This window comes from Bubalus bubalis, chromosome X (genome assembly GCF_019923935.1).
Source record: "Bubalus bubalis isolate 160015118507 breed Murrah chromosome X, NDDB_SH_1, whole genome shotgun sequence".
In the NCBI taxonomy this organism is placed as follows: Eukaryota; Metazoa; Chordata; class Mammalia; order Artiodactyla; family Bovidae; genus Bubalus; species Bubalus bubalis.
In genome coordinates, this window is record NC_059181.1 from 87,581,875 (window position 1) to 87,724,898 (window position 143,024).

The 143,024-nt window shown below is 41.9% G+C and overlaps 3 protein-coding genes across 9 annotated transcripts; 2 read left to right on the forward strand and 1 right to left on the reverse strand.

The window, feature by feature from the left end:
* The first annotated feature begins 33,607 nt into the window (after nucleotides 1-33,607).
* On the forward strand, nucleotides 33,608-98,646 carry MORC4 (MORC family CW-type zinc finger 4). Of its 4 annotated transcripts, none has more exons than XM_044937557.1 (17): nucleotides 33,608-33,943; nucleotides 34,064-34,136; nucleotides 39,562-39,694; nucleotides 46,895-47,112; nucleotides 47,876-48,023; nucleotides 50,282-50,414; nucleotides 50,731-50,859; nucleotides 54,322-54,330; nucleotides 55,847-55,947; nucleotides 67,480-67,578; nucleotides 74,846-74,974; nucleotides 77,447-77,515; nucleotides 77,885-77,936; nucleotides 79,317-79,492; nucleotides 91,755-92,448; nucleotides 92,745-93,028; nucleotides 93,335-98,646. In XM_044937557.1, the coding sequence occupies exons 1-17, from the start codon at nucleotides 33,842-33,844 to the stop codon at nucleotides 93,486-93,488; spliced, it is 2,703 nt and encodes a 900-aa protein (XP_044793492.1). In that variant the 5' UTR covers nucleotides 33,608-33,841; the 3' UTR covers nucleotides 93,489-98,646. The 4 variants fall into 4 exon arrangements, with proteins under 4 accessions (XP_044793492.1, XP_006052847.2, XP_006052848.2 ...); XM_006052785.3 differs by having other exon boundaries at nucleotides 33,609-33,943; nucleotides 54,322-54,441; XM_006052786.3 differs by having other exon boundaries at nucleotides 33,609-33,943; nucleotides 54,322-54,441; nucleotides 92,745-92,990.
* A 9,544-nt stretch (nucleotides 98,647-108,190) lies between these two features.
* CLDN2 (claudin 2) lies at nucleotides 108,191-120,475 on the reverse strand. The gene is made up of 2 exons (XM_044936870.1): nucleotides 120,343-120,475; nucleotides 108,191-109,470 (listed from the first exon to the last, which is right to left on the reverse strand). The coding sequence occupies exon 2, from the start codon at nucleotides 109,286-109,288 to the stop codon at nucleotides 108,596-108,598; it is 693 nt and encodes a 230-aa protein (XP_044792805.1). The 5' UTR covers nucleotides 109,289-109,470; nucleotides 120,343-120,475; the 3' UTR covers nucleotides 108,191-108,595.
* A 15,987-nt stretch (nucleotides 120,476-136,462) lies between these two features.
* RIPPLY1 (ripply transcriptional repressor 1) lies at nucleotides 136,463-141,219 on the forward strand. Of its 4 annotated transcripts, none has more exons than XM_044936564.1 (5): nucleotides 136,463-138,171; nucleotides 139,047-139,101; nucleotides 139,796-139,860; nucleotides 140,422-140,614; nucleotides 140,999-141,219. In XM_044936564.1, exons 1-5 carry the CDS (start codon nucleotides 138,026-138,028, stop codon nucleotides 141,089-141,091), a joined length of 552 nt encoding a protein of 183 aa, XP_044792499.1. In that variant the 5' UTR covers nucleotides 136,463-138,025; the 3' UTR covers nucleotides 141,092-141,219. The 4 variants fall into 4 exon arrangements, with proteins under 4 accessions (XP_044792499.1, XP_025132232.2, XP_044792501.1 ...); XM_025276447.2 differs by having other exon boundaries at nucleotides 140,422-140,604; nucleotides 140,926-141,219; XM_044936566.1 differs by having other exon boundaries at nucleotides 140,422-140,604; nucleotides 140,999-141,131.
* The last annotated feature ends 1,805 nt before the right edge of the window (nucleotides 141,220-143,024 follow it).

Sequence of the window (143,024 nt, forward strand, 5' to 3'; positions counted from 1 at the left end):
GCTCTTTTTTGTACAGTTCTTCTGTGTATTCTTGCCACCTCTTCTTAATATCTTCTGCTTCTGTTAGGTCCATACCATTTCTGTCCTTTATCAAGCCCATCTTTGCATGGTTCCCTTGGTATCTCTAATTTTCTTGAAGAGCTCTCTAGTCTTTCCCATGCTGTTGTTTTCCTTTATTTCTTTGCATTGATCACTGAGGAAGGCTTTCTTATCTCTTCTTGCTATTCTTTGGAACTCTGCATTCAGATACTTATATCTTTCCTTTTCTCCTTTGCTTTTCACTTCTCTTCTTTTCACAGCTGTTTGTAAGGCCTTCCCAGACAGTCATTTTGCTTTTTTGCATTTCTTTTCCGTGGGGATGGTCTTGATCCCTGTCTCCTGTACAATGTCACGAACCTCAGTCCATAGTTCATCAGGCACTCTACCTATCAGATCTAGTCCCTTAAATCTATTTCTCACTTCCACTGTATAATCATAAGGGATTTGATTTAGGTCATACCTGAATGGTATAGTGGTTTTCTCTACTTTCTTCAATTTATCTTCTTCCCCAATCTGTTTACCTTTTATTTCCTTTTCTTGTTTTATTGCATTAGCTAGAACCCCCAGTACAATGTTGAAAAGGAGCGGTGAGATGGGACATCTCACCTTTGCCTTTTATTTGATCTTAGTGGGAAAGATTCAAGTTTCTCTCCATTAAGTATGCTAATAGCTGTGTCCACAAGACATTCTTTATCAAGTTGAGGAAGTTCCCCTTATTCTAATTTACTAAGAGTTTTTATAAGTCTGAATTTGGCAACAAGGAGTTCATGATCTGAGCCAAATTCAGACATATAAAAACTCTTAGTAAATTCATAATAAGGGGAACTTCCTCAACTTGATAAAGAATGTCTTATGGACACAGCTATTAGCATACTTAATGGAGAGAAATTTGAACCTTTCCCACTAAGATCAAATAAAAGGCAAAGGTGAGATGTCCCATCTCACCACTCCTTTTCAACATTGTACTGGGGGTTCTAGCTAATGCAATAAAACAAGAAAAGGAAATAAAAGGTAAACAGATTGGGGAAGAAGATAAATTGTTTTTTCACAGATGACATGATCACATATGTAGAAAATTCCAAAGAATTGGCCACCACCACAATAACAAAAGACACAAAGAAACCCCACAGACGTCTGAAAATAATAAGCAATTATAGCAAAGTTGCAGAACATGAGACTGATGTACAAAAGTCAAATGCTTTCCTATACAACAGCAGTGAACAAGATGAATTTGAAACTGAAAAACAATACCATTTACATTGTTGTTTGGCAACCCACTCCAATATTCTTGCCTGAAGAATCCCATGGACAGAGGAGTCTGGTGGGCTACAGTCCACATGGGGTCACAGAGAGTCAGACACAACTGAGCAGGTGATTCTGATTCTGTTGTTGTTTAGTGGCTAAGTCATGTCTGACCTTTTACAACCCCATGGACTATAGCCCACAAGGCTACTCTGTCCATGGGATTTCCCAAGCAAGAATGCTGGAGTGGACTGCCATTTCCTTCTCCAGGGGATCTTCCTGATTCAAGGGTTGAAACTACATCTCCTTCCTCTTCTTCATTGCAAGCAGATTCTTTACCACTGAGCCACCAGGGAAGCCCCACCATTTACATTGTTGTTGTTCAGTCACTAAGTCGTGTCTGACTCTTTGCAACCCTATGGACTGCAGCACACCATGCTTCTCTATCCTTCACTATCTCCCTGAGTTTGCTCAAATTCATGCCCATTGAGTTGGGGATGCTGTCTAGCCATCTCATCCTCTGCTGCCCTCTTCTCCTTTTGCCTTCAATCTTTCCCAGCATCAGGGTCTTTTCCAAGGAGTCGACTCTTTGCATCAGGTGGCCAAAGTATTGGAGCTTCAGTTTTAGCATCAGTCCTTTCAATGAATATTCAGGGTTGATTTCCTTTAGGATTGATTAGTTTGATCTACTGGCAGTCCAAGGCTTCCTTGGTAGCTCAGCTGGTAAAGAATCCGCCTGCAATGCAGGAGACCCTGGTTCGATTTCTGGATTGGGAAGTTCCCCTAGAGAAGGGATAGGCTACCCACTCCAGTATTCTTGCCTGGAGAATTCCATGATCAAAGAAGCCTGGCAGTCTACAGTCCATGGAGTCACAAAGAGTCGGACACGACTGAGTGACTAAGCACAGTACAGTACTTCCAGTCCAAGGGGCTCTTTGTGACCCCGTGGACTGTGGTCCACCAGGCTCCTCTGTTCATGGAATTCTCCAGGCAAGAATACTGGGATGGGTGGCCATTCCCTTCCCCAGGGGATCTTCCTGACCCAGGGATTGAACCCAGGTCTCCTGCATTGCAGGCAGATTCTTCACCGCCTGAGCCACCAGGGAAGATCACCATTTACATTATCATCCCTTAAAGAGAAATACTTAGTCTTACCAGTCTAACAAAATATGTATAAGATCTATATGAAGAAAACTACAAAACTCTGATGAACAAATCAAGAAGCACAAAATAAATGAAGAGATATGCCATGATCAGTATTTCATGATTCAATATTGTCAAGATGTCAGTTCTTTCCAACTTGATTTGTAGATTCAATGCAATATCAATCAAAATTGCAATGTTATATTGTGGATATCAATAAATTGATTCTAAAGTTCATATTCAGAGACAAAAGATCCAGACTATTTGAAATTATATTGAAGGAGAACAAAATTGGAGGGCTAACACTACCTGACTTCTAGACTTAGTATTAAAGGTACAGTAATCTAAAAACTGTGGTATTTGTGATAGAACAGAAAAATATATAACTGGAAAAAAACAGAGAACCCAGAAGTAGACCTACATAACTATAGTCAACTGATTCTTGAGAAAAGAGCAAAAGCAATACAATGGAGCAAAAACAGTCTTTTCAACAAAAAGGGCTGAAACAACTGGACATCAATATGCAAAGAAGATGAAAATATTACATCTTTCACAAAAATTGACACAAAATACATCATAGACTTATATGCAAAACAAATGATAAGACATCTGGAAGATAACGTAGGAGAATACCTAGATAACCTTGGGTATGGAAGTAAAATTTTAGATATAACACCAAAGGCATGACCCATGAAAGAAAAAAGTTAAACTGCATTAAAATTAAAAATGATCTCTTCTGCAAAAGACAGTATCAAGAGAATGAAAAGACAGACCACAGACAAGGAGAAAATATTTACAGATGGTACATCTAATAAAGCAGGGTTCCCCAACACAAGGACAGAGCCTGTTAGGAACTAGGAGGAAGTGACGTACAGGAAAGCTTTATCTGACACTCCCCATCCCTCCCCATGGCTCACATTACTGCCTGAACCACTGCCTGAACCATCCCCACCAACACCCTGTACCTTCCCCTCAATTTTGCTGTGAAACTAAAACTTCTCTAAAAAGTTTTTTTTTTTTTTTAATAAATAAATAAAAGGAATTCTCTTACGAGTTCAGTTGAATACATCTTAATATGTTTAAGTGACATTTTCATCTCTTTTTATAAATGTCTTTTGTAACAATTTTTATAGAATTTCTGGTCTTATATTTCTATATTTAAAAATTCTTCATATATTTGGAATATTAGCCCTTTATCTGATATACATTTTGTATCAATCTTCTCCTAGATTGCCTTTTTTAAAATTTTATAACCTTTTCTTATTATAGAAGCAGTACATATGCATTGCAGCAAAATTAGAAAATGGAGAGGGTGGGAAGATTTGGGAGAATGGCATTGAAACATGTGTAATATCATGTATGAAACGAGTTGCCAGTCCAGGTTCAATGCACGATACTGGATGCTTGGGGCTGGTGCACTGGGACGACCCAGAGGGATGGTATGGGGAGGGAGGAGGGAGGAGGGTTCAGGATGGGGAGCACATGTATACCTGTGGCGGATTCGTTTTGATGTTTGGCAAAACTAATATAGTGTTTCAGGTTTAAAAATAAAATTAAATTAAAAAAATAAAAATAAAAAATAAAAGAAAAAAAATTAAAAAATTAAATTACATTTTCTTACCATCTAGAGATTACCACAATTAATGTGAGTAGATTCCTTGATTATCTCAAATTTCTTGTGTAAGTCCTTCTGGGTCATGATGTAATGGTTCTGAATACGTTTCTGGATTCATTTCATTAATCTTTTATTTATATCTATTATCATTGGTAAAAATGCTCTATTGCTAAGGTTCTTTTTTTCAGGTGCAGAATTGAATTTATTATTGTATTTGCACAGTTTTGAGAAAATACTGATTCACACAGAAAAATATCTATAAAATTATGGTGATTTAAAAATATGTGTGAAAATTATTTCACATTTTTACCATTTGAGAGGCAGGGTCTATATCCCCTTTCCTTAAAGCTGTGCTTAGTGACCCACTAATGTAAAACAGCTTACTCTGAAATAGGCTTATACTCTTCATTTAAACTGATAGGAAAGGAAGCTTTATTCAAAGATCTTTCCAAAAATGAGCTAACCTGGCAGCAGAATTTAATAAAAATCAGAGTCTCTAACACTTTTGGCATATGACACATATAACTGTATCCGGAACTTTTATTAAGCTTTTAAAATAAACTTTGTAGAAGTTAAGTTAAATAAAATGTTATGAACTGATGCACCTCCACTGTACCTGTATTAGCTCAGGTTGCCATAACAAAATACCACAGACCTGGTGGCTTAAACAGAAACGTATTTTCTCACAGTTCTGGAGGCTAGAAGTCCAAAATCAAGGTGCTGTCAGGATTGGTTTCTGGTGAGAACTCTCTACCTCATTTGTAGATGACCCCATTCTCACTGTACTCACATGGCCTTTCATCTGTGTACACTCTTGGAGGGAAGGAAGGAGAGAAGGAGAAGGACAGAAAGAGAGGGAGACCTAGTATCTCTTCTTCTTATATGGATACCACTTCTTTTGAATTAAGGCCCCACCTTTATTACTTCATTCAACCTTTATTGCCTGTTTATAGGCACTATCTCCACATACAGTCACATGGAGGATTAGGGCTTCAGCAAATAGATTTGGCGGGGGAGGGGGGGCACAATTTAGTCCATGATGATACCCTAGAGTTCCCTGAAACATGTTGGAGGGAAAAAACTAATGTAACCCATTCAGCCTGCTTTCTTTACCTATGAGGAAGTAGGCCCAGAAAAGTATTATGGCATTTCGGAGTTCATATGGCTGGACCATAACTCATGTCTCTCAACTATTTAGGGGTTCTTTCTGCTACAACAAAAGAGATGTTTTTCTTCCCTTTGTTCTTATCCATTTGGGTCTAAAAGCTTCCTTTCATTTCCCATAGGACTCATTGCCTAGAGACCATTTTTAACTGAACTGTTTGAAAACATCTATTTTTCCCAAGCAGTTGGCAGAGAACCAAGACCCAAATCCTAGCTAAGTCTGGACTCAGCTAAACCCTGGCACTCTTCACTCCATAGCACACAGCTAACTCTGGCAACTTACTGTGTTCTGGGCCTCGACCCCAATGGTAAAGTTGACTGTACTTTATCTGCCAAATGGCTGGGCTGGTCCAGTGAAGCCACAAGAGCCTACAGGTCTAGGATTCATAGAGAACTGGCTAGAATCTACAGTTCTGACAGGATATACTTCCCCTTTCCTTAGTGACACCTTTACCTTTTTATCACAAGTAATGATTGTGGTGGTGGTGCTCAGTCATGTCTGAGTCTCTGAGACCCCATGGACTGTAGCCCGCCAGGCTCCTCTGTCCATGGAACTCTCCAGGCAAGAATACTGGAGTGGGTTGCCATTTCCTACTCCAGGCAATATTCCCGACTCAGGGATTGAACTGATGTCTCTTGTGTCTCCTGCTTGGCTGGCGGATTCTTTCCCACTGCACCACCTGGGAAGGTTCAGTAATGATTAGTAGAAATACTTCTTAAAAGTTACTGGTTCTGCCCTGAACCAGAATCTCTTTCCAATCTTGGGATGGCAAAGTAGTAGTGGAGGAAATTGGCATTATGGTGGCAAAGTCAGTCACAAGAAGGTCCTGGTATCTGAAGTTGTATTTTTACTTAGGGCATTCCAAGAAATCCTGCTCTTCTTGAGGGTTCTGCCCATGTAATCATTATTATTATTATTTTGTTGATTGAGATATAATTTACATACCATCACTAAAATTTTAGAACATTTTCTTTAACCCCCTAAGAAACCCCATGCCAATTAGCATTTCCCTCCCCATTCCCTTTTCCTTGTCTGAGCTGTAACCAACCACTAACCTGCTTTCTATCTCTATAGATTTTCCTCTTATGAACATTTTATATAAGTGGAATCATAAAATATGTGGTCTTTTGTTTTAGCTTCTTTCACTTAGTGTATTATTTTCAAGGTTTATCATTGTTATCACGTATATCAGAACTTCATTTCTTTTTAATAGCTGGAAAATATTCCATTGTATAACTATAATATATTTTGTTTATTCACTTATTAGTGGACGGACATTTGGGTTGTTTCCACTTTGGGCTCCTATGAATAATACTGTTATGAACATTCAAGCATAAGTTTTTGTATGGACAAAATGTTTTATTTCTCTTGGGTATATATATACCTACAACTGGAATTGCTGGATGAGCATGGTGTACTTGATGTAACATCCTTTTCACACTTTCTTTTATTTCTTTAAACATAGTTTCCTGTAGTTACTGAAATACATTTAAACTAAAATCTTTGTCTAGGAAATCCAATGCCTGGATTTCCTCAAGGACAACTTTTATTAACTGCTTTTTACTCTATGTATGAGCCATACAGGCTTTCCTGGTGGATCAGCACTAAAGAATCCACCTGCAATCCAGGAGATGCAGAAGACGTGGGTTCAATCTCTGGGTCAAGAAGATTCCTGGAGGAGGGCATGGCAACCCACTCCAGTATTCCTGCCTGGAGAATTCCATGGACAGAGGAGCCTAGCGGGCTACAGTCCATGGGGTCCCAAAGAGTCGAACATGACTGAAATAACTGAGCACGCACTCATGCATGAGCCATACATTTTTTGTATGCCTCATTTTTTGTGTGTTGAGAACTAGACATATGAAATAGTGTAATACGGCTACTCTGGAAATCAGATCCTTCCCTCTGCAGGACTTGTTTGTTTAGTGACTTTTATGAGCTAATTTTGTAAAATCTATATTCTTTGTTGTGTGTGGCCAGTGAAGTCTCTGCTCAGTTAGTTTAGTGGTCAGTTAGTAATTGGTGAATGATTTCCTTAAATGCCTGGAAACAGTGATTCCCAGACTTTGCCATGGAGCTGTGTGCATGTTGGGGCATACTTTTGGCACCCAGCCAGGCAGTGAACAACCAGATTTTGGGCTTCATTTCCTGCTTATGCAGAGCCTCAATGTCAGCCGGAGGAGAGAACTTACAGCCTTCTGAGATCTTTCGTGGGAAATGCACAGCCCTGGGCATGTATACAGCCCTATACATATGCATGACTTTTTAGTTTTCCAGGAATATGTAGACAGTCTTTAAAGCTCCCTGGTACATCTTTTTCCAACTTTTCTAAGTTTTTGAATGGTTTGTTGTGTTGCAACTATTGTCACTGCCTCAGGCAACTGTGATGTTAAACAATCACTACTGGATTGCTTTTGACAAATGCTCCCAGGGAAAAGGTTTTCTTAGTGGATGAGGTCAGAACCTGGTCAAGTAAAGAGAAGCCTTTTGATTGCTTATTGCATCTCAAACTATCAGATAGGGCAAATAATGACAGTTATCTGGACATGGAGGTTTATAGGAGCTTCGACCTTATTTGCCTCCTCCAGTTGGCCACTAGGCTGTTGATTTTTCATTGAGATAGTGAGGCCTTTGCTTTCAAGGCTACCATGGTAATGAGGAAAGGAAGCTGGCAGTGGGGCAGGATAAAATGACACAAGACTCCCTGTTCTTAATGAAGTTCATCCATTTTTCATAAATAAATGCTTCCTAGATTATTTCGAGCCTTTGACTAATTTCCAGAGTTATAAGAACTTTATCTTGACCATTTTTTATAGCATTCTCATTGGTTTTATGGAAGAGAGAATTTTCAGAAATCCTTACTTGCCATTCCCACTCAGGTCACCATTCAGTTACTTTTATAATCACAACTCAGCAGCAAGCCCACAGCTGGTATGGCAGATAGTGCAAGCTGAGCTGCAGCAACTGGTAATTGTTTAAACTCACTATATTTACATTATGTAAGCTGGCAGCTGAAACTATCTAATTATAAAGATTGGTTTACAACTAAAATGTACTATCATTTAAATAATTGTTCTTATAAATTGGTTCATATAAAAACTCATAAAGTATCATAGAATTATATAGAGCTACTATTTCCATTTAAATCTTCTGAGTGAATTTTAAGAATGTAATTATTTTCTAATACTTTAAAAAATCAACTTTAATATTTTATGCTGTGATCCTCAATGTGAATATATTTTCTAAATTTAAAAAATGATTTCAAGACTTAAGACAATAAAATAGAGAGGTAATCATACCTATATCTGTTTAAATAATTATGAAATGTAGGAAATGGTAACCCACTCCAGTATTCTTGCCTGGAAAATCCTGTGGACAGAGGAGCCTATGGGCTACAGTTCATGGGGTAGAAAAGAGTTGGACACAAATGAGCAACTGAGAACAGGATGTGTTAATAAAGATACTTGGTATAAAAAGTTGAAAGAAAAAGAATGAAAAGCTACCATACAAGTCCTGAGTGAATTCTATGTATTGTGCCTAAATATAAACTACATCAGCTTTTCTAAAGCTCAAAGTGAAATAATAAATAACTAATATATTTACACTCTCTAAATTCTGTATTTTAATGACAGTAATGCTTTTAAATTTTATTTTTATACATTAAATAACATTATAATTTAAGTATTGGAGTAACTACATATAGTATATTGTATTGAGGTTAATAAAATAACATTACATATGACAGAAAAAAACATAGTAAATCAGGAGAAATTGAAAAGATTTCTTAAAAGAATAAGAAAAATAAAACTATATTTCCCAATTCTGTCCAATCTTTAATGTCTTTGTTTCCTTCGTACCATTTTCTTCTTATGAAATCTTCAGTACCTCCTCCGTCATTCTCAATCCCAGCTAGTGAACTTGCTTTTTATTTCATTAATGCAACAGAAACATTAAGAAGAGAGCTGCTGCTAGTTAAAAGAGCATTTATGAACTTCCCTGGTGGTACAGTGGATAAAAATCCACCTGACAATGCAGGGAACGTGGGCTTTATCCCTGGTCCAGGAAGATTCCACGTGCTACAGGGTAACTAAGCCTGTGTGCCTAGAGCCTGTGCTCTGCAACCAGAGAAGCCACTGCAGTGAGAAGTCCACTCACCACAACTAGGGAGTAGCCCCTGCTTGCCACAACTAGGGAAAGCTCGTGTGTACAGCAAGAAAAACCAGGCACAGCCAAAAATAAAATTTGTTAAAAGAGCATTTATGAAGCTAACACCCATTAATGACCACTCTGGACACACAATAAAGCACCTTGATAAGCCTGACTCCCTCACTTCTCCTGACTCCCAGGCCCCCGCCACTGATGCCATTCCTCCATCTATCCTAGAGATAACCCCTATTATATTGTGATAACTATTTCTTTGCTTTTTTATATGTTTATCTTACATAACAACACAGTTTTGTTTTGCAGATGTTTGAACTTTATATACTTGCAAGTTGTCTGTATTATTTTGCAACTATCTTTTTTAGTCTACATTGTGAGATTCATCCATATTGTTGCAGACAGCTGCAGTTGGTTCACTTTTATTGTTGTATAGTGTATCATCATATGACTATGTCACAATTTGTCCATTCGGATTTGATGGACATTCTGGCTGTTTGTAGTATCTGATTGTCACAAAACAGTGCTACCATGAATATTCTTATACGTGTCTCCTGGTACACTTAAGCACCTGAGTTCTGTCTGATTGATTACAAGACTGGTAAAATAATGGTTTCCTGGGGCCAATGTAACTGTGGGTTTTAGTTGGTATACAGAAGGTGGGATAGTGAGTTTTCCATCTGACGTTAGGGATGGGTGGGCAGTGAGAACAACATTGGGGAAGGGCAAGATGAAGCTGCTATGACTCTTCCTTTCCCTCTATTCTGACCTACTTTTTTCACCACAGCACAGTCCTGACATGCTAAGAACCTTCTCGATGAATGGGAAGTAATATGCATACTGAGTAAGAGGGTGGAATAGCTGGAGTTAGAAAACTTGAATACAATTTTGTCTTCCAACTTATTCCAGGGGTGTGTGTGACTTTGAGCACAACTTAGTTACCTTTAGGTCTCAGTTTTCTTGTCTGTAAAATGGAAATAACATTAATTATTTAAAGTGAGTTGCTGTGGGGTTTGATGTGTTAGGACCTGTAATGTGCCCAGCACAGTCCTTGATTAATACGCTATTTTTACCTCTGACTTGGACTAAACAGAATGTAATGAACTCATCAAAAAGTATTTTTGAGATCTTAACTTTCAAGAACTTGTCTTTGATTACTTTGAACAGCAGAGATTGACTGAAAAGTCATTCTGTTTGATCTCTGGACTAATTGGAAATGATCCCCCCTTTTCTCAAGGCTTGTCTAGCTAGCTGTGATAAAAATGGTTGGACTAGTACCTATGGGCCATAGCTTGTAGGAGTCAGAGTAATGTTCACTTGGTTGAATATGGATTCTTTGCACTATTGTTTCAGTTGTCAATTGGTACATAATAAGCAACCTCAAAATGTGTCAGAATGGCCATTTATTTGCTCACCCCATTGAGGCTCTGAAATTCAGGCAGGGCTCAGGAGGTAGCTGCCCCTACTCCACATGTTGTCAGCTATGGCAGCTCAACTGAGGCTAGAGGATACAAGATGGCCCCATTCCACATGCCTGGGATCCTGGTTCTGGTTCTTTGGTGTCATGTCTTGGTTTTCCTTCATGTAGCTTCTCTTTCCAGTAGGATAGCTTCCCAAAGGGCAACGATGGAAATTATTAAGGCCTTTTTAGGCCTAGTCTCAGAAATTGTGAGCTTCCTAGGTGGCTCAGTGATAAAGAATCCACCTGCAGTGCAGGAGACATGGGTTCAATTCCTGGGTCTGGAAGATCCCCTGAAGAAGGGAATGGCAACCCACTCCAGTATTCTTGCCGGGAGAATTCCATGGACAGAGGAGCCTGGTGGGCTACAGTCCATGGGGTCGCAGAGTCAGACATGACTGAGCGATTATCACTCACTCACTCAGGCCCAGATACACATATATATATATATACAGATACACACACATACGTCTATCTATCTATGTATACACACACACACACACACACACACACACACACACCTGGAGGGGCTACCCTTGGACTTAGTGAGAGCACCAGCTAGCCACAGATTGTGTAGGTTTGATATTATTTAGACATGATGGAAGATTCTAAATTGCTCCCCTTACCATCAGAGGTCAAGTGGTCATTTTAAGGCCATCTGGTCCATTTTGCCAGCTCCCATATAGTTCCACCACCCTCAGCTGCATGGACCTTTTCACACACAAGAGAATAATCTTCCCTGCTTCTACTTCTGGAAAGGTTACTTGGTCCCAGATACCTTGCCAAGTTATTTTATATATATCACCTCATTTTATTCTCACAGTAACCCAATGATTGGAGCCATAAACATCTTGCTCTACTGCTTCACTCCTTAACACAACACAATTGACCTTCCTGCCTTTTGATTTCTAAAACACTTTCCTATGCACTACTTTCAGCTGATTTTGAGTCTAGCAATAACAGTGCGAGCCATTGTCATTCCCATTTTGCAGCTGAGGCTCATATAGGTTAAGGAACTTTCTGAAGATTGAACAACTAATAAATATAAGCTACATCCTAATCCTCCATCTATATACTCCAATTCCAGTCACTGTGTATATTTATACCTTTGTTTATTTAGCATACATTTATGCTCCCTACCCATTTCCAGAGACTGTACCAGGTACTATGAAAACAAAAACTGAATAAAACACAGTTTTGATTTCAAAATAGCTGGCATTCTAGAGGGGAAGAAAAACCAGCAGAGGGATATATCATGATATCAGATGCCAGATCCTGGGATAGATACTTGGACAAACTGGGTAGAATAACTAGTTCTCCTCAGGGAGCCAGCATCAAAAGGAGGCCATGTGTCACAGACAACTCAAAGGCCATGCTTTGTCCATGCTTCTGGAATATCTGCTTTGTGTGCTCAGCAGCTGATAGGCTAGTTGGCCTTTGAAAAATTGTAAAGTCAGTCACATTCATCTACCTTTCCCTCCTGCAAGGTGTGAAAGGCAGTAGTAATTAATCAAAGTACATTTTCTAAACCAATGCAATATCAATTAACCAATTATATAGGAACCAATAAGATTCCTGTTTATCACAAATAGCTAAATTATTATAGGTGAGAAACTACATAATCAAATGTGCCCCCTCAAATTGCTTATGTAGTTTTCTAGCTATTTTAGAAAGTGAGTTGAAAGGTGAAAGGGTTAGTCGCTCAGTAGTGTCTCACTCTTTGCGACCCCATGGACTGTAGCCCAACAGGCTCCTCTGTCCATGGAATTTTCCAGGCAAGAATACTGGAGTGGGTTGCCATTTCCTTCTCCAGGGAATCTTCCTGACCCAGGGATTGAAGCAGGGTCTCCTCTATTGCAGGCAGATTCTTTACTGTTTGAGCCACCAGGGAAGCTCAGAAAGTGAGTTACAGATGAGAAAATTCTGCATTAAACAAGATCAAAGGTAACCTTTTGCATAGGGGTCTTATGCGTTTTTGTTTTTTACTTTTAATTATTACATGCCTTTTAATATTATCTATCTCGCTATTTATCTCTTTGTATCTGTCTTCTGTGTTTTATTACGGAAATTTTCAAACATACCCAGGAATAGAGAGAATAATATAACCCATACCCATCATCAAGTTTCAACAGTTATCAACATTTCACTGATCCTGTTTCATCTATTTTTTTCAAAGAGCCAAACTTCTTTTTCTGGAGTATTTTAAAGCAACTGTGGTCTTATTTTTGAGAAGGGTTTGAAGAGGTGTGAAATTAGAATGATAATATATATGTCCTTCTAAACCTCATGGGTCTTTAGCCCTAATTAAATTGCCAGCATGATTTTTTTAAAAACTCTTCAAGTTTTAGTGAAATCTCTTTTATGGCCTTAGCTCAACTAGCAATGCACAGCTCAAGTGGACAAGGTTTCTTTTGGCCCTCCTCCCTTTGAAAGGGTTCTGCCAGAGCAAACAGAATGAAAAGGCTTTTTTTTTTTTTTTTTTGACTGAACACTTCAAATAAGAACAAAGCACAATGCAGAAATAGATACATAGGAGTTTGGGCTGAATATAAAGGATACCATTGTTGTTGCTGTTAGGGAATTTCAATATATTTGGGTGTTAAGATAACACATTTGTCCTTTCTGTCATTGGAACTATGATTTCATTTATTTCCTTGTTCCCTATTTTCAGGACAGCTGCCTCTTAGCTGATGGTCTTAAGATATCCTGAAAGTCGCTATGATGATTACAAAGTGAAAAGTTCCAAGTACCTTACTGGAGAGTAGCCATTAGGCAATACCTTCATCAGCATTAGAAAGGAGCAATAGCTTCAAATTCAGACATGAATAATATTGAAGATATAAGCTTAAATGTTACTTAAAATAGCAAAATAAAACAAATGTTGTCAAAAAGGTGAATTGCAAAGTAGATCAGAGTACATCTATATAAATGGAATCTTATAAAAGTATGGTTTGTTGGAAATGCTTATTTTATCACATTACATGATAAAAGCAATATATGAAATTAAATGTTCACAGAAGCAAACCAAAAAAATAACATTAAAAGTTCACAGAAACAAAACTGGAAGGTAATATACCAAAAGATTAACAGTGGTCGCCTCTGGGTGGTAGGGTTATGAGTGATTCTTGTTTCTTTTTATACTTCTCTGTCTTTTTCAAATTTTATACAGTGAGCATGTAATTACTTGTATAATCAGAAAAACATTTTTCTAAATAAAAGGGACAAGCAAGTCTCAAAAGCTCAGTGCTTAGAAGCAGATCAGCAATCTGTTTTGAAAGTTTCCAAGGCAGTGAACCAGGCAAAAGTAAGGAGGATGATTTCAGAGTCCCCAGGGGAGACTTGTGTAGTTAGTTCCTTGGAAACCAGAAGTTTTTGCCACTCAAAACACATGTAAGTGTTTTTGGTGTGAATCAAAACCTTCCATTAGACATAATTGCAACAGCAGCTGTTACACAACCTGTATAAACTATTTTTGGTGTGAACCAAAATTCTAACAACATAGAAACTCTGTTAACTCTTTCATGGTCACCTAGGTGTAAACCTCATCCACCATTGACCAGGTTTAGCTGCCCTGATAGAAGGGAAATTCCTGATACTGTGACAGAGGGTGCAGGAAAGGCTTAGCTAAAAATTAAGACAACTCTTCTGAAAACTTCTTTTTTCTTCTTCATATTATTCTCTTAAAAGATAACAAGGCATGGACTTTCCTGGTGGTCCAGTGGTTAAGAATCTACCTGCCAATGCAGGGACATGGGTTCAATCCCTGCTGGGAAAATTCCACATGCTGCAAGGCAAGTAAGCCTGTGCACTGCAGCTACCGAGCCTGTGCTCTATAGCCCACCAGCTGCAGCTACTGAAGCCCACACGTTCTAGAGCCCATGCTCCACAACAAGAGAAGCCACAGCAATGAGAAGCCTGCGCACAACTACTAGGGAAAGCCCACACACAGCAATGAAGACCAGTGCAGTCAGAAATGAATTTAAAAATTGTTAAATAAAAGGACTGGGTAAAAATTTTTTTAAAAAAGATAACAAGGCAATTTGAAAATGGCTTTAACATTTAGTGGATTTCTTAAACTGTTATAAGTAGCTAATGCCCATTATAATAAGAATAACAAATGGCAGAACCAATACAATATTGTAAAGTTTAAAAATAAAATAAAATAAATAAAAAAATAAAAATAGTAACTTAAAAAAAAAAGTTACTGTATTTTCCCCCTTTTCACACTATATTCTTTGGAAGAAAATAAAAATCACAAACTGCAAAAAAAAAAAAAAAAAAAAGAATAACAAAAGTATATAAAGAGACACATAATTCACTTATTTAGGTTGCATCCACTTGGTAAAATCAACATTATTCTGAAGTATATTCATATACACTTTTCTATATGCTCAAATAGTATGTTGTTGTCGTTGTTTAGTTGCTACATTGCAACTCTTTGCAACTTTATGCCAACTCTTTGCAGCCCAATGGACTGTAGCCCCCCAGGCTCCTTTGTCCAGGGATTCTCCAGGCAAGATTACTGGAGTGAGTTGCCATTTCCTTCTCCAAGGGATCTTCCCAAACCAGGGATTGAACCCATGTTTCCTGCACTGGCAGACAGATTCTTTATCACTGAACCACCTGGGACACACACAAATACTTACTTGCCCGCTTATTTTCTTTTCTTGGGTTGATATTTTACATCCAAATGAATCTGCCCATAGACTCACTCTGAGTGTTTGTCTTTAAAATACAGATTCCTGGGCCCCACTCTAAACTTATTGAATCTGAACTTTCAAAGAAGTTTAATGAGTTTTATAATCAGAAGGATCTGATAAATGTTGCAACTTGCTTTTATCTCTTGACAGTATACCATGGTTAGCCTTTCAGGTTCATGCCTATATGTCAAAGTCATTATCTCTTGGTAGGAGTATGGACAGATTAACCAATTCAATTCCAAAACAAAATCAAATTATTTGGTTTACAAATGACACTGTAAGCAAAGGTAAGAGGCAAAAGACAGACTAGGAGAAAAAAAATCTGCAACACATATAACAAAGGGTTAATATTCTTAATAGACAAGAAGGCTTACAAATTGAGAAGCTAAAAAAAAAGAGCAAGAGAAATAAAGAAATTTAAAAAGAAGGGGGCACTGTTGTGGTAGGAGGTGGACTCTGAGATAGTGTTAGTATGCATCATGTTAATTAAGTAACCTTTGGATCAATACCTATGGAAGGGAGACAAAAGAAACAGAAGTGAGTAGAGGGAGTAGAGCTGTGTTGTAGGCCCAAAGATAATCTCAAGTAGAATGGCCCTTTGCAGTTATCCCTCATCACTTTCTTTCATGGCCATCACAAGCGGGGCTGCAATGTGGCTGTCCATTCATTTTCAGTTTACGCCCATGCACCATAGCAATCCATCCATGAACCAAGCTCAGGCTTTTTCCTTTTTCATCAATTAGTCTCAAGGGATACTCCCAGATGCCGGCATATAAGTGTGAAAGTAGGAAGTGATGCTTGTGAAATAGTGGTGGATGACATGGGAGTCTGGGCCACCTGCTCATATAGCTACTTGACTTCTCTGGCCCTACTTGTACTGGATTTACTACTTCCTTACAAGAGCTTACTGTTAGGCCCATTTGACCTTAGAATTTAGTGGGTCAGAAAGAACCCAGTTCATGATGAGAAGCTGTGGCCGCGTACTCACCTGGTGTCCCATGATTAGCTTGTTCTGTGTCTACTAGGACCCAGCAGCACACTGGGAGTTGCTTTTCAAAGGCATAAAATTCTCTGAAGGTAGCATGGCCCTTCTCCAAAACCCCAGGAGTTTGCACTGTGATTATCCCATGAGATTTGCCATAAATCCTACATAGCAGCTTTTTCCTACCTTTAATATCATAGAGTACTCTGGTCACAGGGCTCAAGTTAAGGCTTCTTGTACTGTAGTATAGACTGCTGCTGAGCACTTCCTGCTCTGACCTGCACTCAAGTTATCAGTCTTAACATCATCTAGCATATGGGTCAGAGCAGTGTTCCCAATTGAGGAATATACTGCCTCCAGAGCCTGAAGAGGCCAACAAGATGGTACACTTTTCTTCCTTGTGGTGAGAGATGCAAAGTGTCATAATTTGTCCTTTACCTCTGTTGGGATTACACAGAATGCCCCTAACCTTAGTGGATACCTAAGAAATGTATTGATGTGCCAAGCCCTTGAATCAGCATAGACTTTGTCTCCCATGTTGTCTATCACCAAGGCCATCAATGTGCGAGCCACTTTTTGCTCATTCAGACTTATCCACATAATTTCTCCATGTATCAATGTGATGTTCTGTGGGGTACCCAGATCCCTTGAGACTATATTACAACAAAGGGCAAGAGGGTTAACACAGCATGGTAACAAAATCACAAATGTATATTGTTGTCTGTCCCATGTGAATCTGAATATTTTCTGATCCTCTTTTCTGAAGAGTGTGGAAAAGAACACATTCAGGAAATTAATGGCAGTACCCCATGTGCCTGAGGGTATGCTGATCTGCTCCAGCAAATATACTACATCTAGCACAGTGGCAGAGGTTAGGACCACTACTTGGTTGAGCTTACGATAGCCTGTCATTTTCCAAGATCTATCTTTTTCCCTGTGGGTAAGATTGATGAATTAAATATAGATGTGACAGTCTAACACTGCTGCATGCTTAAGTCTTTAAGAATGACACTAACTTTCACACTCTCATGCCAAATACAGCATTATTTTTCCCACTATTCCATTATGGAAAATATTTCAAACTTATAAAAGTTTAAAATATGATACAGTGAACACTCATGTAGACCCCAACTAGATTCTAAACTTGACATTGTATTATATTTGCTTTGTCATGTATTTATCCATTCCATTCTTCTATCCATGTATCAAGCCATTTAATTCTTGGATGCATTTCAAAGTAAGCTGTAAACACCAGGACATGTCTGTTGAAACAATTCAATATGCATCTCATTAGAGATCGATGTTTGTTTACAGTTCTTATTTTAGGTAAAATTTTCATACAGTGAAATGTACAAATCTTAAGTGTACCATTTGATGACTTTGACAAATGCCTCTAACACTCACTGTGTTTCATACCATTTAAGTACCTCCCATGCACAACACATACATGTACGTGGGACAAGCCCCACCTGGCTGAGCTAACAAGCTACTTATCTAATCATATGCACATAGGTTAGACAAAGGCCTCCCTCCCCCTGAACCCCATGGACCCAGGGACCACATCTCCTTGATTCATAGTTGACTGACAACTGACACAATGGCCAGCTGGCACCATAAGCTCTCCCGGCACAGTCCGCTTCAGGTGAGCTGACGGCACACACCTGCCTGGTCTGAAGAGCCCCCCCCCACCATAGGTGCCCCCTCCCATAGCTGCAGCTACCCTCTTCTTCCCCGAGATGCACTGGGATTCTTGTCAGGTAGGAGCCAGGAGGTAGGCACCCAGGTTTGTTATGATGGGAAATCAGAAACCATGATCACAGAGCACACGTGCTCTGTGCTGACGAAGGCTCCAGTCTCAGGGCAGGTCCACTCAGGCCTCTGAGAAGACCCTGGGAAGAGAAAGAAGGAGCAAGAGTTCACTTATAAGCCAACCAAGCCTTTCTGCAGCAAGAGCTTGTGCCTGGCATTGAGCTGGAGGAAAGCGGCCATGTTCCCCACACCTGGGAAAAGGGATGGAGTGGCCACAGACCTGATTGGGCAAGGGGGAGGTCTGGGGGCCCTGGGAGGGAGAACAAGAGGCCCATTTGGTGCTTTTTGATTTTTGGCTGAGACATGTGGGACCTTAGTTCCCCAACCAAGGATTGAACCTGTGCCCCCTGCAGTGGAAGCGAGGAGTCTTAACCAGGGAAGTCTCTCATTTAGCATTTTGTTCCTGCCATTGTCCTCAGACTGGCAGGTACATGGTGGGGAGGGGATAGTGCCAACTCCACTCCCAGCAAGACTTTGTGGAGCCGTCACTCTGGCCAGGAAGTCCTATTAGTCGCCCATGCCTCTGGCCTGTAGGTCTGAGTCCCTGGTCCTCATTTGCCCTCTAAGCTTCTGCCTCTTAGCCCCCTACCACCCCTCATCCCTGGTCTCTCCTATCCAGGCCCTCAGCCAGCCCTGCTGTCCTCCAGCCTCTCCTTCCCTGGTGAGGACTCCACAGCTTAATTATGCTCCAGCACTGCATCCCCCTGTTCCCCTTGCTATAAAACTGCCTGCCTAATTTAGCTCTTTAGATCTATTTAGATCTCTAATTGATATGACAATTGGAGAGTATATCTCCCCAACCTCTGCCCTTTTTTTCTTTGTTTTCCAAAATCTGTTTGCCTTTCCCAAGTCTTCACAATTGATATTAGAACCGTAAAGCACACCATGTCAGTGGCTGCAATGAAACTAAATCTCTGTTCAAAAATGCTTATTCATATTGTATTCCAAATGTTTTATTTCATGTGCCAAAGCTTTTATCACTAGCAATAAGCCACTGGAGAAAAACGTACTAAATGTAAATCAAGTTAGACCAGCTATGGGTCCTTTTGAAGTGACTGGTCAGAACAAAGTCAAAGAGTAAAGTGGAAAGGGAGTTCCTTTTGATTAGGAAACAGGGTTTTATATATCCTCTCAATCAATATATTTTTGTCTTCCTGTTTATCTTCTGTGTAATAGGGAAGAAAGAAGTAGCCAGAAAATGGGGTGTTTGAAAAAGCAAATGAAGTTAAACTAGTTTGCAAAGTTGAGGCCATTGGTTCTCAAAGTTGAACCTGAATCAAAGTCACCTATGGCCCTGGGGCAGGGCCTGAGAATTTTCATGCTAGCATGTTCCCAGGTGGAACTAATGCTATTGGTCTGGGGACCACACTTCTGAGAACCACTGCTTTTGGGGTTGTGCTGAGTCAGCCTGAAGGTCAGGAGTTGCTGGTCCTGGAAAAACTTGATCAACGTGTGAACCAGAGGAGGTTCTAGCTCAATGAGGCCGGGCCTTGGGCAGAGCTCAGTAACCCGCTCCTGGGGCTCCTACAGTGGCCAAAGAGCACAGGTTAGAGCCAGAACCTCCTATCAAAGGCCGGGTCTCTTCTGGAGTTGTCTAACTCCTGTCTTCATGCCTCCCTCTTTCTGGGTAGTAGAGGGAACTGAGACACCAATAAACCTAAGGAAATGTGGCCTAAGATGAGTTCCCTGCTGCTGAGCAAGGGTGGTTCTCAGACTGAGCATGCATCAGAATCCCCTGGGGCAGGGGTGCTTGGGAAAACCCAGATTGCCGGACCCTCCTCCCACCCCCCCCAAACTTTGGGATGGTAGGTCTAGGGTGGTGGTGGCTGAGAATGTCAGTTTGCAGCAAGTTCCCAGGTGATGCTGACCAATGCCTCTTGGCCAAGAGAATAAAAAGGCTTCTGTGTTCTTATGACTGAGGCAGAGAGGCTGCTGAGAAAGATGTAGGCCAGGAGAGCCTGAGCAGACACTGGGAATTTACTTGGTACCAGACTAAAAATTCTGACTGACTGGGTTTTTGTAGAGTTAAGGATTACTGAGAAAAGCACCAAATTATATACAGTATTTACTCATTCTAAGTATATTTGAAACTAATATATATGGATGATGTTATTTACATTCAGCTATTTCAACAAAGGGAAGAGGCTTGCAGTAGGCCCTTTACATGTTACTTCATTTGCTTCTCACAACAAACAAATGGAAGAAGACATCAATTTTTTAAAAAGTCTTCATTTTTTTTCAGATGAGCCTCAAAGAGCTCATGACCTGCCTAAGGTCACGCAGTTGATAAGAGCTGGACCTGAGTTGAGGTCTGGCTCCAAAGTCCTTTCCACTATATCCTGCTCATGAATGCATCTTTACTGAAAGAGCAGAGGAAACAAGGGAGAGTGTTTTCAGGGAAATCATGATAGAAACAAAATATCTGCCATGGAGAGTAAGTAATGAAGAGGGAGGCTGAAGGGATAGGTTGGGACTAGATTGCGAAGGGCCTTGAAAGTCACCCAAGGCATTTGCACTTAATCACAGTCAAGGATCACCACAAACTGTGTGGATCACCACAAATTGTGGAAAATTCTTAAAGAGATGGGAATACCAGATCACCTGACCTGCCTCCAGAGAAATCTGTATGCAGGTCAAGAAGCAACAGTTAGAACTGGACATGGAAACGGAGAAAAGACAATCTCTTTAACAAGTGGTGCTGGGAAAACTGGTAACCACTTGTAAAAGAATTAAACTAGAACACTTGGTAACACCATACACAAAAATAAACTCAAAATGGATTAAAGATCTAAATGTAAGATCAGAAACTATAAAACTCCTAGAGGAAAACATAGGCAAAACACTCTCCGACATAAATCACAGCAGGATCCTCTATTACCCACCTCCCAGAGTAATGGAGATGAAAGCAAAAGTAAACAAATGGGACCTAATTAAACTTAAAAGCTGTTTCATAATGAAGGAAACTATAAGCAGGGTGAAAGGACAGCCTTCAGAATGGGAGAAAATAATAGCAAATGAAGCAACTGACAAAGAATTAATCTCAAAAATATACAAGCAGCTCCTGCAGCTCAATTCCAGAAAAATAAACGACCCAATAAAAAAAATGGGCCAAAGAACTAAACAGACATTTCTCCAAAGAAGACATACAGATGGCTAACAAACACATGAAAAGATGCTCAACATCACTCATTATCAGAGAAATGCAAATCAAAACCACAATGAGGTACCATTTCACGCCAGTCAGAATGGCTGCTATCCAAAAGTCTACAAGCAATAAATGCTGGAGAAGGTGTGGAGAAAAGGGAACCCTCTTACACTGTTGGTGGGAATGCAAACTAGTACAGCCACTATGGAGAACAGTGTGGAGATTCCTTAAAAAACTGGAAATAGAACTGCCATATGACCCAGCAATCCCACTGCTGGGCATACACACCAAGGAAACCAGAATTGAAAGAGACACATGTACCCTAATGTTCATCATAACACTGTTCATAATAGCCAGGACATGGAAACAACCTAGATGCCCATCAGCAGATGAATGGATAAGAAAGCAGTGGTACATATACACAATGGAATATTACCCAGCCATTAAAAAGAACACATTTGAATCAGTTCTAATGAGGTGGATGAAACTGGAGCCTATTATACAGAGTGAAGTAAGCCAGAAAGAAAAACACCAATACAGTATACTAACACATATATATGGAATTTAGAAAGATCATACCAATAACCCTGTATGTGAGACAGCAAAAGAGACACAGATGTATAGAACAGTCTTTTGGACTCTGTGGGAGAAGGTGAGGGTGGGATGATTTGAGAGAATAGCATTGAAACATGTATATTATCATACGTGAAACAGATCACCAGTCCAGGTTCAATGCATGAGACAGGGTGCTCAGGGCTGGTGCACTGGGATGACCCAGAGGGATGGTATGGGGAGGACTGTGGGAGGGGGGTTCAGGATGGGGAACACATGTACACCCATGGCTGATTCATGTCAATGTATGGCAAAAACCACTACAATATTGTAAAGTAATTAGCCTCCAATTAAAATAAATTTAAAAAAGAAAAGAACTGGACATGAAACAACGGACTGGTTCCAAATCAGGAAAGGAGTACGTCAAAGCTGTATATTGTCACCCTGCTTATTTAACTTATATGCAGAGTACATCATGAGAAACGCGGGGCTGGATGAAGTGCAAGCTGGAATCAAGATTGCTGGGAGAAATATCTGTAACCTCAGATATGCAGATGACACCACCCTGATGGCAGAAAGTGAAGAAGAACTGAAGAGCCTCTTGATGAAAGTGAAAGAGAAGAGTGAAAAGGCTGGCTTAAAATTCAACATTCAAAAAACTAAGATCATGGCATCTGGTCCCATCACTTCATGGCAAATAGATGGGAAACAGTGGAAACAGTGAGAGACTTTATTTTTTGGTGCTCCAAAATCACTGCAGATGGTGATTGCAGCCATGAAATTAAAAGATGCTTACTCTGTGGAAGAAAAGTTATGACCAACCTAGACAGCATATGAAAAAGCAGAGACATTATTTTGCCAACAAAGGTCCGTCTAGTCAAGGCTATGGTTTTTTCAGTAGTCATGTATGGATGTGAGAGTTGGACTGTAAAGAAAGCTGAGTGCCAAAGAATTGATGCTTTTGAACTGTGGTGTAGGAGAAGACTCTTGAGAGTCCCTTGGACTGCAAGGAGATCTAACCAGTCCATCGTAAAGGAAATCAGTCCTGAATATTCATTGGAAGGACTGATGCTGAAGCTGAAACTCCAATAATCTGGCCACCTGATGCAAAGAACTGACTCATTGGAAAAGACCCTGATGCTGGGAAAGATTGAAGGCGTGAGAAGAAGGGGATGACAGAGGATGAGATGGCTGGATGGCATCACTGACTCGATGGACATGAGTTTGGGTGAACTCCAGGAGTTGGTGATGGACAGGGAGGCCTGGTATGCTGCGGTTCATAGGGTCGCAAAGAGTCGGACATGACTGAGCGACTGAACTGAACTGAACTGACAGTCAAGGAGGAGGTGCTGCAGACATTGTAGAAGGGGTGGGATGTTAAATTGGGTGTAGCCTAAGAGAAAGGGAGGTGTTAGTAAGAGAGAGGGTGGGTTGATGGAATCACAGAGCCCTGGAGCTGGAATCTGACAGATGAGAAAATTGGGGCCCAGAGAAGGGAAGTAACTTGCTGGAAGGATGCTGTGGGGCACTGCCCAGCTCTGCACCATACCCCGCTTCAATGCTGGAGCCCTCAGCCTGTTGGTGATTGACAGCACACAGCTAGGCCCCTCGCAGCAACGACCTTCAGGTGAAAGTAGCCACAATTCCCAAGGCTGTGCACCAATCCTAGGTGGCAGCCTGCATCTAGTGACTGGTCAATGTGGGGACATAAAGCCCTGGCTCCTTTACCACCATTTAGGACAATTCTGAGGGGCCGCCCTGGCTCCAGAGCTGCCTATGTTATGGCTGCATCACAGTTCAACTTCCTCTTCTGACTGGTCCTGCCTTCTTCACTTCTCCCAAGTGTTGATCCTGAGAGTGCTCCCCAAGAAACCTCCTGCCCACAAAGCTCTGTGTCACACGGTTTTCCTGAGAACACAGCCCATGATGCTTCCCTAAGATCACAGGCCAATTCAGTGGAGTCAGGACAGGAACCCATGTCTTCTGACTCTGGACCTTTCTATCACACCTGGCTGACTTCCAACACTGATTGATTCCTCTTAGGCTTTTTCTCTGTAACATCCATCCAGGGTTTGGGACAAGTGACCTTAGAGAGTGGGTCAAAGGTTGCTAGGAGAAATGTCCCTCCTGCCCCAGGAGCACCCTGCAGGGCAATGAGTTTGTGCAGGTGGAACAATTAGTGCTGTTACAGGTTCTTCTGCAGGGTGGAAATGGGAGGTGCCTTCCTGGCTCCCTGGGGGACTCCTTCACTTGCATGGGTTTGTGGCTAAGGAACTTAACCTGGAGCAGCCTGAAATAAAAAAGATCATGTAGGTGGCTCAGGGCTTGGAATCCAAGGCTCTGGACCAGGTAGGGCTAGCCTTGAGAACTAAGTTCTGCCCCAAGACAGAGAGGTGTGCTAGGGGTTTTCAGAGGCACACCACACCCTGCTGAAGCAATTCCCTCCTCCTCATTTTGCAACAAGACCCAGGGGCTCCCAACTGGCACCCATGCTGGGCCCACCTGCAGGATCTGCTCACTGTTTGGTGGTGAAGTATGTGAAACCTCGCAATATGGCCTGTTCACAGCCCCGTGGAGCCACAGTGATAGAATTTCTATGGGTTCCTTTGCTGCTTTTCTTTATTGCTGTGCAGAAGCAGTGAGACCCAAAGGAGGCCAAACCTAGACTTTCAGCAGCTCCCCGGGCCTCTCAGGATCAACCTTCTGTCTTGGGGAGCTGGAGAGGGGCTGAGAGGAGGTCTCTGACCCCAGCTGACGATCAGGAAGCCAAATACTTAGGGAGTCACAAAGCTTCTGTTTAAACAACAAATCCCCCAAGTAGTAAACACACCAATACTTAGTACAGCATTCACAAAGCCTGACAGCAAGCAAGACCTGTGGACCACACACACACCTTCCATTCAGTTCAGTCGCTCAGTCATGTCCGATTCTTTGTGACCCCATGAATCGCAGCATGCCAGGCATCCCTGTCCATCACCAACTCCTGGAGTTCACTCAAACTCATGTCTATCGAGTCGGTGATGCCATCCAGCCATCTCATCCTCTATCGTCCCCTTCTCCTCCTGCCCCCAATCCCTCCCAGAATCAGAGTCTTTTCCAATGAGTCAACTCTTCGCATGAGGTGGCCAAAGTATTGGAGTTTCAGCTTTAGCATAAATCCTTCCAAGGAACACCCAGGACTGATCTCCTTTAGAATGGACTGCTTGGATATCCTTGCAGTCCAAGGGACTCTCAAGAGTCTTCTCCAACACCACAGTTCAAAAGCATCAATTCTTCAGTGCTCAGCTTTCTTCACAGTCCAACTCTCACATCCATACATGACCACTGGGAAAATCATAGCCTTGACTAGACGGACATTTGTTGGCAAAGTAATGTCTCTGCTTTTGAATATGCTATCTAGGTTGGTCATAACTTTCCTTCCAAGAAGTAAGCGTCTTTTAATTTCATGGCTGAAATCACCATCTGCAGTGATATTGGAGCCCCAAAAAATAAAGTCTCTCACTGTTTCCACTGTTTCCCCATCTATTTCCCATGAAGTGATGGGACCAGATGCCATGATCTTCATTTTCTGAATGTTGAGCTTTAAGCCAACTTTTTCACTCTCCTCTTTCACTTTCATCAAGAGGCTTTTTAGTTCCTCTTCACTTTCTGCCATAAGGGTGGTGTCATCTGCATATCTGAGGCTATTAATATTTCTCCAGGCAATCTTGATTCCAGCTTGTGCTTCATCCAGCCCAGCGTTTCTCATGATGTACACTGCATATAAGTTAAATAAGCAGGGTGACAATATACAGCTTTTACATACTCCTTTTCCTATTTGGAACCAGTCTATTGTTCCATGTCCAGTTCTAACTGTTGCTTCCTGACCTGCATATAGGTTTCTCAAGAGGCAGGTCAGGTGGTCTGGTATTCCCATCTCTTTCAGAATTTTCCACAGTTTATTGTGATCCACACAGTCAAAGGCTTTGGCATAGTCAATAGAGCAGAAATAGATGTTTTTCTGGAATTCTCTTGCTTTTTCGATGATGCAGTGGATGCTGGCAATTTGATCTCTGGTTCTTCTGCCTTTTCTAAATCCAGCTTGAACATCTGGAAGTTCACGGTTCATGTATTGCTGAAGCCTGGGTTGGAGAATTTTGAGCATTACTTTACTAACATGTGAGATGAGTGCAATTGTGCTGCAGTTTGAGTATTCTTTGGCATTGCCTTTCTTTGGGATTGGAATGAAAACTGACCTTTTCCAGTCCTGTGGCCACTGCTGAGTTTTCCAAATTTGTTGGCATATTGACTGCAACACTTTCACAGCATCATCTTCCAGGATTTGAAATAGCTCCACTGGAATTCCACCACCTCCACTAGCTTTGTTCGTAGTGATGCTTTCTAAGGCCCACTTGACTTCACATTCCAGGATGTCTGGCTCTAGGTGAGTGATAACACCATCATCATTATCCTGGTCATGAAGATCTTTTTTGTACAGTTCTTCTGTGTATTCTTGCCACCTCTTCTTAATATCTTCTGCTTCTGTCAGGTCCATACCATTTCTGTCCTTTATCGATCCCATCTTTGCATGAAATGTTCCCTTGGTATCTCTAATTATCTTGAAGAGATTTCTAGTCTTTCCCAGTCTGTTTTCCTCTATTTCAAGAAGGGAATAGCAAACCACTTCAGTATTCTTGCCTTGAGAACCCCATGAACAGTATGAAAAGGCAAAATGATAGGATATTGAAAGAGGAACTCCCCAGGTCGGTAGGTGCCCAATATGCTACCAGAGATCAGTGGAGAAATAACTCCAGAAAGAATGAAGGGATGGAACTAAAGCAAAAACAATACCCAGTTGTGGATGTGACTGGTGATAGAAGCAAGGTCCAATGCTGTAAAGAGCAATATTGCATAGGAACCTGGAATGTTAGGTCTATGAATATAGGCTAATTGGAAATAGTCAAACAGGAGATGGCAAGAATGAACATCGACATTCTAGGAATCAGAGAACTCAAATGGACTGGAATGGGTGAATTTAACTCAGATGACCATTATATCTACTACTTCGGGCAGAAATCCCTTAGAAGAAATGGAGTAGCCATCATGGTCAACAAAAGAGTCTGAAATGCAGTACTTGGATGCAATCTCAAAAACGACAGAATGATCTCTGTTCGATTCCAAGGCAAACCATTCAATATCACAGTAATCCAAGTCTATGCCCCAACCAGTAACGCTGAAGAAGCTGAAGTTGGACGGTTCTATGAAGACCTACAAGACCTTTTAGAACTAACACCCAAAAAAGATGTCCTTTTCATTATAGGGGACTGGAAGGCAAAAGTAGGAAGTCAAGAAACACCTCGGGTAACAGGCAAATTTGGCCTTGGAATATGGAATGAAGCAGGGCAAAGGCTAATAGAGTTTTGCCAAGAGAACGCACTGGTCATAGCAAACACCCTCTTCCAACAACACAAGAGAAGACTCTACACATGGACATCACCAGATGGTCAACACTGAAATCAGATTGATTATATTCTTTGCAGCCAAAGATGGAGAAGCTCTATACAGTCAGCAAAAACAAGACTGGGGGTTGACTGTGGCTCAGATCATGAGCTCCTTATTGCCAAATTCAGACTGAAATTGAAGAAAGTAGGGAAAACCACTAGACCATTCAGGTATGACCTAAATCAAATCCCTTATGCCTATACAGTGGAAGTGAGAAATAGATTTAAGGGCCTAGATCTGATAGATAGAGTGCTTGATGAACTGTGGATGGAGGTTTGTGACATTGTACAGGAGATAGGGATCAAGACCATCCCCATGGAAAAAAATGCAAAAAAGCAAACTGGCTGTCTGGGGAGGCCTTACAAATAGCTGTGAAAAGAAGGGAAGCAAAAAGCAAAGGAGAAAAGGAAAGATATAAGCATCTGAATGCAGAGTTCCAAAGAATAGCAAGAAGAGATAGGAAAGCCTTCCTCAGAGATCAATGCACACACACCTTAGAAGAAGGCAGTAAATGGGCATTTTTAGAATTTCCAAGACTTGATTCAAACAAGAGTGAGGGCCAAACAAGGCTTTCAAAAGTGTTGTGCTGGGCTGAGAGGGGGAAATGCCTGGGGGTCACTCTGTAGGGAAGATTACGAATGCTCAGTCCAGACAGAATGGCGCTGGTTAAAACCTCACCAGGATGGACAGTTATTGTCCCTGCTCTTTTATCCTTCCTGTAGGATGCCACATTCTATTTACCATTTCCGTCACTTCAAGACTTTGGGCTCCTCAGGCTTCTCCATTAACCTTGCACTCATTATGATAATTGCACCCACCTCTTTTTTGATGGTTACACTAAGCCTCAGGGTGTCTGTCTTTTCAGAGCCCTACAATGCCCACTGTCTTAGTGAGCCTTCTGTAATGGTCTCTCCTCCAGACAGGCCTAACCTACAGAGGAGAACCACCACTGCGTTTCTTAGCAGTGCTGGTAGGTACCCCTCTCACAGCATGTTCCTCAGGGCCATGGTAAATGGTGTATCCTGTGTCATTCTATTGGAGTTTTCCAGTTTTTTTCAGTATGTTTTAGTCTTTCAGTCATGTCTGACCCTTTGTGACCCCGTGGACTGTAGCCTGCCAGGCTCCTCTGTGCATGGAATTCTCCAGGCAAGAATACTGGAGTGGGTTGCCATTTCCTTCTCCAGGGGATCTTCCCAACCCAGGGATCAAACCCAGGTCTCCTGCATTGTAGGCAGATTTTTTATTGTCTGAACCACAAGGGACACCCCCTCTTTCAGTATATCCACTCCAGTATGTCCACTTCTAAATCTTTTCATACCATATTCCATTATTGCCATAGAAATGCTGGCATTTTGTCCTCATTTAGTGTGGATCATCATGTTTTCTATACTTCGAGAAGCTGTCTTAGTGATTCTGCACTAACTCTTGTGATCCTTGCCAGGGTATTAAATCCTGTTTTCCAGGGTTGTATTCTCACGTTAATAAACTCTCCTTTTTCCAACCATATAGTCTAGCTCCCTTGATCAAGCACTCACAGAATCAGTTTCATGTGCACTCTTCCAGCTCCTGCCAATCTATTCAAGCTAGGCTGTGCAGCTACTTGGAGCATTGTTACTTTCCTCCTTTATCAAGCCTAACACGTTCATGCTGTGCCTTAACTGTTGTTATAGGCTTAGTGGCTAGAGGGGAAGTAAATGCATGTTTTGCCTTCTGGGGGAGAAGTTCTGCATTATCTCCGAGTAAGAAGCGTGGGGACTATTAAATGTAGGAAAATCAGGCCAAATTCTACAGGCTTAGAGGGTTCAGGGAAATCTGAGGATTCAAGATTTTGCTGGTATCCCTCTAGATATCCCCAAACTGTATGTCAGGGTCCTAGTCTTTCCCCAGGAAGCATCCTGATTTTGATGCGATAAACCTGTCTCCATTAGGAGTTAATCTTCTTTGGAGCTCAGTAACCACTGAATGCTATTGGTCTCACTGCTACTATTTCACCCTATTTCTCAAATATGTGATATAGCACAGCAGATCATATGTTCCCTTCTACCAGTATACCATCGCAATTCACCACCTGGTGAAAGTCTACAATGACAGGAGTGTCACCTCGTGGCAGAGAGGTATCTGTTCTCTACCTCTGCAATGTGGACCTCCTTGCCAACTGGGCAGTGAGTGATCTAGATCCCAAATCCCATCAAAGTGCTGGCTTTCCTGAGTTACACTCAATCTCAAGTGTCATAATTTGTGTTCCCCAGGAAGCCAATTCTAAGACAGAATATAGCACGCTAGATGCTTATTAAGAGATGTCTTTTGGATTAACACCTGTGAAAGGAGCAGGCCTAGACAGGGAGTGAGGGTGGGGGCTGGAGTTGAGCTGCACTGCAGGCCCAATAACAGTCTCAGTCAACACCACAGAGAGATCTGAAGTTAGAATGACCCTTCAGAATTATCCCAAGCTGAGCTGAGATGGTTAAGCCTTTATAGTCCTTCTTTGGGCTGCCCCAGAAAGCTCTGTTACCTTGAGTGAGTCAACTTCGTATCTGAGGCAATCCCTGAAGGAGCTAACAGCTGGAGGCAGCTTTCCAACAGTGCTCTCAGCAGCTCATCCAAAAAGTCCTTTATTGAAATGGGAGACAGGCTGTCACATCACAGAATGCAACACAGGAACCAACTCTTTACTCTTGCCTGCTTGCTAAGTTGCTTCTGTCCTATCTGACTCTTTGCAACCCCATTGACTGTAGCCAATGTCCATAGGATTCTGTCCATGGGATTCTCCAGGCAAGAACACTGGAGTGGGCTGCTGCACCCTCCTCCAGGGGATCTTCCCAACTCAGGGATCAAACCTGAATCTCTTTCATCTTCTGCATTGACACACGAGCTCTTTACCACTAGAGCCACTTAGGAAGACAGCTTTACTCTAAATATGGACAATTAAAAGTAAAACATTAAGCATTTGTCCAGTCTTTCCTATATGAATTGTATTTCCGAGCAGCCAAATAGCCAATGGGTGATGAGGATAAATTCTATACAGAGGGATCCAGTTAATAAATTATAAGAAATGATGAGATTAGTTTATTATTGTTTTTCAGCCCTAATAAATATTTTTTTCAGGCAATAAACACCAATTAATTAAACTGCAAAGTGAAAGATTGATGGGAAACTTTACAGGGGAACATTCAGGCTGCCCCTACTTGAACCCACTGATTAATCTGAACATCACTGAGTGTTAAACAGTATATACTTTCTGATGTGTTGCAATAGGAAGAATACAGCACCATCTCTGAGCATTTCTGCTTTAAAAAACTTTGTACTGGAATCTAATAAAGACTTTAGAGCCAACTTATGGTTTATAGTTATGTTAAATTTATTCCTCTAATGAAAGGAGCAGCCTAAGTAACAACAAAAATAAGCAAAGAGACAAATGAGAATGTAGGACTTTCAACAATACAAGTGACTTGATTTCTTCAACAGCTCAATAGAAGGAAGAAAAAAGAGAGACTGTTTTAGATTAAAGACACATAACCAAGTACAATGTGTGTGTCTTGTTCGGATCTAGATTTAAACAAACCAAATGTAAAAAGACATTTTTTGAGATAATTGAAGAAATCAGACTATGGGCTGGGTATTAGAGAACATCAAAGAACTGTTATGAATTTTGTTTTGGTGAAAGTGGCATTGTGGCTATATCTTTTGGAAAATGTCCATATTTTCAGAGAAGAATGAATTACATAGGATAAAATGAGGTGCTGTTTGAAATTTGTTCTAAAATATACAAATAGAAAAAGAAAAGAATATATAAAGTAGGTATAGAAAGGTTTTAATTTTAAAAAGTTTTATTGAAATATACTTGATTTACAATGTTGTGTTAGTTTCAGGTATACAGCAAAGTGATTCAGTTTTTGAATATGAGTAATAAGTATCTGGGAATTCATATCATTCTTTTAATTTTTGTGTATTTAAAAAAATTTTAAGATACCAAAAAAAAAAAAAAAAAGCAAATGACCCAGGAGGGGAAATAATGCTCAAAGGACATAAATATACAATAAACATTTAAGAAGATATTCAGTTTTACTGAAAGGGAAACACAAATTAAAACATTGAGACAGTAATTTTTATTCAAAATATTGGAAAAAGGTTAAAGGATCAAAACTTGGTCATAAGGTTAAAAGGTCAAAACTTGGTCAAAGGTTAAAGGATCAAAACAAGATCATAGCACTTGTTATGAACGTAACAAAATAGCTAACTTTCTCGGAGGGCAAATTGTCCCCATCTTACAGTATTTATTAAGAGTAAACCACACACATGCTTTTAGATACAATATTCTTTTTTTAATATAAATTTATTTATTTTAATTGGAGGCTAATTACTTTACACTATTATATTGCTTTGCCATACATCAACATGAATCCACCATGGGTGTACACGTGTTCCCCATCCTGAACCCCCCTCCCACCTCCCTCCCCATCCCATCCTTCTGGGTCATCCCAGTGCACCAGCCTGGAGCATCCTGTATCATGCATCGAGCCTGGTCTGGCGATTCGTTTCACATATGATATTATACATGTTTCAATGCCATTCTCCCAAATCATCCCCCCTTCCTCTCTCCCACAGAGTCCAAAAGACTGTTCTATACATTGGTGTCTCTTTTGCTGTCTTGCATACAGGGTTATCATTACCATCTCTCTAAATTCCATATATATGCCTTAGTATACTGTATTGGTGTTTTTCTTTCTGGCTTCCTTCACTCTGTATAATAGGCTCCAGTTTCACCCACCTCATTAGAACTGATTCAAATGTATTCTTTTTAATGGCTGAGTAATACTACATTGTGTATATGAACCACAGCTTTCTTATCCATTCATCTGCTGATGGACATCTAGGTTGCTTCCATGTCCTGGCTATTATAAACAGTGCTGCGATGAACATTGGGGTACACGTAGACATAACAATATTCTGTAGAAATAATTGTACCAGAAATTCATGAGGATGTACAGATCACGGCAAGAAAAAAAAATTCAAACAACATGAAATATCACAGAGGAATGGTCAAATAATGGTTCATCTGTATTACTGTGAAGATCGCTCAGTCGTGTCCGACTCTTTGCGACCCCATGGACTGTAGCCTACCAGGCTCCTCTGTCCATGGGATTTTCCAGGCAATAGTACTGGAGTGGATTGCCATTTCCTTCTCCAGGGAACTTCCCGACCCAAGGATCGAACCGGGGTCTCCCATATTGTAGACAGAGGCTTAACCGTCTGAGCCACCAGGGAAGTCCATTATATTTTAAAAAATAAATAAAAATGTTTTTTCTATAATCAAATGGTGTATGTTTGTTTAATAGTACAAAAAGTGTAAAAATGCAAGTAAGAAAGAACAGAAAAACTCATAATTCCGGACCTGGAGATAACATCTTGAAATACATCATTTCAGGTGTTTCTCATTGTGGGGTGTGTGCGTGTGTGTGTGTGTGTGAGAGAGAGAGAGAGAGAGGGAGAGACTACATGCATATTTATACATATATGTATGTACTTGCTTTTCCAATAAAAATAGGTATCACGTTACACAATATTCGGTGACCTCCTGTTTCCTTAATTTCCTCATAAATATTTTCCACATGAATAAATTTTCAACTGCAAACACGGTCCTTAAGAACTCCATAGTATTCCGTTTTGTGAATACTGCATAACCTAACCCCCATCTCCTACTTGCGGTATGTAAGTGCATTCCAATTTCTTCTTTCATAAACAGCCTCCCTGCATGCTTGCAAAGATTGGAAGATGATTTGCCAATTGCCTTCTGAAAAGTTCTGGCTGCTTCTGGAGGCATTTGAGGCAAAATAGTCTGAATGCTTTCCCATCACGCGAGCCTGCCTGCTATCTCCCCAGATAGCAAAACTGTAGTTTTCAGAACTTCTAAGACTTGTCTTATCCTGCCCGTTAGTCATGCCTCCGAACTGGGACTCTGTTCCAGAAATCCCTACACCCTCTCCCTCCCCTCGCCTTATTCCTGCCCCTCCCCATGCGCCCGCCCCCTCCCCCCCGCGCTTTCCCGCTCGGCGTCCTGGCCTATGGCAAACGCCAAGAAATAATTAGGGGCGGGGATCAAGGAGCGGCTGTCAGGAGGTCGCCATATTTCTGTACGGCCCCGCTGCCGGCTCGGCAGTCGGCGGGTTGGGAGAGGTGCTGACAGGGCGGGGCCACTGCGCGGCTCTGCCGGCCTCACCCCTCCCGCCCCGGACAGGTGGCTGTAGCGCGCCCCGCCCCCGCCAGCTGCGGGTGGGAGCAAGCGAGAGGCAGTCCCGGACGGCCGGGCGAGGAGTCCGGCAGCGGCAAAAGAGTATCCTGGCGGCCAAAAAAATGCTCCTGTACCGAGGGGCCCCCGCGGGCCCTGGCGCGCCGGGTAGCGCGCTGGCCAGGCCGGGCAGCGGCCCGCAGGCCTTTGGGATCCGCTTGAGCACGGTAGGTCGGGGGCCCGAGGGGGCGGACGCGCGCGCGCGGGCCCCGGGGCTCTGGGGGGCGCGCGGGGAGGGCCCGGCGGGCCGAGGCCTCACTCGGGACGGGACCTTCTCTCGCCCCCAGATGAGCCCTCGCTACCTACAGAGCAACTCCAGCAGCCACACGCGACCCTTCAGTGCCATCGCGGAGCTGCTAGGTGAGTGGCGAGGGCGGGCCTGGCCGCGATCGCCCGAGGCAGAGGTGCCAACGTGGTGCCGGGGACGCGAGAGGAATGTGCAGAGCCGCGCGGGGAGGGCCGGGGCAGGGGTGGGGGCGTCGGGACCGGTCTCGGCTTCGCAGGCGGCGGAGGGGGTCGGCTCCGTCGCCAGGGACGAAGTTCCACAGATAAAGCTGAGGAAACAAGATGTGACCCAAGAGTTAGTCCCGTGTGGTTTTTCTCTCTGGCCCGTGACGTTCCAGGCGCTTTAGGGTAGCTTAGTTAATAATCAAAAGGAGATGCACACAAATTTCGGGCCCCGAGGCAGCTGGGCTCCACGGGGGCCAGCGACACACGGAGGGCGCCAGGCTAGCAAAGGGGCATGAAGAAAAGTCTGGAAAACGGAGTTCTTTAACTTTGGGACCAGAGAGTCTGGGAATGATGGGACATCTCTTAAGAGATGACACGAGTGCATTTGGCTCCCTGCGACTGTGGAGCGCTGGGTCCGCGATCCAAGAGCGCCCTCGCACCGCTGGAATGAATAACTGAGCACTTAACCTCTCGCTCCACCGATGTTTGCTTTTAAAGCGTTTTCAGTTGATCCCTTGAAGCCAAGTACACCAGCTTTTGCAGTAGTGTGCTAAATACTGTGTGGAAAGCAAAGAAGAAAAACATTCCTGGACAAAATGGCAGAAGCATACCGAGCACATTGCAAATGTTTCAAAAATTATGGCAAGGTGTTTCTGGGGCAAAGTAGCACAGAACAGAATCTTGAAAATGGTTTCAAAGCTCCCCCAAATGAGCCCCAGGCTCCACTTAAGCAATCGCTGTGGCCCTGCAGTGTGAATTGTCTTGAGCGAGAAGTCAGTGGGCAGCAGGAGAGATACTTGCAAGGGTGATGGGGAACTAGGGTGATTATTTTCACAGTAACACAGAATGCTTACAATATGTATGACTGTTCGTTAGAAGGTGAAGGAGAAAAACTGACATTGACCCGTTTTGAATCCTAGAGAACAGGGACTGTATTTTTAAGATTTTGCACCATGCCTTGAGGGAAATTCACAGTGGAGTGAGATCTAGGTGCATGTGATTTACAAAAGAGAAAAAGAGGGGAAAGCCACCAATTTACTTAGTGAGAAATGAGAGACAGGAGCTTGTTCCCTCACAGTAGCACTGTGCAGAACCATGTGTACCTATGCTGTACTGTGTACTGAACTTTATGGGTGATTTTTAAAGTGTTTCATTTGTAGTTTTGAATATATATGATTCTTGCCTTAAGCATTAACTTAAAGAACCTAATTCTGGTCTAAGCTGACCGATACAAGTGCAAGTATACAGGTGTATTATATACATACACACACATGCCTGCACACATAGATACCAACACAGATCAAAACCAAATCACAACTGTCATATTAATAATAGAGAAAAGGGAGAGCAAAGTGTTAACTAGTAATCTGAAGCTTTCACTTTAGATTTTCCTTCAGTAATTTTCTTCTCTACTTATGCATTAATTTTCTGGTGAACCATTCATTTGATAAATATTTACTGAGCATTCACTGTGGTAGATAACAAAAATGAATACAACATAGGTTCTTCTTCTAGTAGGGGAGAGAAAACATGTACAGAAAGTTTATTCTTTGAATAACTGCAAAATAGAAAGTGATATATCAGCAAAGATGGACACATTGGGTACTGTGGGAGTCCAAAGGAAGGAGGGGTGACATCCAGCTTACCAGGAAAAGGAGAGTTAGGAAAGGCTTTGGAGAGAAGGTGACATTTGAGCTGAGATTTGAAGGATTGGGACATGTGGGCATGGGTGTGGGGAGGGGAGGGCATTCCAGGCAAAAGGAACAACTGCATCCACAAAGTCATGAAGAATACTGAGTAGCTGAATTTAATTGGAACATGGATGTCATGAAGAGTTAAAACTAGGTCCTTAGAGAGTTTACATAGAGCTTTCACAAATATATTTTTAACTATTCCTTTTGGGGTGAAGAGCAGCAGCATCACCATTGTCATCATTATTCTCATCTTGTAGATAAGGATACATAGGCTCAGATAATTTAGTTGACTTTTCCACGATTGTGTGTTTATTAAGTGGAAGACCCAGGACTTAAATGCAGGTCTTTTTACCCTAAGTACTAAGTAGGGAATGAGGTTAGAATGGTGAGCTGTGACCAAAATGAGACCGGGAGGCTCAGGTACTTGGGCTTTTAATCTGAAGTTTTCTGATCAAGGGAATATTGTGGTCAGAGCTGTGCTTAGGGAAAGTTAATCTTGCAACATTGTATAAGATGAATTGGAGCAAAGAAGGACAAGGCTTTGAAGGACTAGGTAGGAGGTTACCACAACAATGCAGATGAGAAGGAACAGACTCTGTAAACTAAGAAAGTGACAATGGAAATAGAAATACGAAGATGTAAGAGAGACTAGGGGTGTATAGGGTAAGAGAGAGAGGGACAAAAAATGACTTTCATATTTCAAACTTGTCATTTGAATGCTGACACTGTGTGTGTGTTTGTGTGTATGAGAGAGAGGAGAGAGGAAGAATAAGCTTGTGTCAGAAGATGATGACCTTAATTTTAGATGAGAGCAGTTTTAGATACTTACTGGATGTCTGGGAGGGCCACAGCTTGGCCATGACAACCTTGCAGGAGTTGTCATAGGCCATTCCCCTGGAACAGGAGGGGATGGGGGAAGAGCTATATCAAAACCAGCTATCTCCCACTCACCATCCTGTCTCTCCAGGGATGCTGTCATGGGACACTTTCTCATTGCCTCCCAGGTTAGAATGAGCTGTGAAGGTTCAGTTATGATTTTTTTTAGACCACAGGTCAGTCACATGGTTAGGGGATAACATAAAGTCCCTGAGACTTGGTTTCTCTTGCTGTTACCTACATGGTGGCTGAGGGGAGTTAGAGTCCTCCCACTGAGGGTACCATGGGCTAGGTTAAGAGAGATAAGATTACTTGGGATCTGAGAGCACAGGAGACTGTGTGAGCCAAGTGAGGGGATAAGGACATCCCAGGATTTGGTGGTGTAGCTCTCACCTAAGTGGTGGGCCAAGGGAGTTGAATAGGAGTTCTCTCTGCCCTGCCTGGTCATAGGCCAGGTGGGCTGGGCCATGGGAGAAGATAGATTCCGTAGGATTTGATAGCATGTGCTATGTGTTGATAACATTTGAAAGGTTAAACAGAAATTGAAACCAGCTGCCAGATTGGTGCCTTTTTTATTATAAGTTCATTTATTGAGGCCAACCTGTTATTACAACTTCATTTGTTGAGGCCAAGTGGAAGGCCACTTAAAACCAAAAATAAGTGCAAAGCTGTGCTTGCTGCTGCTGGTCTGTCTGCTGATCTCTTTTCCCCTGCTGCCCCAGTTGACCCTGGCCTCTGCTGTGCCCTCTCCCCCCTGTATTCTACCCACTTCCAGCCAAGGAGATAAAATTTCTAGCTGTTCCTGGTTGTTACCTTAAAACTCTTTGTAAAAACTCTGTTTTTAAAAAGCACCTAGTAAAGTTTGGGCGAAATTGACAATAAAATCGGGGGGGGGGGGTGATTTTTGTGAGAGGCTTGCAAGCTGGTTCATTGACTATACGGTTATATAAATGCAGAATTGGAATTGATATGCATTATATGTTTGAATCATAAATGTTCATTAAGTGTTAGGGGAAAAAAATCCCTCTATGTCCCAAGTTTTCAAAGTAGAAATAATGTCCTGTTGGTTGACAAGTTAAGGGCATCAGTCTCAATGGCCTTGGATGCCAGTAGCCGTGACTGATAGGTTCTAAAACAATTCAGAGCCTACTTGCCAAGTAGTTTTTTGAAACAATGTAGGTGCCTTCACATTCCTGAATCCTGTCAGTTAAAGAAAAAAACCTGCTGCCTTTTATTACAAAGTAAAACACTGTCTTTCTGATAAAGGCATTATTGCATGTCAGACTTAACAATTCCTGCCAAAAGTTGGTCCACTTAATTTATCACATGACACAAGGCTTGGCCCCACGTAGTCCTTAAAGATTGACTCTATCAGACCTTTGAATCCCCTTCTGGGGCTATCCGTGATGCCCTAATGCTGTTAAGACTTTCTGGGTTACAGTCAGTGACAGTTTTATCAGTAATTCTGGCAACACCATTGTGGCGCTTGAAATTAATCTGTCTTGTTTCGTTTGATGGACATTCCACACATTCAGGTGGTTGTAACTGATACTGTTAATTGTGTTACAAAAACTGGTATTTTGAATATGTGCAACACTTCTCTTGCTGATAAGTGATGTTCCCCACAAAGAACTGCCATGATTTGAACATTGGTAGTGGGATGAATATACAACCAGAACCCCACCCAGATCTCCCAGCCCAGCCACATGGTATCAGTAAATCAATGTAGGATCCCAGGGAAAGGGAAGTGGGTGGGAGGGAAGGCCTTTGTCTTGTTTAAAGAGCCAGTAAAGACAGGAGTGCTTGAGGCACCAGTCCAACAGATTGCACAAACTGCCCTCCCACTCCAGCCAGTGAGCCCTAATGAGACTTTTGTACCACGTGTGTCGATGACTGGCAATTATGTAAACTGGCACCTGTGGCAAAAAGATGTGACTATTTAGCCAATGTCATCCCCTGGGGTTGCAGACATGGCACATATATTAGAATATGGCTATATTTAATGTCTTTGGATTCTTGGATAAATAATCCATTGTGAAGACCTAACCCAGAAAGAATTGTAAAACTTTCTATATATTTTTCCCTACTTTAATTCTATGTTCTCCATTTAATGAGAATTAGACAGTCTCACCTTCAAGATCATTACAGAATACCTAAGGAGACTCACTCTTCTAAGCATGCTTGTTACATTGTTTGGATCTAGGCAGGCAGTTAGTGTTTTGGTTTTAACCTCTAACTCTTTGAGTGCTTCTCATGCTATAAATGGGGATGGTGATAATATCTGTGTTCTTTAATGGAGGAGGTGATATAAAAGAAAAGTAGAAAATAAAATCTTCGCAATAAACTCTAATGTGTGTGGTGTGTATCTATTTGTAACAAAGTTGCAGATTCGACTCTTCTCCATAACCACCCTTTACTGTATATGTCTGTGAGCAGTAAAGTGGCTAAAAGATAAGAAGGAAGACAAAAATGGAGCAAAATGCTTTGTATATGGAGGACTTAACTTTTCCCATAATCCATGAAGTTTGAAGAGAAAAAGGCAGATTGCACATCAGTCATTATATGAAATCTAGAAATCAGCTTCATAAACCCATCTGCTGTCAAACCTTTCTTCCCCCATACCATTAATGCTCTCTGCTCACCTTCTGGGACATTCACATGAAGGGAATAAAGGACAGTTTCTAGGTCTTAGGGGCACTGAACTAGAGATTTTAATAGAATATTAGAAAAAGAGATCTAATATCACAGATTTCTACCTTTTGCAGATAATGCTGTAGATCCAGATGTATCCGCCAGGACGGTCTTTATAGATGTTGAAGAGGTCAAGAATAAAACTTGTTTGACCTTTACTGATGATGGATGTGGAATGACACCTCATAAACTACACCGAATGCTCAGGTAAAGATATCTTCATTCTTTTTCTCTTGTCTTGAGTTCATGAACTCTATTTAAGGCTTAATAATTTTCTTTTAATATTTTCCTTCCTCTTAATTCATTCAACAAATGTTTATTGAGCAGCTGTTATGTGCCAGGACACAGGTTATGAATTAGACACTCTTCCTGACCTCGTGGGACTAGAGTCTAGAGTCTAGACTAGAGTCTAGCTGGCAATTCAGACAGTCAAGTAGTAATCATAACAAAAAAGCATAGGTATGATGGTAGAAAAGTATAGGATGCAATGAGATAACTCATCAGGGGAGCCCTATCTGATCCAGAAGGTCAGGCAAAGCCTCTTAGATGAGATGATGTTTAGGCTGAGATCTAAGGGGTGATTAGTAGAATTTAATGAGATAAAGGTACAAGGGGGCAAGGGTGAGAGTCCAGGCAAAAAGAACAGCAAGGTTAAAGACCTGGAGGTCTTCATTGATCTGAGACCTTCTCCAATTTGTATTAACTTAAATTCACTCTTAGAGCGAATATTGGCATTACTCTTAGAGTATTGGCATTATAACAGTTTATAGATTAGAACCATGAACATTCCCAGGTATAATCAAGCCCCACGAAAGATACAGAAGATGTCATACACATAATCTTTGAAAGTTTTGCAGGAGAATTACAGTTAGGAAATACTCTTTTCTAACTGCTGAAGCTGGTAATATAGATTTCTGTTGCCACTGTCAATTCATTTAATTACTTTAAAAGGTTTGTAATTAAGAATGTAAGTTTGTACTTTATTATCTTCACATATCACTCATAGAAAGATGAGTGCTTCCTTAACTCTTTCCTTCTTGCTTCCTTTTTGAGCAAATGAGGTTTATTACTCTCCATGTGCGGAGAAGGCAATGGCACCCCACTCCAGTGCCCTTGCCTGGAAAATCCCATGGACGGAGGAGCCTGGTAGGCTGCAGTCCATGGGGTCACTGAGGGTCGGACACGACTGAGCGACTTCACTTTCACTTTTCACTTTCATGCATTGGAGAAGGAAATGGCAACCCACTCCAGTGTTCTTGCCTGGAGAATCCCAGGGACAAGGGAGCCCGGTGGGCTGCCGTCTATGGGGTTGCACAGAGTCGGACATGACTGAAGCGACTTAGCAGCAGCAGCACTCTCCATGTGGCTTCCTGCACTAGTGTGTGAAGCATGAGTACCAGTGGAGGAGGGAAAGGGCTCTGAACTATAAAAATGGAAAAGATTTATTTGGTTATAGTTCTCTTTGAAGGTATTCTAATTCTCTAACCCTGTTTCTAGGGAAATCTTTTTGAGTCATCAAAGAAGTGAAATTTGGGCATAACCAATTATAAAGTTGGTTATATTTTACCAGTCAGCAATCTGTGTACCATATGTCTCAGATCCTCATAATTAGAAGAATATCTGGGGAAAGCTTCTAGAAGTGAAATAAGAACGTGGCCAGTATGTTGGTGAAGGTATGGAGTTGGCCCTATTTTTGAACTTACAGCCTCACTTTTATCACCTAAAGTTAATATTTTATATTATGAAAAATAAGATTTTAGGTGGCGTGGAACCAAAATATTTATATGTCTAAATCTGTATGTACTAGTTTTTTTCCTAAAATCACTTATCTTCTTATTGATTCCTTCCCACCACACGTTATCCCAGTGACATGGATGTCAAATAGTGGGCACAACGAATCTTACCACCTTCTATTTTGTTTGTGGAACTAGATATGTGAGAGTTGGTGCTTACAATTATAAGGCAGGAGGAAGGGAAGAGGATGGCTTCAAAATAATTGCAACAGTAATTGCAACAACTTTTGTTCTGGGCTTCCCTGGTAGCTCAGATGGTAAAGAATCTGCCTGCAATTCAGGACACCTGGGTTCAATCCCTGATTAGGGAGATCCCTTGGATAAGGTAATGGCAACCCATTCCAGTATTCTTGCCTAGAGAATGACATGGACAGAGGAGCTTGGCGGGCCACAGTCCATGGGGTCGCAAAGAGTCAGACACAACTTAGTGACTAGCACTGTCTCTTTTGTTCTAGATTCTTTCACCAAATTTTTACTGAACACCTACCTATGTGAGAGTCACTGGAGATAAAGGGGTGAACCAGATAGACATGATCCTTGTTGTCAAGGGGCTGACAGTTTAGTGAAAGAGATGCAAAATAATTGACTAGTAGTACAACAACATAGGTTATTCTACTAGTGGTTTAAGTGCTGTGAAGGAAAAGTAGTTTCTATGAGATTATATAGCAGAGGGATCTAATCTAGTCTATGGAATCAAAAAAGATGACCATGTAGAAATGACATTTGAGTTCAGATATGAAAGATGACTGGTGGCTCAGATGGTAAAGCATCTGTCTACAATGTGAGAGACTTGGGTTCAATCCCTGGGTTGGGAAGATTCCCTGGAGAAGGAAATGACAACCCACTCCAGTACTCTTGCCTTGAAAATCCCATGGACGGAGGAGCTTGGTGCAGGCTACTATCCATGGGGTCCCAAAGAGTCGGGCACGACTGAGCGACTTCACTCACTTCACTATAAAGGATGAATATCATTCATTCAAAATTTTGCTTCCTTCACAAGGAACAAAACAGGCATAGGATTTTTTTGACATTATCATGCCAAATATGTTTCCAACTAATTTGAGCTGGGCAGTTGTTCCTCATATTTAAAAATTAATTTTAGAGAATTAAAAAAATTTTTTTGAAATGTAGTTGGTTTATAATGTGTAAATTTCTGCTGTACAGCAACATGGCTCAGTTATACATATATATATATATGTATATATATATTCTTTTTCATATTCTTTCCCATGATGGTTTATCACAGGATATTGAATATAATTCCCTGTGCTATACAGTAGGTCTTGTTGTCCATCCATTCTATATATATCAGTTTGCATCTGCTGATCCCCAAATCCCAATACCACCTTCCTCCTCTCCTTGGCAACCACAAGTCTGTTTAATTTTAGAGAATTTAAAAAGTGAGTCCTGGCTTAAGTATAATTATATGTATTTGACTTTATTTCTGATCATATCTTGAAGCGAACTTGAATCAGTTAGAAGATCCCATTTATTTAAAAGAGATTATTTAGTCCAATTCTAACTTCTAGCCAGGGATTCCATGTACCACAATTTGTTCTAAAATAGTTGAATTTTAGAGGTAGCATTGAAAGCTTTTATTAAGTATATTAATTTTTCTGTTTGGGGTCATATTACTTTTGTATTTGGAAAAAATAACAGGTAATCATGCAAAATTATTAAGCCTACAGAAATTCTGTTTGACTTATAACATTTGTTATAATCTTATTCACATTTTCCAACTTTTTATGCTACTCTTATATTTTCAGGCTAATAAAATAGTTATGTAAGTAAGCAACAGTTTCTCCCATAAATACAAAATCTCATGAAAATTAAGGTAAAAAGAAAAAGCCTATCATTAAATTCCTTTAAGGTTCACAATTAATTCTGTTTAGTTTATGGGGATAGTGTGTGAACCAACTAGTCTATATTCAGCTGCCTTTGTTGGAAAACCTCTTTTAAGAAGTGTATTTCCTAGTAGGTCTGTTCTTCTAGAACAACAGCCAGAGAATAGCAGTATGCTTAGTATCCTTTCATTATTTTATGCTACACATTATATCACCAGTACATTTAGAGAAGAGCAGTACTTTCCCTTTTATGTCCATGAATTTGCTAAGGTTTTTTTTTTTTTTAATTGATCAGAGTCCCAGTTTAAATGTACCTCTCTAGATTCTAGAGTTGATTTTTTTAAGGAACTTGGAAAGAAGCTGCTATTTTCCTGGATTCCACTCACAGAGCCCCCTTGGTATGTAAATACTGTTGTCTATTTTATTAAGGAGATAGAATAGGACTTACTTGGTGAAGAGAAACCACCTAAGACAAAATGTCTATGGAAAATTAAAGAATCTGCTTGCAATACAGGAGACCTGGGTTCAATCCCTGGGTCAGGAAGATCCCCTGGAGAAGAGAATGGCTACCCACTCCAGTATCGTTACTCAGAGAATTCCATGGACACAGGATCCTGGTGGGCTACAGGCCATGAAGTCTCAAAGACTTGGACACAACTGAGTGACTAACATACATACCAAACTATATAAGATTCATTCCTACAATTCTGTTATTTATTGTGAATACATTTATGTTAGGCAGCGATTTGATTGGTATCTGGCATGTATTCTGAGATTTTTCAGTTAAATAGAATACCTAATATGGGAATGCAAGTGGAATAAAAGAACACAGAGGAAGAGTTAAGGGTAACATAACAACAAAAACAAACTGAGCATCCAGCTCCTCTCATCTCGTTCTCATCCTTTGGCATTTCTGTTTCTTGCCCTGCCCCACTACCTATCTTTTCAACCTTAGGTAGTCTTAGTCAGTAAAGAATATGCCTGCAATGCAGGAGACCCAGGTTTGATCCCTGGGTTGGGAAGGTCACCTGGAGGAGAAAATGGCAACCCACTCCAGTATCTTTGCCTGGGAAATCCCATGGACAGAGGAGACTGGCAGGCTATGGTCCATGGGGTCACAAGAGTCGGACATGACTTAGCAACTTAACCACCACCACCATATAAGCTAAAATACAATGAAAGTTTATAGTTATGAAGGGGAAAAGATGATAGATGGCAGAACAAGCATAGATGGTAAGGAAATTAAAGAAGTAATATAATGTCCCTATTTTCACCACTTTCCCTTGACCACCTAATTGAAGTTTAGGTAGCATTCAGTTCAGTTCAGTCACTCAGTTGTGTCTGATTCTTTGCAACCGCTTGGACTGCAGTGCACCAGGCTTCCCTGTCCATCACCAACTCCCACAGCTTGCTCAAACTCATGTCCATCAAGTCAATGATGCCATCCAACCGTCTCATCCTCTGTCATCCCCCTCTCTTCCTGCCTTCAGTATTTCCCAGCATCATGGTCTTTTCCAATGAGTCAGTTCGTTGCATCAAGTGGCCAGAGTATTGGAGTTTCAGCTTCAGTATCAGTCCTTCCAATGAATATTCAGGGCTAATTTCTTTTAGGATTGACTGGTATGATCTCCTTGCTGTCCAAGGGACTCTCGAGAGTCTTCTCCAACTCCACAGTACAAAGGCATCAATTCTTCAGCACTCAGCTTTCTTTATGGTCCAACTCTCACATCCATACATGACTACTGGAAAAACCATAGCTTTGACTAGACAGACCTTTGTCAGCAAAGTGATGTCTCTGCTTTTTAGTATGTCATCTAGGTTGGTCATAGCTTTTCTTCCAAGGAGCAAGTGTCTTTTAATTTCATGGCTGCAGTCACCATCTGATTTTGGAGCCCAAGAAAATAAAGCATTATTTTCTTGGTAGCATTAGAGAAGGTTAAAGTCCAAATAACTCTGTAGATCCATTTCACATGTAGGTAAGATTACTGTTTATAAAGAGCCCTGAGTTTTAGATATGACATTAGATCTGAAGTAGAAGTAGATGATAGCATATGACCATTCTGAATGACTTCTAGAGTTTAAAATTGAAGTTTGAATACTACTTTGTAAATTATATTATACACATAGTGTGACATTTAATCCTCCTCACAACCCTGTTGTTTTTAGGTAATTCTGTCACAGGAGGAAACGGAATGCTTGAATCTTAACCAGCTTCTTTAAGTTTACTTTCTGGATTGCTAAGGCCTATAGACTGCAGAAGCTCAATGCTCTTTTGGTATTTTCAAAGGAAGTTCTACCCTAGAAAATTACCTTTTTATGTGATTGGATTTATTTGCTGGATACACAAAGGTCTTTTAAAGTGTCTCATCTCGAGGGACACAATGGTATCCTGTAACACTTGAAAACTAAATGGTGATCCTCTTTCCTTAGCGAGTAAACACAAACCCCCACCTCCAGGAAGTAGAAATCAGGTGTGTGTATGTGTGTGACTCAGTCGTGTCCGACTGTGACCCCATGGACTGTAGCCATCCAGGCTCCTTTGTCCATGGAGTTCTTCAGGCAAGAATACTAGAGTGGGTGGTCATTCCTTTCTCCAGGGGATCTTCCCAACCCAGGGATTGTACTTCACCCCAATTAAAAGAGTTAGAGCCAAGGCCAAGCTGCTCAGCCATGGCAGGTAAAGCATCTATTTTACTGATGTTGGAAAAACATCTGATCTGTAATATACGAAATCCTTCCTTACACTGTAAATCATGAGGGCAAGAATCAGTCTCTTATTATTAACAGTTGTGTCTCCACTGCTTAGCATGATGCACAGCACATAGTAGGGACTCAGTAAATATTTATGGAATGGATGGTAGTGTACAATATTGGAAACTTAGTCCATCTAGAGAGAACTCATTCTTAAAAAATTAGTTTTATTTGTCATGAGAGAAGATATATGAAGGTAATACTTATTTTCTAGCTTTCCATGTCTTTAATTTTTGTTTGGTTTGGTCATTTTGTTGTGTGTTTGGATGGAAATAGAAGAAAGGGGAAGGATCTAGCTCCTAGATTAAGCTGATCCTAAGGGGCCGCAGAGATTGTTGAGGTGGCTTTGTGAAAGGCCCTTAGTAAAACACGAGAGACTTTATACTGCAGCTGTTTGCTGATATTCAGAAGCAGAACTACCTATTTTTATCCCTTGGCCACATTCCAATGAACTGTCCCAGCAGATGGAGCAGAGGATAAGAATTGGAAGTGTTATCCTTTGAGTGAATAGTTGAAATTTGCAAGATACATAACCTCTGACTTTGCAGTTTCTAGAGAGTGACATAACCAGGTTAGGGATGCCTACTCTCTGCCTCGTACCTCTGACTAGTGTCAGTATCTGGTACTCTTGTTACCCTCTCTCAGGTGTACTCTGAGATAACTACCCTGCTCATCTTCCCCTAACTTTTCTATTAGCAAACAGAGCTCTTTTATCTAAACAAGAAAGGTAGCTGCGCCATAGCCTCTGTTAGTGAAAAGAGGCTACCTTTACCTTTATAATATGTGACTCTAATGCAGTGGAAGTGTTTATGTACACACAAACCACACAGGAAAATTAGTGCCATTACCCCATGGTTATTTCCTATGTTTTCACTTAATAGTTTTGCCCAGAAATACCAAAAGGAAGAACTTTTTACAAGTGTTCTTCATTTGTAAGCCAAACATTCGGCCTACCTATCTTAGGATGCTCTTTTACCTTTCTGATTTCTTCTGATTTCTTTTTTCTTGTGTAATTGCAGCTTTGGCTTTACAGATAAAGTCATAAAGAAGAGCCAGTGTCCCATCGGAGTTTTTGGTAATGGTTTCAAGTCAGGCTCCATGCGGCTAGGAAAGGATGCTCTTGTCTTCACCAAGAATGGGGGCACTCTCACTGTTGGACTCCTATCACAGACGTATCTGGAATGTGTCCAGGCCCAAGCAGTTATTGTACCAATTGTTCCATTCAACCAGCAAAACAATATCCTTTCTGGAAATGGGAAATGTTAGTTAAAAATTAATCTAACCTGACAATTTTGATAGAAACCTCTTTCTTCAGGTCAAATCCAGCTATCAAAAGTTTTCCTATTTAAAGAGGTATTCAGATGTCTTAAATTTAACTAGAATTTCACCCTATTAAACAGTGTTAAATTAAATGGATCATTGGAAGAAACTGAGAAATGTTTTTGTTATTTTGCAGTTTTCATTGTTACATGATTTGATCTATATACTATCTCTACCCCCTCACCACTCCTACAGTATAGTTCCCTGGGGCCTTCTCTCTTTTTTCCCCATAAAAGTAGTTATATTTGTGTCACCCTCCTAGAAACATACTGTTCATTAGCTTATCTGACAGCTGAGTAGCTGATTTTTCTATAACTGGGCAAGCTATTATTTTTGTTAGATACCAGGTTATCTTTATGCAGACAGTATAGCAATAAAGTTTGAACTCATTGCTTCCAAAGAGTCTAAAAACTCAGACTTTGATCTGTTTCCTAAGTATAGGGCCGTCTTAATTTACATGGAATTTTTGAAGCAATATTCTGCAGGGGTAACTGATTTTGGTATTAGTCTCTATAATCTTTCTGCATTTCCCCCCACTTCCCTTTCTTCTGAAGCAGTAATGTTCATTCTTTATATCTTTATGTCTATATTTTGTCTAAACATGCAACCCAAAAGGCAGATCTTCCTGTGATAGCATCCTCTGAAGATGATAATTTTTCTTTGACTATACTTGGTTTTACAAAAAATGATTATTACTGAGGATTCCTTGCCTAGCCTAGAAGCCATCTTGAACTATTCAATTTTCAACAGTGAAAATGACCTGCTGTCCCAGTTTGATGCCATCCCAGGCAAAAAAGGCACTCGTGTTCTCATTTGGAACATCCGCAGGTATAGTATCCAAGAGTGATAGATTCTAATAAACAGAAGCAATACACTGAAGCATATTTTAATAAATCTCTTCTATAGAGAAGCAGAGTAGATAAATTTTGATACATGTTTGTATCTCATTGCATACTTTTCCTTAACTTTCTTAGAACCACAGCTCTGTTTGAGACAGTGCTTCTTAGTGGTAAAATTTGCAGCTTAATAATGTGGAGACCTGTATTCATATCCTGAAGCTGTTACCATCAAGACAGTTCAATATTATTCTAAAATCTTCCAAATCCATTATAAATATCTATCGTATATTCACAGACACTGTTTAGAGGTAGGTCAGTGATAGTTATTTCACCTATTTGACAGTGAAAATGAAGTATAAGGAAGAAAATTTAGGGTAACAAAGCACAACACAATCTTAAAATAATAAGGACATGTGTATTTGTGCTTTCAGAGTAGTTGGATCAGAAGTAGAAAAATCTTTGAAGCAGATAAATTTGAACTATAATGAAGTTGACTTCAGGTCATATGTTTAGAGCTAATAAAGCTACATAGAAATAGTTTAGGATATGTCATTTGTCTCACCTTGTCATGTTAAATGAAATAGTGTCCATTGAAACCAAAAAGCCTTTAATATAAAATAGAAGTGCTACTTTTATGTTTAATACAATACAGTATCAGATATATTCATTCTTCTTTTTCTCCATAGGTCAAGTATTTTGCCTCATTTCTTAGTTGGATAAAACTTAGTTAAAAAACTGTGGTGGTCCATATAGAAAGTACTTTGAATTAAAAAGAAAAAAAAAAGTAAGGTAATTTACATCCTCCTGTGTCCTACTAGAAAAACCTCAAGTAATATAATTTATATTATAAAGGATCATTTTCCTGAAGTATTTCAAGTGATATAAACGCATTCTCGCAGACTTTTCTCTTTGTATAATGTTTCTCAGTTTATGGTACTAGGTGTTACATAAATAAGATTCCATGGTCAAATAACTTTGGGAAAAGCTGGCTTAAACAGAGCTTACCACATAACTTTATTATAGCACTTCTGAGAGGCTTTAATATGCTAACATTATTTCAACATACAGTGAAAATATTTAAGACAGCAATATAGTATGCAGTTTCCAAATTTTAAAAAACTGTCTCTCCAGACCTCTTTTCCTTGGACAGTGAATGGTGAGGGCCATGGGGGACAGGAATCTCCTCAGAGTACATTTGTTAGAGTGGGATGGGTAGCAGGAATCAGGATTATCCTGGAAAATACAGAATACACTGTTATAATGACCTGAGCTTTATACAGGATATGTATGAGAGTAGCTCTGGTTCAGTCCTGAAAAAGGAGCTACATTTTCAACACAGCAACTCTGAGCCTCTGAAGCCTCAAGTATGAAGAAGGTGTCCCTAGAGCTAGAGGTGGCTTTGGAAATCAGAAACTGTCTCTCCAGTTTTATTTGATTATACAGACTTTATATCTTTATTTCATATTTAAGAGTATCTTGGGGGACTGCCATTACACAGAACAAATTTGGGGGACCGTTATTCTGATATATGTTTTTTCTCTGTAATCCATCATTTGTTTGGAGTTTTTTCCAGTAACAAAGATGAGTCTTGGCTTTTTCCTCCTGGCAGTTGTTAGTGATGTAGCCTAGGGTCTTGGAATAGACCATATTTAAGTGACCTGAAGGGATTATGAGAAGAAATATCCTTGGGAAAGGAATATGAGTACTATTATATTTAAATGACAATTATATAAATGATCTCCTAGAAGACTAATAAGGATATGTTGTTTCTATCACAACCTTTTTTTTTCTTCTAAGAAATAGAATTAGATCTGGGGAAATCTTATTAGTCCTTATACTATTACTGAAGTTAGAAAGAGTAGATTTTGATTCATCTGTTTATTCAGTTGGGGGAAATCATGTTGAATGACCTAATAATTCTATATTAAGATCCTGCATCAAGGATAGCTGATGTATCCATTTGATTTATCAGATCACAGACATCCCCACCTTTATTTTTTTTTCTTTCCTTTGCTACTTAGTATCACACGTCTATGAAACATATCAGAATTGTTTAGACTGGAAATACCCTTAAATATTGTGTGATCTTCAAAGCAAGTAACACATAGTTCCTTTGAACTGGTAGTCAGGGAAAGAAATAGGTATCTGAGTTTTGGCTCATGTTGTTTCTTTTCTCTTGGGTTCCTAGTGCATTTTTGTCCTTTGGAGCCAGTTTTTGTTAGATTGGTACTTCTCTCTTTTACCCAGAAATAAAGATGGAAAGTCTGAGTTGGACTTTGATACAGATCAGTATGATATCCTGGTAACAGACTTTGGCACAGATGAAAAAGAGACTGGTGGCGTTTCCTCTGAGCTGCCAGAAACAGAGTACTCATTACGGGTGAGTAAGAGTGGTTTTTCTTCAACAATGAGAGGTAAGATGTCCTGTAACATGAAAATATTACAGAACAAAATCTCACTTTATAAAGATGACAACCTTTTAACCTTATACTCGGATTCCTTTTCACTGTCTGCACTCAAACAGCGTAGCTAATGTAGTCAGCAGTACTTAGTATGGGAGTTGATGTAGAATAACAAAGTATACAAACTGAGCCAAATCTTTGCTCAGATGAGATCTCAGATGCTAGCAGCGTTTTATGGGGATGTCAGTAGAATTGGCAATGTTGTGTAATAACTTTCCCTTCACTGTTCCATAGGCATTTTGTGGCATTCTATACATGAAGCCACGAATGAAAATTTTTCTGCGTCAGAAGAAGGTGACTACCCAGATGATTGCTAAGAGCCTGGCCAATGTAGGATATGATATATATAAACCTACCTTCACAGTATCCTTTCAACTACGTGAAACTGACCTCTTTGCTTCAGGATTAGATTTCCAAGTTGGCACATAAAAACAGAAATCTTTCCTTTTCCAATTAAAAAATGTGTGTTATACTACAAGCCCTATTTTACTGTATTCTAAGGAGATATTTCTAAAGCCAACCTATGCACCAGTTTTATCAGAGATCACCTGGAAATTATTAAAATAATACAGCATCCTGAGTCTTTAGAGATTCTGGTTCAGTAGATTCTGAAATCTTTTTTTTTTTAAATAAGAAATATTTCTTAATTTAAAAATCCTCCACAGATTATAATGAGTAACCAAGTTTGAGAATCTCTACTGTAAGGAATGATCCACACTGTTGTGTTTGTATAGGAATTTTGTTACATATTAATTGATATGTAAAATGTTGACTTAAATTTGTTGCAAAATGTTGACTTAAATTTGTTAATCTTTTGGATAGGCTATGAGTTTTGCTGTAACAAGTCCAGACTTATGTTGATAGAAGTTAGGAGATGGGAAACCTAGGGTGAGAGAAATCTTCAACAGATTTGACATGGATTTCCTTGTACTTCTCATAATTGCAGCCATTCAGAGAAGTTAATTACTCACTTTCACTTCTGCCCCCTGATTGCCTTGGGAATGAATTTCAGACACTTGAGGAATCTTAAGGCAAACTATGGAAGTTAGGTCCATCTTTGTTTATGAATTTGGGGGCCAAACAAGTGTTTGAAAGGATGAGAATTCATAAGTACTTTTGAAGAATTGCTCTTGTCATTTACTTTCTAGTAATAAGCTCAGCTCTTGGCCCAAGAAACCTGTTCACACACTGTTTACTTTATCAGAGGCATTATCTAGCTTACTTTGTCTTTCTTCCCTTGACCAAAAATTAGAAAATGCTGTTCCCTTTTTAAATAGCCATATGGTTGTTACTCATAAGCAGATTGATTTTCTCCTTTTGGAGAACACAATCCTTGTCTACTATGGAAGTTTTTTTTTTTTTTAATCCCTAAACACACCCAGATTAACAAAGCCAGAGCTAACATCATTAGCATCCATAGGTAAATTAGTTATAATATCACTGTATGGAGCTGGGATCTTAGTGCCTTAAGTTTAACAGAGCCAGTCTAAAAAAGTGCTTTTCAACTACTGTTTCAGGATATACTATATTTCTGCCTTCAGCTTCTTCCTCTTATGGGTTTCTATCAGGAAACCTTCTAAGTGTTCATTCTGTATATACCTCAGCTCTTCTCAGCCTCCCTTCCCATTAAACTAGTTACTTTCCCCTGTTAGAATTTGGGCTAAATGAATTCACTATTCAGTTCAGTTCAGTTCAGCCGCTCAGTCGTGCCCGACTCTTTGCGACCCCATGAATCGCAGCACACCAGGCCTCCCTGTCCATCACCAACTCCCAGAGTTCACTCAGACTCACGTCCATCGAGTCAGTGATGCCATCCAGCCATCTCATCCTCTGTCGTCCCCTTCTCCTCCTGCCCCCAATCCCTCCCAGCATCAGAGTCTTTTCCAATGAGTCAACTCTTCACATGAGGTGGCCAAAGTCCTGGAGTTTCAGCTTTAGCATCATTCCTTCCAAAGAAATCCCAGGGCTGATCTCCTTCAGAATGGACTGGTTGGATCTCCTTGCAGTCCAAGGGACTCTCAAGAGTCTTGTCCAACACCACAGTTCAAAAGCATCAATTCTTCAGCGCTCAGCTTTCCTCACAGTCCAACTCTCACATCCATACATGACCGCTGGAAAAACCATAGCATTGACTAGACGGACCTTTGTTGGCAAAGCAATGTCTCTGCTTTTCAATATGCTATCTAGGTTGGTCATAACTTTTCTTCCAAGGAGTAAGCGTCTTTTAGTTTCATGGCTGCAGTCACCATCTGCAGTGATTTTGGGGCCCCAAAAAATAAAGTCTGACACTGTTTCCACTGTTTCCCCATCTATTTCCCATGAAGTGATGGGACCAGATGCCATGATCTTCGTTTTCTGAATGTTGAATTTTAAGCCAACTTTTTCACTCTCCTCTTTCACCTTCATCAAGAGGCTTTTTATGAGTAAAATGTAATTTCTAATAATATTTCTCTAAAGGTCACTGAGGGAAAAGATACTGATGCTAACTTATTTATTCCTCAGTTATCAAAGGCTTCTTCTCCCATCTTGTCCTTTCCCCTCATAATAATTTGGGAACCTCCTACTCCAGTGTACTCCCACATCATAATTTAGAGTTTGAAAGTGTATAACGGAAACAATTTGACAGTCTTTATCTTTAAAGTGTTAATTTTGTGGTGTAGAATTTTGTTTTTTTTGTTTTGGGCAGTTTTGCCCTATTTCGTTTTTGCATTGGAATGGGGTCTTACTTGTGGTTTGATTTGGGCTTCTGGAGACCAGGACATGAGATGTTGTGAGCCAAATATTATTGTGTTATGTATCACTTATGTCATGTCTTCATATCATATCTGGTCCATTTATCACATGGATTTGATGCAAGTAGCTTGTTACTTAGAGATGATAATGGAGATCAGTTTTTGAAAAAGTAACAAAAAATTTAACTCATTTAGACATGAAGATTTCTTTTAGTATTTGTTTTAATGAAAATCTCAGTTTCTTTCTCTCCCCTTTATCTTTCTCACTCCCTTACCTTGATTTTTAAATCAAATAGGACTTGCTGAAAATTCATAATTATTCATATTTATGTATAATTAGTTCTCTTTGTTTCATTTATTCAAGCTTGTTAACTTCTTCCCATGAAATAGATTACAATAGGATTAGTGTGCCTTCCAGCAGAATTATTGTCCTTTACTTTTGAAAGTGATTTTGTTCCTTGTGCTTTTGCTTTCATTGTGTTTTGTATGATTAGCTGGACATACCTTATTGCTTATAATTGTGTTGTGCCATGTATTTATCTAGTAGTAAATTAGGCAGTTAGCAAAGGTTAGGTAATGTTTTGTGTTTTATGACTTTTTAGATCACTGATGATACTTTGATATATTTTCTTAGTCTTTTTATGCATATATTTATAGTACATATTTTTAAGTGATACTTATTATTATATTCTGAACATTTCCTAATATTCCCAAATATTTTTCAAGGGCATAATTTTAAGAACTGTGTAACAGACCATGTGGCTACACTAACATTTATTTAGTCATTCCTTTATTGTCAAACATATAAATTATTTGTTTTTAAGCTGTTATAAATCATTGATAAATCTCTATAACTCATAAACCTTTATGGTCTTCTCTCACTATTTCTGTAGTATAAATTCCTGAAATAGAATTACTTGGTCAAAGGTTAAGAATATTTTTAAAGCTGTTGATACAGATTTTTAAAATGCTTTGTAAAAAGTTTGTACCAGTTCATATACACTGGTGGTTGATGTTTTTTTGCTATAATATAATGCAAAATTTTGTGTGCTAAAGCCTCTGGTGTTTGTCTCCTTAATGATTTTCTTCTCAGAATAAGCAGGTGAAAATAACTTTTGGGTTCTCTTGCAAGGATAATAACCAGTTTGGAGTAATGATGTATCATAACAACCGCCTCATAAAGTCTTTTGAGAAGGTGGGGTGCCAGGTGAAGGTGAGTAGTTCATGTTTCTTTGTCATAGAAGGCTGAAAAGAGTAGGAAGAGGATTTAAATTTTGCAAAAGTGATAAAGTAATGAATAGCTTTTTACTGCCACCTTGAGATGGTTGTTAAATCTGATCCTGGAATTCTGTGTTATCAGTGAGCTGTCTTATGTTCAGAAGCTCTTTCTACTTTTCATTCTTCATAAATGTTAACCCAGGAGCTCTACTGAATGCATTTTTTAGCTCACTGTTAATAAGAGGTAGAATGAGAGCACCAGCAACTCTGCCACGTGTGTAAGTTTACTAATGTTTGAGGTAGCGCTTTCCATTTTCTTGTGGAGACAATAAGGCAAAGTGGAAGATGCATAAAATTTAGTGTTTGATGACCAGGATTTGAGTCCCAGCTTTTCCAACTAAAAGCCATGTAACCTTGGCTACATTGTTTAATTTCCCTGTGGCTCAATTTTCTTACCTGTAAAGTGGAAACAATAGTAGTTTTACTTGATCTACCTACCTTAGAGTTTACCGAGTTGAGAGATTTAAATGGAATAAATCATACAAAAGTGCTTTATAATTGAAGTATAGAAATATTACCATCATCTTCAAGTTTTAATGACAACTTAAAGTGGTAATATCCATAAGTATCTTATTCATCCCTATTTTATAGATAAGATTGCTAAAGCACAAAGGATGATAAGCTGCTTTATGTTACACAGTAGGACAAAGTTTTACATACGACCCAGGAGAGCTAGTTTGCAGCCTGTATTTCTTTTCATTGTTGTATCATCTTTATACAACTTGTTTGTGTGCCAGTCTAATTACACTTTGACTCAGTTCCTTCCATTAAAGAATACAAAAATGATTTTAAGTCCAAAAATCTTTCGTATCAACTTGTAATTAATCACTACAGGTGTGACTCTTTCACAGTTATTTGGTGGCCTTACATATATAAACATTGTTTTATTTTAATAGAGTGTGATGATTACATAGCATCCTTAATTTTTTTCAGATGGAGTTTGGTTTTAGTTCCTTAGAACAGGAGTATATAACCTTAATTTTTTTTTTTTTTTAGTATTATCATTCTTTGTTCAAATGGAATCTTATGGCAATCCCTTAATATAAAACAGATGAAAGTGCCTTGAAGTAGCATGGGTGAAGTAGAGTTTTCCTGGAAAATCCTAGGGAATCTATGGATCACAGTTTAAAAATCTCTGCCCTAAAATTTGGCATAGGTTCCAATTCATTGTAATACTTGCAGTCTATTGGAGTAAATTCCCAGTGTTTCTCTAGATATTACTGGCCTTTCCTTGCCCATGAATGTTATATAACCTTTCTGTTATTGTTTGGAATCAAAAGGAAGTGCCTCTAGGCAGTCAACATTAATGTAAGTGTTGAAATTACTATTTTTCTTCTAAGCCAACTCATGGAGAAGGTGTGGGAGTAATTGGAGTCATTGAGTGCAATTTCTTAAAACCTGCCTACAATAAACAAGACTTTGAATACACCAAGGAGTACCGGTGAGTCACTCCCAACCTGAGGTGTTTCTAATGGTTTGTTCAGATATGATTCTATTCTCTGAAAACTCTAAAATCATCTCTTAAAACCAGCCAGATAAGTTAACTGAGAATTCCTTCAAATCTATTTTCTAAGATTATAAATAAAATGATTTGATTTTTAAATTAAACCTCACTGATACATGATGTATGGAGCCCAACTGAAATAAACTTTAAAAATTATGGAAAGAGTATAGGGATTATTTAGTAAAATACTTATGGTGAAACAGTTTTTAAAAACTTTTTATTTTGTATTGGGAAATAGCTGATTAACAAAAAATGTGATAATTTTAGGTGAACAGGAAAGGGACTCAGCCATATATATTCATGTATCCATTCTCCCCCAAACCCCACTCACATCCAGGCTGCCGCATAACATTGAGCAGAGTTCCATGGGCTATACAGTAGTTCCTTGTTGGTTATCCATTTTAAATATAGCAGTGTGTACATGCCCACCTCAAACTCCGTAACTTATCTCTTCCCCCCAATCCTTTCCCCAAGCAACCATAAGTCTGTGAGTCTGTTTCTGTTTTGTAAGTTCATGTGTATCATTTCTTTTTAGATTCCACATATAAAGGGTATCATATGATATTTCTTCTCTGTCTGACTTCACTCAGTATGACACTCTCTAGGTCCAACCATGTTGCTACAAATACCATTATGTATTTCATTCATTTTTTTTTAGGAGACAAGGAGTTGTTAAAGCCAGAGTATAATAGTTTGTTTTAAAACTTGTAGGGAGGGATAGATCATACATTCTTCTTTCATCAAGTATTATGAGATATCCCCTCTGCCATTACGGACATAAGAATGAAAGTTAAGAATCCTAGATGCCTATGAACAAATAGGATGCTGCTGCTGCTGCTAAGTCGCTTCAGTCGTGTCAGACTCTGTGCGACCCCAGAGATGGCAGCCCACCAGGCACCCCCGTCCCTGGGATTCTCCAGGCAAGAACACTAGAGTGGGGATGAGATATATGTAAATGCTGTGTGTGTGTTAAGTCACACACACAGCATTTAGTCATGTCTGACTCTTTGTGACCCCATGGACTGTAGCCCGCCAGGTTTCTCTGTCCATGGGATTTTCCAGGCAAGAATCCTGGAGTGGGTTGCCATTTCCTCCTCCAGGGGATCTTCCCAACCCAGGGATTGAACCAGCATCTTTTATTTCTCCTGCATTGGCAGGTGGGTTCTTTACCACTGGCACCACCTGGGAAGCCCCTATATGTAAATAAGAAAGTTAAATACCTATAAAATAATTGTATTAATGAGGGTTGTATGCCAAATGGGAAGCAGCTTTAAATAAAGCCTAAAGGAGTCAAGGAAGGCTTCACAAAGCAGAATACATTTGAGCTGAAACTTCAAGGAAAAGTTGGAGTTTGCTAGGTGAACAAAGCAGGGGGAGGACATTCTAAGCAGAGGAAAGTATGTGAAAGGGCAAAGGGTGTTCTGGGAGTATGGAGAAAGAAGGCGTGAGGACTTTTGGTGTTGTTTTCCTTGAAATCTCAGCAGCAAATCTTTTGTTAGAGTGGAGGGAAAGTAATTCCCCAAATCTTTTTTTGTTTTGTGTCCAAACTATAATAAAATTAGTTAAACGTTGTGCCTTAATTTATACAAAACCATAAGAATTTTAGGTTTACTATTTGACAGACTGATAACTATTTGGATGACAACCTCAGATTAATTTCAGGGTAATTGGTTCTTGGTCCCTAGGGCTACTCAGTGATTATGATAACTGTCTGCCCTTAGTTTAAGTAAAATAGTCTTTTAAACATGAGTCTGGCCCATAATGGAGATCTTTGATTCGGACTTGACTCACAAGAATGAAAGTTTAGGAATGACATCAGTTTGGCAAAAGTCCAGAGCCGAGTCATTCTATTTCTCTTGAGTGAAAGGAGTAGTGAATTTCTGGTGATTAACCAAATAGTTGAGATTTGTGAAATCCAAATGTTAGATACTAAAGCTATGTAACATCCTCCTATGCCATCTCTGCCACCCCTGCATCTACCTTTTAAATTTTAGAGGTATTAGACTCTTGGTTTGTGATGTTTCATTTCAGTATGATGAGTTTTAGGTGATGGCAGGGGAATCCAAATGGAGGTATTCCATAGAGAGTAGGTTTATTCAGTTAAATATATGGGACTTCTGGCTTACGTAGCTTAATATCTGCTGCACATTTTATTAAAGACAGAAAACTAGCATACTATCCTGCATACAGAGTCTTCTGAGGATGAGAAATTTGTGTAACTCACCCCAATTCTGACATCATTTCCCTTTCCACTATGTTTTATATTCACTGAAAAAAGTGTTTTGTTAATATATGAGGGAATTTGAGAGGGTGATTAGAGAAGATTGTCTGCCATCACAAACGCATCCTAAGAGTATTTATTATAGATTTCAAAACTGCTAAAAGAGGTTTCAGCCATCACACTGCTGGAATGTCTACAAATAAATCACTTGTAATATCACTTTTAATAGTTGTGGGTATCAAATTTCAGCTGCAACTACCAGGGCTCAAACTTACAACATTTTTAGAGTGAATTTCAGCTTAAGAAATGCAATCAACACATACTAACTGAGCACCTGGTGCATGGCACAGTGGTTAGGTTTTGTGGAATTTTCCAGAGATATTCGAGACACAGTTGCTGTCTTTGAGGAGCTCACGGTCTAATTGTAATGACGGATTGTCACCAACATGAAACAGAGCAATTAACTGTTTGATTATTTGGAACTAAGTGGTATGGTACAGGAAACATTTGCTGATAGAACAGATAGGGAAGGTTTTAAGTAAACAGTGTGACTTAAGATTTGCCTTAAAGATACAGCATTTAAAAAAGGGAGGGAGGGGAATTCCAGGATGAAATTATAGCAGGAGCTAAATCAGGCAATGACAGAAACTCAGAATGGGAAGAATAACATAGGGCCCTATCCTAAAGCAGGGATTGGCAAATCTTTCTGTGAAGGGCCGGAAAGTAAATAGTTTTAGCTTTATAGGTGGTGTGGGCTCTGTCACTACTACTCAGTTGTGCTGTAGTATGAAAGTACTCAATTCTGCTGTAGTACGAACACAGCCACAGACATAAGTAAAGGAATGAACATGTCTGTGTTCAGTACAGTTTTGTTTATGAAAACAGGCAGCAGCCTGGATTTGGCCCACAGGTTGTAGTTTGTTGACCCCTTCCCTAAAGCCCCACTTCCCAAACTGTGTGCCAAGCTGCACATAATGAAGTCACAGGGGAGCCATGGGATATTTAAAATTTTTGAGGGGAGTACAGTGGTACTTGACTCTTGCCTATAAGCAGTAGAAATTGTTTTCAGTTGCTGTCATAACAAATTACCACAAACTTAGTGCCTTAAGACAACACTGATTTATTGGCTTAGAGTTCTGTAGGTTAGAAGTCCATCTCAGATCTCACTGGGCTAAAATCAAGGTGTTGGCAAAGCTGCATTTATTTCTGGAGGCTCTAGGGGTGAATCTATTTTGTTGGCTTTTCGAGTTTTTAGAGTCTGCCGGCATTCCTTGGCCCATGGTCCTCTTCCTCCATCCACATTCAAAGCCATCAATGATGGGTTGGGTCCTCATATCCTATCACTCTGATGACCTTGCTTCTGTCATCACATCTCGTTTGATTCTGACTCTTCTGCCTCACTCTTCCACTTTTAAGGACCCTTATGACTGTGTTGGTAATTCAAGATAATCTCCCTGTCTTAAGGTCAGCTGATGAGTAACCTTATGCCACCTGCAACTTGATTTCCCCCTTGACATGTAACCTGATATATTCACAGGTTTCAGGGATTAGGACATAGACATCTTTGGAGGACCATTATTATGCTATGACAATCTGCTCTCTGGCCTCCTAAGATCCACTTACATCACACATGCAAAATACATCTATCCCATCCCAGCATCCCCCAAAGTCTCAACTCTTAGAGCAACTTAGTCTAAGTTTTTAATGTCCTCAACTCACAATTCCCAAATCTCATCTAAATCAAATATGAATGATACTGAGTCTGATGCATCTTGGGGTAAAATTCCTCTCCATCTGCAGGTGTGTGTCTTTTTAAAATTTTTTTGTATTTTGCTTCCAAAATACAATGGTGGGACAGGCATAGGATACCAATTAGAGATGTTCCAGTTCAAACAGGGAGAAAATTTGACAGAAAAAAGAATCCAGGCAAGCTAACTTCATTAAATTTCAAGGCCTGGAAATACTCTTCTGGGGCTTTCAGCTCCACCCTTTGGATTTAAGGCTCTATTCTGTCCTCATGGCTCCACCCTCAGACTCGACTTTACTTTTTCTTGAAGGATAGCATGTATTTATGTGTGTTTCCCAGGAGGCTCAGTGATGAAGAATCCACCTGCCAATGCAGGAGACATGGATTCAATTCCTGGGTCAGGAAGGTTCCCTGGAGGAGGAAATGGCAATCCACTCCAGTATTCTTGCCTGCAAAATCCCCATGGACAGAGGGGCCTAGTGGTATAGTCCATGGGGTCACAAAAGAGTTGGATGCAACTGAACACAAACACACACACAAGCGTGTATTTGTAGCTGAGTAGTTTCATCTTGTTTCAACTTGTTTCTTGACTGTAGAGTTTTGGGGGTCCAACAACCTTCTTTCACACTCTCTCTGTCCCTTTCAGGCCAATTTAGCAGGGTTTTTTTAATTTATTTATGTTAATTGGAGGCTAATTACTTTACAATATTGTAGTCGTTTTTGCCATACATTGACATGATAATGTACCATTCTCAAGAACCTTGTGGGTCTCAGGTATATATCATGGATACTTATTCAGACAAGAGATTCTTGACAGATCTTTCTTAGATAGTCCTATTTCTATTCTTCTGCTGAGATGGTGGTGGAGATCTAATTCATATGTTCAATCTTTTCAGAGAACTTTTCGTATGACTGAGTGCTTTGACCTTTTGATCTTCCTAAGATATTAGCAAAAGGTTGTCCAGCCACTGTCTTGGATTTACATTTTAGCATCTTTTGCAATCTGAATAAGCTGAGACTATCCAAAATCATTAAGTCCTGGTTCCTTTTTTATTGAACAGTTCTTCCCTCAGTTTATTTCTTTCTTCTCATATTTTATGTAAGCAAGCAGCCACTGCTGCTGCTGCTGCTGCTGCTGCTAAGTCGCTTCAGTCGTGTCCGACTCTGTGCAACCCCATAGACGGCAGCCCACCAGGCTCCCACGTCCCTGGGATTCTCCAGGCAAGAACACTGGAGTGGGTTGCCATTTCCTTCTCCAATGCATGAAAGTGAAAAGTGAAAGTGAAGTCGCTCAGTCATGTCCAATTCCTAGCAACCCCATGGACTGCAGCCCACCAGGCCCCTCCATCCATGGGATTTTCCAGGCAAGAGTACTGGAGTGGGGTGCCATTGCCTTCTCCGAAGCAGCCACTAGACCATACTTTTAGCACTTTGCTTGGAAATCTCAACTAAATGTCCAGTTTTGTCATTTAGGAGTTCTGCTTTCCACCTTGTATTGGATCCAATTCTGCTAAGCTTTCTGCCACTACATAACAAGTTTTCTAAAAACATGTTGCTAATATCCTTCTGAGCCTTTACCAGCAACAATTTTAACATCCATAATTCTAACAATCTGTTCCCAGTGACTTAGATATACTCTGAGGAAGTTTGTGTTTTTTTTCTACCATGATCTGCACTTCTGAGCGCCCTACCAGTGGAGTGTTTAACATCCATATTTCTATAGTCTATTCAAGGCAATCCAGGCAATTTGTATAATGTTCTTCAAATTCTTCCAGCCTCTGCCCCACTGCCCAATTCCAAACCACTTCCACATTTTTAGGTATTTGTTATGCTAACACCACACTTCTAGGTATAAAAATATTTAATTACTTTTGATTACATTGTATCTTTGTGAATCTGGATTTTTGTGATTATTGTGATAAAAAGCAAGCAATACACAAAAAATCAGTGTTGAATAAGAAATTAGGGATGTTGTGTCCAATTTGATTCCAAGGTTTGAACAATTGTTTGATATCCAATAGGCATACCCATTCCATTAAAAGTAATTGTGGCTATTTAAGATTGAAATAGAAATATTTTAATATATATATTTTCAGATGGACACTACATTTTAGTCCATACTTATTATTTGTACATTACTGTTTAAGAGTAAATGGAACTAGTACATATTTCTTGAGACCTAAGGGTGCCATGAAAAACTTGAGACACTACAGGTACCATGAACTGAGACAGTTGGAGAACTTCTGTCTTAGAGGGACGTTGGCTAGAGTAGTTGATACTTTAGGCAATGAGAATTCATTGTTTATTCTTGAATAGAGGGGTGACTTGAAATAATTGTGTCTTAAGAATATAATACTTATATACTGCTCTATGGCTTATAAAGTGCTTTACATGAATTATATCAATTGATAAACCTGGAAACAGGGTGCAGGATAGGTTAAAAAGAAGTATATACTATTTGAATAATCTAGATGTGAGGTGAAGGTCTGAAATAAGACTGCTGTGAAAAAGGAAATATATGACTGCTGCTAAGTCGCTTCAGTCATGTCCGACTCTGTGCGACCCCATAGATGGAAGCCCACCAGATTCCCCCATCCCTGGGATTCTCCAGGCAAGAACACCGGAGTGGGTTGCCATTTCCTTCTCCAAAATATATGACAGATACTATGAAAAAAAGATTTTAAAATTTGGTGATATATTAATAATGGCATAAGGAAAATAAAGGAGAGGAAGATTCAAAGGTCACTTTAAAATCTCAAATTTAGTAGATATTGGCAGATAGAATAATGAGATTGGGAAAAGGAACAATTTTGTGTAATGGCAATGGTTAGATTGTAGGGGATTAAGACAGGAGTATGAAGAGAAGATAGTGGATATAGACCACATATACCAGGATTGGGGAAGTGAAAGGAAAGAGATTAATAGAACAGTGGAATCAAACCAGGTTTTTGCAAGAAGGAATGGAGTTTCAAAATTTATGATAATGGTGTTTTGATTGAGCTGGTATTAATATTTACACGACCATGTGCATTTGTTAAAACTTATAGAACTACACATTAAAAAGATAAATTTTACTCTGTACCATAAATGTCACCATTTAAAAATGACTACTTTGTTGGTTTTGGTATATTCACAAAGTATGTGGACTAGAGCCCGCCACGCCCCTCCATCCATGGGATTCTCCAGGCAAGAACACTGGAGTGGCTTGCCATTTCCTTCTCCAGGGGATCTTCCCTGACCCAGGGATCGAACCCGGGTCTCCCTTGTCATAGGCAGACGCTTTGCTGTCTGAGCCGCCAGGGAAGTCCATACAACCATCACCACTATCTAATTCTAAAGCATTTTCGTCGTCTCAAAAAGAAACATCTTGTCGATTAGCAGTCACTCCTCATTTCCCCTCCTCTTCAACCCCTAATGACCACATAATCTATTTCCTTTTTTTCCTTTTTCTAATTGTGGTAAAATACACATAACATTACCACCTTAACCATTTTTAAATGTGCATTTTGGCGGTATTAAGTACATTCATATTGTTATGCAACCATCACCACTAAAGGAAAGTTACATGGCTCAAAATAGCCTGGAGTTAAAACTCCCCTCTGGGTCCTCCCTACCATTCTATGCAAAACAAAGAACTCTCTCACCCGAAGGAAAAAAAAAGGACATTAAGGTTGAGTACGTCCATCTCCCAGCCGGTCCAGCCTCTGGCCGATCTCCAGAATTCCTTGCCCCAGCCATTTAAGAGATAACTACTCCAAACAACCTTGGAAAAGAACAGGCCCCCGTAAGACGGTAGATTTCCACATATGTGCCTATATATACTTACTTTTTCTTGGGTTAGTGCAGCAGCTCACTAATCTGACTGCTGCCCCTTCTGGCCTCATTAAAGGTGATCTGTTCCTGTAAAGTGCTGGTCTCGTTCTTTTTCTGAACCTCGCCTTCTCTAACTCCCTTACCGTACAACCACCATCATCTGCAGAACTATTTTCATCTAGCAAAACTGAAATTCTGTACCTATTAAACAATAACTCCTCATTCCCACCATTCTGCTTTCTGTCTCTATGAATTTGACTATGCTAAGTACCTCATGTAAGTGGAATCACACAGTATTTCTCATTTTGTGACTTATTTCACGTAACATAATGTCCTTAAGTTGCATCTATGTTGTACATATGTCAGAATTTACTTTTTAAAGGCTGAGTTTCCTTTTTTAATATTCTTTTGTTTGTATGTACTATACTTTGCTTATTCATTCATTTATCAGTGGACACAGGTTGCTTCAGTGTTTTAGCTCTTACGATTTATAGTCTATTTTGTCTGATACTTATATTAAATAGCTACCCTTGCTCTCTTTTGGTTATTATTTACAGGGAATATCCTTTTCTATCCTTTCATTTTCACTGTGTGTCTTTGTATGTAAAATTAGTCTCACATAGACAGCATATATTTTGGCCTTTTTGTTAAAACCCATTTCACCCATCTCTGTCTTCTGATGGAGAGTTTAATCCATTTACATTTAAAGTAATTACTGATAAGAAAGGATGTCTGTCATTTTGCTGTTTGTTTTCTATACATCTTATATTTTGTTCTTCATTTCCTGTATTACTGTCACCTTTTATGTTTAGTTGATTTTTTTGAAGTGAAACATTTGAATTCTTCTCATTTCCTTTTGTATATATTTATAGCTATTTTCTTTGGGGTTACCATGGGGTTACATGATGCTGTGAGCAGAAGCAGCAAACAGAGATCAGAGCACAGATCCCCAATATTTGGAGGGAGAGGTCCTTTTTGCCTATCCTGGTTCCTGCAAGCTACTTTTGAAATGTGTGCATAGCCATCTGCCATGGGGCTGGGGTAGGAGATGGGTAACTACTACTGTGCTAAAAGCTGAGATTTCCCAATTTGTCATCCAAGCATTCCCCTGGAAATTATAAGCATTCGATAGACTCCAGAATTCCAAATGGTTACATTAGACAGGTTCTGCCAGTGTAATGGAGAAGGCGATGGCACCCCACTCCAGTACTCTTGCCTGGAAAATCCCATGGACGGAGGAGCCTGGTGGGCTGCAGTCCATGGGGTCATGAAGAGTCGGACACGACTGAGCGACTTCACTTTCACTTTTCACTTTCATGCATTGGAGAAGGAAATGGCAACCCACTCCAGTGTTCTTGCCTGGAGAATCCCAGGGACGGGGGAGCCTGGTGGGCTGCCGTCTATGGGGTCGCACAGAGTCGGACATGACTGAAGCGATTTAGCAGCAGCAGCAGCAGCCAGTGTAAATATTGTCTTTTTGGGAAGGCAGATTCCTGCCTCTTACTCCACCAGCTTTCCAGAATCCCATGCAATCTTTTTTATTTATTTAACCATTTTTTTAATTTTGACCATGCTTGGTCTTCATTGCTGCGTGGGTCTTCTCTAGCTGCAGTGAGCAGAGGCTACGCTTCATTTGCCATTGCAGTGCGTAGGCTTCTCATTGCAGTGGCTTCTCTTGTTGTGGAGCAAAAGCTCTAGGCATGTGGGCTTCAGTAGTTGCAGCATATGAGCTCAGTAGTTGTGGTGCATGGGCTTAGTTGCTCCTCAGCATGTGGGATCTTCCCAGACCAGGGATCGAACTGGTGTCCTCTGCATTGGCAGGCAGATTCTTAACCACTAGACCACCAAAGGAAGCCCCTGTAATCTTTTTTTAAAAAGTAGATTTTAAATAAAACTTTAATAGAAAGCAAGAAATAATTCTTCATCTGTGACTTCAGGAAAGAATATAAACATAGAGGTCGGTGTGCTGGTAGGTCGGGGGGGATGGATAAGAGTTTATAAGAAAGTTCATTTAATCTTCTCTGTGTAGTCAGAATCTAATATGAGCAAGGTGGAGTTAAGGAAGAATTCCTCTTAAGGAAAGGTCTACAAAATCTTGGGGGAGTTATCTGAGGAGTCAAGAGATTTTTAAAAAAATGCTAAATTTGTAGTATTTCAAGTATGTATGCACAGCTGTACATTAAGTTGTAATCCTGAATTGTAAAATTAAACTGAAATTAGTCACTAGAAATTGCCAGTTTTTCAAAGTAAAATTCAGATTTTCTATACATCATACTGTTTTACCCTGGGTCTGCTGTTGTTCATTTAAGAAGAGAGATAAAGGAGAAAGGGCAAGAGCCATAATTGGGGCATAGCCTCTACTAACAGCTGTGTCATAGAAGGTTAAAGGGGACTTTGTTACCTATTGCTGCTGTAACTGCTGTGATCAGCATTCAGATAAAGAAGAACTATATAGACGTGTTTTAAGTTACTGTTTGATTGATTTGTAATAGGTAGGGTGCAATATTTGATCCTCTGACTTTGAACTTGGTCCTGAATTGTTTACATGTAGTGATCTGACAGTTGAATAACTCCCCAACTACTAATCTGCAGTGTAGTCTTCTGTCGTTGTATCTAATGTCATTTCCCCTCGCTGTGATTCTAAAATGTGGAGAACACAGTATTTTTTAGGACTTGTAACCTCAGATATGCAGATAACACCACCCTTATGGCAGGAAGCAAGGAAGAACTAAAGAGCCTCTTGATGAAAGTGAAAGAGGAGAGTGAAAAAGGTGGCTTAGAACTCAACATTCAGAAAACTAAGATTATGGCATCCGGTCCCATCACTTCATGGCAAATAGATGGAGAAACAGTGAGAGACTTTATTTTCGGGGGCTCCAAAATCACTGCAGATGGTGATTGCAGCCATGAAATCAAGACACTTGCTCCTTGGAAGAAAAGCTATAACCAACCTAGACAGCATTAAAAATCAAAGACATTACTTTGCCAACAAAGGTCCATCTAGTCATAGCTACGGTTTTCCCAGTAGTCATGTGTAGCTGTGAGAGTTGGACTATAAAGAAAGTTGAGCACTGAAGAATTGATGCTTTTGAACTGTGGTGTTGGAGAAGACTCTTGAGAGTCCCTTGGACTGCAAGGAGATCCAACCAGTCCATTCTAAAGGAGATCAGTCCTGGGTGTTCTTTGGAAGCACTGATGTTGAAGCTGAAACTCCAGTACTTTGGCCACCTGCTTCAAAGAAGTGATTCATTGAAAAAGACCCTGATGCTGGGAAAGATTGAAGGTGGGAGGAAAAGGGGATGTCAGAGGATGAGATGGTTGGATGGCATCACTGACTCAATGGACATGAGTTTGAGCAAGCTCCGGGAGTTGGTGATGGACAGGGAAGCATGGTGTGCTGCAGTCCATGGGGTTGCAAAGAGTCAGACACGACTGACCAACTGAACTGAACTGAACTGACCATCTTATCTTTTCAACCAAAGTGACTATTCAACATTATGAACTTTGTCATTTTGACACATATTTTACAAAGGCAGTAGATTCCCATCCTAGTTGCTTGAAGTGTAGATGTTCAAACCTATGCTGAATATTCTAAATGGCTGGTTTCCGTTAAGTGGGAGCATCTTAAAGATTACAAAATTATTCAACAAATTCTTAACATTGACATGCTTCTTTCTTTTTCTTTCAGGTTGACAATAAATGCCCTTGCCCAGAAGCTCAATGCTTATTGGAAGGAAAAGACCTCCCAAGAGAATTTGGAGACCTCAGCCATAGTCAGGCCAATACCGTGAGTAGTAAATTTAGAATATAAAAGTATCAGGGGTAGCATCTCTAGGGCAAATGGAAGGAATAGGAAAAGATGATGCTTTTCACATAAGGAAGTTGAATTAACTAAAAACAGGAAATCACAGGTACTAATTTCATCATTCTCTAAACCTCTTCATTTCTGGTTTAACACTTGTGTGGTTTAGATCATAAATATGATGAGTTTAGTATTGTCAGTTTATCCTGTCCTCAGTGTAATATAATGGAAGATGATGACCATTTGAATCAGCTACTCCTTGGTTGAAAATTTAGATCTACTTCTTTTTTTAATTTTACTGTATATTATCTAATGTATTAAAATTGTTTTCAGGTCATAAGATCTATAAATGTTATGAATATTACTTCAAAACCTAAATAAATGAATGTTGTATTTTCTATTTCCAAATAATTAGGCAAAAATCATGAAATTAAATCATGGATAAAAGTCTATTAGTTTTTGGTTTGTTTTTAGATTTTATTGAAGTATAATTGATTTACAATGTTACATTAATTTCCTCTCTACAGCAAAGTGACAGAGTTATACATATGTATATTCTTTTTCATATTCTTTTCCATTATGGTTGAAACAGGATATTGAATATAGTTCCCTGTGCTGTACAGCAGGACCTTGTTATTTATCCATCCTATATATAATAGTTTGCCTCTGCTAATCCCAAACTCTCATTCCTTCCCTCCCCTAACCCCCCGCACCCCACCCCCTACCTTGGCAACCACAAGTCTGTTCTCTATTAAATCTGATTCTTAATAGTTGAATGAGCCTAGGTAAGTAAGTCACTTCATCTCTCTGAGTATATTAACTCATGATTGACCAGAGACGTATTAATATGTCTTGTTACCCGAATGTTATATTTTTAAATTTTTTAATTGGAGGAAAATTACTTTACATTTGACTGGAGACATATCAGTATTCCCTTACATATTCCAGCCACAGGTGTTAATTTCTGCAAAAATCCCCAGTTAATAATGTGTTAAGTTAGATGGCCTAACCTTTTTAGCACAGTACCTGGCATATAGTTCAGTTCAGTTCAGTCACTCAGTCGTGTCCAACTCTTTGCAACAACATGAATCGCAGCACTCCAGGCCTCCCTGTCCATCACCATCTCCCGGAGTTCACTCAAACTCGCGTCCTTCGAGTCGGTGATGCCATCCAGCCATCTCATCCTCTGTTGTCCCCTTTTCGTCCTGCCCCCAATCCCTCCCAGCATCAGAGTCTTTTCCAATGAGTCAACTCTTTGCATGAGGTGGCCAAAGTCCTGGAGTTTCAGCTTTAGCATCATTCCTTCCAAAGAACACCCAGGGCTGATCTCCTTTAGAATGGACTGGTTGGATCTCCTTGCAGTCCAAGGGACTCTCAAGAGTCTTCCCCAACACCACAGTTCAAAAGCATCAATTCTTCGGTGCTCAGCTTTCTTCACAGTCCAACTCTCACATCCATACATGACTGCTGGAAAAACCATAGCCTTGACTAGATGGACCTTTGTTGCCAAAGTAATGTCTCTGCTTTTCAATATGCTATCTAGGTTGGTCATAACTTTCCTTCCAAGGAGTAAGCATCTTTTAATTTCATGGCTGCAGTCACCATCTGCAGTGATTTTGGAGCCCCAAAAAATAAAGTCTGACACTGTTTCCACTGTTTTCCCATCTATTTCCCATGAAGTGATGGGACCAGATGCCATGATCTCGTTTTCTGAATGTTGAGCTTTAAGCCAACCTTTTCACTCTCCTCTTTCACTTTCATCAAGAGGCTTTTTAGTTCCTCTTCACTTTCTGCCATCAGGGTGGTGTCATCTGCATATCTGAGGTTATTGATATTTCTCCTGGCAATCTTGATTCCAGCTTGTGCTTCATCCAGCCCAGTGTTTCTCATGATGTACTCTGCATATAAGTTAAATAAGCAGGGTGACAATATACAGCCTTGACGTACTCTTTTTCCTGTTTGGAACCAGTCTGTTGTTCCATGTCCAGTTCTAGCTGTTGCTTCCTGACCTGCATATAGGTTTCTCAAGAGGCAGGTCAGGTGGTCTGATATTCCCATCTCTTTCAGAATTTTCCACAGTTTACTGTGATCCACACAAAGGCTTTGGCATAGTCAGTAGAGCAGAAATAGATGTTTTTCTGGAACTCTCTTGATTTTTCGATGATCCAGCAGATGTTGGCAATTTGATCTCTGGTTCCTCTGCCTTTTCTAAATCCAGCTTGAACATCTGGAAGTTCACGGTTCACGTATTGCTGAAGCCTGGCTTGGAGAATTTTGAGCATTACTTTACTAGCATGTGAGATGAGTGCAATTGCGCAGTAGTTTGAGCATTCTTTGGCATTGCCTTTCTTTGGGATTGGAATGGAAACTGACCTTTTCCAGTCCTGTGGTCACTGCTCAGTTTTCCAAATTTGCTGGCATATTGAGTGCAGCACTTTCACAGCATTGTCTTTCAGGATTTGAAATAGCTCAACTGGAATTCCATCACCTCCACTAGCTTTGTTCATAATGATGCTTTCTAAGGCCCACTTGACTTCACATTCCAGGATGTCTGGCTCTAGGTGAGTGATCATACCATCGTGATTATCTTGGTCATGAAGATCTTTTTTGTACAGTTCTGTGTATTCTTGCCACCTCTTCTTAATATCTTCTGCTTCTGTTAGGTCCATACCATTTCTGTCCTTTATCAAGCCCATCTTTGCATGAAATGTTCCCTTGGTATCTCTAATTTTCTTGAAGAGCTCTCTAGTCTTTCCCATGCTGTTGCTTTTCTCTATTTCTTTGCATTGATCACTGAGGAAGGCTTTCTTATCTCTTCTTGCTATTCTTTGGAACTCTGCATTCAGATGCTTATATCTTCCTTTTTCTCCTTTGCTTTTCGCTTCCCTTCTTTTCACAGCTATTTGTAAGGCCTCCCCAGACAGCCATTTTGCTTTTTTGCATTTCTTTCCCATGGGGATGGTCTTGATCCCTGTCTCCTGTACAATGTCACGAACCTCATTCCATAGTTCATCAGGCACTCTATCAGATCTAGTCCCTTAAATCTATTTCTCACTTCCACTGTATAATCATAAGGGATTTGATTTAGGTCATACCTGAATGGTCTAGTGGTTTTCCCTACTTTCTTGAATTTAAATCTGAATTTGGCAATAAGGAGCTCATGATCTGAGCCACAGTCAGCTCCTGGTCTTGTTTTTGCTGACTGTATAGAGCTTCTCTATCTTTGGCTGCAAAGAATATAATCAATCTGATTTTGGTGTTGACCATCTGGTGATGTCCATGTGTAGAGTCTTCTCTTGTGTTGTTGGAAGAGGGTGTTTGCTATGACCAGTGCGTTCTCTTGGTAAAACTCTATTAGCCTTTGCCCTGCTTCATTCCGTATTCCAAGGCCAGATTTGCCTGTTACTCTAGGTGTTTCTTGACTTCCTACTTTTGCCTTCCAGTCCCCTATAATGAAAAGGACATCTTTTTTGGGTGTTAGTTCTAAAAGTTCTTGTAGGTCTTCATAGAACCGTTCAACTTCAGCTTCTTCAGCATTACTGGTTGGGGCATAGACTTGGATTACTGTGATATTGAATGGTTTGCCTTGGAAATGAACAGAGATCATTCTGTCGTTTTTGAGATTGCATCCAAGTACTGCATTTCAGACTCTTTTGTTGACCATGATGGCTACTCCATTTCTTCTAAGGGATTCCTGCCCACAGTAGTAGATATAATGTTCAACTGAGTTAAATTCACCCATTCCAGTCCATTTTAGTTCTCTGATTCCTAGAATGTTGACCTTCACTCTTGCCATCTCCTGTTTGACCACTTCCAGTTTGCCTTGATTCATGGACCGAACATTCCAGGGTCCTGTGGAATATTGCTCTTTATAGCATCAGACCTTGCTTCTATCACCAGTCACATCCACAACTGGGGATTGTTTATGCTTTGGCTCTATCCCTTCATTCTTTCTGGAGTTATTTCTCCACTGATCTCCAGGAGCATATTGGGCACCTACCGACCTGGGGAGTTCCTCTTTCAGTATCCTATCATTTTGCCTTTTCATACTGTTCATGGGGTTCTCAAGGCAGGAATACTGAAGTGGTTTGCCATTCCCTTCTCCAGTGGACCACATTCTGTCAGACCTCTCCACCGTGACACGCCCATCTTGGATGGCCCCACAGGGCATGGCTTAGTTTTGTTGACTTAGACAAGGCTGTGGTCCATGTGATTAGATTGACTAGTTTTCTGTGATTATGGTTTCAGTGTGTCTGCCCTCTGATGCCCTCTCACAACAACTACCGTCTTACTTGGGTTTCTCTTACCTTGGACGTGGGGTATCTCTTCACGGCTGATATAGTAGGCATTCAGAAATATTAGCAAACTTCCCTTCTTTTTATTCTAATGAACATTGTTGGAACCATATCAAGAAATTTGAGAATAGAAATAGAGAACCCAACATACCAGGAAAAAATGTAGAATTTACTGAGTCTAAGACACAAAATCACATACAGAATGGTGGATCAGGATGAAATGCTTCAGGAAGCCAGGAAAGAAGCATAATACAGAGGGCAGAATGTGTGACAATATGTACACAGTCAATTATACCATCAAAACAAAGATTAGAGTGTTGAAAGTTCATTTGGAGGTAGGCACTGTATTTCTTTTAAATGGAAATCATCAAATGTTTGATATAAAATTTTGTTTTCCCAGGTTCGATGCATGAGACAGGATGCTTGGGGCTGGTGCACTGGGATGACCCTGAGGGGTGGGAATGGGGAGGGAGGTGGGAGGGGGGTTCAGGATGGGGAACACATGTACACCCGTGGCAGATTCATGTTGATGTATGGCAAAACCAATACAATATTGTAAAGTAATTAGCCTCCAATTAAAATAAATAAATTTATATTAAAAAAAATAAAAATAAAGATCTCTATTCCTGTCCAACATCCATGGTTTTCAAAGAAATGCAAATTAAGATGAGATATCTTTTTTTGCCTTTGAAATAAATGATTAATGCAATGGAACAGATGTTCATATATTGCTGGAGTGTGTGTGTATATATGTTATACAGCCTTTCCTGGAAGTTTAATGGTGATTATTTAGTACTTACCTGTCAGACACTGGTTTAAGTTCTTTGCATGTATATTTAACCATCACAACAATCCTGTGAGATAGGCAGATGATATTGTTACTTCTTTACAAATGTAGACACTTACACACTGAGAGCTTAAGTAACTTGTTCAAAATTAGATAAATACAAAGTGGTAGATCCAGTTTTCAAATATAGGCAGTCTGGCCTCCTAACCCAACTTCTTAACCACAACACTCTTCTGGAAGGATGCAATGAGAAAAATATAGCATAGCCCCTTCAGCTGCCTATTTAGGCTTGTGCATAAAAAGTCTCTTCTGTCTGCCTGAGTCAGCGGATCTACCATGGTCTGCATGTAACCTGAGGTAGAGAATTACTGTCTCTAATGCTTGTTCCCGAGAGAGTAATATTGACGTGCTTCTGCAAGAGACTCGTGTGTGTGCGTGTAAAACCAAAGCTAATATGACCTTTTCTGCCCCCTTGCACCACTGCTGAAACTGCTTTCTCTGGCTCCAAAGAAAACAGTGTGTTAGTTGTTCAGTCATGCCCAACTCTTTGTGACTCCATAGACTGCAGCCCACCAGGCTCCTCTGTCTGGGATTTTCCAGGCAAGGATACTGGAGTGGGTTGCCATTTCCTTCTCCAGGAGATCTTCCTGACCCAGGGATAGAACCCGGGTCTCCTGCACTACAGGCAGTTTACCAACTGAACTATGAGGGAAGCCTCAAATAAAACAGTGGCTGTACAGAAATATATAGACACCAGAGGTCAGGCCTGAGCTTGGAGTTTTGAGTTGCAAGGCTGGAGCAGCCTGTAGCTAGGAGATAGGAAGCTGTATATCCAAGAATGTGTATGGATTCTCTTCATTAAAACAGAGTTTTAAACAAGAAGACATTGTATTTGAGTAGTAGACTTATTGGTACATTTTCTTTCTGTATTTTATAGTTTTTTTAATATGGGCATATATTACTTTTATAACTAGAAAAAAAGCACCATTTAAAAAGATATGAAAAATATTAAACTAAGACATAAAAGAATCATATCACTCTATTGAAATGTCTAGCATAAGCTCAGTATAAATGTAACATACACAGAATCTGTCCTAGGCTAAATTACATGTTTTTCAAATTGGCCCTAGGTGCCCTTCTACCCTCTCTCTGTCTTTTCTCTAGCCTTTCGCCTTCCCAGTCTGGTCTGCCTTTCACAGATTAGATGCACACTACTTCTCTTATATATGGATCATTTCCTCTTACAGGGAAACAAATTTACTCCAAGGTGTAGGTGACTGGGTTACCCATCTTCCTGAGGGAGATGGGAATGAGTATGTGTTTTAAGAGTAGAGCTCTTGGGACTTCCTTGGCAATTCAGTGGTTAAGACTCTTGTCTTCCAATGCAGGGGACAAGGTTTAGTTCCTGGTCAGGGAATTAAGAATTGACATAATGCAGGGTGCAGCCAAAAATTTTTTAAAAGAGTAGAATTCTGGAAGAATTCTCTGTTAATAACCCAGTTGTTGGACTGGAGCCAATTTTTCTTTTTTTTCTAGTTACAAAATTTAATCAAATTTATGCTACTTTTTAAGATTAACTTTGGGAATATCTATCTAATAAAATTTTGACTTAAGTATAAACAAAGACTTTTTGAAAGGGGAAAAAAGGACTAGGGAGCCTGTGGGGAAATAGAGGATATGTTTTAATGACATTGCTTCAATGACTCTCACAGATGCATTTCAAATCTATCATGGGATTGGATAGAAGCAAATAAAATGATTCTTTGGGTTTTATTTTTTAGTAATATTGTAATATATATAAAATTTTTCCTGACTAATAAATTTTAGAGTTAAAGTTATCCTTTTGTTAAACTCAAGAAATAAGGTTCCAGGATAAGTACTGTTGAGCTCTATAATTTGGTGGCTTGCCACATTAATACTTATTACTGTTTTCATATCCGTATCTGGTCTAGTTCTATCATTGTTTTATCTATGAAGTTTAAGATTATACATTTTAGACACCTGGACTATAACATTTCTAACACATTTCATATTCAATTCTTTCAGTTTTTTCAATTTTAGGGTATGCCTTTTAATGTAAGAGTACAGAGCTAGAATATAGCCTTTCTAATGTAAGAAAGAGTATAAAGCTAGAATATAGACAGTCATATTTTTATTTTCTTCCATTCAGGAAGATTCCTGACCAGACATGGGTACAGTGTGATGAGTGTCTGAAATGGAGGAGGCTTCCTGGCAAGGTTGATCCATCCACATTACCTGCAAGATGGTTTTGCTACTATAATTCCCACCCAAAGTACAGGTAAGGTTAAGACTCAGTATTATGCCAGAGATAAGTCCTGATTTGTCTCTGTTCTAAAACACTTTTCATCTCAAGTCCACACTCTTCAGCCTGGAATTCAAGCCCCTGTGCTAACTGGTCTTTACCTATTCATTGTATGTTAACACAGGCCTTCTGCTTTAGCAGGCCTGTGGCTTCACTCTTCCCTACACATGTGCATGTATTCCCTTCTCCATGACTTGATACTGTCATTCCACTTGCTTAGAGTGACTTTCTTTATTCCATCTGATCATATCGTCTGGGAAGCAGAAATATTTTGTGTGATACTTCTCCTGTTGACAGTAATTTACAGTGATTTTACTCTGGCTGTCTGTAGTATTTAATTCTTCACATTTGCTCACATACTATTTGAATTTGGGGGATGTTTTTCATATGTATACATTTGGGCTCTTCAAGAGATTGTAAACTATTTGAGAACAAGGGATTTATATTTCAGGTTGAAGTGACAATTTTCTTCATATGCTTCCTATACTTGAATCTGTTGAAGTACATTCAATTTAGATTGTTTACATGTCTGTCTTTCTAATATTCCATCGCTCAGACGGGAAAGAGGTGGGAGGGGGGTTCAGGATGGGGAACACGTGTACACCCGTGGCGGATTCATGTTGATGTGTGGCAGAACCAATACAATATTGTAAAGTAATTAGCCTCCAATTAAAATAAATAAATTTAAATTAAAAAAAGAGAGAGAATCCACCTGCAATGCAAGAGACCTGGGTTTGATCCCTGCTTTGGAAGAATCCCCCAGAGAAGGAAATGGCAACCCACTCCAGTATTCTTGCCTGGAGAATTCCATGCATAGAGGAGCCTGGTGGGCTACAGTCCATGGGATCAAAAAGAATTGGACACAACTGAGTGATTAACACTTTAACTTTCATCTGTACCTTGAAGCAGCTAACATCTAGATTTGTTGTTGTTCAGTCGCTCAGTCGTGTCTGATTCTCTGTGACCCCATGGACTGCCGCATGCCAGGCTTCCCTGTCCTTCATCATCTCCTGGAGCTTGCTCAAACTCATGTCCATTGAGTCAGTGATGCCATCCAGCCATCTTGTCCTCTGATGTCCCCTTCTCCTCCTGCCTTCTATCTTTCCCAGTATCAGGGTCTTTTTCCAATGAGTCGCCTCCTCACATCAGGTGAGCAAAGTGTTGGAGTTTCAGCTTCAGCATCAGTCCTTCCAATGAATATTCAGGGTTGATTTCCTTTAGGATTGACTTGTTTGATCTCCTTGCAGTCCAAGGGACTCTCAAGAGTTTTCTCCTACACCACAGTTCAAAAGCATCAGTTCTTTAGTGCTCAGTCTTCTTTATTGTCCAAATTCTCACATCATGGACATCATTTCAATTTAACAAATATTTTTATATGACTCAGTAACATAGGTTCATAATAATAATTCAGTTTGTTTCAATTCACCTGTGACTCTTTAACTTTTTTCTGCGGTATAAATGTTGATAGAGAAAAAGGTACTAAACCAGAGTATGCTTTTTAAGGGGAAAAAAACGTTGAAAATGGAGGAAATAAAAAACAATGAAGTCCAGTTCTGTAATAAGCAAGGATTCCCCCAAAGACTAAAGATGTGCCTAAGTACCTCTTAGGGTGGTGTGATTAAAATGTAAGACTGAGAGCTTAGAAGTCTCATTTTCAAATTCTGTATATGCTGTCAGTTTATATTTAGTCCAGGAGACATAACCTTCCAGGACACTTTGCCCCCCAATAAAATGGACATAACATAGGATTTCCAGTTATTATTAGTTTCTGTTTATTTCTTTCTAGGATTGCCTTTGTCCGCTGAATACATTTTCTAGTACTTCTTTCAGCTTGTACTCCTAAAATTCTCTTCTTCGTGCTTTACATATAGCAAACATCTTTTCATTTATAGAATCCTCTTTTTCTCTTCTTTGCTAGCCTCTGTTCTATCTCTTTTGCAATGTCAGCTCCCCATCCCTTCGTGCTGCTCTCTGCCATAGCCTCTGATTTTCCTCTTCAGGGATCATCACACAGTCTATGGATGTTCCTGCTTAACCTATACCTTAGGCATTGCTTTCTGAGTACATGAGAGGTAGGAGACCTAGGTTCTAGTCTCAGTGATATTCTCTTTCTATAGAAGCCCAACCAAGTCTCCCTTGTGCTTGAATTTCACTGTGTAAAAATAGAGATTATGCTTCTCTACCATCATATGAATTTTATAGCTGTCAAGTACTTTGAGTATCTTGGGAGAAGGGTGATATACGCACCAAAAATAATGATAAGGTATGCATTGAAAAAAAGAATTGCTACCTGGTAGCCTGCCCACACATTTTGTAAGGTGGGTGCAATCTGAACTCTATAATGTTAGATGGTGCTTAATCTGCCTTGTCATACTTGTGAGGAAAATGAAGGGTGAAAGTCAAGGGCACATTTTCTTTCCAAAAGATAACTTCTTCTATGTACTGCAGGAGGTGCTCTGTTCCAGAGGAACAAGAACTCATTGATGAAGACCTGTACTTGAGCAGAGCTAAGAAACAGTTGAGTATACCTTACCCAAGATGGTGGTCTGTATCCTTTGATAGAGGAGCCTGACCCTTCCTAATAGGATGGGAATTTTGAGAAGAGAGATGATGTTTTTTAATGATTTTCCTATTCACCTCTCTGCTCTTAGAGTTCTTTATTCTTTCTAGTTATCTCCTGAATGTCTCAACTAGAGATTGGCTCTAGTTTCTCTCCTTCCCCCCCATCTTTTGCTAGGGCATTTGAAATCTCTCTTTAGTAGCACAGTCCAGGAAGGAACTCTTAACTACTCGACAAGGCTCACACTGTTTCTAGTTTAGAAGGAACATTATAACCTAAATCTACAGTTCATGAGTGAACTAAATAGCACTTTTATATTCTCCTAGAGATCAAACTGTTGAGAAGAAGGAGGTATCAACAGAAAACGAGAGCCACCAGGTGAGAGATGGTCCACCCTCTTCCTTTCCTCACACAGAATTTCCCCCAACAGAGGACATAGGTTGAAGAAAGCGGCACTCTTGAAAGCTGTACAGAAATAACGAGCCATTTTTTCTGGTGGTCTTTTTTTTTACAGGATCTTTTGATTTTTGCTTTGATCTGCTGTTACTGATGTTCAGATCACCAAAAATGGAAGAGCCAAATCATTTATTGCCCAGATTTAGATTCAGTGCTGATTCTGGGTAGTGCGAATGTCACATTCGGTGTCACAGAGTATTCAGGGTTACGTTGCATCCTCATACAGGCTGCTTCTGTTGAAAGTGTCTGGTTTTCCTCAGTCTCATTCCTTCCAGGATTCATGGGTGACTCCTTTCTGCTTTCCTCTTGGGAAGAAGGGGTGGTTCTTTGTGCCCTTTCCCCCTTCCCTGCTTTCAGGCTGGCTGGCTTTATAAAGACTCTGCTGTTTTGAATTTTCAGGAGCACTGTCTCTCGGACATGGTTGCCCAGCTCCGGACGCTGAAGGGTGCAATAAGGTTGGCCGTCCTTTCAGGGACACTCCTTTCCTGACAGCCACCATAGCACCCATTTATCTCCCCCACCCAACCTTGCCTTTCTGCATGATTTTCCTCTTGACCCTCTTTCCCAGAGATATCTGCTAGCAGCATGTTCGATTCACTTTCCACCCACTCAGTCAGGGTAGGTCAGGCTGGTGAGGATAGAGGCAATTAAATACTAATTCTTCTTCTGACACTCTACCAAGACCCAGGTGTATTAATAAACAGGTTGCAAACCCTCCTATCTTGGCTTTATAGTCTGATCTAGAGATTGGGAAATTTCCTGGGACTGCCCTGTCCTCATTCAGTTTACCTCCCCTTTATACTCCTTCACCTTCATCATTCATGCTATCTTCATAAGCTGGCTTTCCCAGAAGATCCCAGATGCATGTTTCTGTGTGTGCAGTATATGTTAGTCTCTCGCATGCGTTTCTTCAAGACCAGCACAGACATTTGCTGCAGTGCTTATTCCCTCCATTCCTTCCCTCATCACAGATCTCAGAGGAGTGAAAACCCAGTCTTACACTGGGTCAAAAGAGAGAATAAGAAAGTGATTCGGGGGCCTGGGTTTGTGTTGTGGATGGGATGATTCCAGGAGCCAATAAGTGAGTTGGGGAGGTCTGTTGGTGTCCAGCTGATAAGGTTATAACTGAATGTGCCTGGGGTCAGTGTTCTAGTGTACATTACTGCGCGCTGTTTGTTTTGTGTAGGAAACAGTTTCTTTTTATTTGGCCAAGTGTTTTTTCCTAGCATCAGAAGGATTGACTCATCCTTTGGTATTTGGTTTGAAATTAGGATTTTTATAAATTCTTTCCTTCTTTGCTAGGCATTCACTAATCCGCTGAAGATCCCTTCTATTCAAGATATGGATGACTTGAATAATAAGACGACTGGGTATGAGGGAACTGATAGCCCCAGCCGGCTTTCATCTGTTGGAGAAGAAAGCAGAACAACTTCTCTTCAACTTAAGCCTCTGGATTCCAGCATTTTTCAGTTCTCCAGGTGTGTAAAAAATATATAGATTCTCTTCAGTATGAGCCTCAGGGTTCACTTTCCTGTAAACTAAATTGGTATGGTTATAATGTTTGCGTTTCTCCTGAAGCCTGGCATGGAATTCAGAAGGAAAAATACCATTTGGGGATTGATAGACTTGCATGTTGCTTGTACCTCCCATTTTTCAACATTGTAACTGTCATGTCAGGTCTATTTTTCTATCTTTTTGGTTCTACTTTTTTGAGGTGATCATCTGACGAATGTTCTTTTATGGATTATGTATTCCCATTATATTGGAAATTGTGTAAGTGAAGTAATGGACATGAAAACTCTTTGCAAAGCATAATGTATTATACAAATGTAAGGTAATGTTACCTGGATAAGCATTGTTTCTTTCTTTAAGTTTAGGAATACTGAAATCCTGCGGGGCCCCATAGGCCTAAAACATGTTGCTGCTGCTGCTGCTGCTAAGTCGCTTCAGTCGTGTCTGACTCTGTGCAACCCCATAGACGGCAGCCCACCAGGCTCCCCCGTCCCTGGGATTCTCCAGGCAAGAACACTGGAGTGGGTTGCCATTTCCTTCTCCAATGCATGAAAGTGAAAAGTGAAAGTGAAGTCGCTCAGTCGTATCCGACTCTTAGCGACCCCATGGACTGCAGCCGACCAGGCTCCTCCGTCCATGGGATTTTCCAGGCAAGAGTACCGGAGTGGGATGCCATTGTTGGCCACATATAAAAATAAGTATTAGAAGTTTGTGCCATTAAGTAAGCTTTGCAGTCCATTGTTTCCTATGGTAAATTTTTCGTGTAAGTTTAGTCTTAGAATTTACTTGTTCATCGTCTAGCACCACAGCAATGTTATTTTGTTATTCCCTGGTAGCTTAGACCTGCCAACAGTGGTAAAGAATCCGCCTGCAATGTGGGAGACCTGGGTTCGATCCCTGAGTTGGAAAGATCCCCTGGAGAAGGGCATGGCAACCCACTCCAGTATTCTTGCCTGGAAGATCCCAGTGGACAGAGGAGCCTGACAGGCTACAGTCCATAGGGTCACAAAGAGTTGGACATGACTGAGCAACTAAGCACACACAGCAATCTTTATAACAGAAATTTTCTTAAATATCAGGAATATTTGAAGCACTAAAAGGTATGACTGCCTGTGTGCTGTTGTGAGACTTGCTTTCTCCTTGCTATTGTGTTTCTCACTTCTGGCAGGGCCAAGCCATGGGGAAGGTACAGAGTTGCTCTCTAGTGGTAGAAACTTCTAGAGTCCACAATAATATGACTGTTATATAGTAGATTGTGAAATTTTTATGAACCCTTTTCGGTTTGGATATCTTCTTAACATACTGTAGGAAAAAAGCAATGGGATATATAATAAGGGGAAATTACTCCTGCCCCCACCTCCACCAATGTTATTGATTTCTTTCCCTCTTTCTTGCTTCTTAAGTGGGTCTTTTCAGCTTTCACCCAGACAAACATCTGTTTATGTGTGCAAGTCCCCTAGTCTTCCACAATTAAACTCCCTAGATATTGAAAGAACCTCACATCCCCCTGAGCATGAACAAAGAGTCTCAAGAGGAAGTAGGCTATTAGGAGAAAAAGTAATAGAACTCTAAAGGAAGTAAATGAGAATCTATACAAAAGCATCAAGAATAGTTGGAAGAGAATAGCTATGCAGAAACTGATAGTTGAATTCAGTCATATTGAAGGAGCTATTTCTAAGATAGAACCATGCAGCAAAGGATTAAGGAATATAGCCTAGTTGGTCTCAGGGATTTGGTCTTAATTCTACTGTTTCATCCACAGTTATTCAACTCCCATCTTAGGTTGGGAGGGGTATAGAGAAAAGTGTCGTGGTTTTGTTAAGCACGTTGTTAGCTCTCTACATTGATCTCCTTGAGGTGGTCATGCATCAAAATTGACACTGGAGTATCAAGATGTCACTGCTCTTGAAAGCTGTCCTTTCCCTGCTCTGACCACCTTTGCTTTCTCTTCAGTGTTTCTATTGATACTGTCCAGTGGGTTTTGGTAACCTGAAGGAGATAACAAACGCTAACCTCTGTATGTGTGTATTTTATGAGTGCAGTATGACAGTACATCCATTGGGTGGCATACTTCATCAGTCTTAATTAGGAGTTCTATATGAGTCATTGTGGAACTGCACTATCCAGAGTTGGGTTTTAGCTTTAGAGTTCAGGCAAAATACTCTTGACTATTTATGTGTAATTTTAATTTGAGAATAATATTCCTTCAAGAGATATATGTGATAATTGATACTGCTAATGTCATGTTTTATGTAAGGTCAGTAAATGATGATTCTGTCATTTCAGGTTACACATATAGGGAGATTCAGATTGACTGGAAATAGTCTACCTTTTTATAGAGGAAAATTAGATGCTCGAGAGTCTAATAAAATATGCAAGGTTTTCTTATAAAACTGTGTAAAGGGAATAATAGGTTTAGTCAAGAGTAAACAAAGATCTCCCTTGCTATCAAAACCTAAAGCTGATAAGGGTCCTCGGGTCATGTAGTACAGCTCTTTAATTCTAGATAAAATAAAGCCTACACTATCCAAGAACGTTTTAAAATGTTCTAGTGGAGTAGGTTATAAGACCTAAAAGGTGTTCCAGAGGTGTCATTGGAAACAGTTTTGTGAGTCTTCACAAATCTAGAAAAGATAGGGGAAAACCTACAATAAAGAGGAAGTTCAGCTAGGATATAAACAAGCATAACCTTTTAGGGCAAGACAGCTTAAAGGAAATAGTCCCCTTTCTGTTCATTCATTCTACATATATTTGCTGCTGCTGCTGCTGCTAAGTTGCTTCAGTCGTGTCCGACTCTGTGCGACCCCATAGACGGCCTCCTACCAGGCCCCTCTGTCCCTGGGATTCTCCAGGCAAGAACACTGGAGTGGGTTGCCATTTCCTTCTCCAATGCATGAAAGGGAAAAGTGAAAGTGAAGTCGCTCAGTCGTGTCCGACTCTTAGCGACCCCATGGACTGCAGCCTACCAGGCTCCTCCATCCATGGGATCTTCCAGGCAAGAGTACTGGAGTGGGGTGCCATTGCCTTTGAGTCCTTACTGTATGAAAGCAGTATTCTAAGGCAGTGATGGAATCTAAGATGAAGGAGCTTATGGTACTCTAAGTTACATATGTAAGCACCCCGGATACATGGTAGGTTTCATATGAGTGATATAAACTAAGGTCTAAAGTAGCCATAAACATATAGACAAAAAGGTGAGAATTACAGCCTGTAATTTATTTAGATATTTAGAGAACCTCTGAGTAAGCTATATTGCGTGGTAAGTTGCTTCAGCCATGTCTGACTCTTTGCAACCCCATAGACTGTAGCCCACCACACTCCTCTGTCTATGGGATTTTCCAGGCAAGAATACTGGAGTGGGTTGCCATTTCCTTATCCATGGGAACTTCCTGACCCAGGGATCAAACCCTTATCTCTTACATCTCCTGCACTGGCAGGCAGGTTATTTTCCACTAACGCCACCTCGGTTACTCTGAGTAAACTATATATCAAAGGCTAATTATTTCATATATTAAAAGGATAGCCAGAAAAATTTCAAATTACATTATAATGGTGAAAAGAGAGGAGGAAAGATATCCTAATATATTTAAAGGAGTATTTGAAACAACAGACACAATGTAGAAATAGAAAAAATTTTGTAAATGAGTAAGATTGATTCAAAGGTCAGTATTAACATTTTAAAATACGATCTTTGAGAAAGAGTTCCAGAATAGCAAAATGAGTAGTGTGATGAACTCTTTTACCAACAAGTAACCATTTAACTGGGAAAAATTATTAAACAAAACAAAGCAATGATTCTTACTTCCTGGAAATTGTCCTAGGGGCACACAGCAAGTACAGAAACATTCATTCAAGAAAATCTATTAGATCTCAGAAAGTACAGCGAAAGTCGGGCATTTAACCTGCTCTCATCTCCCTCTAAGTTTTGTTTTATGAAAACTACTCAAGAAGCTCTAATCCAGGTGGGTGTGGTCAAGAAACTGGGGGCTCCCTCTCTCCCTAGCTCCTAGTCTAGAGCTATGGTTTCACCTGGGAGGTGCAGGCCTCTGACATTTCTTATATCCTCCAGGTCTGTCTTGCTCTGTTCCAAGCAGACTCAAGAGGACTGGGCCTCTCTTCTCCCACCCAGCTTTCTCTTCCCCCATCCACAGGTAGCAGCACTCACCTAGGCACAGCATGCTGACAAGCCTAGACTCCTGTTGCTCCACCCCCAGCTTACTTAGAGGGCAGAGGTTCATGCCTGAAGGAGCAAGCCAAAAACCATCCCAGCACCCATTTGTAAAGAAAAAGTTTCACTCTTAGAGAGTGGGCCACTGTCCCTGCCATCAACCCTGCATGGTGGCACAAAGGTTCTGCTTAGGGAGAGCGGAAGGCCTGACAGATGAAGAACTCCTTAGTACTACCCAAAGGAACTGACTTTGGAACATATCATGGAGAATTCCATTCCTAAGGGCATTGTCAGACAATGGAAATCTTAGTGGGGAAAAATTAAGAACAATTGTATCATAGCTCCATGATACAAGTTACAACAAGTGAGATGACTGTGAAATCATAAGTTTGGTAATAGAGAGAAGCAAGCAAAAAGCCATCCAAGCACTCCTGGGATCATAGTCAACCCTGTGGGTTAGGAAGGCTGTGTGTAAACATGAGACTACACTCATTCAGGACACAAGGTGAACTTACAAGCAGTCCCCAAGCCCCACACAGACCAAACAACAGAGCAGAAGTTTCACTGGTGCTAGATACTTAAGCACAGCCTCCAATCAAGCACTGACTGGCCCAGGGGCCACTCCTTGGAAGCCAGGCTTAAAAGTAAAATCACAGATATCCCTGTTAATCTGGGAAACTGCACATGCTGAAGGCTGTGCCTCCTCAGAAACGATTGGAGAGGGAAAATCCAAGCTGCTACTACCTGGCTGAATGGGGGAAGAAATGTGAATCCTTTGATCTGTGATAGTAGCCTTCAAGCCACACATACATTCAGTGGTAAAGGGTAAAACTCTAACTGGCTAAGGGGGCACAATTACACTGACTCAGGGTAACTTCTAGATTGTTAGGTAAAAGACAAAAATCAAGAAGAAATCTGAGCAAGAATATTAGAGGCTGTATATTACAGGGAAACAGTTTTCATGGAGTCACTTCAGCCAAATCACTGGAAAAAAAAATAACCCAACAAACAATAGCAACAGCCACTCAGGGAGGTGGAAATTGCTTGCTATACTATATTATCTAAAATATCAATTGTCAACAAAAAAATTATGACACATGCAAAGAAAAAAAAATGTGACCTGTACATGAGATGGAAGGGAAGCAGGTAATAGAAACTGCCCCTAAATAGATCCAGATGTTGAATTTAGCAAACAGAGACTTCAAAGCATCTATTATAAACATGTTCAAAGAACTAAAGGAGACCATGTTTCATCAACTGCAGAATATTAGTAAAAGGGACAGAAATTATGTTTAAAAAGAACCAAATGGAAATTCTTGAGGTAAAATGGACAATAACTAATGTGAATATTTCACTAAAGGGACTTAACAGTACATTACAATTGGCAGGAGAATCAGCAAACTTGAAAATATACCAATGGCAGATTTTATAGATTATGCTTTCTGAAGAACAGAGAGAAAAAGGAATGAAGGAAAATGCCTCAGAGCCTCAGAGAAATGTAGAACACCATTAAGTGCACCAACATATACAAATTTGGAGAACATAAAAGAGAGGAGAGGGAAGAAAAGAGGTAGAAAAAATACTCAAAGAAATAATGGCTGACAACTTTCCAAGTTTGATGAAAAACATTAATTTACACATTTAAGAAGCTCAAGTAACTCAAAAGAGGATAATTGCAAAAAGATTTACAGCCATACAGTGAAAATATTGAAAGGCAAAGGCAAAGAGAATTATCTTGAAAGCAGGAAGAGAAAAATATTTGTTATGTAAAAGAGAACCCCAATAAGATTAACATCTGGCTTCTCATCAAAAACAGTGGAAACCAGGAGCAGTGGGATGACATATTCATAGTACTTAAAGAAACACTTTCAACCAGAAGTCATAAATCTGATAAAACTATTTTTAGAAAATGATGGTAAAATAAGTACATTCTTATATAAATGAAAGCTGATGGAATTTGTTTCTAGAAAAACTGCCATATAAGAAATGCTAAAGAGAGTTCTTCAGCTTGGAAGCAGGTGACACCAAATAGTAATTCAAATTTGCAGGAAAAAACAGTACTGGCAATGATAACTATAATTTATTATAAAAAGATAATCAGTTCAGTTCAGTTCAGTTGCTCAGTCATGTTTGATTCTTTGCAACCCCGTGGACTGAGCGTGCCAGGTCTCCCTGTCCACCAACTCCCAGAGTTGACTCAAACTCATGTCCATTGAGTCGGTGATGCTATCCAACCATCTCATCCTCTGCCATCCCCTTCTCCTCCCATCTTCAATCTTTCCCAGCATCAGGGTCTTTTCAAATGAGTCAGTTCTTTGCATCAGGTGGCCAAAGTATTGGAGTTTCAGCATCAGTCCTTCCAATGAATATTCAGGACTGATTTCCTTTAGGATGGACTGATTGGATCTCCTTGCAGTCCAAGGGACTCTCAAGAGTCTTCTCCAACACCACAGTTCAAAAGCATCAATTCTTCGGCACTTAGCTTTCTTCATAGTCCAACTCTCACATCCATACATGACCACTGGAAAAACCATAGCCTTGACTAGATGGACCTTTGTTGGCAAAATAATGTCTCTGCTTTTCAATATGCTATCTAGGTTGGTCATAACTTTTCTTCCAAGGATTAAGTGTCTTTTAATTTCATGGCTGCAGTCACCATCTGCAGTGATTTTGGAGCCCCAAAATATAAAGTCTGACACTGTTTCCACAGTTTCCCCATCTATTTCCCATGAAGTGATGGGACCAGATGCCATGATCTTCCTTTTCTGAATGTTGAGCTTTAAGCCAACTTTTTCACTCTCCACTTTTACTTTCATCATATATATAATTGTATTGTTGGGATCATCTACAGATATAAAATATTTGCCAATAACAGCATAAAAGAAGTGGGTGGGAGCAAAGCTGTATTGGAGTGAGGAAATAATACCAAATGGTAACTCACATCCATAGTAAGAAATTAAAATTTAAAATGGAAAGATAAGGTTAATTTAACAAACTATAAATATGTCCTTGCTGTACTTTCTTCTCTTAGCTTCCTCAAAAGACATAACATTACATAAAGTTATGTATGTATAATTACATACAATAATTATAGCAATGTATTATTAGATTTGTAAATGTTAAACTAGAAAATACCCACATAACATGAAAAGAGGAACAGTAAAGGAAGAAGGAAACCATGACACATATAGAGAGCAGAAAACCAAATAATGGACATCAATATCTAACATACCAATAATAACATTAAATGTGATAAGATTAAACAATCCAATCAAAAGCTGGAGATTATCCAGTTGGGTTTTTTCACATACACAAATATAATGTCTATATATTTTATGTTCAGAGAGACAAATAGGTTGAAAGTTAAAAGATGAAAATAGACATACCGTATAAACAGCAACTATAGAGAACAAGAGTGGCTGTACTAATATCAGACAAACTAATAGACTTTAAACAGAAAATGTTACCAGATATAAAGAGGGACATTTCATATTGATAAAGTCCGTTAGGAAGATACAAAAATTATACCCATATACGGACCTAACAACAGAGCCCAAAAAATGCATGAAGCAAAAGTAGACAGAACTGAAGGTAGAAATAGGCAGTTTAACAGTAACGGTTGGAAACTTCAGTATCCCACTTTCAATAATGGGTAAAAGATCAAAATAGAAGGGTTGAAGAACACTATAAGCCAACTGGACCTGACAGATACATGCAGAACAATTCACCCCCAAACAGCATAGTAAATATTATTCTCAAGTGCCCATGGAATATTCTCCAGAATAGACCAGATATTAGACCATAAAATAAGCCTCAACAAATTTAAAAGGGTTGACACCATATAAAGGATATTGTGCAACCATAGCAATTAGCAAGCAATTAGAAATCAACAACAGAAGGAAATTTGGGAAATTCACAGATATGTAGAAATTAAATACCATGCTCCAAAATTTTAAAAATAAGTAAAAGAAGTCACAAAGAAAATTAGAAAATACCTTAAGATGAAAATAAAATAATACAAAAAATTACAACTTGAAGCTCAAGAGGTAGGTATTCAGAGGGGAAATTATATTTGTAAATGCTTATATTAAAATTGAAGAAGTATCTCAAATTGTTAACCTAAATTTCCATCTTAAGAAACTAAAAATATGAGAGCAAGCTAACCCCAAATCAAGCAGAAAGAAGGAAATATCAGAATGAAAATGAAATAGAGAATAGAAAAACAATAGAAAAATCAGTGAAACCAAAGGTTGGCTCTTTGAAAGGAACAACAAAAATTAAGAAAAAAACATTTAATAAAGCAATTCCATTTATACTTCAGTTTAGTCACTCAGTCATGTCCGACTCTTTGCGACCCCATGGACTACACTATGCCAGGCTTCCCTGTCCATCACCAACTCTCAGAGCTTACTCAAACTCATATCCATCGAGTTGGTGATACCATCCAACCATCTCATCCTCTGTTGTCCCCTTCTCCTCCTGCCTTCAGTCTCTCCCAGCAGGAGGAGAAGTTTTATACTAGCTTCATTTATAGTGGCTTCAAAAATAGAGGATTAACAAATTTAACAGAAGTACAAGCTAGACTTGTACACTGAAAACTACAAAATATTGTTAAATGAGAATTCAGTTCAGTTCAGTTGCTCAGTTGTGTCCAACTCTGCGACCCCAAGGACTGCAGCATGCCAGGCCTCCCTGTCCATCATCAGCTCCCGGAGCTCGCTCAAACTCATGTCCATCTGCCATCCAACCATCTCATCCTCTGTTGTCCCCTTCTCCTCCCACCTTCAATCTTTCCCAGCATCAGGGTCTTTTCCAATGAGTCAGTTCTTTGCATCAGGGGGCCAAAGTATTGGAGTTTCAGTTTCAACATCAGTCCTTCCAATGAACACTCAGGACTGATCTCCTTTAGGATGGAATGGTTTAATCTCCTTGCAGTCCAAGGGACTCTCAAGAGTCTTCTCCAACACCACTGTTCAAAAATATCAATTCGTCACTCAGCTTTTTTTATAGTCCAACTCTCACATCCATACATGACTACTGGAAAAACCATAGCCTTGACTAGACGGACCTTTGTTGGCAAAGTAATGTCTCTGCTTTTTAATATGCTGTCTAGGTTGGTCATAACTTTCCTTCCAAGTAGTAAGCGTCTTTTACATGAGAATAAGAAAGCCTAAAATGAAAACAAATTTCATATTTGTGGGTCAGCAGACTTAATGTTGTTAAGATAGCAGTACTCCCCAAACTGAGCTACAGATTCAGTGTAGTCCCTATCAAAATATCAGCTGGCTTCTCTGCAGACAACCAATGGAGAAATATGACAGAAAGAAAAAAAAATGAGAACAAACTATGTAGTTGAAAAATAATCCCTGATATGTAAACCCTGAATTAATCTTTACTGAACCAGTGAATTCAGATCTAGAATAAGAGTTGATTCCTAGTGGGAAGAATCAAAAGTATTTACAAAGCCAATAAGTAAAACCCATTCACTGTCTCTAACATCATAGTTCCTTTTGGATTGCCTCTTATTTGCAAAGTTTTGTTCCCTCATCCCCATGTAACACAGTTAGTTAAGCTACCTTCTGTTAAGGAGTTTATACTTTAGTAAGAAACCTGCAATACACATACACAGTAGAAAGCAATATATATTTATTGTATTGTATTATATTTATTACACTGAGAGTGCTAAAGTGCTATGGGAATTCAAAAGTGGCATTTGAATTGTCTTGTGTTGAGAAGTGTGTTCCAATCAAAAGAAGCAGTCTGAGAAATCGTGGGGCATTCTGTTTGGCTGGTGTCTTTGAAGGGAAGTAGTGAGAGAGAACGCTGGGGCCAAATTAAGTCCCAGTTCTGTCACTTACTAGCTACATGACTTTCAGAGAGTTATTTAACCTCTCTAGGCCTGAGCATTGTCTTTTTAAAATGAAGGTAAAAGTATCTCCTGATACACATTGACTCACCAAACTGGCACAGAGTAAGTGCTCAGTAAATGTTCCCTGTGTTTTGGAGTGGAAAAGCTTGAATACCACGCTAAGACATTTGAACTTTTATGTTGTGGGGAATAATACCTAAAGATTGCAATTAGGGAGATGACATGATTAGAGCAATGCCTTTGGAAGATTAACTTGGCAGTGGGTGATCTGGAGGTGTGACAAGGGGAGACTGGAAAAAGCCATTGCAGTAGCCCAGGAAGGGTAATGAGAGCTTGAACTTGAGTATTGATAGTGGTAGAACCATATAAAATTACTGAGAGTTTGTTGATGTCGTAACACAAATAGGAAACTTAGTAGAGGGAGCAGGTTTGAAGGTGAAAGTGAGAGGTCAGTTTTATACATTCTGAATGAGATACCAGTGGGACCTCCAGAAAAAAAAGTGTGTAACAGGCAGTTAGAAATTCAGTACTGGAGATTCTGGGCTGGGAACACCACTTGGAAGTTATCTTCCAGAAGTTAGAGCCGAAAGATTGTATGAGATTACCAAAGAAAAGAAGTGTAGGGAGAAAAGAGGATAACTAAAGACAGAACTTTTAGAAGTAGGAAAATGAAAAGAATACTTTGACGTTAATTGCCTTTTGTAAAACTTTATGGTTGCTATCTGGTATCATATATGCCTCCTTCATACCTGCAAGCTTCTTGTTCTACTATCATCCTCAGTACTGCAGCTAAATGGACCATCTACAGTGGCCCTACACATGTTTAAAGATGAATGCATTTGTTCTTACATCGTCCCTAAGGCCTTTTGTTTTCCCCTTAAGGCTGAAACAATGAGATCTTATTAAGATGACTGTAGCCCACCAGGCTCTTATGTCCATGGAATTCTCCAGTCAAGAATACTGAAGTCTGTAGCCATTCCTTTCTCCAGGGCATCTTCCCAACCCAGGGATTGAAGTTGGGTCTCCTGCCCTACAGGTGGATTCTTTACCATCTGAGCCACCAGGGAAGCCCTATTGAGATGACAGACCAGTTTTATTTCTGGGCAAACACAAGTTTTGAAGAACATTTAGGGCATTCTAAGAAGCTAAGGTTTGAGATGTTTTACAGATATTCTCTGAAATTGGCAGAGAAACACGGGCAGCCTTGAGCTATGGTAGCCAATAACATGCCTGGCTGTTTCTCATTGAAAACTTGAAAGTTAATTTTTACCTTGAAATTTCTTGGTTTTCTGTAGAGAAAGAAGGATAGTTATCCCATCCTCTTGCTTGATATAAAATTGCCTATAGATTTTGGTGGCATCTGTTTTTGTTGTTGTTGTTGTTGTTGTTAGTTCCTTCAACCATTATTATATATAGCAGCCAGAAATGGAAGGTGATTTGAGTCACTGTCCTAAACTTCCCTGAAGAATTGAGGGAGTGCCTGTTTGCCTGGACAGAGGGGAATTCTTTAGCCCTGAGTGGGGAATGTCTTGAACTAGCTGATTCGGTTTCTTTGTTTCTGACTAGGGCCCTGTATTTTAATTAACTTTTACAAGTGGATGATGGGCAATAGCCACAATCCAGTTGGCTGGCAAAGGCACTCTGCGGTGTCTCATTGCAATATAAAAATGTTCATAAGTCTTTGATACTGGAAGGTTTTTGTGACACTTTAAAATTAACGAGCTGGCTCGGTCTCCTCCACTGACTCCACTAGGCTTTTTATGACCTTTTTTCCATTCTCTTGTTAGGGGATTTTGCATGTGTACTTTTTTGTTTTTCTTCCTTCACTTGCCTTTTGGAAACTTCTAAGTCAGGCTGGTTTCAATCCTATTTTCAGAAATTTTACCAAGGTCAGCCTAGTCCTGCTATATCCAGATGCTGACTTTCTTCATACCTCTCAATTTTTCTGCACTCTTAAGACACATCATTATCTCAGCAAGTTGCATGAGTGAAGGGGTTGGGGTTTGGGGGTAAAAATGTATCCCTAACATGAAATGATCTGTGAATAACAGCTCAAGTCGGTTGTGATATGGGAAATTTGAAGATGAATATCTTTGTCCATAGTATAGGATATATCATATCCTTCATAGAATAAGAATATACTTAGCTTCTTTGTGACAGCTTAAAATTGAATTTCCTCTTCTTCTTGCAGTAAGTACAAATGGATCCTAGGTGAGGAACCTGTGGAGAAACGAAGAAGGCTCCAGAATGAGATGGCAACACCTCCTCTAGATTATTCCATGCCTGGCCCTTACAGGAAAGTGGAGGCAGCAGTTGCCAACCCAGAAGGGGAGAACAGCCGCGAGAAGACCAGCTCTGAGAGAAGCACACCACCATACCTTTCCCCAGAGTACCCAGAAGCAATCAAGAGTACCAGTCAGAGTAGGGAGGCCTCAGTTCTGTATTCGGGGGCCCAGGACCAACACCAGGGTTCCTTGCTCCCTGAAGAGTTAGAAGATCAAATGCCACGATTGGTGGCAGAAGATTCTAACAGAGGCAACACACATGTAAACAAGGAAGAAGTGAGCAAGGGACCTTTTGTAGCTGTTGTCGGTGTTGCAAAAGGTATTCGAGATTCAGGAGCTCCCATTCAGCTGATCCCTTTTAACAGAGAGGAGCTCGCTGAGAGAAGAAAAGCAGCTGAATCCTTGAATCCGGTGCCTTATTCTTCTGTGGCCTCTGCTCCAGCTCCTGCTGCAGCTGTTGCAGAGAAAGGAAGAGGCTACGAGGAGAGCAGCGGTCGTAATATACCAAAGATGAAGAACCAAAGAGAGCTAGAAGAACTGAAGAGAACTGCAGAAAAATTGGAACGTGTTTTGGCAGAAAGGAATATGTTCCAGCAAAAGGTTAGGTTAACATCTTACCACTGGGAATGAGAGGCTATTGTAACCAAGGGACCAGAGAGATAGAACTGATAATCTCATGTGTAAACACAACAAGCCATTGAATGATTCTGTGGAACATCTCAGATCAAGTGAACCCTAATGGGCTTCCCCCCCATATTTGGGATTTGAAAAGGTCCATAAACAGAAGAATATGTTTAGGGGAATCATAGGGTGAATACATTCAGGAAAACTGGGGGCACTCTCTTTAGATTTCAGTGAAATGTGGGGTCATTGAATTTCTGTTTCTTGGACTGCAGGTGGAGGAGCTGGAACAGGAGAGGAATCATTGGCATTCCAAATTTAAGAAAGTCCAACATGAATTGGTAACCTATAGTACCCAGGAGACGGAAGGCTTGTATTGGAGCAAGAAACACATGGGCTATCGCCAAGCTGAATTCCAGATTCTGAAGGCTGAGCTGGAAAGAACCAAAGAGGAGAAGCAGGAACTAAAAGAGAAACTGAAGGAGACAGAGACACACCTGGAAGTGCTGCAGAAGGCTCAGGTCTCCTACCGGACCCCAGAGGGAGATGACCTAGAAAGGTTAATTACTAGGGTTTAGTTATCAGCTTGTGAGTGCTAATGGGAAGCCTCCCTTAGGACCCCCGGTTACTGATCATAGATAAGAGAAGAAGCCTTAATTAATTCCTAGGCCACCAAGGATTGAGCAGTCACTTAGAGAGCTGCAGCCAATCTCCCAGTGCTTGGTGGCATTGTGCTTTCTTCTTTCTTTCTAGCTAATGGAAACGTAATTGTTGAGAAATGTAGGCCCATTTTGAAGGAGCTTCATTTTGTTCTGTTGGCTAATGACCTCATGTCATCTCTTCTGTCCCTCACTCCATCATACAGGGCTTTGGCAAAGCTTACGCGGCTGCGTATCCACGTCAGCTATCTCCTTACTTCTGTCCTCCCTCACTTGGAGCTTCGTGAGATCGGGTTTGACTCAGAACAAGTGGATGGGATCCTGTATACAGTGCTGGAGGCAAATCACATACTGGATTGAGCACCAGATACTCTCTATCCCCTTCTCTACCCTCTCCTTTCCTCCCTCCCTCTCTCATGCTTCTCTCCCTCCCTCCCTCCCTCTCTCGCTCACTCTTTCTCTCTCATCCTTATGCCTTACAAGGAGAATCTTTGAGTAATCCTGCCTCTTAATCAGTCTGCTTTTTACACAGTCTTGGTGTAGAAAAAGAGGCTTAATAGACTTTAAGAGTTCCAGGAACAGAAAAGCAGTCGTCACCAAACCAGGTGACCAGAAAGCTTTAATGACTCAGATACTTGGACTATTTCATATTCTTTCTGATATGATATGTATTCATTTAACTTAAATCAGTCAGCAAATATTGGGTCCAATGTACCAGGTGTTTGGGGATGAGTGAAGAAGTATAACTCATAGTTTCAGCCTTCAAGGACCTAACATTCTAGTTGGAAACACAAAACCCACACCAAGTTAACAGACTTGTACAAGTGAGTGGAACAAACATGATAGAGAAGTTCTGGAGAAGGAAGGGCAAGGAAGGCATCGTATCGGAAATGGGACCTTAGCTAAGGTTTGTTTAAAGAATAGGCATGACAGCACGTTAACAATGGTTGTTCTTTACATGGTAGGACTATGGTTGACATTTTTTTCTTTTTTCTGTCTTCCTACCTTTTTCAAATTTTCTATTATAAACCTGTTATTCTTATTAAATTGGAAAAAATAAATCATTTTTTTAAATGAATAGGCTTGGATTTAGATATCAAGTGAGAGACTGTGTGAAAATATAAGGTAATTTTTATACTTATAATTTATGTTGTATTTAGCATTACCTCTGGAAAAATAACATGAAAGAAAGCATGGAAAAAGCTGGAATGTAAAAAATGTGACTTGTAGGAGTGATGGGTTAATATAAGGGAAATAAGGTTAAATCCCTTGTGGCTCAGCTGGTAAAGAATCCGTCTGCAATGCGGGAGACCTGGGTTCGACCCCTGGGTTGCACAGATCCCCTGGAGAAGGGAAAGGCTACCCACTCCAGTATTCTGGCCTGGAGAATTCCACGGACTGTATAGTCCATGGGGTTGCAAAGAGTCGGACACGACTGAGTAACTTTCAAGGTTAAATCATGACCCATCTACCCACCCTCCTCTGTGGTATTTGCATTTTAATAAGGAATTCTTGAAAAAGAAATCTTCAAGGCTCCAAATTTTTAAATGCATGCCACCATGACTGTGGGCTCTAAGGTTAAGTGGGGAGGTATTTTAGAGCAGTGACGTCTATTTTATATCCCTCAGAATACACCTCCTACCTACTCTTCAGGCTACTGCTGAGTGAAGGATAGATCTCATATTATCAGAAATAGTGAAACACATACTCCTGTAAAGTAGACATTTTATTTATTCTGTTCTTTATTATATTGGTATAGTGCATACTCTCCAAAGAGTTGAAGCTAGTCTTCAAAAGACATTGACCAATGAACACATAAAAATATACAAACAGTGAAAAATAGGAAGTAATGAAGAAATTATAGAGAGAGGTGGGATCAAGCAGTTGCAAAGGATTAGCTAGTCCTGAAGTATGTTTTGGATGTTCATTTTATTTCTCCTCTGCAGTTACTTCAGAAGACTCTCCCAAACTTATTTTAACTTTTTTGAAATTCAGGAGAGCCATCATAGATACTCGTGGGACTGCAAGGAAGTAAGGGGAGGCTAGAGGTGCACTTCACCCATAGAATGGGTGCTTAATGATAGCCCTGCCCTCTTCCCTCACCTCACTGCTGCTCTTGCTGTCAAATGATGAATTCTTATGTCAGACTATGATCTGAAAGGCCCCGGTTGTCTAATGTACTGAGGGAAGGCAGGTGGTACTTTCAGCCACTCTCAGGGATACTTGCTCTTCAGATGAGGGCTGTGAAACAGTGGGACTTTGCACAGAGAGGGACAGTATGAAGGGAGAGTAGTATAGGGGAAGATTCAGAGCATTGAAGATTCAGCCTGAGAGAGAATGTGGCGTGCAAGTGTGTGTGTGTGGGGGGGGGGGGGGGTTGGTCAGCAGTGGGGCAGAGTACAAAGGAGTACAGGCAATTGAGCTTTAGAATGAAAGGGTGGAAACATTAAACTCTACTTGTGCTTACTCTCAGACTGTCTCCTAATCTGTGGTCTCAACCCCAAACTGCTCCTTCCAACAACAGTTAGCTCTGTGAGTCCAGTCTCTACAATACTAGAGCTACCCCTCTGTTACCTGTTTACAATGAAACCATACCAGCACAAAGTCCCTTTAACCAAAGTTAAATGAGGAGATCTTGATAAGTGTCACCCAGCCTTATCAGAGATTATGCTGTACTGTGGAGGCAAAAAAAAAAAAGTGTTTGCCTTCTCCTGGCTATCCTGTTAGGTTAATATAATTCTTACAAAAATCTCTCACATTTGCCCTTTAATTTTTCATTTCCACAGTCAACAATTAGGTCCTTACTACCTCATGCCTTCCTAATTGAACTAGATTCATATCTGGCCTCCCTTGTCACCTGTTCTCATTCATTCACACCAGTCTACTCCCTGTCACTAAATTGCTTTTAATGCCCTCATCAAATTAGGCCTCTGCTCAACAACTTGTTCTCGTGAGTGCTTTCAGTTGCGCACTCCCTTCTGACTTCAATCAAGCTCAGTAGATTTCTTCTCACATTCCAAACAGAAACCATGTTCCATCCAAGCTGAACTCTTTCAGTTTCTGAACCTGCCTTGAGATTTTTCTTTTTGTCCATCTTTGCCATTCTATTCCTTTTACCTGGATTATTTTCCTTCATCATCTTTCTTTTGGCTCTAATATCACCTTCTTTCCTGAAAATTCCTCTGATTAACCTAGCCAGATAAGAATTTCCTTTGAACATATAAGTTTGTTGTTACTTAGGCTCTTATCACAAGTGACCTTGTCCTAGGTTTCCCATTAGAAAGCTCCACATTTAATAAATTCAACTGCCTACTTGACATTTGCACTTCCAGGTCTCACAGACATTTCAAATAAAACCTGTTAACCAGTGACACACACACTCTGGGACTGTTCCTTCCCCCAATTTTACTCATTTTAGAAAATGGCACCTCCACCCACTCAGTTGCTTAAGCTAGAAACCTGGAAGTTATCCTTAATTTTCTTCCTCTAGTCCTACACATCCAGTCTGTCAGAAAGTCCGTCAATTCTGTCTTCAAAGTATATCTTGACACCACTCGTATTTACTACATCTACCTTAGTCCAAACTACTATCATCTTCCATGTCCAAACTACTGTCATCTTCCATGTGCTATTCTGCTTAGTCACTTCAGTCGTGTCCGACTCTCTGCAATCCTATGGACTATAGCCCACCAGGCTCCTCTGTCCACAGCATCCTCTAAGCAAGTAGGTTCCCATGCCCTCCTCCAGGGGATCTTCCTGACCCAGGGATTGAACCCATGTCTCTTAATGTCTCCTGCATTAGCAGGCAGGTTCTTTACCACTAGCGCCTGCAACTCCTAACTGGTTCCTTGCTTCCATTTTTGTTCCCACAATTGTCTTACACTGCAACCAGAGTGATTAGAAAAAAAATACAAGTCAGAGTACATGGCTCCCTGTTTAAAGCTCTTCCTCATTGCACTTAGAATAAAATCCTCACTCCTTACAATGTCCTATGAAGACCCCTGCCTGCTGCTTCTACTTAGTGTCTTCCAACTCTTCATCCTATCTCACTTTTCCTCTTGCTCACGGTGGTCTTCCTCCAGAATTAGCTCAGGCTCTTGCTTCAGTAGAGCCTTTCCCCAGACTGTTTCCTCTCTGAATGCTCATATCTCCAGTCTTGGCATGGCTGACTATTTCTCATCCTTGAGGCCTTAATGTAAATGTCAGCTTTCTCAGACAGGCTTTTCCCTGCAGCCATTTTTCTCTGTCCAGCCAATTCTATCATGTGTCTGGTTTTGTTTAATCCATAACACTTCTCACAATTTGCTGTTATAGATTTGGCTGTTTAATTTCATTTATTTAACAAATATTTATTGTATATCTACTGCCCAGTAATGCGTGATGTGTGATATACAGTGGAGAACACAACACAGTTTCTGTCTGAAGTGAAGTGAAGTCTCTCAGTCATGTCCGACTCTTTGTGACCCCATGGACTGTAGCCTACAAGGCTCCTCTCTCCATGGTATTTTCCAGGCAAGAGTACTGGATTGGGTTTCCATTTCCTTCTCCAGTTTCTGTCTGCCTCTCACTAATAAATTCCATGAGGGGAGGGACCATGCCTGTTTTTGCCAATCATTGTATGCCAGAGCTTATCATGGTACCTGGTATAGAGTAGATAACCAATAGTTGTTCATGAATGAGTTAATGATGGAATGTGTGTTTTGCTCCTATCTCCATCTCCTTCAAGAACCTGAAACAGTGCCTCATTTATAGGAGGGGGTAGAAAAATACAATATGGGTGAGGTAGATAATCCTGGGCCTTAAACTCTGAAAATGAAAGACTAAGTAATTTCTGCAGGTTATGGGAGGCAAACACTGTGAGCTGGAGTGGCTTAGTGTTTCTCCTTAGCTGATCTTAGAATAATTAGAAAGGCTACCAAGGAGAAAGGGAATACGGGTGTTCTTTATAACAAGTATTTGAATATTATCACGAGGAGGCTCCCTAGATTTTGATTTTAAAATACTGAGAATTATAGAATATAATCACGAGAAGTTTATAGAGACCAGATCTTGAGAATGAGAACTCAAAAGGAAAAAAAAAATTCTGAGGAATTTTCTCACTTTTTCCAAGAGCAATGATAGTTTATTTGTAGGGAAGAGGAGCTATCCTTTTTCAAAGGACAGACAACACACCTCAAGGAAATGCAGTCATACCTCATTTTATTGCACCTTGCAGATATTGTGTGGGTTTTTTGTTTGTGTTTTGGTTTGTTCTGTTTTGGGTTTTTTTTGTTTGTTTGTTTTTAACAAATTGAAGGTTTGTAGCAACCCTGTGTGGAGTAAGTCTGCAGTGTCATTCTTCCAACAGCATTTGCTCACATCATGTCTCTGTTTTACATTTTGGCAATTCTCATATTTCCAGCTTTTTCACTATTATATTTGTTATGGTGATTTGTGATCAATAATCTTTGCTGTTACTCACTGAAGGCTCAGATGATGGTTAGCATTTCTTATCAATAAAATATTTTTAATTAAGGCATGTACATGGTTTTGTTAGACATAATGCTATTGTACATAAATATGCTACAATATAGTGTAAACATATATGTAAACATAACTTCAACATGCCCTTGGAAACCAAAAATTCCCTGTGACTCTCTCTATTGAGATATTTGCTTTATTGTAATGATCTAGAATCGAGTGTGAAATATCTCTGAGGTATGCTGGTAAGTTTCCAGAACATGTTAGAAAGTCAGTGCAAGTACAATTGGCCCACCAAATCCTGAGTTCTGCATCCACAAATTCAACCACAGATGGAAAAAAAAACTTTTAATCCAGCAAGTTCCAAAAAGCAAAACTTGAATCTGCCTCATTTAGGTATATAGCATTTACATTGTATTTACAACTATTTGCATAGCATTTACATTGAATTAGGTGTAAGTAATCTAGAGATGATTTAAAATGTAGGGGAGCCTGTGTATAGTTTGTATGCAAATTAAACACCATTTTATATAAGGAACTTGAGCATCCTCAGATTTTGGTATCTGATGGGGATCCTGGAACCAATCCCCAACAGATACAAAGAGACAATTGTATGTACATGCTTGTTGGATGGACAAATGGGGACCTTCCAGAGGACCAGGTCAGAGACTTTGTGGCCCCAGGGAGGAAGATTTTGCTTACCCAAGTCCAGTGATTGCAAATAATCCGGGGTAACAATTTAGAGACAGAGGCTTAATTGGTAGGCTCCCGGTTCCTACAGGTAATCTCCAGGTAGAATATGTTTCAGAGTTCTGTACTATGTATTAAAACTTCTTTCTGTAGTACTGTGTTATGAGTGAAGCATGGGAGTATGCTCAGGAAAGCTAGGGATGAGCTCAAGCTAAGTCAAGTGTAATTTCTCCAAAAGAGTAACTTGTACTTGATGACAAAGTATTAGTCGCTCAGTCGTGTCCAACTCTTTGTGGGACTGTAGCCCACCAGATTCCTCTCTCCATGGGATTTCCTAGTCAAGAATACTGGAGTGGGTAGTCATTCCCTTCTTCAGGCCATCTTTCTGATCCAGGGATTGAACCCGCATCTCCTTGCACTGCAGACAGATTCTTTACTGTCTGAGCCACCAGGGAAACCCGCTAGGTGACAAGGACATCCCTGACTCATAAATTATCTTAGGCAGAGAGGAAATTCAGGAACCATACTTTCTGATTCCAAAGTCAGGGTACGTGGTTGAATCATAACTACATCATTGGAATGGATTTAGATACTCTTGGTTATGTTAAAGCTTTAATCATTAAATGAGACATAAATAGCATTCATTTTCTAATGGAAAATAAAATCTGTAAGAGACGTGTTTTGTTGCTTGCCTCTATACCTATACCCAGAGTTTTGAAGTGAATCATCAGAAATCCCTAACCCATAGATAATTCTTCAAATGTTTGGGTGCCAAACACATTTCATACATTTGGCCATTGAGTCCTCAGGGACAGGCAAGATGTCTTTAGGCAGAGGCTCAGGAAAGTGTTCCAAAGGCCTGATTTTCCAGATGGGATGTGGAAACCTGTGAGGATTGGGAAGGTGGAGGTGTGTAGTGAGGGTTTTCCAAGTGTAGGGAATGGTACAAGCAAAATCACAAGACTGGATGTGGGGTAAGTTAGGGAACACACTGAGGGTTTGAGGAATAGTGAATTACCGGTTTGGGGCATAAGGAACAGAATGGACCAAGGGCTTGAAATGCCAACAAGAAGGGGGCTATGCTAAATTTCTTTTAACAATGGAGCCTTCATCTGATATGAATTAGGAGAGTGGCTAACGAAGCCTCCCCTATTGTCATTGAGCTTGGGAAATGCCCTTGGACTAAGCTTTTCTCTAGCAGTGGGACCTGATAGATCATGATTCTGTTCCACCTCACATTTTCTTAAATCTGGATGAAGGTCACAGAGCTATCACCACCTCTTTCCTCTCCAGCTTCTCAAGTCTGTTTTGCCCCTGGCTTCTGTTAATGGAATCTGATGTGCCTGTGTGCCAAGTTGCTTCAGTCGTGTCCGACTCTTTGCGACCCCATGGACTGTAACCTGCCAGGCTCCTCTGTCCATGGACTTCTCCAGGCAAAAATACTGGAATGGGTTGCCATGCCCTCCTCCAGGGGATCTTCCTGACCCAGGGACTGAACCCACATCCCTTATGTCTCCTGCATTGACAGGCATGTTATTTACCACTAGCACCATCTGGGAAGCCCAGAATTTGATGAGTAGATGCCTATCCAAAGTCTTCAAGGTATTAATTCAGACTTTTGGGAAGAATCTTGAGAAGTTTTGGCCTGGAAAAAAAGAATATCCCCCTGTTAATGTAGATTCCGATCTGTGGTAGAAAATGTACTTTGTCTGTCTCCATTCCCCAAAGACACATGACACATTTTTAATGAACTTTGGCATGACTTTTTAGGTCACCAATATGCTTAGAATTGATGCTTTTGAGCTGTGGTATTGGAGAAGACTTTTGAGATACCCTTGGACTGCAAGGAGATCCAACCAGTCCATCCTAAAGGAAATCAGTCCTGAATTGATTGGAAGGACTGATGTTGAAGCTGAAACTCCAATACTTTGGCCACCTGATGCAAAGAGCTGACCCATTTGAAAGACCCTGATGCTAGGAAAGATTGAAGGTGGGAGGAGAAGGAGCCGACAGAGGATGAGATGGTTAGATGGCATCACCAACTCAATGGACATGAGTTTGAGTAAACTCTGGGAGTTAATGATGGACAGGGAGGCCTGGCGTGCTGTAATCCATGGGGTCACAAAGAGTCAGACATGACTGAGCGACTGAACTGACTGACTGACTGAGCTGATGCTTAGAATACAGTTAACCATTTATTGAGGTCTTACTATATGCCATGACCACACTGAGAGGCAAGTATAATCCCCATTTTACAGATGAGGAAACTAAAGTGTAAAGAATTAAAAGTGACTGGTGGCTCAGATGGTGAAGAATCTGCCTACAATGCAGGAGACCCAGGTTCAATCCCTGGTTTGGGAAGATCCCTTGGAGAGGGGAATGACAACCCACTCCAGTATTGTTGCCTGGAAAATTCCATAGGCAGAGGAACCTGGCAGTCTACCATCCATGAGATCACAAAGTCAGACATGACTGATCGACTTTCACTCACTCCCCAAGGCTACACAGCTAAGAGTGCAGCTCAAGAGCTCCCAAAGCCCAGGCTATTTTCCCACTATCCCCTACTATCTTAAAAACTATCGGTCTCATCTTCTTCCTCTTGATAAGAAAATGCTACCACCAGCCCACACTAATAGTAATGTCCAAGGAAGAAAGTTCCATAATCCCACACAATGTTTAACTGCCCTCATGATCAGGAAATCGTTCACTTATGTAACGAATATGCTTCCAAACAATGTGGAGATTCATTTCCTCTTGACTGGGTTTTTACTCAGGGCCATTGCTTGGCAGCTTTCCTGATACCAAAACAGCCACTAAGATCCTATTCTTACACTCCAGGAGGTCTTGGAATTGTTGGCCTCTGCTTTCGAGTGTCCCCACTGGCTCCTTTGCACCACCCCCTCTAGACAGTGCTGAGCTGAGCAAGTCTCTTGGGGAGTGAGAAAGTGACACTTGAGAACATATTGGTTTATTATTACACACAGAAGAGTAAAATTAACCACACGAGATGTGTCTGGAATTGCCAAGGGGAAGATGGCTCTGCCTTTCTCATCTTGTCTCTTTTTTTTTTTTATTCCTACATCATCTCCATTTTTAAAGCTATTGAATCATTTCATTGAAGGGGGTGTGTGTGTTACTCAGAGACATCCCCTGGCCCCCCAAATTCGTGTCCATAGTCTCTGAATTAATGTTATATTTTTTAAACTCATTGGCCTCATCTCATTTTGGCTCTTTTAAGGGTTAAACTGAGAAACTAGTGCAAATTATGGTGTTAATGGTTAATCTATGACTGAATGTATGTTTCTTCCCAGAAAATATACTTGCTTTTTAATCAGGGCCTTCAGTGCCTTTAAAACCAGGGGAGCAGAGTCCTCATAATATCCTCAGATATCCTCTGTGGGGTTGCTGATCCATCCTTTTGCATCCCGTTGTATAATTCCAGAAATCAAGTCAAGAGCATCTTCTCTTTGTACTTTTGGTGTGACTGGCCTTTCTCCTGAGCAACCCACACAGAATTTTGTCAAATATCACAGACTCTGAAAGCACTGGGCTTCCCTGGTGGCTCAGTGGTAAGAATACACCTGCCAAGGCAGGCAATGCAGGTTCAATCCCTGGGTCAGGAAGATCCCCTGGAGAAGGAAATGGCAACCCTCTCCAGGATTCTTGCCTGGGAAATCCCATGGAAAGAGGAGCCTGGCCGGCTACAGTCCAGAGGATAGCAAAAGAGTTGGACATGACTTAGCGACTAAACTGAAAGCAGAATTGGAGAAAAGGAATTAAAACTGAAATGCTGGCTTGCCTGCCACACTACTCACACTCATTTGGCATCTAATTTCACATCCAAATTTCACTCCCTAATGTCTATTTGAAAGCCTGTGAGTTTTCTCAAGGTTTTCTCCACAAGGCCTTATTTGTGAAGAGAAAGTTCTTCAAGGCCCTCCTAAGAAGTGACTTATAAGGTGATGAGGATGCTGTAGTGGAGGAATGGGACTTTCAGGATGGCAGGAAAGCAGCACCTCCTGGATTGCCCTTGTATGGTGACTTCCTGCATTGTCAAGCCCTAAGAAACTCCTGCTTGTCTTGCAGAGAAATGAGGCCTAGAGCAGGGAATTGTAGGCAAGTTTTAACTAGGAATTCCTGAGCTGCAGTTCTCAGGAAGGTGGTGGGTCGTATGAGGTGGAGGGGGTGGTCAGATTATAGTTTTTGTATAGCTGTTCCTGATAACATCCTGTTAATATTTTATCAGTGATCATATCATAGCATGTAGGGAGCCACGTTTTAGGGCAAGAGAGAGAGATAACCTGCTGGACTTCCTGTTTGAAGTTCGCCCCCCACCTTCCCATTGAGATAACAGAAATTCTCATCAAAGCTGAGAGCCGCTCGCTGGGGCCGTGAGACCAGACTTGGCAAAGGCTTTAGATTAGCTCAAAGCCCGCTGAAGAGAAGCACATGGACTTTCCAGCCTGGGGTCTGCATGTCCCAGAGTGGGCAGCTGCAGGCATGAAAGAAGCCCACATCCATGAGCGTAGGGCTGAGTGGTTGACCCTGCGAGGCCTCATTTGGCTTTCTTTAGCACTGGGCCCCTCCTCTCTCCCTTCTCCCATGTACAGACATGTTTCTCCTCTGGTCAAGAGCCCAAAGGCCTCAGGTTACCTGGATGGACACTGCCTCTGCTGCTTCCAGCAGTTTCCGGAACCCTGACCAGGAGAAGGAGATGAGGGGGGAGAGGCTGAGCCCCAGTGTCTCTCTCTCCATTAGAGCCACTTAGGGTCCTGTGAGGCAAACTCAGGAGCTCGCAGGTTAGCTGTGTGGCATATCCCTGTTTCTTTCTTAGTATAGCCCTCTCCCCTACTTCTCTATTCCCTATGGTCCTTCAGCTGGAGGAAGCAGTTTTCTTTGTTTGATCATCCTTCCCCCAGAAGCTCAAGTAGTGCCAGACCCTCCTTTCCTATGGATTGGGATTTAGGGGATTTTCAAACTGTTTTTAACTAGCCCCTGATATACCCCTATCTTGTGACAGTTTTCCTTATCTCTCACAAGATAGACCATATTATATCTTGTACCACAGGTGGGTGTGCATGTCTTATCTCCCATAGATCAAGTATCACCTGCTACTAGGCACAGACGTTACCTTGTTCACCCTTGTTACCGTCAAAGCCTTCAGCACATTGCCTGCCACCAGGTAAGAGGGCAGTTGGTGTGTGCCGGTTGGTAGCTTGCCAGCTGGAGAGCTGGCCAGATGGCTGTTTGACTGGCTGAATGAAGGTCTTTCAGAAAGTTGGAGTTCATCTTTCCACCAAGAAGCCAGTTTTGGCCTCCTCCTCCCCTATTAATAATCACATAGCTGTGGGTCAGTAGGGCCCCCAGGGGGAAAAACCATGAGTCACACCATTATCAGAGGAATGAGGGAAGGCAGAAACATCTCTCCTTGTGCAAGGGTCAGAACTGTGAGGCCAGGGAATAGATGCAACGGCCTTAACTGTCCCTGGGTCTGTGGCTAATCTAAATTACTTTATGACGGAAGGCAATGGGGTGACCTGAAAGCTGTTCAACTTGGACCCAGAGTTCTGGGAAAGTAGCTAGAGCAAGGCTTTTCTTACTCAACCACCCAAAAGGATCACTTGCTCTTTATCACGCCTGTCCCAGTTTTTCTAGTTGACAATGAATGTCTAACTCCTTCCATAGAATCTTCCCAAATTAAAAGAAAGGAGGAGCTCTCAGACAAGCCTCAATCTAACATGACTGGAAGCTCTGTGCCCTCTTTTCCTCAAAAGCCCTTATACTGTAGTGAAAGACAGGAGCAGGAAGGTGGCAGGAGTTTGAAGAGTCACAGGCTGCACCCCACTTACACCTTCTGAGACAGAATCCCAGACCCACGTTTGGTGTGGGATAGGTTTCCAAGCTTATGTTCAGATTCTGACACTGTGACTTTAAGGAATTTACTCACCTCTCTGGGCCTCCCTTTTGTCTCCTGTAAAAGACCTGCTTCATTGGGGGTATTTGGAGGAGGCAGTGAAATCATGGATCTGAAAGGGCTTTGGCTACCAGGTGGTGGGTCATCAGAGTCCATATCAGGTTGCAACCCACTGGCTCAGATGGTAAAGAATCCACCTACAACATAGGAGATGAGGCAGGAGCCGCAGGTTCGACCCCTACGTCAGAAAGATCCCCTGGAGGAAGAAATGGCAACCCACTCCAGTATTCTTGCCTGGGAAATCCCATGGGTAGAGGAGCCTGGCAGGCTACAGTCCATGGGGTCACAAAGAGTTGGACACGACTGAGTGACTAAGCACACACAGCCCAGCAGAGTCAGCAAGGCTAATCCATTTACCAAACTCCAGCGGCCCCCAGTCAAAGGCTCTGGGGTTCTTGGTACCAGGCCAGAGATATGACCTCTTGTTAAACATGTGTTCAGAGAGCCCTCTCCCCACTGCCCTTACTCCTGCCTGCCACTATTCCCTCTAAATGGGATTGGATGGTAGGGTCCTAGCCTCTGCCACAAAGAAGGCTCACCTCAGGAATGCAAGGGTAGTGTGTCTTATAACAGGCTCCTGTGTGCTGAGGCCCACCAGGTCTAGGGACTGGGGAGGCTGAGTCTTGTAGGGCTCCACTCTTGTTAGGGTTGCCACAGTCAACATGTTTACACATCAAACTTGGTTAATTCCCAATGAGGTTAGAACAGTGCTAAATCATTGGCTTTCCAAACTCCCACACCTCCAGAGGTAGAGGAATTGGAGTTGAGGTGTCATGTCTTATTTAAATGTAAGCTTGGCATTCCCCCTAATGGGCCAGTTAGCTGGACCCAGGCTGGCCAACTGGCCAGCATGGCAGGATAGGCAGTTCCAAGCGGTTCACTCAGTGAGTTGGTCCTACTCACCCAGATTTCTCTCATGGGAGACCAGCAGACCCTATATGTCCCCATTGTTACCTCACTGGCCACGCATTGTTTTCCTCAGACAACTTGCAACCTCTGGCAGGCTTTTGGTACTGGCTGTGAATATTGTTTGATTGGCAGAGTCCTATTTTGGGAGTCAGGAGACTCAGGCACCTATACGAGCAGTGTGGCCCTACAAAAATCTCTGTACTGATATGTGCCTTAGTTTCTCCATCTGCCAAATGGAGCTTTGCTGATCTATTTCACCTTCCTCATAATGGTGGTTCAGAGATGAGTGGAATAAATATGTAAGCATTTAGCAAATAACTTAAAGGAAATAACTTGTAAGAAGGGAGGGTCCCTGGACATTATGAAAAGGTTAATGTTTCCCTAAGAAGGGGCAAGAACGTCCTGCTTTCTTAATGTCTCCAGTAAGGTCTAGAATTTTCTATTCACCTAGTGGGGAGAAAAACCAATTTCTATTCTACCCTCCCCTTCGCCCAGTTCCCTCAGTCACACCTGCCCTGTCTGAATTAATTAGAATTAATAAAACAGTTGTTCAATCAACAAGTGTTTATTGATCACCTACTATGTGCTCAGCACTCTTACAGATAGTCTGAGAAATATACACATGGCTAAGATATGGACCCTACCCTTCAAGAGTTTACAATGTACTTGTGAAATCGGTTACATACACATGGAAAGATAATTATCCATCAAAAATTGTGAATAATAAGCATCAAAGAGTGATTTTTTACATTGAGGGTTGGAGGATGGAGGGGTAGGAGAGGGACGGAGTGGTCAGAGGAGGCTCGGTGAAGGAGGCCGTGCCCAGCGACTTCTCCAAGCATGAGGAAGACTTGGCTAAGGGGAGAGGGCCTTCCCGCTTAGAAGAGGAGCTTAAAAAGAGGCAAGAACTGTGAAAGACATGTTACAATGACTGGACCCCTCCTGCTGGCGCTGAGGTTTGGGGCAGTGTACTGGAGTTTGTCAGAAGCTAGTCATGCTCAAGCCTTTGGTTTGTTTGTGACTGTCACCCCACCTCCACCCCCAGGGGAAAGGGGGCATTTTGAAGTCTTGGAGCTGAAACTATCTGCCTGGGAATCCTCTACTCTTCAATCTCAACAAAAATCCCAGGTGGCAATTCAGCTGTCACTCAGATGAGGGCCACGGCACCTGGGTCAGGATGACTCCATGCTGGAGCCCTTTGATGCCTTCTAGCAATTCCACCATGTCTGGTAAAGGATGGTGGGGAGAACATGAAGGTGACTGACAGGGGGCCCATCTGGGGCTATGGTCTTTCGGAGGTGCTACTGTGCTCTGTGGGCAGACCCCGGGGGCCTGATCTCAGTCTTCAGGCTGCTTCTCCATTAAGCCTGAAGACTCTCCTGGGGGCTGCCTCTCTCTGGCCCAATAGAAACACTCATTGTAGTTCCCACCCGTGTCCACCCGTGCTCCCATGTTGTCACCCCCAGCCAAGGGCCATCTCTAAACCAAACCAGTTTCCTTTCCCTACAGAAACCATTGTGCAGGCCCTTTCACCTGTTGTTAGCAGGACGCCAGGTCAGAGGGAGACAGGGGCTTCAGTGCAAGTTGGAGCTGTAGCTTTTGAGGGAGCTCCTCGGTACAGTCAGAGTCTGCTGCCGCCTTCAGTGCTCTGTCATATGTTCTTTCCTTGTGCTTTCCTCTCTCTGGAAGCTAAGTCCCTGGGCCGTGATTCTGGCCTTTTTTTTTTTTTGGTCCTCAGCTTTGGTCCTTGTCCTCTCATCCTACACCCCATTGCTTTCTGTTCCCTCAGTACAGTGGGGTGGCTTTATTTCAGTTCATACACATTCAGTTAGACACATTCAGTCTAGACATATGGAGTCATAAGAGTGGGATGGAGGAGGCTCCAGGGCCCATTACTGGCCAATCAGTTTGTTTGGAGGGAGGCTTGCAAAGGAGATTAGCGCCATGCCCTTAGGAGCCACCACCCCTTCGCACCCACCCCCATCCCCCAGCAATGAGCTAAGAGCCAACCTCTGCAAGAGGAAGGGTCTTTGATCACAGAGAGGGTCAGTCAGTGGGATGTACTTAGTGGGCTTTTGGATGGACTCCAAGGTAAATCAAAGGGTAAAGGGGAGATGCTGGGGCCTGGCTTCTGGTGGGGGGTGGTTGGAGTTGAGGGTTGGGTATTCGAAGGCTGGGGTGGGGGTGGAGGGTGCCAAGATGAAGGAAACAGAAAGTCTGGCTTAGCAAGAGTCTTGACAGTTTAACCTGCATCCTGTCACACCAGCTCCTGTTTCTGCCTTTGTTTGATCCAGTGGCCAAAGTCAGTCTATCTTCAGCAGCACCTTCTGACACGATCCAGTGCCAATATCCCTCACCTGTGGGCCTGGGGGAGGGGGGTGTCCACTGGTGTTCACAGACCCAGCCACCACCCCCAGCTCTGGCCCCTGGTTCTTCACACATACCCTGTCAGGCTGTAGGAGTTAAACTCACTCTTGCCTTTGGGCGCTTGACCAGGCCTTGGAGAGCTCCTAGTGGCCAGGGGCTGGGCCTGGTAGGCATCGTAGTAGTTGGAGCGATTTCCCTGGGGTGAGCAGGAAAAGCAGAGGAAGATTCCAGCTATCAGGGAGAACAGGGAGGAAATAATGCCCAGGTAAAGAGCCTCTCCGATCTCAAATTTCATGCTGTCAGGCACCAGTGGGGAGTAGAAGTCTCGCAAGATCCCGTGAAGATTCCAGGCAACAGGGATGAAGCCCAGGAGGCCTCCAAGGATGAAGAAGACTCCGCCCACAACCGCCACTCTGTCTTTGGCTCGAGACTCCTGGAAGAAGACTGTGCATCTCATGCCCACCACAGAGACAATGCACGCCAAGGAGGACATGGCACTGGACGTCACCATCATGGCCTGGGCAGCTTGGATGTCAGCGGGCAGGCCTAGCATGGTGCTGTAGATGTCACACTGGGTGATGCCTGTGCTGTGTGTTGCACACTCCATCCAGAGGCCCTTGGAGAAGCCAACCGCAGTCACAATGCTGGCACCAACATAGGAGCTTGTTCGCCAGCTGGGGAGCAGCATGGCAATCACGGTGCCCAACAGCCCCAGAAGGCCCAGGACGTAGCCCACAAGCTGGAGGCCAAGAGAGGCCATGGCAGACCTCTCAGCACACGCGACTTCGGGGCAGGCTCCCTTGTCTGCTGGCTGTAGCTTTGGCTCCTTGGATCCCGGCCTCTAATCCCTCATTTCACAGTGTCTCTGCCAGGCTGACTTCTCTCCTCCTTACAAGTGTCTGTGGGTGGCCACAAGCAGGCTCAAGAAGGCATCTAGAAGACCTTAAAAAAATCCATAAACCAGATTAAATATTGACCAGAAGCTTATGAGAAACCAGAAAATGCTGGATGCCTTTTGACCTTTGTTATCTTTAGAAAAAACACATGAGAAACAAAGAAAAAAAAACTTTGAAAGTGGAGCCAAAATGTCATCAGCTCCTGCGTAGGCACATGCTTTATATTGGCAGCCAGACAAAACCAGGAGCCAGACAGGTGGCTGCTTTCCGAGAAGGTGGCAACGGCAGGGTCGGTTGTGGTGACGATGTTAACTCCAGGTCACACTATCGGCTGGTTCCGTCTCCAAGGCCTGCTGTTTAATGCATTGCCCAGCAGCGGTGCCACAGGGCCCCTCAATTGTACCTTGGGGGCAAATTCCAAGGCAAAGGGGCAGGAAGAACAGACCCTAAGATATAGCCTTGGACGCTAAGTTCTCAGAGGCCTCTTGACTCTACAGCAGCCTAGAGATCAGTGGTATAGCCCTGGGTCACCCTGTCCAAGGTTAAAGTCGACTCCAGGGCAGGTTGGGGCAGACAACAGGGCATCTGTCCACACTCTCAGAGTTCAAGTCCTCCCAGCCCTGCCCCAGTCCTCCTCCACAGGCTAGCCTGAGGCCTCCCGTGTGTATCACACACCCAGACATTTCCTGTCTGCTCTCCTAATAGTTGTGCCACCATCCCCTAGGCCTCTCAGGAGATGTGGGAGGATTCAAGAGCGAAGGTTTTTCCAGGGCCTGGAGGGAGCCCTGACATTCCTGGGCTGTCTGTTAGGGGCACTAAGGTAGACAGAGGAAAAGGCAGCTGCTCCAGAATGGAGGACTTTGTAAGAGGAAGTCATCCAAGTCAATCCTTTAGAATCACAGAGCTGCTCAGAGTTTTCAAGTGTTCAAGGAGCATCCCCCACCGGTGCCCCTGACTCTTACCAAGGTTCAAGACACTAAGGGTCAAGGGCACATCCTTGCTTCCATCCACCTCAAGACCCTCTGACCCACTTGTTTTTCAACCCACCAAAATCTGGCTGTTCAGTTTTAGCCTTATTCAAGACTGCTCCTTCTGTAATCATCTCTTAAATGTGAGTATTTGAAAGTCCATCCTTTCCTCAATCAACACTCTGTCCCTGAGCAAATGTATCCACCCCCATGATGCAACCTCCTACCCATCCCCTGGCACTCCCAATTCTGTGTTTCCAGCATAGACCTTTCTCCTGAGCTTCAGGACTTCCAGACCAATCACCATCCAGTTGGAAATCTCATGGGCAGCTCAAATTTGACATGTTCAAAAGAGGCCTCATCACACACACCCTCACTGCATCCTTCCCCAAACAGTTCTTCCATGGGTTCACTGAATGATACCTATGATATCTATCTCCTTGCACCAGACCCAAATCCTAGAAGTGATTCTTGACACTTCTCTCACACATACCTGTCACCTTCTACTGTCACAGTCTCACCAATTCTTGTTGTTGTTGCTCAGTCACTAAGTCCTGTTTGACTCTTTGTGATCCTATGGACTGCAGTATGCCAGGCTTCCCTGTCCTTCATTATCACCCAGTTTGCTCCAGTTCATGTCCACTGAGTCAGTGATGCTATCTAACCATCTCATCCTCTGATATCCCTTTTTGCCTTCAGTCTTTTGGAGCATCAGGGTCTTTTCCAATGAGTTGGCTCTTCACATCACGTGGCCAAAATATTGGAGCTTCAGCTTCAGCAACAGTCCCTCCAATGAATAGTTGGGGTGGATTTCTTTTAGGATTGACTGGTTTGATCTCCTTGAAGTCCAAGGGACTCTCAAGAGTCTTCTCCAGCACCACAGTTTGAAAGCATCAATATTTCAGTGCTCAGTCTTCAACTCTCACATCCATACATAGCTACTGGAAAAACCATAGCTTTGACTACATGGACCTTTGTCAGAAAAGTAATATCTCTTTTTTTTAATATGCTATCTAGGTTTGTCATGGGCTTCCCTTGTGACTCAGGACTTCCCTGGTGACTCAGACGGTTAAGCATCTGTCTACAATGTGGGAGACCCGGGTTCGATCCCTGGGTCGGGAAGATCCCCTGGAGAAGGAAATGGCAATCCACTCCAGTACTATTGCCTGGAAAATCCCATGGACAGAGGAGCCTGGTAGGCTACAGTCCATGGGGTCGCAAAGAGTCAGACATGACTGAGCGACTTTACTTTACTTTTCCTTGTGACTCAGCTGGTAAAGAATCCACCTGCAATGTGGGAGACCTGGGTTCGATCCCTGGGTTGGGAAGATCCCCTGGAGAAGGGAAAGGCTATGCACTCCAGTATTCTGGCCTAGAGAATTCCATGGACTGAACAGTCCATGGGATCACAAAGAGTCGGACACACTCTTTGAGTGACTTTCACTTTCACTTTCAGGTTTGTCATAGCTTTCCTTCCAAAGAGCAAGTGTCTTTTAATTTCATGGCTATAGTCACCGTCCACAGTGATTCCATAGCACCCTTCTCTCTATCCCCACTGCTACTTCCACAGTCCAGGGCTTCATCATTCTCTCTCCCATGGACTATAGCAATGACTTCCTAATTGGTCTTTCTTCTGATCTTGCCTCCTCTAATTCATTCTCCTTGCCATTGCCGAGGTGATCTTTCAACATTAATCTGATCAAGTCTCTACTCTCCATACAACATTCCAGTGTCTCCCCATCCACTAAAGGATAAAGTTCAAACATGACTGGACTCTATGACTTGTCAAACTTTATCTCTTGCCATTGCCCTTCTCATGTTCTATGCTCTTGCTGAACTAAATTACTTTATGTTCCTCAGTCATGTCCTGTTGTCTTTTGCTTCCAAGCCTCAGCTCAGGCTGTTCCTACAATGCAGAATGCCTGGCATTCTTTCTCTCTGGTTAGCACGTTCTCATCCTTTAAGGCTCAACTCAGATGACCTTGGTCAAGGTCAAGTCCCCCTTCTCTGTGTTCTTATAGTATCTTGTATTTACTTACCTCCATCATAGTACAACTACTACTACTAATGATGATGATAAAATAGCAGCACTCATATCCTATGCAACCATTATAAACAGTTTATGCATCTTAATTCACAACCATGTCTTGTGGTAGGTACTAATCCCTATTGTATACTTGAGGAAATACAGAAAGTACTCATTTCACTATATTGCAATCTCTTATTTAAATCCTTATTCTTTCCCACTAGTCTGTGAGCTCCTTGAGGGCAAGGGCCGTGTCTTACTCATTTCTGTATCTCTAATGCCTTGCACCATGCATTACCCATCCATTTCACACTCAAAGCAGATGTTTAAAAATATCCTCTCAATGAATAAACAAAAGTAGTAAGGAGGTTTGAGGGACTGTAAGATGCAGACTTTCTAAATGAACCAATGACACTTGTGTAAGGGACCAGAGCTGCTCAATGTTGGGAAAGAGTATTGAGAGAAAGAATCAGAGGAAGAATAAGGGAATGAAGAGGAGGTGGGGAACACAGGAGAGAGAAAAAGAGTTTCGCCATTTGATTTTGTCTTTCTTCAGTCACTAAGTCGTGCCCGACTCTCCGTGACTGCATGGACTGCAGCATGCCAGACTTCTCTGTCCTTCACTATCTCCCAAAGTTTGCTCAAACTCATATCCATTGAGCCAATGATGCTGTCCAACCATCTTTCTGTCACCCCCTTCTCCTCCTGCCCTCAATCTTCCCCAGCATTAGGGTCTTTCCCAATGAATCAGCTCTTTGCATCAAAGTATTGGAGCTTCAGCTTCAGCATCAGTCCTTCCAATGAATATTCAGGACTGATTTCCTTTAGGACTGACGGGTTTGATCTCCTTGCTGTCCAAGGGAATCTCGAGAGTCTTCTCCAACATCACAGTTCAAAAGCATCAATTCTTCAGCACTTAGTCTTCTTTATGGTCCAACTCTCACATCCGTATATGGCTACTGGAAAAACCATAGCTTTAACTATATGGACCTTTGTTGGCAAACTGATGTCTCTGCTTTTTAATATCCTGTCTAGGTTTTTCATAGCTGCCCTTCCAAGGAGTGAGCGTCTTTTAATTTCACAGCTGCAGTCACCATCCACAGTGATTTTGGAGCCCAAGAAAATAAAATCTGTCATTGCTTCCACTTTTCCCCCTTTCTATTTGCCATGAAGTGATGGAACCAGATGCCAAGATTTTAGTTTTTTGAATGTTGAATTTTAAGCAAGCTTCTTCATTCTCCTCTTTCACCCTCATCGAAAAGCTCTTTAGTTCCTCTTCACTTTCTGGTATTAGAGTGGTATCATCTGCATATCTGAGGTTATTGATATTTCTCCTGTCATCATGATTCCAGCTTGTGATTTATCCAGCCTGGCATTTCACATGATGTACTCTGCATGTAATTTAAATAAGCAAGGTGACAATATACAGCCTTGTGATACTCCTTTCCCAATTTTGAACCAATCTGTTGTTCCATATCTGGTCCTAACTGTTGCTTCTTGTCCTGCATACAGGTTTCTCAGGAGTCAGGTATTCTCTGGTATTCCCATCTCTTGAAGAATTTTCCACAGTTTGCTGTGATCCACAGTCAAAGGTTTTAGTGTAGTCAATGAAGCAGAAGTAGATGTTTTTCTGGAATTCCCTTGCTTTCTCTATGATCCAGTGAATGTTGTCAACTTGATCTCTGGTTCCTCTGCCTTTTCTAAACCCAGGTTGTACACCTGGAAGTTCTCAGTTCATATACTGTTGAAGCCTAGTTTGAAGGATTTTGAGCATAACCTTACTAGCATGTGAAATGAGCGCAATTGTACAGTAGTTTAAATATTCTTTGGCATTGGCTTTCTTTGGGATTGGAATAAAAACTGACCTTTTCCAGTCCCATGGCCACTGCTGTTTTCCAAATGGGCTGACATATTGAGTGCAGCACTTTCACAGCATCATCTTTTAGGATTTGAAATAGCTCAGCTGGAATTCCATCACCTCCACCAGCTTTGTTCATAGTAATGCTTCCTAAGGCCCACTTGACTTCATACTCCAGGATGTCTGGCTCTAGGTGAGTGATCATGCCATCATGGTTATCTGGGTCATTAAGACTTTTTTTTTGTATAGTTCTTCTGTGTATTCTTGCCACCTCTTATTAATCTCTTCTGCTTTCATTAGGTCCTTTCTTGTCTGTCCTTTACTGTGCGCTTCCTTGCATGAAATGTTCCCTTGATATCTCCAATTTTCTTGAAGAAATTTCTCATCACCAGTTTATAAGTACATGCATTTGTTGACTATCTTGTCTCTTCAAACCAAGTTCTAAACCATATATGAAACCTCTATTGTGCTTCTGCAGCATTGGACCCATGGTTGATAATCAATACTCTTCATCGGTGATGGATATGATGATGCCAATGTGGATGCAAAGCACTGCAGAGCAGGGGCCAGAAAACATTCAATGGGAGGTACAGAGGGAAATCTACTTTAATCTCGGCTCTGTCACCTTATCAGCAGAGATGCTGTGTAAGTAACTCCTTTCCAGCCATTGGTTTTCTTATTGCTAAAATAGGCATAATTTTACCTGATCATGATTCTGTATTTTAGTGGTATCTTTAGAGCTGTTTGGAAGTCCTTCTACTTGTCCCTGGTGAACATCTCCTGGTGACCACTTCAAATACTTACCACTTTCTGAGCTTCCTACTCTACCTCTTCCCTTCTCAGCTATTACCCTCTCCTCATCATTTTCTTTGCAGCCAAGATTCTTAAATAAGCCATTTAATACTGGTGTCTCTACTTCTTCCCCCTCCCACTCACAGCTCAACTTTTGAAGTCTGGCCTCTGCCATTAGTCCTCCACTGAAAATGTTCTTGTCAAGGTTACCAAGCTTGTCCCCAAATCCCTCATATCTCTGTCATCTCACCTTGTCCTTCTCCTTCATAAAATTATCTACTCATTTGTTTTCTGTAGCATCACTCCCAGTTTTCCCTGCTCCTCAGAATGATTCTCCTAGGTCTCCTTTACAACTTCCTCCTCTTCTACCCACTGTATAAATCTGACTATTCCCCCACCCCCAGGGTTTCAGCTAGACTTCTTTTTTCTTTACATTCTCCATGAGTGAGATCATCTCTATGCCAGTGACTCCTAAATCCATATATCTGGCACAGATATCTCTCTCTCTTGAACTCAATATTTTTATATGCAACTTCGTTTGGAATGACCCCATCTGGATGTTTTAATGGCACCTCAGACTCAACATTTTGCGAAGTTGAAATCATATTCACTATTCTCTCTCCACTGCCCAACTATTCTTCACACAGTGTTCCCTAGCTCAGTGAGATTATCATTCATCCAGCAACCCAAATCAGTCATCCTTGGTTCCTCACCTCTTCTTGACATATAAGCAGTTATGAAGTCCTATGAGATCTATCCTCAAAATATATCCTAAATGCATCCACTTTGTTCCATCTGCACTAGCTAGACTTTAGTTCAAACCTGATATTGTCTCTGTCCAGTTGCAAACCTCACAGGGATCTCAAATTGGTCCCTCTAATTCCACTTCTGCTCTGTCCCTGTGATCAATTATCCATCTAGTAGCTAAGGCTCTTTCTGAAATGGAAATCAAACAATTAGTATCGCCCCATCTCTTGGCCACACTTAAAAAACTTCAGGACTTCTTCGTTGCTTTCATGATGAAGTTAAAACTCTCTAGCCCAGGAAGCCAGGAAAGCCCTCCAATGTCTGACTCCTGCTCTTCATCCCAGGCTCATCTCTCACCAATAACCTACAACTTCATGCTTTATGCTCCTATGTGCGTGCGTGTACACACACACACACATATACACACACACACAATCTAATGCTACCTGAACATGTATGTGTACTTCTCTGAAGTTGCCTTTCTATGTGTCTCCAAACCCTTAAGCATGCTATTCAACCACCCAGCGTTTGCCTGGGTAATTGCTAGTTATCTTCAGGACTCATCTTCTCCTTGAAACCTTCCTTGTACCATTCTTCCCCCCAAGTTGGCTTTAACACTTTCCTCTTTGTACTTCCTATCCATATTTGAGCTTTCAGTTGGGATTGGTGGGCTATCTTGAGAATTCATGGGGAGAAGACTTCCTGCCTCCCAGAAGAGCAGCTACGGCTTCAGCTTTCCTGGGATGGTGGCAGAAGAGCCTGGTTTAAGTTTCCTGTGAGAGTCAACAGTGTCCCCAAGAGGAGAGCCTCTCTCCAGAGCCAGTCCTGACTCAGTAGGAGTAAATGGGAAGTGGTTTGGGGCAAGGGGTAGGCAGAATTTATATATGTATTTTAATTAGAGGATAATTACTTTGCAATATTGTGTTGGTTTCTGCCATACATCAACATGAATTGGCCATAGGCATACATATATGTCCCCTCCCTCTTGAATCCACCTCCTTCCCCATCCCACCCCTCTAGGTTGTCACAGATCTCTGGCTTTGGGTTCCCTGTGTCATATATCGAACTACCACTGGCTATCTATTTTACATGCAGTAATGTATACGTCTCAATGCTATTCTCTCATATCATCCCATCCTTTCCATCCCCCATTGTGTCCAAAATGTCTGTGTCTCTTTTGCCCCAACATTCAAATCATAGGTGTCCCAGAAGAAGAAGACGAAAAGAAAGGGCATGAGAAAATATTCGAGGAGATTATAGTCAAAAACTTCCCTAAAATGGGGAAGGAAAAAGCCATCCAAGTCCAGGAAGCCCAGAGTCCCATACAGTATAAATCCAAGAAGAAATATGCCAAGACACTTATTAATCAAACTAACAAAAATTAAACACAAAGAATAAATAGTAAAAGCAGCAAGGAAAAAGCAACGAGAATTTTTTTTTTTTTTTTTTTTTACTTTTCATTGACATTTTAATAAGGATAGTTGTAGATCCACATGCAGTTTTAAAAAATAGTACAAAGATCCCATATACACTTTGCCCAATTTTAAATGCCATCACTGAGGCTTGGAATCTCTAAAGAATCTGACATGGCAGAGCTGAGCAGGAGGAAGAGCAAGTTGTTGGAGCTTATTCAACTAGGAGAAATGGCCCGATGGGGTCAATTTTCAGCCAGGCTCAGGAAGGCATGGGGTAGACAAAATAGCAAGTGGTTGAACAGTGAGCCAGTCTAGATTCTGCTCTGGTTTGTGTGATAAGCAGTGGAGGGTTTAGAGAACCAGTGCTAGCCTGAGAATCAAGACTAACCTCTCATCTCGGTTCTGCCGGGAACCTGTTGAGGAAGTTCCCTCACTTCTCCAGGCCCTAGTTTGATGAGAAGTTTTGAGTCTCAACTAAGGCCATGGGGACAGGAAGCCACTTGGACAAATAGAGAAAGCTGAACAGCTGTCATTAGAAGCATAAAACTGAGCTGAACTGCTAAGTCACTTCAGTTGTGTCCGACTCTGTGCGACCCTATAGACGGCAGCCCACCAGGCTCTCCCATCCCTGGGATCCTCCAGGCAAGAACATTGGAGTGGGTTGCCATTTTCTTCTCCAATGCATGAAAGTGAAGAGTGAAAGTGAAGTCACTCAGTCGTGTCTGACTCTTCGCAACCCCATGGATTGCAGCCCACCAGGCTCCTCTGCCCATGGGATTTTCCAGGCAAGAGTACTGGAGTGGGGTGCCATTGCCTTCTCCAAGAAAACTGAACAGCTGTCCCTTGAACGAAACTCTTCTCTCTGAGGGGTCCCCCTAGAAGCTAAGCCCTGGTGGCTTTGGAGGGACAGAGAACTCTGGGTCTGGCCAGCTGAATTTGTCTTCTGGGCATGAGGCCAACACACTCCATGGTCCAGGGGCTGGGCAAGAAGGCTTCATTTAGGATTCTTACTTAATCTTCCTTAGGGGAGGGACTGGAACTGCAGGAGAGGATTAAGAGGGTCAAGACTGACAGCAGTTTCTGAATTAACCCCTTCTTGCCTAGGTCCTTGCCCTGCCACTCCCCACTTCTTGCTCTAAGAGTCTTGTGAGTGGTACCCTTTCTTTGAAGATACTTTCATGAGACTCTGTGAGATAGGTGGAGTCCGCAGGTGCAAGGAAGGATGTGGAGGAGATGGAGGCCACCACAACCCTCTTCTGTCAGCCAGCCCTTGATCTCAGTCCCTCCCAGAAATCTGAGACACTTTTTCCACTCCACACCTCACCCCCAGCTCCCAAGCACTCTGGTAGGTGGCAAAGCCATTCCTTTGAAGCCCAATTTTCTGGAAAGCTTGTCCTTGGAGCAGTTCACAGAGAACTACAACTAGATGGAGATATTTTCTAATTGCTTTAAAAAGAAGTTGCCCCTGGAGAAGGAAATGGCAACCCACTCCAATATTCTTGTCTGAGAAATCCCATGGACAGAGGAACCTGGCGTGCTACAGTCCATGGGGTCGCAAAAAAGTCAGACATGACTTAGCAACTCAACAACAGCAAAATATTACAGTATACAGAATTGTGGAAAAATAAATGAAAAGTGTCAGGAGAAAAACAACGTTTGAAGCATGGTATTCCTTTACAACTCTCTCTGCACATGGATACACCCTACTGTGTGTGCCCTCAGTGACATATAAATTCAGATACAAGTTTTTGTTTGTTTCATAAAAGTAAAGTTATACTTTGTATACAAAAAAAAAAAAAAAAAGAAGTTGCTTTTTGTCCTGATCATCAAAGTAAAGCACTCTCATGTTAAAATGCTGGAAAACACAGAAAGACAGAATTTTTAAAAACAGAGATCACCTACAACCTCCCTAGCTATAAGTGCTGTTGATGTTTCCAGTTCCATTTTTTAAAGAGGCCATTTGGAGAGAATAATGTCTCAGTCCCAAAAAGAAATTTCATTTTTATTGAGATATAATGAGTCAAGAAGATCCCCTGAAGGAGGGCATGGCAACCCACTCCAGTATTCTTGCCTGGGAAATCCCATGGACAGAGCAGCCTGGTGGGCTACAGTACATGGGGTCACAAAAGAGTTGTTAGTTATTCATTCTAAGTGTACAACATAATCATTTGATACATTCATATACTGCAAACTGATGGCCCCAATAAGTTTGGTTACCATCCATCACCAAAGTTACACACTTTTTTCTTTTTCATCTGATGAGAGCTTCTATCATCTTCTCTCAGCAACTTTCAAATCTACAGCATGGTATTAACTATAGTTCCCATGCTGTACATTACATCCCCAGGATTTATTTATTTTATAACTGGAAGCTTGTACCTTTTGACCCACTTCACCCATTTCACCCACCCATCCCCACCCCAACTTCTGATAACCATCCATCTGTTCTCTGTATATATGTGCTCATTTTTTGTTTTTTTTTGTGTGTGTGTGTGTTTTAGATTAGACATTAAGTGATATCATACAGTGTTTATCTTTGTCTGACTTATTTCACTCAGCATAATGCCCTCAAGATCCATCCATGTTGTCGCAAATAACAGGATTTTCTTCAAAGAAGAACTTTCTAATGAGACACTTGGAGACCAGCGGGAGAGAGTTATTTAAGGACTTGAGGAGACTTTAGGACTTCGCTCAGAAATCCATCTTCTGCTGACTCCGTGAGCCTTCATGGCAAGAAAGGCACTGGGACTGGTCATGAGGAGGCGCCCTTCCAGTCCTCTTCAGTGCCTCACCCCCACAGTTGAGCAGAAGGGTAAACTGTACCTCCTTTATCCCATCCCTTGATCTCAGTCCTTTTGCCCTCAAAAACTCCATCCAGAAATTATCATCTGACTTGGAGAGTGCTTCTTCTGGCCCTGCAGTTTCAAAGACTGGAAACTTTGTGGTAGCCTTGAGGAAACAAATACTACAAATCCAGATGCCTCCTGAATTTTCCCTCCCACAACCTCCCCGTCAGAAACCCAAGGTGGCCCAGCCTGGCTTCACCATAAGCCAAACTGATAACAACTAGAAATTTAAAACGTAGCAAATAAATCAGAATTGAGACACTTACGAAGCAGTTCTTTTGCAGAGCTTGGAGGAGATGTATAGCCCTGGAGAGGAAGGAAGGGATCCTGAAGGAGGGTAGGAAGGTGCAAGGGGCCCCAGGCTGAGGTGATAAAGGATTTCTAATTGTTAGCTGCAGCTTTGCAAAATCCATCTGCAAATCTCAACCTTGGGTCAGAGACTTATTACAGATCAGAATTAAACCCCTGGAGGCTGTGAAAGATTGAGGTACTTAAAAAAAAACTTCGGTGAGTTTTGTGTTTTTCCTGTCAAAAACTCCAGCTGGGCTTTTGTGTGGTGACCTCTGTAAGCCCAGGAAAGATCTTGGGGGGAGAGGGCTTTGGCCCAAGAAGGAATTTGGAACATTTCAGCTTTGGGATGGGGAGAGGAGGGGGCTCTGCTAACCCCCATTATGTGTTCCTGGCTAGTGGCCCTGAGGGCCAGCAGGAAGTAAGCCTCATAAACATGGCCCTGGTAAGCTAGTACCTCAGCAACCCTGCACTGCCCATAACCCCACAGACTCGTCCACCCAGCTTCTTCTCCAGCAAACCCCAGCCCTACCCCACCCCTAAAACTGACTCCAAGGGCAGACATGTGAACTGTAGGGTCAAACTCTGGTGGCTTCAAAGAGGAGGTCCTGGTCCCTACAAGGTGGGAGTGAGGCGGCCATGATAATGATGGGCCTCCCCTTTGTATCACACTCTATGTCACTTCAGTCTCTCCAAAGTTCTGTGGAGTGGAGTACGGCCATGGGTTTCCTCTCCAAATGGAAAATAAAAAGCTTTCCTATTATTTTTTTCTGATTAGAAACATGCTAGATGTGATTGCAAAGAATTTTTTAAAAGTATAAAGAGAAAAATAGAGGTCTCTGTAATATCACAAGCAAGAAACATAGTTTTAATCACTGATAACACTTTGGTGTACTATAGAAGACATGAAAACAATTTTTTTACACAACTAAATCACTTTATTCTCTATAATTCTGTAATCTGCTATCATTTCTAAATAATATAATAATATGACATTGACAGGATCCATTGACATGGCCCTATTTTCATGTCAATTGAAAATCCGATCTGCATCATTCTCTTATGGATATGCTACACTCTGTCATATAGGAATATAATTAAACCATTAACTATTAGACATTTTTTAATTTCCATTTTTCACTATTATAACCTAGCACCTTTGCATGTAATACGAACAATTTCCTAGGAATAGAATTCCTAGGTCAAAGATTATGAATGTTTTAAAGGCTTATATAGGATATTACAGAAGTAGGGCAGCTATTAATATTTCCAGATGAGAAACCCTGGGCCCACTGAGATGAAATGAATGACTCACCCAGAAACTCAAGCTGAGCAGTAATAGTTAGACCTGGAATCTAAGGCTCTCGATGTCTGGTTCAGTAAACTTGCCAGTGCATCGCACTGACTCCCTACCAAGAATTCCTCAGTAAAAATGATAAGGCCAATGGCCACTATTCACTGAACGCTTTCAAGGTGTCAGGCACTGTGCTCAGGGTTTCATGTGCATCATCTGACTGAGCTACTGCAGAGCAGAACCACGTATGGGCAGTAAGAGCCCACCCTGGAGCCTGACTCTTAATCATCACTCTCAACTCCGTTTTGGAAGCAATATCAAAGCAGAGATTTGTTGCCTAGTGTGAATTCAACAAAGCAAATCAGAAACCATCTTTCTTCCAAAGGTGACCTATAACTGTCTTCCAGGTGCAAATGGGGTACTGACCCCCAGACGATGTTCCTGAGCCAGGGCCTCTCCAGGGGGCTACCCCATGGCAGGCTGGGACAAGCTAAAAGGGCAGCCGTGCCTGAGCGCAGGCCTGAGGAGGCCTGTGGGCATGAAAGCAAGCAAGACCGAAGCGGTAGGAGGGAGGACGTGCTAATCCTCTACCCTGCTGTGTGACCTGGGGCAAGTCTTCCTATCTTTCTCCTGCTGACTTCTCAAGTCTGCTTGAGAAGCTTACAAAGAGGAAGACATTTTGATATGTAGAAAATGCAGGTTGAGGCGCGATAGAATTTGTAGTAGAAGGGCACCTTATCAGCTCACAGTGATTCTATGCAACTGAGGAGAGGAAAAGGCAGAACCTTAGGGGCAAGTGCCAGGGCGGTTGAGGGCAGGATGTGGTTAGCAGATTGGCAACCACTCAAGGACTAAGTTCTAATGTTGCATTTCCTCCAGGTCGGCACTGTCAGATCCTGATGGAATCGTGCCAAGCTCTGATTCATCATTGTTAAGGTTAGGAGGCTATATCTGCTAGGACACCTGCTGAGATCCAGGGAGCCTAGATAGTAGGGGAACAGAGATGAGTCTAAAAGGAAAAAGAAGAGCAGTCAGAAAAGCAGTATCTGTTGAAGGACAGGAGTCCGTGGTGAGAGAATAAAGGGAGGAAAATTAGATCTGGGAAGACATGGCTTAGGAAAGAGAGCAGGAGAAGAGGCAGGAGTGGAGATTTTGAGAAAGAAAATCTAAGAGAGATCTGTATAAAGTGAGGTCATAAGGGAGAGGGAGGAAATGGTGCTTTAAAAATAGGAGTTTAGAAGGAGAAAAACGATGACAAACCTAGACAGTGTATTAGAAAGCAGAGACATCACTTTGTCAACAAGGTCTGTCTAGTTAAAGCTATGGTTTTTCCAGTAGTCATGTACAGATGTGACAGTTGGACCATACAGAAGGCTGAGTGCCAAAGAATTGATGCTTTCGAACTGTGGTGTTGGAAAAGACTCTTGAGAGTTCCTTGGACAGGAAGAAGATCAAACCAGTCAATCCTAAAGGAAATTAGTCCTGAATATTCATTAGAAGGACTGGTGCTGAAACTGAAGCTCTAATACTTTGGCCATGTGAAGCAAAGAGCCGACTCACTGGAAAAGACCTGATGCTGGGAAAGATTGAAGATTGAGAGCATGGAGAAGTGGGTGGCTGAGGATGAAATGGTTGGATAGCATCACCAATACAATGGGCATGAGTTTGAGCAAACTCTGGGAGATAGTGAAAGATAGAGAAGACTGGCGTGCTCAAGTCCATGGGATCACAAATAATCAGACACAATTTAGCAGCTGAACAACAATGAGAAATAAAAAAAGATTCTAGAGGGACTTCCCTGGTAGCCCAGTGCTTAACAATCCACCTGCCAATGCAGGGGACTCAGGCTCAATCTCTTGTCAGGGAACTAAGATCCCACATGCCACAACTAAGACCCAGCCAAATAAATACTTTTTTTTTTTTTTTTTTTTTTTAAAAAGAGTGGTTCTAGCGACAAAGGGGGAGGCATGAAAAGACCATGGGAGGAATCAGGGCTGATGGCAGAGAGGGTCAGACACATGCCAAATCAAGAAATTCTCATCAAGTTCATGAAAAGTGAAAGTGAAGTTGCTCAGTCGTGTCCGACTCTTTGCGACCCTGTGGACTGCAGCCCACCAGGCTCCTCCATCCATGGGGTTCTCCAGGCAAGAATACTGGAGTGGGTTGCCATTTCCTTCTGCAGGGGATCTTCCCAACCCAGGGATCGAACCCAGGTCTCCTGCATTGCAGGCAGATGTTTTAACCTTTGAAGTCATCAAATCCAAAGGCCACATCTCAATTCTTAACTTCTTGACTTCCATGCAGAATTCAATGTCCCCAAGAACTTTGCCCTTCTTGAAATCTTTTCTTCTCCTGGCCTCTGTAATATAACTTTCCCCTGATACTCCTCCTATCTCTCTGGCTACTTCTTCATTGATTCCTCCTCCCTTATATATGTGTTTCTCAGGAGCCTGACCTAGGACTTCTTCCCCTCTCACTCTGCATCTCCACTCTTGGAATTCTCATTTATCTCTTATGGTTTCAATGACCCTCTATAGTCTCATGACTTCCAATCACCACTTTTAGCCCAGACTTCTCTGAAATCCAGACCCCTATATACTGATGTGCATCTGTGTTTGTGTGCTAAGTTGCTTCAGTAGTGTCTGACTCTTTGCAAGTTCATGAACTGTAGCTTGCCAGGCTCCTCAGTCCATGGGGATTCTCCAGGCAACAATACTGGAGTGGTTAGCCATTCTTTTTTCCAGGGGATCTTCCCCACCCATGGATCAGGCCTGGGTCTTTTGTGTCTCCAGCATTGACAGGTGGGTTCTTTACCACTAACACCACCTGGGAAGCCCATGCCACGTGGAAATGTCTCCATTTAAATACCTCAAAAGCATCTCAGAATCAGCATGTTCAAAATTGTATCCTGGATTGCCCTTGAACTAAAACCAATCCTCCCTCAGTTTTTTCCTTTTGAAAAAGCTAGCTGTTTAAGCCAGAAGCCTCAGAGTTAATCACACTCTTCTCTCTCTCTCTGACCCTCCACACCCCATTGCATCTGATCTTTAAATCCTTCCAATCTTATCCCCTCTGAAATCCAGACCCTTATAGTGCATGCGTGTGTGTGTGCTAAGTCGCTTCAGTCGTGTCTGACTCTCTGCGATCCCATGGACTGTAGCACACCAGGCTCCTCTGTCCATGGGGATTCTCCAGGCAAGAATACTGGAGTGGGTAGCCATTCCTTTCTCCAGGGGATCTTCCCGACCCAGGGATCTGCCTGCAATGCAGGAGACCCAGGTTCAATTCCTGGGTCGGGAACATCCCCTGGAGAAGGAAATGGCAACCCACTCCAGTATTCTTGATTGGAGAATCCCATGGACAGAGGAGCCTGGCAGGTTACAGTCCATGGTATCACAAACAGTTGGACATGACTGAGTGACTAAGCACATACACACATATCCATCCCAAACTCCCTAACTATCCCTTCTCCCCATCCTTCCCTCTGGCATCCATAAGTCTGTTCTCCTTAGATAATCCATTTACATTTTGTAAGTAAATTCATTTGCATCATTTCTTTTTAGATTCCACATATAAGACCACTTTAAAGTTTTAAAAACTATTTAGGAAACAATTCAATGTCTTTCAGCTACTGAATGGATAAATAAGCTATGGCACATCTGTACAATGGAATACTCTGTGTATGTGTCTGTATTCTTAGTCGAGTCTGATTCTTTGTGACCACCCCCCACAACTGTAGCTTGCCAGGCTCCTCTGTCCATGGAATTTTCCAGGCAAGAATACTGAAGTGGGTTGCCATTTCTTCCTCCAGGGGATCTTCCCATCCCAGGGATTGAACCTGCGTCTTCAGCATCTCCTGCATTGGCAGGCAGATTCTTTACCATTGTGCCACCTGGACACCTGGGAACCCCACAACGGAATACTACTCAGCAATAAAAAGGATGTATTAATACCACTGATACAGGCAACCACATACATGAAGCTCATATGTATTATGCTGAGTGAAAGAAGCAGATTCAAAAGGCCTCTTACTGTGTGATTCCATTTATATGACATTCTTCAAATGACAAAGCTATTGGAATGGAGAACAGATTAGTGGTTGCCTGGGACTGGGAGTAGGGACAGAGGTTGACTACAATGATGTGGCACAGGGAATTGTTTTGGATGTCATAACTGTAAAGATTATTGTATAAGTCTACAATTCATGGAACTGTACACCCAAAAGAATGAATTTTAAGTATCTTTTCACTTTTGGTCACACAATATAGAATGACATGTATGTCAATTTAACAATAAATAAATAAAAAGTACTAGCTAAAAAACTATTAAAGATTCCATGTTACATGCCAGCGTAGATGGGAGAGGCGTTTGAAGGAGAATGGATACATGTATGTGTATGACTGAGTCCCTTTTCTGTTCATCTGAAACTACCACAACATTGTTAATCAGCTATACACCAATACAAAATAAAAAGTTTAAAGTTTGAAAAAAATTATTAAAGACTCCAAAAAGGCTTTGCTTTTAATGGGTTATATCATTTGATATTTAACATAATAGAAATTAAAATGGATACAATTTAAAACTTTTTAATTCAAAATCACAATAATAAACCTATTGCATGTTAACATATATTTAATAAATCAGGAAAGGAGTACATCAAGGCTGTATATTGTCACCCTGCTTATTTAACTTATATGCAGAGTACATCATGAGAAATGCTGGACTGGGTGAAGCACAAGCTGGGATCAAGATTGCAGGGAGAAATATCAATAACCTCAGATTTGCAGATGACACCACCCTGATGGCAGAAAGGGAAGAACAAAAGAGCCTCTTGATGAAAGTGAAAGAGGAGAGTGAAAAAGTTGGCTTAAAATTCAACATTCAGAAAACTAAGATCATGGCATCCGGTGACCAGAGGATGAGATGGCTGGATGGCATCACCAACTCAATCGACATGAGTTTGAGTCAACTCTGGGAGTTTGGTGATGGACAGGGAGGCCTGCTGTGCTGCAGTCCATGGGGTCGAAAAGAGTCAGACACGACTGAGTGACTGAACTGAACTGATTTAATGAAAAATTACTATTTACCAGAACAAAAAATTTTATCAAGAAAACTGGCATTGTACTGCATTTTTCCAAATCTCTTTAATATCTGATGGTATAAAAAACAGCTGGGTTCTTATACCTGCTTTTGCATTCAGTCTATTGCAATATGTTGTTTTGGTTAAAGTATATGAGGAGAATATAGCCTCACAAGGATATGTAGCTAGAGAAGGGAGTTATTTAATAGTTTTTAGGTAGAATTCTAAGTATGATCCCCAAAATGACCCTCACCTGTGTATAAATGTCCTCTCCTTTGAGAGTGGGTGTTAAGGATGTGTATCACTCCCATGATTATGTTAGTTATTTGGCAAAGAGAGATTCTCAGTGGGACTCATCTAATCATATGAATCCTTTAAAAGCAGATTGCTTTCTCTGGCTAGGGGCAGAGAAGGAAGAGAGATTGGAAGCATGACAACGTGCCATTGATGGTTTGAACATGGAAGGGGCCACATGAGAGGAAATGTGGGCAGCCTCTGGGAGCAGAGAGTGGCTTTTAGATGACAAGCCAGCAAGGCAACAAGGACCTCAAACCTACAACCTGAAGAAACTAAACTTTTCTAATGTTCTGAGTGAGCTTGGAAGCAGAAATTTCCCCCCCGAGAGCTTCTAGGTAACAATGCAGCCCAGCTGACAACTTGGCTAAGCAGAGAACTCAGGTGAAACCCCCTAGACTTCTGACCTACAGAAGTGTGAAATAATAAATGGTTATCATATTAAGTTGTTAAGTTTGTGGTACCTTGTTATGGCAGCAATAGAAAACTAATACACTGAATATTTTTCTTTGATGCTACACCTAAACTTCGTAAGTGGTAATTTCTTAACGTATATTGGCAATGTTGAATCTGAAACCGTATCAATGAACCTTTTGTACTCTGTTACATTAAAATCCATTGGTCTAGTTTGCACTTTGAATGGATCTATTATCCATGATTTTGTAACATCATACGTTAGTCATTTGGAAAATGACTCACCCAGTTATACAGATCTTCCAATTGTTGACTCATTTTGTGATTATACAATATAAACACTCACATTCATTAATATAACTATTAATCTTATCAAAAATGTCTTTAGGGTATTGAGAAATTCTCAAGCTTACAGTAACAGTTACAGGTTTTCCAAAATTTGACTTCTTACTTGAAAGCTTAGAGTTTATCATTGACAACAAATACTATCAGTTATTTCCCTTGAGATGACAGGATCACTTGATTCATTTTCAAAATGTTGGCCAAATACCGAAGTCTAAATAACCATAGTTTTCCTGTCAATTGTTCTTTCAAGTTAAAAAAAATGTTCCATGAAAAACTGGCTCATTTAGCTTGCAATTCAATCAAACAAGTGCTTTTCCTCACACCAACATCATACTGCAATATGAGTAGAAGTGCCTTAGATATCCTTCCTATTTGTCATACAAACTGTTAAAAACAAAATATACTCGAAGGGTTGAGATTTATTATATTAAAAATGAAATTTCACTGTTCAATGAAAGCTTTTTTTTTTCTTTTTTTATCTTTTGGTCAGACCTTGTGGCATGCCGGATCTTAGGTCCCTATGCTGGGATCAAACTCAACCCCTGCATTGGAAGGCAGAGTCTTAACCACTGGACTGCCAGGGAAGACCCCCAGAACATTCTTAAGTGAAACTCACATTTCTTCTACCAGGAATATATTGATGATGAAGAATAACATGAATGCAGTTTAATGCCACTGCCTGATCCATCTTAGGTACTTTGACCCACTATTGCTTTTATTCCATCAGTGCAAATGTCAACACAATGAAAATGGCAAATAATGTCTCAGTATTACCAAGCAAGTAGCTTTGACTGAACCCCCTAATAGAATCTTAGGAGCCCCCAGATGTCTTTGAATCACACTTTTAGGTCTGCTGGTCTAGGCTGAGGCTAGAGGAGAGGGAAAGAAGGAGGGTGGAGGTGAAACTTTAAACATGCTTAGAAATGTTCTGTCAATAGAGGAGACAACTGGAGATAAGGTGGAGAGAATTTCTAGATTCCTTCCCTTCAAGGACCTCTGCTGTGCTCCTTTTACTTCTGATCTGTCTTGCTCCTGAGCTGTCCCAACCAAGTCAACAGCTACCCTCTAAACTCCGCCATCCTGGGCTCATGGATACTCCGTCTTACAAGAGGCCAAAACTCAAACAGAGAAACCCATCCTGGCCTGTGCTCCTGTCATGGCTGTTTGTCCCCCTCCCCTAGAGCCCCTAAGGCTCTGCTAGACTGACTAAAATTAGTCTTCTCAGACCAATTACCCTGTGTTGCATGGCTTCCCAGTCACATGGAATGAGTGCCCTCTGTGTACCCAGTCCTGTGCCGGGTGCTGATAGGGGCTGTGGGGAGATGGCAATAACACAGCCCCTCCCCTGATCACTTCAATAGGATGCCTTGCTTCACATCTGAGAAGGGAGCTTAGATGATAAAGCCATGGAAGTAGGTGGATATTGGCATGTCCTGGAGTAACTGTGGGTCAAAGGGGCAGGGAGAGGTAGAATATGAGACATGGGGAAGAGAGAAGGCATTCCAGACGTAGGCAGGCAGGAGTAGAGACAGCCGTGTGCGGGGCCAGTGTACTAACAAGCCTGCTGGAAGTGAGAGGAGGAACTGGGTGGAATTGGAAGTGAGGCTGAAGTTACAGGGGAAATTGTGAATGCCTGACTTATCTGGTCATGGGTTGCCAGTGCAGATGTACGAGCAGCCTGAAAGGTGTGTTTTAGAAAGCTGGATCTGGCCATGTGTGCAGAAAACACCTGAAAGTGTGTGGGAGAAAAAGAATTAATACCAGTTTACCTATGCGATTTCATTCCATCCTCACTCCAGCCCTGTGAGATGGGTACTATTGTTTTCATCTCCAGGAAGTTGAGGCTCAGAGAGATTGGTTAATTTACCCAAGACCACCTGGATGGTAAACTACAGAGGAGGGATTCCAACCCGGCCTGCTTCTGAAGCCGATGTTCTGAATAACTACAGTGATGAGGAGAAAAATAGAATAATTACAATAACTGATTACAGCCAACATATACTGGGTCCTAAATATGTGTCAGGTTGAACAATCGACACATTCTTTCATTCAGCCTTCACTACAGCCCTGTGAGATAGGCACCATTATTATCTCATTTCACAGATGCGGAAATTGAGATATGAAAAGTTATTTACCCCAGGCCATACAGCTAAGTGCCAGAGCTGGGACACACACTAAATTGATCTATCTCTAAAGCCCAAACTTTTCCACTTTAAGGTCTAATGCAAAAATACTGACGTTAGAGGATAAGGGCCTGAGCTAGAGTGGTAACCAAACCATTCTGTAACAGTGGCTACTGAAGGCTGAGTACACAGCTATCATGAAGCAAATAATGCCAGCACTTCCGGCGGTCCCCATTTCCTAGTCAAAAAGTGGCGCCGTTGACAGGTCAGGTCAAGTCTCAGCACTGGTGATGGCCGTGGTAGAGTTGTATTCGGCTTGTGGCACCAGTCACCCACTTCCATTGGCCCCCTCTGCCATCGGCTTAACTCCATAGCAGCACAAGGGCCTCAAAGTGGGGCGCTCGGGGCACCTGTCACAAGAACCATACCCTACACGCATGGATTCTAAAGTCTCAGACAGCACTGAAACAAAACAGACTTAAATCTCAATCTCAGATCTTTTCCCCACTAGCTATTTGCTAAGTCACTTAATCTTCTGTGCCTGTTTCCTGCATGTCTTTAAATGGGAGGAATCATAGTATCCACCTCCTAAGACTTCCATAGGAGCAAATGAAATAATACAGCAATAAAGTGCTTAGCACACTGCCTGGCACATCACAAGTGCTCCATAGTAGTAGTGTTATTTGCTCAGTTGTGTCCAATTTTGGGGACCCTATGGACTGTAGCCCACCAGGCTCCCCTGCCTGTGGAATTCTCCAGGCAAGAATACAGGAGTGGGTTGCCATTCCCTTCTCCACAGCAAGTGCTCCATGCATATTACCTACTCAGTGGCTCAGCAGTAAAGAATCCTGCAATGGAGGTTTACAATAAAGAATTGCAGTAAAGAAACCTGCAATGTAGGAGATGCAGGTTTAGTCTCTGAGTAGGGAAGACCCCCTGGAGAAGGAAATGGCAAGCCACTCCAATATTCTTGCTGGGAGAATCCCAGGACAAAGGAGCCTGGTGGGCTACAAGCCACAGGGTCACAAAGAGTCAGACACAACTGAGCACAGAACAGAACATTTTTGTTGTGGTACTGATTATTCTTACTAGTTTGTCAGGACCCACCTCCCAAGAAGATATCTGCCGCTGGTTACCAGTATGTGTTATTTACCTAGGCAGGATCTACAGGATGCCAAGACTAAAAAGAAAAGAGAAGAGAATGCACTACTGAGAATTCAGTACTACTGACAATTCAGCATCACTGCATCTTCTCCAGGCCTCAGGCCAGGCTGGGAAAGGAGGCTGGCCAGAGGAGCCAGGGCTGGACAGATTGAATAGAGGAGGGAGTGACGTTCCCAGGCACCCTCCCTCCTGCTTCCTCAGTGCTCTGTTTTTCTAAGCCCCTGCCATCCAAATGAGGAGCAAATGGGGAGCTGCGAGGGGTTCTGCCCAGAGAGCCCAGCACCACATGGGCCACAGGCCCTGGACTGGATGGCGGCCAAGAGGGAAAAAAGTGTAGGAGGAGAGCTGACCCAGCAACAAACTGTTCTCCAGAGGGGACCCCCATCCCAGCACCCAAGGGGCTGGGTCCAAGGCTTGGCACATTTGGGACATTTGGACTTGAGAGCAGAGGGCCCAGGCGCCATTTGCTAGTTTTGCTCTGGGGACAGGCTTGGGTGGGAAGAGAATCGCCCCCGTCCCTCCTCTCTCAGAGCAAAGGCTGTCTTGCTTCTCGCCTCCATGAGGCCTGCGTTCTGGTTTCTAGGCTTCCTGCCCGCGAACCCAGGGACCCTGGGCCAAGAGGCAATGGCTAGAGGGAACAAGTAACATCTCCTTTCCCGATGTGAGAGCAGAGCCTTTTCTGGACTTTTCTACCTGGCATTCTAAGTCCTCCTCTAGTTTCCTGCTGGCCTAGGCTCTCCCTTTACCCTACTTGGCCCCCTTTCCACACCAGATCCCCAGTAGCAGGGTGGGTAGCTAAGTGGTTAAGAAAACAGAGACCACCTGAGTTCAAAGTTCAGCCTAGTCACTTTTGGTTCTGTGACTTTGTTGTTGTTTAGTTGCACAGTTGTGTCTGACTCTTTGCCACCCCATGGACTTGTAGCCCACCAGGCTTCTCTGTCTATGGGATTCTCCAGGCAAGAATAAGAATACTGGAGTGGGTTGCCATGCCCTCCTCCAGGGGATCTTCCCCACCCAGGGGTCAAACCGATGTCTCCTGCATGCACAGTCGGATTCTTTACCACTGAGCCACCAGGGAAGCTGGGATGTGACCTTAGGCAAGCACCTTAACACGTTATTGACAAGAGACGTTTCAATGCCACAGCCATCAGTTTCAGCAATCCACCCCCCTCCCACAACCCCTGGTCAATAATGTGTTAATCTCACCAATAAATGAGGCTGGAAATAGCATTTTCTTCACAAGGTTGTTTGTGAGACCAGTTAATCCACGTGAAATGCTTAGAACAGTGCCTGCTACATAAATGTTTAACAAATGTTCTGTCCTGTTACTATCCACTCCTGTGCCAGAATTACATTCCCTCTTCTTTCTGCCCACATAAGCCCCACCCTGCTCAATCATCCCTCTTTCATGAGGCCTCCTTGGCACCACCTGTTCTCCTGACCTCTATTACACTCCCCAGCGAAAGCAAGGACTCTGACATGAACAGCACTAATTCTGAGTCCCAGAATAACATATAGTCCCTTGCATGCCTCCTTAGTCATGCTCATCTCAGAAGACAGGCATCAGCAAGCAATACACACACACACACACACACACACACGTGTGTGTGTGTGTGTGTGTGTGTGTGCTGTGCTTAGTTGCTCAGTCGTGTCCAACTCTTTGTGACCCCATGGACCACAGCTCCCCAGGCTCCTCTCTCCATGGAATTCTCCAGGTAAGAGTACTGGAGTGGGTTGCCATTTCCTGCTCCAATCTAGTCCCTCAAGTGTGGTCAAATTTTATGACTGGGACCCACAGTAGGAAATGTTTTTTACGGCATAAACCAGGACATGCATTTATATATCTTTCAATCTAGATCTAGAGATATATGACTAAAACAAAAGCTTCACAGAATAATATATACCCTTACCCCACATGTTTCACTCTTCCATTTGCTGTTCATTCAATTTGTTAAATGCCGGCTGCAACCCACTAAATCAATTTTAAGCTCTGCCACTTGTTGTGACCCACAGTGTTCCCTGTGATTAACCCTATACGGGATGGGACTGAGACCTTCAGAGGCTCTAAACCATGAAAAGATTACAGGTGAAAGGCGTGGCCTGTTTATAAAGTGGAGGTCTCCAAAGGGGAGCTGCAGTGGAGGGTGCATGGAGGGCCTTGGAGGCAGAAGGCTGGAGAGGAAGGCTGGGCTTAGGCAGCAAAGGGCTTCAACTGACACACAAAAGAGACTGGACACTTACCATAGACAACTGGGAATCACTGTAAGTGTTTAAACCCAGAAAGATCAAAGTTCGTCCCATGTTATAGAAAGATCATGGGATGAGCTGGGAGGAGGATGATTGGAATGACCAAGTCAAGAATGAGGGAATCTATCTGGAAGCTGCTTCCAGCATCCACGTGAGAGAGGATGGATGAGACCATAACTGAAGAAACAACCAGGAGAATGGGGAGCACAGAGCAGACAAACGTGAGAAATGGTTTTCTCGTTTTCTCAAGCCCAAAATCAATAGGACTTGGCGGCTGAGGCTTTTAGCTTGAGTGACTGGGCCAATATGAAACTGGTTATCGAGGCAGGTACAGAGGAGGTTGGTGGAAACAAAATCAGTTCAGTTTTGGAACAGGTTTGAGACACCTATCAGGAACATTTCAGGCTGGAAATATGTCTCAATTTTTCATTCATTGAATAACACATTAATGGGACTGGACATTTCTATCTTGACAAATAGGGACATTAAAGAAATAAATTAATATCTGCCATTGCCATCATTTCAGGAAAGAGAATATTTTGCCACCAAAAAGTTTTAAAAAGGCAGAATGTCAGAATAAAGGACAGTCGTTTATAATTAGATACATTGAAATTATTGAAAAACTCTACTTTTGATGTTTTTTCCATTTTGCCATGACCCGTTGAAAACATTACTGTGTATCAGCTTTGTTTGTGGATTGTAATGACAGCCACATATTTGAGGGCTGAGCAGAAGAAAAGTCAGCAAAAGATACACAGGGGGTAGTTCCAGAAATAGGAGGGAAAACCAGCAGATAATGACCAAGAAAGAAAGGAGAGCCTCAGAAATGAGGACTTGGCCAAGAGTGCCTTTGGCCACCCAGAGTTCAAAGAGATCATTGAACTTGGCACTTAGGTGGTCATTGGTGACCTTTGGTAGTGCCCTTTCACAAGGAGGATAGGGCTGAAGCCAAATTGCAGTAAGTCGAAGTATGAATGGGAAGCTGAGAAAAGTATAGACTCTACGTTCAACGAATTTGAGGGTAAAGGAAATAAAAGAGAGAAAAGGAAGGAGGGGAAGAGATATTTAGAGTTAGGGGAGCAAGAGAATACATTTAGGAAAGGAGGGACTTAATTCTGGGGGATAACAGAGACAGGTACTTTATAATCAGGAGGGAAAGAGCTGGTATAAAGAAGCCAAAGTTTCCTGAAGAGAAGGGTCATAATGCCCAGAGGAAGGCCCTAGAGAAGGAGGGTGGATAAGGCCAAGGCCGGGGTGAACAGATTAGCCTTTAACGAGAGGGGCACCTTGTTCCCTGAGAAGGGAGGGCTGGAGGGGAAGGAAGTTGGAGAGGCAGGCCAGTTTGGGGGGAGTGGGGCAGGGCACTGAGGTAATTCACGCTTCAAAGCCTGTGTTTTCTCAGGGAAGTGGGAGGAGAGGTTGTTCTGTGGGGAGAGGGGAGGGGCAGGAACGTGGTAGGAGTTGAAGCAACTTTGGAATGTGGCCCAAGGAATGGGGACGCTCGAGCTGGGGAGAGCTGAGGAGTGGAAAAGGGAACATGCTCCAGGGTGGTAGGGGGAACCAGGCCCCACTGACATTGATTGAGCCTATCCCGTCCAGGTCTTTTCTCCCTCTCTAGCTGTCAGCACCGTGAGGCAGAGTCTGTTCCTCTTTATAGTTCATTCTCTTGCCTGGCAAGGTCCAGAAGTGTCTGGCCCAGAGGAGGCACCAAGCCATCTCTGAATGTTCTGGCAAAGCAATCACTGACAAAACCCAGAGGCACCATAAGGCTGTTAGGGGTAAGGGAGGTAGGATCATAACTGCCATGACAGGAAGTTCTTCATTTTGATTGTTCCAGACCTTTCTTGCCACCTTGCTGGCCACCTCACTCCTTTTATGTGCTGAGGGCAAAGGAGAACAGCCAGGTTCCCATTCTTACCTAGCAACCCTTGCAGGTCTTAAATCCTTCAGACTGAGGAGAAGTCCCCAAGAGGGGGCCAGTGGCTTTATCTCCCACAAGCTAAATGAGGCTGAGGCAATTCTTAGGGAGGTAGTGAGACAAAGCAGCTGTGCAACTGGAGAAGAAAGATCCACAGACACGGGCCTGAATGCCACCTGAGCTCTAGGAGAAGATGCCAGGAGCTGGCATGAGGGGAACCCTCAGGCCTGCAGCTCAGGGGAGTGAAGGAGCTGGATGGCCCTGATTGTGAAAGATTGTGGCTGAATGAACACAAGTTCAAGATGGTTTGGCATGAGCCCTGGGCTCTGGAGGAATATCTACCTCTTCTCTCTTTCCCTGCTCCTGACCATTTTCAGAGCACCTAGAAGTTAAAAAGATCCCCAGGTTTGACAATAGGTCTGCTTCTTCCTCCTTCACATGCCATCTCCTTCCTGCCCAGTCTCTTCATCCTGGCTCCCTCTCAGCCTCGCCCCTCCTTTGAGCCAGTGGCACAATACATGCACAGTTGCATCTCCTGGAGGTAAATTTAGCAAGAACCCTCAGAGACTGATAGAAACTCAGGCTTCCATCAGCTCTGCTCGCCATCCCCCACTCCCCCCTCCCTCTAGATTTTCCACTCCAACATCCAGGATCCGGGATCCAGCCCGCACTTACACAATTCAGGGACAGAGGGCTTAGCCCAGTCCAAGACTCCACTTGTTTCACCACATATAATAAAGCTCTGTTTATGGAGAACCGGTACAGTGCCAGGTCTCTGGGTTAGGTGGTGGCTGGGCTGTTACAAAGTTTTCCTTTGACTGAGCCAAAATGTATCTCCCTGTAGCTTCTACCCGAGGGCCTCAGTCCTGCCCTTTGAAGTCACACAGAACAAGTGTAATCTCATTTCAGTCAAATCCTCAGACATTTGAAAATGACCGTCATTTCCCCAGCAGTTTTCTCTCCTCTGTGGATAAACATTTCTTTCTTTCTTTTTAATTTTGTGTCTTTACTTTTTATTACCCAAACAGTATCAGGGCTTGTGGAACTTTCAGGAAAACTCAGAAAAGCCTACAGAAGGAAGTAAAAGGCTACCATAATCTTATTCCCAGAAACCATTGTAACTTTCTCCTTTATTCTAACCAGAGTCCTTTTTTCCCCCCTGCATACTGTATATTCCACACTTCTTTTTTTTCTTACCAAAAACAGGATCATCCTCCAAGTTTTGTGGTACAGGCTTCTTTTTTTCACTCTTCAATATATTAACCTTTCCCCAATCTTCTACCATGCCAGTTTTAATATGAACCTGTGTAACTGTTCAATGATTTATTTAACTGGCTTTCTAAAGTAAGACATTTGGCTTGTTTCCAGTTTTCCTTTGCTACAAAGAACACAGTGGGGTTGAAATTGGAAATGGGGGTTATGTGAACAGAGGAAAAAACAGCACTGGGATCAAATTATTCACACTTTTAGCATCTCTTTTTCTAAACTTTCTGTGTTGATAATTATACTTCCTAGAACATGATTATGAGTGCCTGCTTAGTATTTGGTGGTAAGGATTTACCCTAAATAATCTAACTTGTTTCCTATCATTGGACATTGAGGTGGTTTCTAATTTTTGACGATTACACACCTGGCTGTGATGAATATCCAAGAAGCTAAATAAACCCGCTCTGGTGCTCGACACTGAGGTCAGTAGTCATATTTTCAAACCTCTGAAGCATAAGGAACCTGCCAGTAGTTGTAACTGCAAACTGTTTGGCAAAGGCCCAGAAGACTGGCTCAGGCGAGAGGATTGTGACCCAGGTGCTGGGCTTGCCCGGGGTCAGTACCCATTTACCCAGCGCCCGTCACAGTGTTCAGCCTGACAGGGCCCTTTGGAACCACTGGGCTTGCATCCTCCTCTCACACTAGAGGGAACCAAGGCGCCAGGAACCCAGGCACCGGGGTCAGAGATGGTCTTTCAGCAGACCTCCCCCAGCACCCTGGCGCCCGGACTGGAAGCTGAGCTTTGAGATCAGCAATCTGACCTGGAAACCCCTGCAAATGCTGCCTGCGCTCCCTTCTCAAACCACAGATGGCTGAGGCTGGAGAGGGGATTCAGTCAGGCACTTCTGCAAATGTACTGCCCAGTAAAGGGGAGGGCGTGGAAAGAAGACTTGAGGTCCAACCCACAGGCAGCCAGACCAGCCCCACCCAGATGCTCCATTTCTCTCTAACCCGGGAGGTATGCGTCATAGTGGTCACCCCATATCCGGTCCACCTGGCCAATCTATTTGGGGTTTGAACCGAAATAAAGTGAGTCTCACTTGCCTCAGTTGTCCCTTCTCAATGGAAACCAACTTTGCTATTGGTCTCCCTCCCCAGCACCTGACAACTTTCTGTGGTTTCTAAGGCACTTCCCTTGTTCCCTTCCCTCAGGCCTTGCTACCACCTGGGGAATTCGCACAAATGGTGTTCGATTTGCCCCTTTTGTGTTTTCCTTTCTGACTTGGAGGTAAAGAACCGCCCTCCCCCCTGCCTATTGACTCTGTTTATTCAACTGGGAGAAATTTCACACCCAGGAACACGGGTATCCCTCCCCAAGCCCCTTTTCCTAAATCTTCACACACACACACACACACACACACTGCTCCCCAGGTATCTCATCCTGGCATGTCCCTGAATAATTTATGAGTCCAGGCAGACCTTATAAAAAGTTTGTCTCCCAGGAAAAGCCAGAAAAGTGCGGGACACTCAGAGGAATCGCAGCCCCCACAGCCTGCCTGGCCTTTACACCCTAAGGATGGACCCTCCTGCCCCCGCTGCTGCCACCCCTGCTCTGGCCCTGGCCTCAACTCCAGCCCTAGCACAGGACTCCCTGGCACTGCCCTACCTGGGAAACCCATCGCCCCTTCTCTCCTCTGGACAAGAAGTAAATAAACATGAACGGTAAGTGGAACTTGGCCTTTGGTCATTTGAACTCAAGCTTAGTGGGGTTCCTGGGACAACTAAGGAAATAAGAAGTCCAGGGCCCCCCTGTTCTCTGTGCTCCCTCCACAACTCAGACTCTAATATCTCAGCTGGCTCTTCACCTCACTAATCCCTCTGATTGACAGGAGGAGACTTGGGGACAGTGGGCATTGCCAAAGCTGAAAACTGAGCAGCCAGGCCCTCGTGTGCCAAGTTGCTCAGTCCACTGAGGGGTAAAGGGGAGACTACCAGGAAATCTGGATTGGATAGGACCTAGGCTGAAGAGCAGGGAACGAGGTTCAAAGTGCCAAGAGGCTAATGACCAAGGGACTGTCTCTTTCCTGACCACACCATAAGCTTTCCATTTGCTTTTTTCATTACCTTTTGAAGTCTAGTGAGGAAGCAGTGGACTCAGAAACATATTTGGCCTCTTTCCCCATCCCAGGAAGAGGGCAGAACTGTGAGCTCTACTTTTGGGGGCAGGAGGTAGGGGGCAAGATAGTTTCTACCCAACCCTCATTCATTCCTCCAAACGTTTAACCATTCACTAAACATTGACCAAAACACCTACTGTGTACCAGGCATTATGCTTAGGTGTTGGGGATTCAGATACCATTGAACATAAATCTGCCCTTAAGAAGCTCTAAGGTAACTAAACAGATAATCATGCAACAGATGTGATAATATTGTTGAAGCAGAGGAGTGCCATCTGTCTTGACCTAGACTCAGGGTCCTTAGGAAAGTCTTCGTGCAGGAGATGGAATCCGAGTCAAGTTTTTGGAGGGCTTCTTTTCTTATCTCAGGGAGGCCAGACTCTTTCTCCTCCACCAACTAATCTCTCCTCTTTGTCCTAGAGGAGCTTGTCTTTGGAGGCCCTGGCTGACCTCTACAAATGACCTCCCCAGGCAGGTGAGGAAACGTGTGGATTTGGTGAGTCGGAGCCCCTGTCCCACGTGTTCACACACACACATGACCACGTGCAGGCACTCAGACCTGGTCCCTTCCCAGAGGGGACCCCAACCTCTGACCTTTGACTCAGGCTGTAGACCCGGAAAAGCACTTTCCCAGCCTTGCCCACTTTTGAGTCCCACAACAGTTCTAGGAGGAAGGCAGGGAGCCGAGGCCTCTGGGGCAATTTAGCTGTGCAGAAAGCTGAGCCCCAGAGCGTGAGAGGGACATGGGCAGGATACGCGCGCACCGCCTGAACTCGGTGGCAGCTCCTTGGTGAGTGGAGACAGGCAGGCTCCACGGTGCATGTGAAGTGGGGCTAATGCTAGAATCATGGTCTCCTGGCACCCAACGGCGGCATTCTTTCCCACCCCCCAACCCCCGCATCTTTGCTGCTCCAGTAGAACTCTGTCCCCCTGGACCATCTCCAAACAGGTGTTAGAACAAGGACAGGAAAGCAAATAACCCCCCAGACTCTGTCCACTTGTTGTTCAACTAGAACCAGGACAGATCCCCTTATGGGGCGGGGTACTGAGCCCCAGAGATGTCTAAGGTCTTTTCTAGATCATCTTACCTACAGGTTGCTGACCCCTGATACAGAAGAGGCAGTTATCTGACCATGCACTTTGAGCCACATGCGTTTTGCTTTTGACAGGCCCCCGGTAGGACAACAGGTGCCAAGGTCACGAAGGTTGACTTTGAGTTCCATCACCCGGTCAGGTAAGCTTCTGGCACCAGGCGCAGAGCCTGATGTAGATCGATTAGCCTTTTAAATCCTCACAACAGCACTATGAGGCAGGAGGATGGAGGTACTGCTATGATCACTCTTTTACAGACCAGGAAATGGAAGCTCAGAGAGGTTAAGGGACTTGGCCAAGGTTGCCTTTTCTGGAGTCACTGTCAGTGACCCCTAAGAATGAGCCTCTGTGGAGAGATCAGTGAAGAAAGCCTTAGTAGGAGATGGAGGACACGGGGCTAGAAAATTCTTGGCTGCAGGCCTTCTGGGGTGGGGAGTAGGGAGTGGGATCAGTTGCAGGATTGATATATGCCAGGCTTGGGTCTCTTCACAGCTATAGGCCCACCAGACATGACCTTCCTGCATGGAGCCATTTTGTAACACTCCAGAAGGTTCTGTTACAAAGCTCCCTTTCTTCTTTTTCCATCTCACCCCATTACTGCAACTAGAAGGAGTTTAGGGGCTGGCTTCCTTCTTGGTCCTACTGACCCCTCTGCACATGGCAGCCTATCCAAGTTGGGGACATATTTCTTCTCTGTCCACAGACTCTTCTGGCCTAAATCCTGCTCCTTTGACTACCTGTACAGTGATGGGGAGATTTTACTGAAGAACTTCCCTGTCCAGGCAACCATCAACCTCTATGAGGACTCAACCAGTGAGGAGGAGGAGGAAGTGGAGGAAAGAGAAGAGGAGGAGAAAGAAGAAGCAGATGGAAAGGGGCCAGAAGGGTGTGTGAAGGTACCAGGGTCAGCACCACACAGGGCCACAGCTCATTCTCCCTCCCTGCCCCTGACCTGTCCCAATTGAACCAGTTAGTCTGATGGGGTTCATTATGCCTGGCAACGTTTCAGGGCATTGATTATCCAGTAATTCCCAGGAACAGTTCTCTGGATTGAAAGTTGGGTCCTCAAGTTACCAGCTCACCCTGGCTACACCCAACAGATCTGTGAGCCCAGCCCTCTGGCATCTTATTGGGTTGCTGTTGTGTTGCCAACAAGAGGGTCCTAGGAACTCTAGGGGAAGGAAAACTTGCTTTCTGAACCCCCCAGGGAACAGATGAGGATGCAGCATGCCTATGCAGAGAACTGTCCTCTTCAGGGCTCTGATTCCCCAACCATTCAGGTGGCCATGAAGTCCTGTCTTCCTGTGGTAAGCCTGACTTCTGGCTTCACCTCCACGGATGCAACACCAACACCAGTTGGGGTGCCTTTCTGACGGACCTTGCAGGAAGGAAAGGGGACATCTAAAACATCAGTCTACTTTGGGGACCTCTTCCCTTTTGGTTGTTATCTACTGGGGTCTGTATTTTGGCATGAGACGAATCAGGAGAAAAATAAACTAGATGATGTTTACCTTTTTTCCTGGAACTGGACTGATTTCTTAACTGAACTCTGCCCATGTTTTGAAGTCATGGGCAGAGGGTCAGAAACCAGCTCAAGGCCAATCCATTGCTCTACCGGAGGTCAATTGACAGATCTTTCTTCACAGGGATGTACACGGGAGGCCCAACATGGGGCCAGGCCTTCTTGGTCAACTTGTGCAATCAGATTTGATTAAACCTTAAAGACAGCTTGGAAAGGGGAAAAAAAAAGGACCTCAGAGGGCAGCTTAAAAGTCAGAAGCAGAGCTGCAGGTGGGGGAAGGTGAGAGATGCAGCATCAGCTGAGCCTTGATGATGAGCCTGTGCCCGTGGGGAGGGGCCTTGAGAGGCGACCAAGTCCTAACAATGTTACCTTCTCAAGTCCCTTTGTATCTGCCATAGCTCAGCTCCTCAGACCCACCCCTGTCCCGAACAGCCTTTGAGTCATTTTCTTGCCTCCAGCATGTCCCACTGCAATTCATCCTCCATGTGTGTGCGTGTGTGCTAAGTTGCTTCAGTTGTGTCTGATTCTGTGGGACCCTATGGACTGTAGCCCACCAGGCTTCTCTGTTCATGGGATTCTCCAGGCAAGAATAGTGGAGTAGGTTACCATGCCCTTCTCTAAGGGATCTTCCTCAACCCAGGGATCAAACCCTTGTCTCTACATCTCCTGCATTGGCTGGAGGATTCTTTACCTCTAGTTCCCCTGGGAAGCCTACAGGCCACTAGATCAGACCATGCTGTGCCCCTTGCTCAAAGCCCTACCACAGCTTTTCATTGCCTCAGCAATAGTTGGGCTTTGTTTTTTAAGTCACAGATCTTTCTGGGAATCTATAGCTTTTCTACTCAGACACTCACAAATCAAGCCCTCAACTTGATATTCTAGGCTGTTCAATTGCCTGGTTCCTGCTTGTCTCTTTAGACTTGTCTCTCAACACTTGAAGCTCATGCTTCCTGTCTTTGAATGTATCATGGATTCTAATTCCTCTGTGGCTTTAATGCTGTCTGGAATGCTTTTTCACTTTTGTCTGATAAGCTCCCATGCATCCAACAAGACTAGCTCAGACACCTCTCCTGTGAGAAGTCTCCCCAGACTCCCAAGCCCAGGCTGGGTGCCCCCATCATTCAGTAGCTCAGCCTTCTACCATAGCATCTACCTCTGCTCCTTTGCAGTAAGATGGGGCCATGTTTGATATCACCACGTGACTTTTTTGCACAGCACACTGTCTGGCACAAGAGAGGTGCCCAGGAAATGCTGAAGGAAAAAGATTTGCAGATCTTTTTAAAACAGTTCTTAGTAGAACCACCTCCATCCCCTCACTTGCTGGCTTCCCATGTCTTTGCTGAGCTACAGACAGGACAGGGTAGCATTATCTGATTCAGGAGCAGAACACTGCCCATCTTTCTTTCTGTCCTCTCTCAACTTAAGACAGGTTGCTCCAGTTCTGAGCTCTCCCTGGGACTTCCCTTAATTGGACACAGCCTTGGGCAGCCCACCAAACACACACTGGTGCCATCTATTGGTCAAAATTTAACTTCGTTCCTTAATTAAGCCTGCCAGGCAGTTGACCTTTGATCACTTTAATCCTTTTAGTCCACTCTGTTTCTGCTTGTAGGTAAAGTGGAATTTACCAATCTTCTAGCTGTATAACCTTGGGCTACTTATCCACTCTGAACCCCAGTCTCCTCATCTGTAAAATGGGAAAAGTCATGGTACTTCCTCTCAGGGTTGTTGTAAGGATTCAGTGAGATAATATATGTAAAGTACTTAGCACAACTCCTGGCACA

Bases quoted from the DNA above. Each gene is read 5' to 3' on its own strand.
- MORC4 (XM_006052785.3), top strand. From the start codon at position 33,842: ATGCTCCTGTACCGAGGGGCCCCCGCGGGCCCTGGCGCGCCGGGTAGC. The intron at 34,137-39,561 runs GTGAGTGGCGAG...TACCTTTTGCAG, and splicing joins TGCCATCGCGGAGCTGCTAG to ATAATGCTGTAGATCCAGAT. The intron at 79,493-91,754 runs GTGTGTAAAAAA...TTCTTCTTGCAG, and splicing joins AGCATTTTTCAGTTCTCCAG to TAAGTACAAATGGATCCTAG.
- CLDN2 (XM_044936870.1), bottom strand. From the start codon at position 109,288: ATGGCCTCTCTTGGCCTCCAGCTTGTGGGCTACGTCCTGGGCCTTCTG.
- RIPPLY1 (XM_025276447.2), top strand. From the start codon at position 138,026: ATGGACCCTCCTGCCCCCGCTGCTGCCACCCCTGCTCTGGCCCTGGCC. The intron at 138,172-139,046 runs GTAAGTGGAACT...TCTTTGTCCTAG, and splicing joins GAAGTAAATAAACATGAACG to AGGAGCTTGTCTTTGGAGGC. The intron at 139,861-140,421 runs GTAAGCTTCTGG...CTCTGTCCACAG, and splicing joins GAGTTCCATCACCCGGTCAG to ACTCTTCTGGCCTAAATCCT.